Source organism: Cricetulus griseus, chromosome 3, assembly GCF_003668045.3.
Source record: "Cricetulus griseus strain 17A/GY chromosome 3, alternate assembly CriGri-PICRH-1.0, whole genome shotgun sequence".
Classification (NCBI taxonomy): domain Eukaryota; kingdom Metazoa; phylum Chordata; class Mammalia; order Rodentia; family Cricetidae; genus Cricetulus; species Cricetulus griseus.
Window position 1 is genome coordinate 192,979,543 of NC_048596.1, and position 129,875 is coordinate 193,109,417.

The window sequence follows — 129,875 nt, forward strand, 5'->3', positions numbered from 1 at the left end:
TTGCACACCGTTCTCTATCCACAACCGCAAAAACACCAAACTCCTCACTGCCCACCCCAACCCCAACACTCCTGCAAAAGCCTCACCGCCAGCCCTAGCAGCTGGTGCTGTTACAGAGGGAGAGGTTTTTAGTTGCTTCTGCCAAGGTGGAGCTGTTGGTGTTGCTCCTATGGGGCCAGACACACAGCTGTGGCCTTTCTTGCTCTGAGCAGATAGATGCTCCCTAGAGCTTGGGAGTGGATGGAAAGAGCCGAAGGACACTCCTGCCCAAAAAGGGACCCCAGACACCATCCCTGGCTTTAGTCTGGGTGTAGATTCCGACCTGATGCGACTATGTAGGGGAGTGGGCCCGCAGAGGAAGAGGAGGGCTCATGAACAAACTCCCAGAAGGCTCTGATACCAAGTAAGTCAGTTCACACGGAAGCAGATACCCTCACTGTGACTCGGGCGGGGAGGGAGGGATCCAGATGTGGATTTCCAGATTGCCATTTGGGGTGTGTCTTGGGGGCTAAGAGCCATGAAGACACGCGGCACCCCTGCGGTTTTATGGCCATGCTTAGCAATGAGTGATTGGTCTGTTTGGTTCTGCAGAAGAGGCCCGGGCCTCCAGGCCTGCCAGTGCTGCCCCCTCCCCCACCCTGGGCCCAGCTGGGCTGACTAGAGGCATAGACTTCCTCTTACCCTCCAAAGCCTTCTGTTTTCACAGAAGGGATCCTCCGACAGCGGCCTCTGATGCAGGTAACCGCAGGCCTCCTTCTTTTTAAAGCACTTCTTTGCAACCACAAATATGTATGTTTTTGATAAAGCTCTGAAAATTGTACTAGACCCTGGGGATCCCAGTGGAAAGGTGGGTGTTGAGAGACTAGAACTCGGCTACTCCAGAGATAGCCTGTGCTGTTTGTAACAATTACAGTAATACACCTGTACCCCCATTGTCGACACGGCCCGCCACTCGGGGGCTCATTAGTATTGTATTAGGGCTGCGTGGGGAAACAGATAATGGCCCATAATGAAAAATGCCAAATTTTCTATATAATAAAAATGAACTTGATTAATGGAAATCACTTTCGGGGAAAGAGTTACAGCGTGGTTAGAAATAAAAAATGATGTATTAATCCGACATTCTTACAGATGGTCCCAACCTCCTGACAACTGCTATTCATTTGAGATGCCATTAGCATGCATAATTATGCTAATTAAGTTGTAATTAAGCACCAATTCTTCGGAGGGCTTTTTTTGTCTATCATTCGCTACAACTCTATTGCTTAGAGTGCTTAAAGGCTTTGTGCTGGGTTCCATTCAAAAGGGGCTCCCAAATTTCTTAGGCAAGAGTGAGCAGCTGAGGCAGGAATGGGAGCTAAGATCGTTGTTTTGGTTAAAGAAAAGTCAGTAAATACCAGCGGGGTCTGCCAGTTGTTGATAAAATAATGAACGTTTTCCACCAAAATAAGCTTAGTTCAACCCGGGGCAATTACAATGAGAACTGAATGTATCGTTATGGGTCGCCATAAAACCATTGTCAAAATATGTGGTGGCTTTTAGTTCTTTCACTTAAAGAAAGGGGGACATACGGGGTGCATTCAATAAGAAATAATTCAGAAAAAGTGGCTTTCAATATTTTATTTAAAGGAACATAAATCAGAAGCTAAAGATATCTCCCAGGGAGGGGGCAGGGCTTGGGCAGGCAGAGGCAAACTCTCTGGTTCTAAGTGCTATTGGGTTGAGCCTTGTAAGTACATCTTAAACGACAGCACTCAAGCAAGCTGGGATCTTTGTTTTGAAAATCTGTAGAGGGAAAGGTAGACTTTTCCCAAAGGAAGCTGTAAAACCGGCCATTTGACAATTTAACAATCAACGTCTGTCTGCCGACTTGACCAAATTCTACTTTGGTCCTCAAGTATTTACAGCATGTTGAGAACATGGGCTGGGGTTTTGGGGGGTTTTGTGTTCAGTTTTCCACCTCTTTCAGGGGCAAGGGAGCTGGTAACACCCTCGGAACTTAGAACAAAGGGGGCAAGGTGGGCAGCAGGGCCTGGGTATATCGGCCTACCGACAAAAGGCTGGCAGGGTGCTTGGCCTGGGTGCTGCCCTTACTTGCCTTCTTCTTCCTCTCAAAAGAGTCTTCATCCAGAATCCAGATGCTAACTTAGAGATGCTCTGACTCTGCATAACCTTGACTTTAACTGCCTTTAAATGAAAATGAACAATACTGAGCCTGGACCACTGCTCATCACAGCCACATCTCCAGTGACCATGCAGTATGTGCCTCAGGGGAGAACTGCTTTAAGGAAGCTTTGGACAGACTGCCTTGTGCCTCTGGGATGTCTGTCTGCCTCACTCTTCTAACAATGACATCTATATTTTTAAAAATCCATAAGGGGCTGGGCAATACCTCAGTTGGTAACATAGTTCCTGTGCAAGCACGGGGACCTGAGTTCAGTTTCTAACACTGGAGTAAAAAGCCAGGTGTGGTGATGCCCCCTTGTAATCCCATCCTGGACAGGTGGAGACAAAAGGACAGAGGGGCTTATTGGCCAGTTCTGGCCCAATGATGGCCCTTAGGTTGACCTCTAGCCTCCACACACATGGGTGCCCACACATTCATGCATACACATGCATTCACATCTCTTCCTCTCTCTCTCTCTCTCTCTCTCTCTCTCTCTCTCTCTCTCTCACACACACACACACACACACACACACACACACACACACACAAATGCACATAAATTTCCTTGAAATGAGAGGTTTTGGTTTTGGGCTTTTTATTTATTTATTTTTTTTTCTGTTCCAACCTCTGCTTGAACCTGGTCTTTGTATTTGGTTTAACCATTAAGTCTCTGGAAAACTTACTCCATTGTGGCATGGATGCTCTGAGACAGCCATTCCTTCCATTTAACCTCACTTCTCTGCCTATATCACAGAGTGGAGAGAAGCAACTCTAAGCAAACTGCCCTGGAAGTCCACAGCAGCCACCCCAAAGCCACCCAGGTAAGTGCCCCAGAAGAACATTCAGTTGCTTGGATCATGAGTCCTCATCTGTACATAGGATACCCACTCAATGCTCAAGACAGCTCATGTGTGACAGACAAGATCCTGCAAGGAAAAGAGACATGAGGAAGGGACCACTGTGCTCATGTGTGAGGCTTCTGTTCAGTGAAGATGCCTGGAGCGACAGGATCTCCACTGGTGACCAGTGTTCAAATGTAGGCACTCCATGGATGCAAGTACACTTCAAGTTCACTCTCACTTAGCAACACTCACTTTGCAGCTACTCTAACCCCACAGAGTTGGGATATAACCATGAACAAGCAGTCACATTTAAATAGCATTTCAAATATAAGTGCTGTGGAGGAGGAGGAGAAGAGGAAGAGGAAGAGACAGAGATAGGGCAGAGGGTAGCTGGAGTCCAGGGTTGCTTCAGATGGGAGAGTTGAGAAAGCCATCTCTAAAATGGCACCATGTGACCAAACCTGAGAAAGTGGGCAGTGGCTTCACAGTTGTAGTGAACTGATTGAGTCTAGGCCCTGAAGCAGGAATGAGATGAGGCTTGTAAAGAAGAAATGGGTAGATGTGGGGGGACATGGAGGTCTTTGTGCTCAGGGGGGCCTTGGATATTAACTACACAGGGTTGTTTTCCAAGGGATGGAATTAAAAACCTGTTTTCCACCTAGGAGGCTGGAGAGGACACGCTTTCTAGCCTGGTGACCTTTGCACAATCTGTATGGCTAGAGCCTTCCCAGCACGAGACCCTTCTCCAATTCTTGCTTTTCTTAGTCACTATATAAAACCTATTGCTGTGGAACATTTGTTTAGTGATGCAGAGATGTGTGGTATTCTTTCATGTTGCATTTGTTTAACTCTGTGAAGCTGTGTTAATTTGCCTGTCTAAACCACCTGATTGGTGTAATAAAGAGCTGAATGGTCAATAGCTAGCAGGAGAAAGGCTAGGTGGGGCTGGCAGGCAGAAAGAATAAATAGGAGGAGAAAACAGGAAGAGGAGATCAAGGAACAAGAAAAGGAGTAGAGGGGGATGCAAGGAGCCAGTCACCCAGCTACACAGCAAGCCACAGAGTAAGAAGTAAAGAAAGGTACACAGAATAGAGAAAAGTTAAAGCCCAGAGGCAAAAGATAAATGGGATAATTTAAGAAAAGCTAGCTAGAAACAAGCAAAGCTAAGGCCAGGTATTCATAAGAAAGAGTAAGACTCCATGTGATTTATTTGGGAACTGGCTGTTAGGCCCCCAAAAGATTCAAAGAATAAAAACAACCTATCTTTATGGAAGGTGTTACATGTACTTTACAAGGAATTTCCATGTAGTCTGCTGTATTTAGTCAATTTGTTCCTCAAAGAGATGTAGGTATGTTTTGTTGTTCATGTGTGGTTGAGTTAATCATCATGAGAATGGTTTTCACCAGCTTGTGCTGTGTTTAAATATGCATAAAATAAAAACACCTGGCATCAGAAACCCAGAGTTTGAACCAACACTGCCTACTGAGTCTTGTTGCACTGAACTTCCTTCTTGCATCTCACAGTTCATTACTCTGCTCCCTGTGAGGGTAGCAGAGATCCATACAGGCAGTCTATTAGGAATTAGAGCCGGTGGAGGATGTGCATTCTTAGGAGTGTGCCTCTGAATTATACATGTTGTCCCCAGCTCTTTCCTTCTGTCTCTCTGCTTTCTGGCAGTTAGGATGTGAGCAGCATTCCTTAGCCACACCCTTCCATCTGGCTCAACAGGTGTCAGACATGACAGCCAGCCACTACAAGTGAATCACTCTAAAACCATGAGCCAGAGTAAATATTTTGTCACATAAGTCATTTTAAATCAGGATCTGAGTTCACCCCTGGGACAAACATAGTGGAAGGAAAGAATTGACTCCTACAAGTTGTCCTCTGACCTCTACACACAAGCCCCAGCTGAAGCACACACACATACACACACAGTGTTAAATACTTAACACATATTTATTTATAATAGTTTAAAGGGAAAAAACAACAGAAAGAATATAAAGCTAACCATTTGTGTGTATATACATTGTACAAACTCTGGAGCCTCACTTCAGTTAAAATATCTGCAGCTATGATAAAGAACAAAATTATATTTATATAAAAATGCAAAGAGCAGAAAGGAATTTGTAATATGTTACCTTTTTATGAATGTGAGTATTTGCCTGAATGTATGTGTACACAACATGTGAGTGTTCACAGTGAACAGATGAGAGTGCAAAATCCCCCGGAACTGGAGTTAAATACAGTTGAAAGTTGCCATGTGAGTGCTGGGAGTCAAACCCCAGGGCTTCTGGAAGAGCCTCCAGTCCTCTTAACGGCTGAACCATCTCTTCAGCACCTATGTTGTCCTTTTAATCTAAGAAACAGATAAGACTGGTGTATATCTGTTTGCAGTTATAAAAGCACAAACACACACACACACACACACACACACACACACGCTTCAAATATAGTATGCATGTGAAGGTCAGAGGACAACTTGCAGCAATCAGCTCTTCATCCATTTAGGTCCCAGGGATGAGACTCATGTCCTCAGGTTTGGTGGCAAACATCTGTACTCACTGAACCATCTCACTGCCCCTCTATGTATTTATATTAAATAACTCTATTGTTAATATCACCTTATTTTTCCCTAAAAATATGTTTTCCCAAAGGTATCCACAAAACCGAGGTACACAATGACAACACAATACAAGAAACTCCCACAATGGCTGGACTCTGGCTTCCGACACCTCTCTCAGAGAAAGTACCTGGGAATTTAAGAAAGGTGTCTTCATATTGCACCAGGAAACATGGCCAGTGGCCTTCAGACCAGTGGTAAGATGAGAGCTGCCAAGGCCCCTGAAGCCACAGAAAGACCCAGGAGGCCACCTAAAGGAGGTGCTGTTGGCCAAAGATGGGACAACTCTTGGCCCTTGATTAGACACATCAATCAAATGTCTGCGGATTATGACGTATTTAAGGTATTTAAAATATCAGACACATTTAGAGGATGCTGGAAAATAACTCACTATTTTGAAAATGCACAAATAAAAAGAAAAAAATAAGTATTTGCCTTCCTTTGGTAAATGAATTGTTGCTTGTGGGAAATTTAAATTAATAGGAAGGAGAAATGAAGAGATACACAGAAAGTGATAAAATTCTTTTTATAAGTACTCCAAATGTATGTTTAAAGATTTATTTTTCGTGTGTGTGTGTGTGTGTGTGTGTGTGTGTGTGTGTGTGTGTGTGTGTGTCTTTGTGTATGTCCACATGTGTGTGGGCACCTGTGAAGGTCAGAAGAGGGCACCAGATGACCTGCAGCTGGAATTACATACAGTTGTGGGCTGCCTGATGTGGGTTCTGGGAACAGAACATGGCTCCTCTGAAAAAGCAGCCAGTGCTCTTAACCAACAAGCAATCCCTACAGTGGGCCAGATATTTTTAAATAAACAAATTAATAAATTATAGACTTAAGAGTATCCCCACTTTGTACCCTTTAGCAAAATGATGGATGGGCAGAAAGATTATTGATAGCCAATTAAGCCATTGTACTGGCTAGTTTTATGTCAACTTGACAAAGGGAAGAGGGAGCCTCAATTGAGAAAATGTTTCTGTAAGATCGGGCTGTAGGCAAGCCTGTAGGACATATTTTTTAATTGGTGATTGATTGGTATGAACCAATCCATTTTGGGTGGTGCCATCCCTGGGGTTGTGGTCCTGGGTTCTATAAGAAAGCAGACTGAGTAAGCCATGTGGATCAAGCTAGTAAGCAGCACCCCCCCATGGCCTCTGCATCAGCTCCTGCCTCTAGGTTCCTGCCCTGCTGAGGTTCCTGTCCTGATTTCCTTTGACAATGAACTGTGGAAGCATAAGATGAATACACCTTTCCTCTCCAAGTTTCTTTGGTTATAGTTTTTCATCACAGCAATAGTAACCCTATATAGCTAAGACAGCCATTAAGTGAAAATCTGGTGAGGGAACCTAATAAAAAGAGGGATTGGGTCAACCATGTATTGTCCACTGTTTGATTTTAATGTCATAAAAAATAGATACAGAGAGGCCTTATATGCCTCCTGGTAAATGGTCTCAGTGTTCTCTATGAAGTTCAGATTTGAGGAGAATCAAATACTAGCAAGATGGCATACCAGCTAAAATGCTTATTGCTAAGGGTGACATCAGTTCAAACTTCAAAACTCATAGTGGAAGGCAAAAACTGAGGCAAAGGCAAGAGAAAATAGAAAAAGAGAATCGAAAACCTTCAGTAGGTCACTGTTGATTAGGCATCGAATGTTATTACTGATCCTTTGAGTACATGCATAGTCTTCCATAGTTTTCATGGATCCCTGGAGCAGAAACAGGGCAGTGACCAACAGGTTTTTATCCTAGAAATGCAAGGATGGCTAAATAGCAGAAAGTAGTCATTTCAGATGATACCAATGAAATATCCTACAGAAATCTCTATCAGTTCACACCAGAGAACTGTAGGAGATTTAAAAATGTAAGAATTTGCTGGGTGTTGGTGGCACCGCATGCCTTTAAACCCAGCACAAGGGAGGCAGAGGCAGGTGGATCTCTGTGAGTTCCAGGCCAGCCTGGTCTTCAGAGCCAGTGCCAGGATAGGTTCCAAACCTGTCTCGAAAAACCAAACCAAACCAAACCAAACAAAACAAAACAAAAAAAGATTTGCTTGAGAAGAGGGTGTTGAGATTTGAAACTCAGGGCCTTCTTGCCTTCTTTGTGATAAGTAAAACTCTACTACCTGAGCCACACTGCAGCCCAAGAAGAAAAAAATTTCACTTGATACAAAGTGATTTCTAACATCTTGCTGTAAAATTCAAACCCAGATCTGAAATATTAGAAACATCGATTTTAAAGTGGGGGGGGGAGGATTACAGATATAGCTTGATAGTAGAGCACTTATCTAACATACAGGAAGCTGTTTTAAACCCTGGTACTGCAAATAATAATGACAGTGAGGAGGAGGAGGAGTAGACAAAGAAGATGAAAAAGAAAACCATGATTAAGAAGCCAGGAGTCCTCCATAACACACCGTTCTTTTTCCCTGGGAGGTCTGAGTTTACAAAACCGGGTAAGTAGAATCAAAACTAGACATTAGAAATTAGTTTATTCTATATATGAATTATAAAATCCCAGAATTTACACAAAAAATCAAAACTAGTGCTATTGAAAGGTCAGCTTAGAATGGTGTCAAATATGGGTGGGTTCAAAATGAAAATAACAATACCTCAAACCAGTGCTGGCCAACTAGACACCGCCATAGGAAAGACTCATAGCATTTCATCATTAGAAAGAATGGAGTTATTTAAATGGGCAAGATTGGGAGAGGGATATAATAGGAATCATCAAAGGATGTAAAAATTTTTAAACGGAAAATCACCTGCTCTCATAATCAGCAAAAATAATACCATTAGCAATTCGAGTCCTGACAGATTATTTGAGAAACTCAAAACAATTACAATGAAAATCCCAACAGGGGTTCTCCCTTCTCCTATTTCCTGTGGGTGCACTTGGATCTGGGGTCCTTGTGCTGATGGTTCTGGTTTTTATCTGTCCTGGAGATCTGAACTCAAGTTATCAGGGTTGTACCACAAGCACTTGTACCCTCTGCGCCATCCCTGCGATGCCAAGCTTCCCACATCTGTCTCTCTGCTTCCCTAAAATGCACATTCTAGTAAAATACTCCCCCTCTGGAAGAAATCAATAAATTTGCTGATCATCTGTGAGTATGAAATAAACACAAAGACTTAAAAGCAAATAAAAGAATGAATTCGAATATTCATTAGGAGAGAAACAAGAATGGTCATCTTCAGATGTTAAAAACTATGGCATGCAAAATGGAAGAATTGGGTCTATGTGTTTGGTTTTAAAGGCCAATTGCAGTAAGATAACAATAATGTGTTAACAGTGCATTTCCATCACCTACTTATGTAGTGAATACATAATCTTGGGAGTGAAGGACACCCACATACTAGTTTTGCCCTGGGAAGAGGGAAAGGAAATGGTGCTGATGATCAAGGGGGCTTCCATAATATTTATCACAGTTTATGTAATAATAATTGTTAAAATTAAAATCTGAAGCAGAAATGTCAACATGTTAAACTTCATTACAGCTAATGGGGAGTCTGCGTTATATTACTTTTATGATTGACTCATTTGTGCTAAATGTGCCGAGTGCTCGGTAAATACGGTTATTGGACTCTGTGCCAAGTGCTCTGTAAATATGGTTATTGGACCCTGGGTGTTGAGTTTAAAGCACAGCTCAGACACATCAGTCAAAAAGGGGTTTATGGCCTCACAGATTTTGATAAAGGGTGGGAAGGTAAGCACTGTTAAGAACAGATCTGCCAATCACAGCAGTGAACCTGAAGTGCTAAACTTACACCATCAGGGTTCTCTTACTAGTTGGTGTCTGACTTTCCACATAAAATAATACTACTGTAATTCCACAGTGTCTGATGCCACTGCTGTTGACAGTAGTAAACACTTATAAAGTGCCTACTATGTACACAGAATTAGCCTATGTACTTCACATTCACTGATGGAAAGAATCAAACAATATTTTGAGGCACAGAGTCACACTGTTGATGAAGACAAAGTTGGGGACTGCCTGAGTCTCCATCTCTGGAAAGATCTTTTTACCACTTTATAAATACTAAAGTTTTTGAGTGGTTTGGTTTTGGGTTTTTTGATTCTGGGGATTGAAGTCATGGATTCACACATTCTAGGGAGCCCTCCTACCACTGAGCTACCAACCCGGGACAATTCTCACTTCTCATTTCTAGATAGGATGACACAAAATCACTCAAGTTGGCCTTGAACTCACTGTGTAGCTCAAGAAGGTCTTGAACTTGTGATCCTCTTGGCTCAACATTCCAAGGACTTAGAACTGCAGACCTGTGCTACCAGACCTGCATCTTTGGTGCTCTTTAAATGACTTTTTCATGTTACACTTGACCATCTCCAATTTTTGTTTTTTGGAGAAGAGACAGCCGATTTGAAGTTTGAAACCCAAGGGATTGTTGATAAAGCATGCCCAGGACATCATTTGTGGCTAGGGATGAGGGAAGGACAAAGGACATGGAAAAAAAAATGGAAGCTTCCATGGAAACCATAAATTTAGAGCAAATAAAAAGATTGTCAAAGAAAATACTCAGTTCTCTATAAAGTAATAGATAATAGGTACAAATTTATTGTGGGCTTAAATGTGGTGTTGTACTCTTTCCCAACTCATCTTAGACGTGTTCCTGTCAGGTTTCATAACTTTAAAAAGCAGTGTCTTTCCAGGACTGCCTCTCCTCTGAATTCATCCTTGTTGCCTCACCTCACTTCTGGGAACTGAGCCTGTCTACTGTGTCAGTGGATGAATGGACTCAATGTCTCCTACACAGTCCTCAAATTAAGCAGTCCACTGTAGGGACATAAGAAAACCATTGGAAGGTGACATCTATGTGTTGTCTTAAGTGACTAATGAAATGTTTTCACGTTCTGCTTTTGGAGTTGACATGAGGGAACAGAAAGAAATGATGGGTTAGTCCCTGGGAGCTGGCTGCCAATCTTAGCTCTGATTGTGATGGAAAAAATTTCCATCTTATCTAAAGCCATTTTAAAAAGTAATTTTATTTCTCTTTATTGAATGAATGTTTTGATTGTATGTTTATATGTGCACCACACGCATGCCTATTACTCACAGAAGCCAAAAGATGGTGTCAGGTCCCCCTAAACTGAACTTCAGACAGTTGTAAGCCACCTTGTGGTGCTAGGAACTGAACTTGGGTCCCATGAAAGAGGAGCAAGTGGTCCTGTCCACTGAGCCATCTTTCCAGTTCCTCTAAAAAAGTCATTATAAATGAGGTAAAAATAGCACCCATGAGGCAAGCCCATCCACTGTGCAGGAAGCTTTCTGTAAGGACTTCAGGAAAGAATGAAGTGTTCCAGAAAGGTTCTGTATGGGTTCCTATGTGTGCATCTGTGGTGCACTGAGTAAGAATGGCCCCATACCCATATATCTGAATACTTAGTCACCTGGAAGTGGTGATTAGAAGGATCACCTGAGAAGGATTAGAAGGTGTGGCCTTGTAGAGTAGACAAAGTCCTATTGGAGAAGGTGTGGCCTTGCTGAAGGAAGTGTGTCACTGGGGTTTCAAAAAGCTCACACCAGGCCCAGCATGACTTTCTGTCTCTGCCTACAGATCAGGATGTAACTCTCAACTGCTTCTCCAGCTCCATGCCTGCCTCCATGCTTCCTCCCATGATGATAATGGATTAAGTCTCTGAAACTGTAAGCCAGCCCTCAATGAAATGTCCTCCTTTATAAGAGTTTCCACGGCCATGGTGTCTCTTCTCAGCAATAGAACAGTGACTAAAACAACATTCATTTCTAAGCTGAGTTATTCTCTCTATACTCAAAGTGTATTTATTACCCATTTCCTTGTTCTACACTCAACAAGAAGCAACTTAAGAAAAAGAGGGATTATTTTGTCTCATAGTTAGAGCCATGACTGGCCAGGCATGGAGGTGATGCAGCTTGAAACTATGATAGAAGGTAGGCATGGCAGCTTGTTCACAGCTCCTCAGACTAGAAAGCTGAAAGGGGAATGAGCCAGAAGCAAGGCCAGGCTCTAATGCTGAAGACCCATCCCTGGTGATCTGCTTCCTCCAAGTAGACATCATTTTCTGAAGGTTCCACAATCCCCTAGGACAGCACCACCAGCTGGGGACCAAGCATTCAAACACATGTGACTGTGGGGGTAAGGTGAGGATGGGAGTTTCACATGGAAGCCACATAGGGAAAGGATGGTTTACCACCATATTCAGATCAGTTGTGTGGTCCAACATCCATACAATGACAGCAATTGCCCTTGGAGAAAGAAGTTTCTTGTAGTATATTCATGTAGAGTTCTTGCCAATGGACACATACCTTACAAACCACATTTTTGCCCATGACATTCTCTAGTGTCTCTGCATTTGAGTGCACTTCCATCTTTCTCATTAGGATTCATCCTAAAGAGTGTTGATAATCAGCTGCCTTTGGCTTAGTTCTTCTGGCCTCTCTAGGGAAGCAGACCAGATGGATGGATGCCATCCAGAGTTGTGTTCAAAAGGGTGTGTAAGATGTGGGAATCCTATGTAAACTCTTCACACGTGTTGGAGACAGAAGGGGAAACAGAGAAGAACATTCTTTAGAGGGAGCACACCTGTACTAGAAGGGCTGGACATTTTACAGCTAAAAAGCAAGAAGACACCACCAGTAGCCTTTGACCCATCTGCAGGGATATTTGCCTTTTAGTGACAGGAACAATGGCTCATTCCAGAGACCTAACAGAATTCATGATGGGACTTGATCCCCAAACAGCAATTAACTTGGTCTATCACAAGGCTCAGGATAGTGAAGCAAAGATTTGGAAAACAATGGGGTCATGGACATGATAGGTGCTGAAACTTAAAAGTAAAAGCTGGATGTGGGGACTCAATGGAGCAGGTCCTGGTGCTGCACTGGGGGTGCAAGTTGCTTGAGTGCATGGAGTAAAGAAAAGGGATGTATCAAAAGTGGTCCCCATCTAAGTGTTCTATTGCTGTAAAGAGATGCCCGTCATGACCAAGGCAACTTATAGAAGAAAGCATTTAATTGGGAGGGGCTTGCTTACTGTTGAAGAGGGTTAGTACATTATCATCATGCCAGGGAGCATAGTAGCATGTAGCATGCTACCAAGGAGAATTAGCTGAGAGCTACATCGTGATCTGTAGACAGGAGAGAGAGAGACAGAGAGACAGAGAGACACATACACAGAGAGAGAGAGAGAGACATACACACAGAGAGAGACAGAGAGAGAGAGAAACTGTGCCTGCTTAAGCTGTTGAAATCTCACAGTCTACCCCCAATGACACACTTCCTCCAACAAGGTCACACCACCTAATCCTTCCCAAACAGTTTATGAACTGGGGACCAAGCTTGCAAATATGTGAACCTGTAGGGGCCATTCTCATTCAAACCACCAAAATCCCCACTAGCAGGCTGGAGTAATTGGGTTAAGTGGAGGAGTAGTGTGTCCAAAGAAACTTCTAGACATAATTTTCTAGAAAATTCCAGAAATGGCTCTGAACATCTATTCTAGAAAAAGTATTTCCACCTCATGCTCTTCATTTTCTAAGAAAACAGCGAGTCACCCAGATTATGTGGGTATATTAGCTCTTGTTTGCAAAATAATTTCTTACACATTTTGATCAAAATGAGACAGTTATACAAACTCTAAACATATTCATAAATTAAGACTGGGAGTCGCTGGATAGTTAGACTGCCTTCCTTAGCTCCCACTGTTCCAGGTTTGTCCCAGCTACCTACACATCTCCCTCTCTATTTACTCCCAATGAGGATCAAGGAGCTTAAGCCCCACAAACCACAAGAGAACTGAAAACACGATGAAAAAATCCAAAGGGCCAGGCAGTCTGCATCCAGGACAGTGAGGGATAGGATCTTCAGCCTCCTAAAAAAAGGGACAGATTTAGGTCCCAAAGAAAGTTTAGTTCTGCTTAATTTAAAAAAAAATATGGTTGAAAACTCTAATTAAAAAAAAATGAGAAAATCAGAGGCAACAAAGATGGTTCAGGAGTTAACAGTATTTGCTGTCAAGTCTGGTGTGTTCCTCAGAACACACATGTTGGAAAAGGAAAACTAATTCTCCTAAGAGCTGTCCTCTGGTCTTTATATGTGAACTGTGATATGTGTATACACAAATACACAGGCAGACACAGAGAGAAAATACGTGGTGAGGTGCACAGTAGACACTCAATAAGTACATCTCTGAGCTTAATTTGAATCTTAGAATGGGGTTATGCTTCTTCGTAGCCTTCATCCACACCTGAACTTCCAGATAGCAGTCTTAGCAAGTCATAGGTCACAGTTTCAGTGATGATGACATTTGACTTATATTAGGGTCTGAGTGTCCTTCTAGGTTCTTAACTAGAGAAGAAGGAATTAAGAGACCACTATGTGTTGGAATAAAAATGCCAAATTGCCCTTGAGCCAGACAGATGGGTGCAGACCCAGCACAGGCAGAGAGGATGAGAGGACAAAAGGTACCACGTCTGAGGGCTGCCCAGCTCCTCCTAATACAGTCTCCCTACTAGAGTGTCCATGATGAATTATCAGTAGATGAATAAGGGAATTGATATATAATCCTCTTAAAAATAATAGCAAGCAGCTGGAGAGATGACTCAGTGGTTAAGAGTTCTTGCATGCTCTAGCAGAAAACCCAAGTTTGGTTCCCAGAAAAATATCAGATGGCTCACAAATGTCTGTAACTCCAGTTCCCGGAGACACAGCCCTCTTCTGGCCTCCATGGGCACTGCATGAATGCACACAATCAGATTCACACAGAGAGATGTTTAAGTAAATAATAAAATAAATATTTTAAAAATGGTGACAGTAGTGCCTTTTAAGGAGCTTATCTTGTCACTGTTGTGACTCATCCATCATTTTCCTCTTTTTAAAAAAGGATTTATTTTGTTTGTAATTACATGCCTATGTATGTAGCTGTGGGTGGGTGTGTACATGTGTATACAGGCAGCTGTAGAGTCAGATCTCCTGAGTTAGAACTTGAGTCTCTGGTGATTGGGAGCCACTCACTGGGCATGGGTGCAGGGAACTGAGCCTTGGTCTAATGGAAGAGCAGTATCTCTTGACTGCTGAGCCATCTCTCCAGCCCCTTCATTTTCCATGTTTTTCTTTGTTATGGTCATCATATGAGTAAGAGATGAAACCAGGACACAGACCCATCACGGCATAGATGTTTGTCTCACAGTTGAGTTGTCACTAAATTATGTTCATCCCAAATATTCACTGAGCAATTTGATAGCACTCCCACTGCTGAGGTGTGGCTTGAGATGGAGCACCGGAGCTGGCAAAGTGACTCAGTGGATAGAGGCCCTTCAACCAAGCTTGATAACCTAAATTCAATCCTGGGGCCCAAACTGTAGAACTAGAGGACTCTCTTGCTCTCTCTCTCTCTCTCTCTCTCTCTCTCTCTCTCTCTCTCTCTCACACACACACACACACACACACACACACACACAAACACACACACAAATAAATAATAGAAATAAATAATCATTTGAAGAAAAAAACAAAACCACTGGTAGAAGGTTGAGGATGAGCAGGGAGAGGAAATGTCCAAATGGGGCAATCAAGAAAGACATCTCTACAGAGGGGGCATTGATGCCTAGACCTTTAGAAAGAAGCTTGTGGTGAAAAACACCAGGAAGAAAAGTGGGTTTTTTTTCCATCTTCACAGGAAGAGCAATAAAATGATGAACATGTCCATAGTATCTTTCAGTGTCCCACACATTTCTGTACACATTGTTCTACATCACTCGTGTACTGGCAAAGCTTTAGAAACAACCCCCACTTGAGGTCCTTTCTACTGACTGTGTCTAGTTACTTGTTCTCATCCCCCTCCACTATCTGTGAGTGGGTTGGTTAATCATTGCAGGTCACCAGTAAATGCTGGCATAAAGGTCAACAAACTCTGAGAGAAAGAGAATCCTCCAATTAGTTAAAAATTAGTGCAGAGTGTTGCCCGTGGCCAGGGTGAAAAGTATCAGATTCATCAAACATCGTTCACAAAGCAACTCCTTGCTCCTTGGGGAAGGCCAAGCTTGGCCTGTCTAATGAGCCTTGAAACCTTGAGCAAACACATTCTGAGTCCACAGTCGAGGCAAGCAGAGGGCAACAAAAAAAGAGATCATTAAACACATGGATTGGTTGCAGACCCCTCTCTGTTGTGGTGTATAGGCCTATGTGCTGAATAACTTTTATTGTCAATTTTACATAATCTAGAATCACGTGACAGAAGGACCTCTGAGAATGTCTGGTAGAATTACGTTTTCTCTGTTACTTTACATGGAAGGACCCACCCACTGTGAGTGGCACTATTCCCTGGGCTTGTGCTCTTAGACTGAATAAGAGAAGGGAAAGCTACATAGTCATTACAATGAATACCTTAACTCATTTCTCTCTGCTCTTGACCATGGGTATGGATGTGACTAACTACTTCAAGTTCCTACTTCCTTGACATCCCTGCAGTGATGGCTTATAACTTGGACTGATGAGCTGAATAAACCCTTTCTCTGTAAATTGCCTTGTTACAGGGGTGTGAAGGAGAGGAAGTGAAAGGAGAAACTACAAAAACATCCTTTGTTTGAACATGTTACAGTGAGACTGAATACATTGGATGGTGTATTTTTTTCAGTTAATATTTTGTTAAATTGCTTTGTCAGGGTATTTTATCACAGCACCAGGAAATAAAACTAGGTCAGTCCATGACCCTATCGAGTCATCAGGGGGACATGTGACCAGGATGAGGCTGTCTTCCCATCCTTTCTCCATTTAATTCCCAACATCATCTTCTACTCCATATTGGACATTGAAAGCAGTTTTCTGAGAGTCAGAGTTGTCAGTGTGTATGCAGACACTGCCATTATACACAGAGCAGCAATTGCCGAACTGTCATGTCAACCTGTCAGTCCTGCTCAGCACAAATCTGGAACCATAAACCCAACTAAACCTTCTTCCACAAGTTGCTCTTGGTTTCGATTTTTATCACAGCAACAGAAAAGAACTATTACACCACTCATCTCCCTCCTTATCCTCCCCCTCCCTCCCTGACTCATGCCCTCAGAGCATCTCCTCTTCCCCTCCATGCAGCCCTCTCCATCACTCCATCTCCCTGCTAACCTAGAGAGTTAACCTTTTCCATCCAACCTAGCTGATGAAATATCAAGTAGACCTCAGAGCTTTGTGGCTCTCAAAATCTCTCTCTCTCTCTCTCCATACACACACACTGACTTACATAGTCTACTGAGCCTTTTTTCCTCTCTAGTAAGTTTTCTCAATATAGGAGAAAGCAAACTCAGCTTGTATTAACAACAAAGCCCTATCCAATACCTATTGGGTTCAGCTAATTCTTGTTCTCATTTCATTTGTGTTATAACTCCACCTCTTGCTGGATTGTATACTCTTGGGAAGAAAGGACCATACCTTTGAAATCTGAAATTTTTAAAAGGTTGTCTACACCAAGATTCACCAGTGTGTTTGTTCAACTGTATGGTTCTGTTTACGGAAATATGTAAAATGTAAGTTATCTCCTGATTTAATTTTCTCTCTTGACTTTTTTTGGGGAACATACTAATACTCCCAAAGACTCTTGAGAGATTCTATTCAGCTTGATACCCTCGTGTTTACACTAAATAAGTGTGTACACTAAACTTCCTGCACACACACACACACACACACACACACACACACACACACACACACACACACACACAGGACACTGAGGACTGGGATGAGGGGAACACTTTTGGTTAAGAATGCTTTAACTTGAGCTTATAAAAAGAAGCACTAAAGGCTCCTGGAGACACAGGTGTTAAGGTCCCACTCTCAGAGGCCCTGTCTCCAGCAAGCTGGGAATAGTCCCAAGTCCTAAGAAAGTTTCAGGCTTGCTGACACCACTGATGCAGGGACCACAGTCTTTGAAACACTGTCCCATGCCTGTGAGAGTTCCTAAGACACATGAGTCTACATTCTAATACTACCAGAATCAGAATTTCTGATGCTCACATCTTCAGTCCAACTCTTAAACCTGAATCAACCAGCTACGAAGCCATATTTTCTTTAAATGAACTCTGTGAGACAGAAACTCTACAGGACGCTTTTATACACTTCTCAATCTCTCCTCACCCTGTAAATATAGCCCATCATTATTCTCAATCCACAAATAAGAACAAGACACAACTGAGAGACAAATTGTTCTGTTTTATAAAATGATTCAATTGGGGCCTGTGAGATGGCTCAATGGGTGGAAAGAGAGAGTGGGTGATCGATCATAAGTGTCCTCTGGTCTCCACACCCTTGTGATACACACACACACACACACACACACACACACACACACACAAGTGTGTGTGTATTTATATCATGAATGGTCAGAATGCAGAGAACAACTGATCATGGGGATGTCTACATCTGCAAAAAACCCGCTATACCCAAGGCTCAGGGACCATCTAGGAAGAGGGGATGGAAAGACTGTAAGAGCCAGAGGACCAGGAAGTCTGCTTAAAAATAGTGTCCTTCTATAGATGTCGCTCATGAACTCTCAATTGTATGAGCTGAGCAGTGACAACACCAATTGATAAAACAACATGGATAGTGAAATCTCACAAAGTCCCCTCCCCTAGATGAAGAACTATACATTTTTATATACATTCCCACTTCCTAGTCTCTATTGCTTTTATTAATACTGAACAATTTATCTAGGTCCAAATATTGTTTCCTCAGACTGCAAATATGTTTTGTATAATTAGATACAATGTCCACACCTTCCAGACTGGGTGGGACTGTGTGAAGAGTCCATGTCTCAAGGAGAAAGTTCTGCTGTGGGGAATACCAAAACTATGAACAAAACAGAAGTCCAAATGATAATCAGCAAATATTTTTAAAAGCTTGTATTTGTATATTTGATGTGTACCCTAATTAGACCAGAGCATATTTAATTAAGCACGTGAGCCCCAGTGGAAGCCAAAGAGTTCAATGCTAATAAAGCTGATAAAGGTGCCTGCTTCTCACACTCCTTTTATTTAATGCCTTCACCATGTTAAGTCAATCTGTAACATACGGGCAGTTCTCCCACTGTGGATTTATCATTTGGGTGTAGCTTTCTGTGAATTAACACAATCAAAATGCTGCCAGCATTAATTATTTTTCTCTGAGAAGCAAATCCCAGAATTTAGCAATAAGCAGCTGTGATTTACCGCTGGCAGGGCAGCAGCATAATAGACTCCCAATGTCTTCATCTGCCCTGGGCAGATGGAGAGAGGTTGTGGTGCTCTGGGCTGACCTTGGCTTTTCCTAAATCTAGACACTGCAAATGTTGTTGGCACTTCCAGCCCCCTCACCCCCACCCCCCACCACTTTAGGAGCATACTCCTGTGGTTTGCAGTGTCACTCCCAGAAGTCTTGCTTGTTGTAGATGACAACATTCCCAGGAGGGTTTGTTAGGTGATGTGTACTACACTCACCTGCACCTAAACTACATTCTTGGGTCCTGCTTCTAGACCAGTTCCTGGAGACACAGTCTTCACCTCTGTACCTTTGCAGTGCTCTTTCCAATGGCTTGGGTGTTTTCCCCACTGTGGCTTACAGTGAGCAATCACTCTTCCCATGATGTAAGCTTCAACATCACTTTACTCTGACCATCCCACTGAGTACAGTTCTCAGCACGATTAATTATTTCTCAATTCGCTATTGTATTCAAAACACATGATCGCAATTGACTAGTTTCTGGACTCACCTGTTTATTTGGTTGCCTCCCCGCCCTCTGCCCGCCCCATTCTCTCTGTCTCTTAATGAAAGCTCCCTGAGAATTGACATAGATTTAACTAGTTCAGTACCCTCAGCTTCCAATTCCTGTTGGGAGAGAAAAGAGGACCCAAGTCAACAGTCCCATCCCAAATAGATAAGGAAATCTCAGAGAGGTGATTGTGTGCTGTTTCTTTCCTGCTTATAAGTCTTTGCTGCTTATAAGAGAAAATAGCATTTTCGGCTTGAATGAGAAATGTCCCCCATCAGCTCATGTGTTTGAACACTTGGTCTCCAGCTGGTGGCGCTGCTTAGGAATGGTATGGAGCCTTGAGGAGGTGGGGCCTTGCCTTGCTGGAGGACGTATACCACTAAAGGGATAGGCTATAAACCCCACATCCTCATCCTCACCCCACTCTCACCCTTCCTGTGTGTGGCTGAAATGTGATTTCTCTACTTCCCTACCAACATTGATCCCCTCTGGAACTGTATCTCTGATGAGGGATATCCATATATATATATATATATATATATATGTTTTTCTTATTGGTTGATGAATAAAACATGGATTGGCCAAGCAGAAAGCATAGGCGGGACTATGAGACCAGGGGAAGGCTGGGGGGAGGAAGGAGAGAGACACTATGTAGCCAAGGAAGGAGTAAAAGGTCCTGAACCTTTTTCCAGTAAGATAACACCTGGCAGGACAAGAAACTCCAGCAGCATATCCCCTCCAGAACTGTAAGCTAAAGTAAGCCCTTTACTCCTTTAGGTTGCTTTGGGCCATGGTATTTTATCATAGCTACAGGGAAGTAACTAGAACAGCACCAAATAACAGAAAATATTATTATGATCAATGCCTTGGATTGTCTCCTGCTAGTCAACCACAGAACAGAGGCAAAGTCAACAGTCAGATACAACTTGCTAGTTAAATGGTGAAATGGATCCAAAGGATGAGCAAACTGGGTCTTGAATTCTGGTGATGCAGTATCAAGCCAGTCACTGCCTCTCTTGAGTTTTCATTTTCTTATTATCCACAGTGATAACAGCCATCACTAAATTGATCTGAAAATGTAATTCAACCAATGGTCTTTAAGCTTGCTGTGGTGGCTCATGCCTGTGACCCCAGCATTTCAGTGGGCTGAGGCAGGAAGACTGTCACGAGTTCCATGCCAGCTTTAGCTACATAGTAAGACATCATCTCAAATAACAACAATAAGGTTCTCAAATCTGAATTGAAGAAAAACGATTCTCTTGAGAAGAAGAGATGTTGTTATTGAAGATACCTATCTGCACATAAGCAAGTGCCCAGCTGAGTTGTACATCCCTAACACAGGACCACACAGTCCTATGGAATGTGGGTTTGTTGGGATGGTTCTGAATAGTAGGTACTACCGAGGTTGTATTAGCATAGCTTAATGGAAGACTGCTTAAAGAAAATTCCTCTGTCCAGAGCATTCCTGTTTAACAGAAAGAAAGGGGGAACTAGACTGTTCAAATTGTACTTCATGTTTGGCATCATCAATAGAATCAAGAGGGCAAGTGGCAAGGGGACTTGAAAGATACCCACTTCTTTGAGATTCTGGAGCGCCTCTTTGCGTGAAGAATGCTGAGTCCCATCATGGATGGCTATAGGTGGCATATACTACACTGAGCACATGCCTTACTCCTAGAAAATATATTACCTTAGGATGGTGTTTGCCCAAGCTATACATCTAGTCTACTGGCACGCTGGAGTAAGGGAGGGTGAGAATAGCTAACTAGAAATGTGAGGTTGTCTGGAGACCTGTTTAGGAACATGGGACAGAAGAGGGCAGAAACAAGGAAGTTTCCCAAAACTTCCTTGCTCAGTGAAAGAAGTAAGGATTTTGAAGAATCCAGAAAGTGGAGCAGCTGGGCTTTGGGCCTCAGGGGTTTCAACCAGGAGAAGAAAAGGGCAAGGCCACCAGTGCTGGGGGATGAGTCAGAGGGGCGGACATTCTCTGGGGCTACCCAGAAACCTCCCAGAAATGTACTGTAGTTTGGGGCTGGCTTTCTGGAGAGATGAGCACTGGACTCAGAAACTCACATCCTCAAACTATTTAATCCCTCTGTGGCCAGAAAAAAAAGAGAATTAAAAATATGAGACATTTCTTAGCCCTCTCAATTACCAAATTAAAGCAAGAGCAGGACCACACATTCTGCCTTTGACATTGGATAAGTCTTCAGGGATGAACAAAACCTCATCACAGCTATGATGTAAGGACAGAGGGAGGCTTAGGAGCTCTAGGTCACTTCCCAATGGCAGTTTTCTCCATCTAAGAATCTTCAGTGTTCATTTTGTTTATTTGTTTATGAGGTAAGGTCTTACTATGTAGCCCCTGATGGCATGGGACTTGTTATGTAGACCAGGCTAGTCTCAAACTCACAGAGATCTGCTTGCCTCTACCTCCTGAGAGCCATGTTTAAAGGCATGCATGACCACACCCATTGCTCATTTTCTTTTGGTTCACTAAAAATTCTAGACTCAGTGGTTTTCAACCTGTGGGTCATGACCCCACAGGGGTCGCATATCAGATATTTACATTATGATTTGTAGCAGTAGCAATATTACAGTCATGAAGTTGCAATGAAATAATTTTACGGTTGGGAGTCACCACAACGAGGAACTGTATTTAAAGGTCAGAGCATTAGGAAGGCTTAAAACCACTAAAATCTAGAGAAACATTCACCCAACGATTCAAAGATCGTTGACACCCTACAGCCTTGTTGATAATTCCTCATTTTAAAATTTCAAAAATAGGTTGCTTCCATGCAGCCAAATACATGGGCCTGATTTTAGAGAGTTTCAGCTTACAAATTCTGACACAGAAAGATGTTTTGTATATTGTTGAAAAAACAAAGTTATTTACAAAATAATACATAATGCTATAATATAATTTGGTTGAAGTCAAATTGTGAGTGTATGTTTTTATACACACAGGAACCTGGCTGGAATGTATACTTCAAATATTCTTGGGCATTAGTCCGTTATTGTTTATTTATTTGTCCATACTTTTAGCAAGAATGTAAGTGATAATTATAATCAGTAATTAAGGTTTTAAAACTACAAACAAAGAGGAGGGACAGGGTGTGCTTGTGCTCCAGATGTCCACAGTTCTCTGGAATTCACCACTGGCAGACAATCCCCTAAGAAATACCATGCAACAGCAAGGATGAAGCACTCGTGAGAACTAACCCAGTGGCTGAGGTCCAGTCACCTCAGAACAGCATGTTAGCTCCCTCTATTTCTCATGACATTGTTGGTGTATGAGCTGTGTGATGGTGAGTGGTCCAAGAATTCATCTCTGAGCCTTTGCCTACTCATCCATTGACTGAAGGGTGTGGAATGAACAAACAATTTGACTATAAGCTAAGCCCTTTACAGGGAGATATGCACATGCTTGTACACACAAACTTATACACTCATATACACACTTAAAGAATGCACACACATACATCAAGTAGACCAATAACTCCATGTTGTGTCACTTCCTTGAAGTCACAAACTTACATGTAATATAAGTGAGATTCAAAGAAGAGCATCAGAGCCATGTCCTTGAACTTTCAAATTACACAAGATCATCATGAGGATCCAAGAATAAAGGGTCTGCATAGATGAAATCCTGACACACTCTGCAGAGTTGGGACTATAATTACATTTTAAAAAATGAAGCCATAAACAGGGCTTATCCCATTGCAATTTTTGATAGTATGCACTGTGGGACTTCCTCCTAGCACCTTCCACTCTGCATTCTGGCAATATCCATTTCACATCCATAGTTAAGACAAAAAGAACCATCTACTTCTCAGATGCCCTTGTTTTTCTATCATCTGTACACTGTTCTCCCGTGAAGCTGTGGCCATGCATCTTTTCTTGGCACCTTTCTCCTAGTTTATCTTCCCTGCACACCCCGTCTGCTCTGAGCCTTATAATGAAACCAAAGGTTACATGTTTGAAGACTCAACACCCACAACATTAAAACAATTGGATGGGAAATAATCTCATCGCTGCATGCTGGGGGAGATTGCTGCATGCCCATTAGAGTTAATGGGAGTTCTAGCCAAATCGAGGTGCAGCCTCGGCTCCCAAGGGCACAAGGCTAAAGAGAAGTGCAAAAATTTAAACAGGAAAACTCCACGGAAAGCAGCAGGAAGGAATCAAGGAGTCTAGTGATAGACTCTGTGAAAATCACGGACCTTTGAGAGACGGTCTCTAGTCCTGAACTCAGAGGAAAGTGAGACAATCCCTTCTGTTCTCGCCTGCTCTGTTTATAACCTTGAGAAAGTGAGTCATTAGGACACCAGACCTCAGTTTATTCATCTGAGGAAGGGACAAAACAATAGCATAAAATAATCCAATGAGGCAAAAACCTTGTTGAGATGTTAGATGTTATAATGCACAGCATATTGTAAAGATTTCTATATACTAACTAGATCTAGTTCTGTTCAAACTGGGGCAGTGGGGTTCCTGCTGAAATAGGACAATACAGAGACCAGCCCGGAAGCCTAAAAGCTGGTGTTGCTGAAAATTTCAGGACAGCATGAATAGAGATAGGTCAGTTAGCAAAATATCCATTAACATTTCTATATGAATTCCCCTCTGGAGATATTCAGGACACCTAGGATGACTGAGATACAAGACAAAACTAGCCACAAAGCCCTGGCAAAAGACCAAGAAAAGCCTGACAATCCCCAGCAGTCTCAGTGGAATGTCCAAACAAACAGCAGGTGCTGTGGGTCCTGGTGCTCTGTATAGGTGAAACTTCCTCTCTCTCTACCACCACCCTCCTTCCCCACTACCACTATTCAGGCAGGATTGGGGAGGTCTTTAGTCAGCTATGACACTTAAAGTATACCATGTAAGTTGAATTTGGATAAAAAGAAATCTTGGTTATAAATTCCATCTGATATTGAAATACAGTGTCTCTGGGCTCAGGAGCATTTTCTTGCCAAGTCATTATGAGTCTCCAGTCTCCACTGAGGTCTTTAACCAAGACCTGTCCACCCGAACTGCAGTTATCCTCCGTGCCCAGATAAATGACCAGAAGCAGAAACAGTTGCTGCAAAATGCCCAGATCAGATGACACTGATATAGCAGAGGTTCAGATCTCCCAGTCCCAACCTATCTTGCCTTGTTCTCCTTGTTTTCCCACGGAGCTCTGTCTGCGCCCCATGTTATACAAACGAGCCCTCCTTCTCTAACGTGTCAGCATCACTGTTGGCTTCACTTGGCTTCATCTAAACTGTTCTTTCTTCCCTGCTTCCATCCCCAAAACACTGGATCAGAAGTGAAGTAGGCTTCCCTTGCATTCCCTAGAGGAAGGAAAAATGTTTACCTGTTCTTAGTTTTCCAGAGAAGAGTGGGTACTGGGCACAGCCTCAAATCTCAGCAGCTTGTGTCGTTGGTGTGTTTCATTCTTTCCATACACCTTAATTTTCCATGGAAAGAAACAGATATGTGATATGACAGGTGGGTTGTTGAGTTTTGTTTTGTTTTCCTGGAGATCTGACTGTTCATTTTTTTCCCCTTGGAAGGGCCAGAGTGTCTTTCAAAAGTTTCAACTCTGGCTTTTTGAGAAAGTTATCCGTGTGGCATGTCTGTCACTTTTCACAGTCCTCAAATGAGTCTTGGCAATTTTCACATAATGGCATTTGTTGACAGGTTGTTAGGGCTGACAGTGAATATGTTTGAAAAACTGTCAGGCTGGTGGAAAAAAGAATCAAAGAGAAAACCTCCTTCTATTTGAACATCACGTTGAACTTCCAGCATACTCTCAAAAGCAGGGTCCTCACTCTCAGCCAGATACATGCTCCCAGCGACAGCCCGAGAGTGTAGGATCCCTAAAAATTAATGTTATCTTGTCACTTCAAAGGTCACAAGGCACATTACCACTAAACTCTATTTATCTGCATAAAATTGAGTTGCCTTTAATGCTCAATAACAGGTGATGGAATAGAGAAGAGCCACTGCCTGTGCAGTCAAGGGAAGGAGAGGTGTTTAATTGGGCAAGCTGAACAGTGCAAGGAGTTGGCAGGGAGCCCTAGAGTGTGGCATTGTAAGATCTTTCCCTGGGCCACTGGGGTGGATGATTGTTACTCAATGGGTCTGCAAGGTCCGTGTGAACTGATGAGCGGGGATGAAAACCATGGGTGGACAGAGTGACATTGTCAATTGCCCATCGGTTGAGCAAAAGAAAACTGTCCTCCTGTGTCTCAAAGGCTTCCACTGATAGGCATGTCAGGGGTCACGGACATGACCTTAGTGCAAGCACATGACATTTTTCTGTGATCACTGGAGTGTGGGAATGACTGCATCTGACAGCTGAACACATACCGTGGGCCACTCTGGGAAACTCACAGCCCATCTTGGAACCCAGGATAGGCCGCTGAACTATGAACTCACAATACAACTGAACAGGAGCCCCTGGAAAAATTGGAGACCTGACAGTGTACATGCTGGGGCTGCCTTCCTCCCAGCCCTCTCAGTTCTCACTGATCCCAGCTCACCTGTGGCCTTTCTCCCCAATCTTCTGCTAAGGTTATACTAGCATCCATTTTATCAGTTCTCCAAATATGATCTTCACTGTATTTGATATCTTAGTGGCAGGGCTGTGGACAATGGCCACAGTTAGCTTTAGTTGTCAATTTGACACACTTGGGAAAAAGAAATCTCAATTGAGGAACCATCTCTGTCGAATTGGTTGTCCCATGCATGACTGTGTACGTTTTCTGATTCCTAACTGATGTAGGAGGGCTCCACCAGCTGTAGGTGGTACAATCCCTAGGCAGGTGTGTCTGAGCTGTATAAGAAAGGTATCTGCTACAGGCCCCGAAGCAAGCCAGTAAGCATCACTCTTCCACAATCTCTGCTTCAGTTTCTCCTCCAGGTTCCTGCCTCCACTTCCCTTGATTTTAGACTGTATCCTGTAAGCCAAATAAACCCTTTCCTCCCCAAGTTGGTTTTGGTCATTGCAATGGAAAAGAGAGCAAACTAGGATAGCCATCAAATTGGCACATCTAAAACTCAGCTGTCCTGTGTTACCTAATAGTCACATGTCCCTGAACATCCATTTGTAATTCCCTGAGAATTAAATCCCCAGAGGAATGGAATGATAGTATTTTACTGCTGAGTTATCCCAAGGATGAAACATGGAATAATATATGTACAATCGTCATGTCAACTACATATTAGCTGCTCAAACTCTAAGAAATCAAGGAGGCCAAGGTTATAGAAGTTTCTACAAACTTTGTTAAATGTTTCCAACTCTTCCCTTAGAAAACTGAACCAAATTCCATCAGAGCCAGGTCTCTAGCTATGAATGTGCTTTCTTCCCTCATCCCTGGCTAAACCCTTTAACTGCTTGGTTAGGAATCTGAGCATTTCCACAGGGTCTCCCCCCAAACCCCTGAGATCTACCCGTCACCCGGAGTTTGCAAGCTCCGCAAAATGTAGTATTTAATCAACCAAGGGCTTGGAGGCCCCGTGCATGCTGCCTGAGGGGCAAGCCTGCTGTCTCCCTCTCACTTGGGGTAGAATTTTTGAAGGGGAGAGTCAAGTCAGATTTTACAGTCCTGTTTCTGAGATTACCCAGCGGGTGGACAGAAAGCTGACAACAGGATTTTTCAGAGCAGTGGGCGTGGCCTTTCAAAAGGAGTCTCCTGCTGGAACAGGACTTAGAAAGGCAAGGCACTCACAGGGAGACTCTCTGAGACAGCTACTCAGAGTAGAGAGCAGCCACCGCTCTGTTCTGTCTTACAGTAAGCAGTTTTGATTAATGTCCAGCAAAGACGAGGAGCCATGCACAAGCCATCCATCTGTCTTTAAGAGTGGCTGCAGATCACCCACATTCTTCTCACCAGGTTCAGAAGGATTGATGACTTATTCCTAGCCCTCTGGTGACTTGTCTTATAACCTACCCCAACTCCCAGCCTTCCTCTTCCTCCCTCTTTAAGGGCCATCTCTCCTCTGACTTCTTTTTAAATTTTAATTATTTACTTGTTTGTGCGTGCACACATTGCACACACAGAGAGAAGCTGGAGAAGGATGTTAGGTGTCCCACTGCATCACTTTCCACCGTATTCCTTTGAGACAGTGTATCTCATTGAACTTGGAGATAGTCTGGTGGCTAACAAAACCCAGGCATTCTCCTGTCTCCACGCCCCACAGTGCAGAGATTGCAGGCATGCACAGCTATGCCCTGGCTTCTTATGTAGGTACTAGGATTTGAACTCAGATCTTTATGCAGCTTCTCTAACCCTGTGACCCACCTCTCCACCCCCAAGCCCCCACTCTCCTAACTGCTAACACTTCCCAGTGCATACATTCATTGTACTTTTCTTGGAACTTTGCAGGGACGCAGACTCTGCCGTGTGTCCTGTGTGTCCAGCATTGCTTGCTTACTGTGCTGCTGTGCGTCCATCCACAGACCCCTGCACAGCAGTGGCTTGTCTTCATCCTCACTATACAGATTCCACTGGGTTGTAGTGATTTGCACACTCAACCAGGGTAGCAGAAAGTTCCTGTTGCCTCACACCCTCTGACACTTGGAGTCATCAGACAGACATTGGTCTGCAGTCAAATCAAAGTTAATTCTTTCTGGGATGTTCGACCTGCCACAAGTGCTGTGTGGAGTACCTCACATATTTTCATCTGCTTCAATCTTTAAAAAGCAATAACCTTATTTTTCTAATTAAGTAACAACAATTAATGTAAAGGGAGGCTGTGAATTTGAAAAAGGGCACACAGGGGTATATGGGAAGGTTTTGAGCAAGGAAAGGGAGGGAGGGGGAGATACTATAATTATAATATCAAAAATAAAACAAAAAATACAAAAACCCAAATGACAAAAAAACCATGAAAGTGGTAGTATTAATTTTTTAAATGAAGCTATTTGCCCCAATTTACTTCATCCTGTGTCAGACCCAGGATCCTATTGGAGGTTGGTACAGAAACTGTGCTAGTCCCACAGTTGCTATGCTATTCTCAATTAGCAATCGATTTAAAGACCTTTTCTGCTTCAAGAATCACAGTGGTTCCAGCCACAACTATGTCACACAGATGTGGAAGTTTCAGTGGCACATCCAAACAGGACACGCTTTCCCAGAGCCTGCTATACTTCCTGGCCCTGCACTTTGGCTGAGTCTTTCTTTGTAGAGAGAAGAAGAAGCCACAAGCTGGAGCCAAGACACAGAGCAGGAGATCTCTAGGTGTTTCGAGCCATGGGCAACTAGACTGACTGCAGTCAACATTATAGACCAACAAGCTCAGGCCTCAGTTTCATCACTTACCAAGTAGAAGTAATAGTGCATGTTTTTAAAGGTTAGATGCAGAACACATGGGAAGACCTTACACATGGATAGTGCAAAGACATCTGGTCTCTCTGTCTTTTCTAGTGAGCAAATATTCACTATATGCCTATATAGGAAAACCTATTCTTAGTGTCATCACAAGCAAGAGATAGAACAGTTACATATCAAGGGAAAAAATTCTAACCCTTCTATTTTGGTAATTTCCATCAACACTATGCAAATAAAACATCAATGGATGTAGCGATGGCTCAGGTAACAGAGTTTGACAACATCATGAGGGTTTGAGTTCAGAGCTTCAGAACTCACATTAAATGACGAACACTATGGCATGTGACTGTAAGTCTACTTCTAGGAAAGTGAGACAGAGGAATCCTTAGGGTTTGCTGAATGGCCAGAATAGCTGAATTGGGGGAATTCCAGGCTCAGTGAGAGACACTATCTCAAAAAAACAAGGTGTAAAACTATTGAGCAAGATATTTGACATTGACCTCTGGTCTCCACACATAATACACATGTACATGCATACTCTCATTATGCATATATATATATATATGCATACACATGTTTGCCTACACGGATACACACACACACACACACACACACACACACACACACACACACACACACACACACAGAATTCCAGCAGTTGTCTCTTAGGGGCTAGGGACAGGGAAAGGAAAGTCATCTGGCCTGAGCAATGAGCTCTGCAGTTCCCTTGCTGTAGCCACTGCTCGCTACACTGCAGCTTATGAACCCAGTGCCCCCAAACTGCCTGAATCACTAGCACCCCTCACATCCAAAGCATAACAGAATAATCATGGAGGAATGTTCCAGGATTTGCTTATAAAACAGTAATTTTGTGTCACTCATGGCCATTAACAAGTAACTTGTGCCCTAATAAATGTCACTATCCATTTTCTTTAATTAAAATGATAAATATTATGCAGTCACACAGATTGGCATTTATACCTCCATTTCTGAGATGTGGAGTTTACAACAGAACCTTTTATTTATTTATTATTTATTTATTTATTTATTTAAATTTAATTATTAGTTCTAGTTAGGGAACAAGCTTGTTTCACATGTAAGTCCCTTCTCCCTCTCTCTCCCCTCCCCTCCATCCCTCCTCCCACCCCAGCCTACCCCCACCCCATCCACCCACCACTCCCCAGGCAGGGTAGGGCCCTCAATGGGGGCTCTGCAAAGTCCACCAAATCTTCCTGTGCTGGTCCTGGGCCCTTCCCCATGTGTCCAGGGCCAGAGTGTAACCCTTCACGTGGGATGGGCTCTCAAAGTCCCTTCTTGCACCAGGGAAAAATACTAATCCACCACCAGAGGCTCCCTGGAGTGCAGAGGCCTCCTTATTGACATCCATGTTCAGGGGTCTGGATCAGTCTTGTACTGGCCTCCCCGACAGCATCTGGGGTCGATGTGCTCTCCCTTGTTCAGGCCAATTGTTCCTGTGGGTTTCTCCAACCTGGTACAGACCCCTTCGCTCTTCATTCCTCCCTCTCTTCAACTAAATTCCCGATTTCAGCTCAGTGTATATCTGTAGATGTCTGTCTCTGCTTCCATCAGCCACTGGATGAGGGCTCTAGTTCCTGGGTCGGTCAGCGGAAAGGGCTTATTTATTTTTTTCAGGGACTCCACAAATAAAGATCATTTAGCTGTCTCTAGAGCAACCCAAGAGTCCAGGTTAATGAAGCCGGTTGATGAAGGCCATGAGGGATGAAGCCCTCAGTCAGGAAGGAAAGGGAATCCCCACCCAAAGCCAGTGTCTTCTTGGGTTGACGTCATACACTCAGTTCTTCCAGACAGTTCACCAAGAAAGGCATCAACAGCAGTGTTGGAGCTTTACGGTGGACAGGCCTGTGTCCTGCCTGTGTCCTTGGGATCACTGTTGACCACTTCCTTCATGGTTCATACAAAGGGTCTGAGAGAAGTTCAAGTAAGCTCACTCCATTTTCAGATGAAGTAAGGGGTGGGGAAGGAGACCAAAAGGAAAAGTGGAGAGAGAAGAAAAAGGATGGAGAAGAGGCAGAACCCCCACACTCAGAAGACCCAACCACAACCAAAACAACAACAACAACAAACAGTGGCAGCCTCTGCTCTTAGCTAAACTAGAGGCCTTCCATCTCCATGAGACTTAGGGACTAGGGAGTCCAGGAATTCTCCACTGCAGAGTAGGTCCAAGGAAGAGAAGGAAACTCACTCACTTTGCTGAAGGAGGCTCAGCTCTAGGAATAACCAAAGCAGAGTTTAAATTCTGGCTCCACAATACACTACAGAAAACATACACGGCTGAGACTCAAACATTAGGCCCCCTTTCCTGCAGTGCCCATGTCAGGTATGACCTGCTTTAGGACTTTAGGGACATGTCTCTCCCCTCTCCCTCTGAATCCCCCCTTTCTCTGTCTCTCTCTCCTCCTCCATCTCAGGTTTGGAGGCCCAATGAATCCCTTTACTCTCTAAAGAGCTCATAATTGACAGTGATTCCAATAGGACAAACTACAAACATTCCATCATTGAATTCTCAATAGCTTTTTGAGCATTAAAAACAGTGGTGTCCCGCTTAAAGAGAAGAGAAGTAGCTCTTATAGGTAATGGAGACACAACTGGCCTCAGGCTGTAAGATTAGTCCTTGGTACCGGTAGGATTTGAGCCTGGAAGAATGTAAACCTCCAAATAAAGATGATGATAAAGAAACCAACTAAGTGATGGGAAGGATCTTCACTGAGTGGAACTTCTGTCTGAGTCAGGCATTTTTGACTTGGCTGTCTCTCAGTGCAGGAAAATTGCAGCAGTGATTCTGAAGTGGCCCAGGACACATCAAAGTCCAGGTTCACCTCAAAAACCTCATTACTTCCCTGTTTGTTCATCTCCAGCTAAGTTCAAGCTGCCTCTCCTTTGTCATGGGGGACCACATGAATAATAGATATGTCATTTTTAACTGTCAACAACATAGCTTGACTGATGTCCATAGGATTTTAAGTAACAGAGCAAACTTTTCTTCTAACATCATTTTACTACATGCTTTAGGATTGAATTAAACACAACCTGGAATAAAGTAAGCATGCATACACATACACATACACATACACGCATGTGCATGAATGCACACACACACACACACACACACACACACACACACACACACACACACATTACACTACAAAATTACACTTGCCTGCATGTCTTTGTCTGCACATAGTGTTTCTCTAGGTTCTGCATTCCCCTCCTCCACTGATAACAGCCATCTGCTGTGGAAGCAACACAATTAAACGGTTCTAACATCTTCCTGTGGTTAAATAGGCCCATCTTTCCCTATGACAGTTTATGGAATCGGGAGGGGATAGCTGTCATCCATGCCTACTTGGAAGTGACATCAGGATGATTAAGAAAAACAAACTGCTTCCTTCCAACAAGATCCTGGTTAGTCAGGTTTTAAGCACTCTGGGTTTGGACACCATGACATGAATCTCCCACTTTCCTGGAATGAAGCAGCATTTGTCCTGAGACAAAAATCTTGTCACGGACATGTGTGTAGCCACACAAAGTAAATCTTTAGGCTGGTTTGTCAGGTAATATACAGTGACCTGGCACATATATAAACCAACAAAGCTATGGGTTTCCCTGGGCTCTATCAGTAAGGAGATTGGCAAATGCCAGTCATATTGTGAGTAGTCAACAGAAATTAAAATGTGGTGAATGGTTAGTTCACTTTGGGGGATGCAGTATCCTCAACTGTGTCATTTTAATGTGTTTTAATTTTCAGAAATTACAGCACAGGAAATCACAACAGAAGCATGTATATACATCACTAAAGCACGTGGAACCAGTGAGATGGCTCAGTGGGTAAAGACACCTGCCTTGAAGCCTGGTGACCTGGGTTCAAATACCCGGACTCCACGCGGTAGAAGGAAAGAACCAATCTTCCCTCCCCCTAACACTAAGTAAATCAATCAATAAACAAATACATAAAAACATAGCATAGTCGGTACCAAACACCCCACATACCCTTCCAGCCCAGGGCGACTCAAGGGAAGCGTGTTTCACTTATTCCCCACCTACTTCCTTCCCACGTTTGGATCTCAGAGGTTGTATCATCTTTTGCATCAATCTCAGCTGCCATCTGAATATTGTGCAAAGATATGCTCTGCACTTCCCATCCCCTTCTTCAGAACCTTTGTCTGTTTGGTGAATTAAACAGTGATTTTTTAAAAAGATGTAGCCAGGACCGGAGCCCTGGAAATTGTGAGTGTGACTTAGTTTGTGAAGGGTCCTCACAGTTATAGTCACTTAGAATCTCAGGATGAGATCATCTTGGATTTAGAGTTAATCCTAAACTGGGTGTGCTGATGAGAGGAGCAGAGTGAGATGTGGGGAGTGCAGCTGTGCAGGGAGAAGGCCATGTGAAGGTGGAGGCGGAGGCCGCGGTGATGCAACCTCACAAATGGGGAGAATCAAGGAAGGATGCTTGCCAATGTCTCCAGAGAGAATATGACCTCTCCCAACATCCTAATTCAAACCTTCTCAGCTCCAGACCCACAAATGACTAAGGCCTTTCTGCTCCCAGTCACCACATTGGGGGTCATTTGTAACGGAAGTTACAGATGAGAATACACCTGACCTAGGATGCTAACCCAGCACCGGCTAACCTATGGATGTACGTACATGAGTCAGAAAGAGTTCCCACAGGGCAGGGGACACCGGTGAGGTCTCTCTTCAATACAGAATCCACCGCATTCTCCCCCTCTTTTCTATCTTTGCTATCTCTGTTACCAGTATCTTCTCAATGTGGAGATGAATATGACCTCCTTCCAAATGATAGGTGGCCTCCTAAATGGAAAGCCAAATAAGGTACCCTGCTCAAAAGCATTAAAACAGTTCAGTCACTGAGAACATAGAAAATAATTGACCTGGTCAGCCTTTCATGTCCTCCACATGGGGCCATTATGCGTCCTTTAGTCTTATCTCTCATTATTTCCAAACATTATTTAGCACTTTACTACCTAGACTGCTCTGGAGTCCCTGGTCTTCCAACGGTTCCCACCCTCCCTCCTGTCCCTACCGTCATCACCTTTCAAACATGACTGATGAGATCTCACTTAGAGCACATAGAGAAAATGGATGCATGAGGGGATGAATGAGATGCTCTATTCCAAAGAAACAAAATAATGGGTCCTCCTGGGTATGGAGGAGAGGTGCTGATGAAGGAGGATGCACAAATGAAGCCTGTCTCACATCCCTAGAAAAAAGAAAGTTATGTTATAGAACACATAAATGAGGAGAAATCAAGTGGAAAAAAATGATGTGAGTGTTCACATAAATGAATTAGAAAGCAGAGGTGAGAAAAGAAAGGGTGAGAGGCTACCTTAAATGCCCTCCCCTGATAATGAGATTGATGACTGACTTTTATGCCATCCTAGAGCCTTCATCCAGCAGCTGGTGGAAGTAGAAGCAGACACCCACAGCTAACTGTGTGAACTGGAACCAGATGCAGAGAAGGACCAGTGAAGAGCACAGAGGTCCAGCCCAGGCTGGTGAAACCCACAGAAACAGCTGACCTGAACATCCAGGAACTCTTGCTCCCCAGACTGATAGCTGGAATATCAGCATGGGACTGATCCAGACCCCAGGAACATGGGTTTCTGTGAGGAAACCTCAGAAATCTATGGGACCTCCTGTAGAAGCACAGTCTTTATCCCTAGCATAGGTGTGGACTTTGGGAGCCCTTTCCACATAGAGGAATACTCCCTGAGCCAAGACACATGGGGGTGGGCCTAGGCCCTATCCCAAAGGATACGAAAGACTCTGATGACACCCTATGGAAGGCCTCACCATCCAGGGGGAGCAGAAAAGATATGTGACAGATAAGGTTTTAGTTGGGTAGGGGAGGACGGGTGGGAGAAGGGAACTGGGACTGTCATGTAAAACAATCCTGTTTCTAATTCAAATAAAAAAAAGTTGGAAAAAAAGAAAAACTGAGAGAACTGTACAAATTAAAGAAATAGATGGATATAATGGCTCATGTCTGCAATCCCACACATGGGAGGTGGAGGCAGAGAAGGAGGATCAGAAGTTCAAGGTCAGCCTTGACTACATAGTGAGTTTAGAATAAACTCAAGTTACATCATGAAATCCTAGCTGGGCAAGAAAAAAAATGAAGAAGAAGGAACAGCTAGCTATCGGTACACCTAGCCAGACTTCTGAGCTCATATTTTTTTTTTGAATGAACTGGCTTTGATAGACTTTATTCCTATGTCTTGACGAGAAGATGACTAGACTATAAAATACAAGGAGAGAGAGAGAGAGAGAGAGAGAGAGAGAGAGAGAGAGAGAGAGAAAGAAGAGGAGGAGGGAGGGAGGAAGGAAGGAAGGAAAACGTACTAGAGAAATGGTTTAGCAATTAAAAGTATGTACTGCTCTTGTGCTCTTGCAGAGGAATCCTAGTTCAGTTCCCAGCACCCAACTGAGCAGCTTTCAACCACCTGTAGCCCCAAAGTCAGGTAAACCAGTGCCCTCTTCTGGCCTCCACAGGCACTGCAGTCATGTACATACATATCCACACAAAGACATAAACACATCTAACTAAAAAAAATAATAAAATAAAGATTTAAAATGCAGTAAGCCCAATGAGTGCTACCTGTGACCTCACCCCTTGAGCACATCAGTGTCACCTTACTCCTGGGTGTACCCCTATGAATAAAATTTTGTGTGAACACCACACTGGGACACTGAGCTGTGGCCATCCTCTGGGAGTAGGAATTGGCAGCATGACTCATCCTTCTCTGGCTTTGCTCTTGCCTTCTTCCCAACTGAGGTCCACGTGCCACACTCCATCCATCCAGCATCAGTTTCCTGAGACCTTTTGTTCTGTCCTCCTTTGTCAAGTGCTGCCCCTCCTCACAGCCTCCACAGCATTCCATTTTGTGTCTCCTACAGGAACTCTCTCAATTCTATCAATAACATTTGTTCTTTGATTTTTTTTTACCTACTTTTCTCATACTGTCTGTACCCAAATCAACATCTGGCACTGAGCAGTCACTCCATAAACACTTCTGGAAACTAAAGCATGTTATGTTATACAGATGAAATATCCAATATTTTAAGGGCATCTTCATGTCAATATGCTAATTCATTTGGAATCTAATTACTCAGTACAAATGTTGGGTCCGTGGAGTACCCTTTGTGTGTGTGTATATGAGTGCACATATAGAGACTAGAGGCCAGTGTTGAGTATCTTCCTCTGTCCTTTTCCACTCTACATTTTAATGCAGGGTCTCTCACTGACTTAAAGCTCACTGATGTGGCTAGCCAGAGCTTCTGGGATTGTCCTGTCTGCCTTCCCAGAACTAGTGCATGTCACTATCTTCAGCCTTTTAAAATTAAGGGTTCTGGGGATCTGAATCCAGGTCCTCATTCTTGTGTGATAAGTACAGTACCAACTGAGCCATCTTCCCAGCTCCAAGGTGCCCTTTATAAGTGAACACAGCATAGATGATAACCCCAAAGTAGACAATCCCGCTCTTTTCAGGACACAGTAAATGATGACGTCTGACAGTCATTGGTTATCTTTTGTATTCCAGACATCCTTTTAAATGTTTCATTAAGCCACTTAATCCCCACCATCAATCCAAGGTTAAAAAAAGAAGCCCCTACCTCCATTATATAGGTAAGAATACTGAGGTACAAAAGTATTAAGCTTCCTGGGAATGGCATATGGGTAAGTAGCATTCAGAGAAAGACCCAAACCCAGGTAGTCAGGCTCTAAATCCTACAGTGGGGACTGAGGAGATGCTCAATGGATAATCGATAATCGAGCTTACTCTGCAAACATTAGGACCTGAATTTGGACCAGAACCCCTGTAAAAGGCCACACATAGCTGACCCTATGCATTGGTAAGTGGAGACATGCAGATCCTAAGAGCTCACTGGTTAGCCTGCCCAGCAAGCTTCCAGTCCATGAAGAGACCCTGACTCAAGACAATGGGGCTGAGAGTGATCAAGCAAGCAGCTTGCCCACTCATGTGCATGCATTCAACCAGACAGACAGAGAGAAAGAATAAATAATAGATAAATAAATAAGTAGTGCTTCAGTATTTCCCGAAAGGAAGTAGAGCTGTGGTGTCTGTAAGTCCTCAAAAAATCACAGCTATTCATATTGATGAGGAATCATTCCGCTAAGAAGCCAATTTAAATTAGCTACATAAGAAACAAGAGTTCACTGGCTTGTGTAATGGAAAAGTCAAGAATAGAGGGTCCTTCAGATCCAGCTGAGAGTCTCAGGCAATTTCATTGGGATGGGAATGTCTCCTCTCTCTCCATTTCTCAACCATTTCATCCTCCTAGTCAGTCTTTTCTCTAACTAATGTGTTCTGTGTGGTGACTCTAAAAATGGCAGTGTGCACCCACAGTTTGGTGGCTACAGATAGAAAGCCTATCTCACTTCCAAAGGTAGTGCCAAAAGCTAGTGAGTTTAGTCTCATTGGATCATCCTGGGATGCCTGCCCATACCCGAACCAGTTTCTGTGATGAAGGAAATGAGTATGCTGATTATCTAATTCTTGAGAGCAGGAAACCAACGATGGGGCATCTTCTAAAGTAAAAATCACGGTGTTGAGACCAGGCTGGGAATAAGTTCTAGACCTGCAAAATACCCACTCCCCATTAATGCTTCCCGTGTTCTAAATAGGTGGCTTTCCTGGCCCATTCACCACCCCCCAACAGTGAGTTTCTGCAGCTAGCCGCCTCAGTGCAATCTGCCCTACAGACTCCTCTAACTCCAAGAAAGCACTGGCCCTGCACTTTGGCTACTGCAGGACTCAAATTAGTCACTCTGTGGGCCCCTTCTGAGGCGTATCAGAGACCAGCTGTGCAAAGGCCTGTCACCTCCTCATCAGCGAAAGTTTTCTGTCCAAAGAACTTTCGTCATCGTTCCTTTCTCAAGGAGCTGGGTGTCACTTGAAGAGACAGCTGAAGTCACTCACAATGGCTGGTCTCAAATCAGCACTCACTGGCCTTGTCAGTAAAAGTCTCACCCCGCAGCGAAAACTGTCACTGATCATGTTTAGATATGGACTCCGAGGTATTAGATTAGAAGAGAGAATGCACGAGATGGGAGTGTAAAAGAGACCAAGTTGCAAAGGCAATCTTAATGGGAAGCCGTGGAGGTTTAGGGCTGGAAGGAGTACGGGCACCTTTTATACAAACCCAATTTGTTCTCCCCAACACAACCACACACCATGCACAACTAACATGCATGCGTGCATGCACACACACATACACAAACACACACACACACACACACACACACACACACACACACACGCACACACACACACACGCACGCACGCACGCACGCACGCACGCACGCACACACACACACACCAACAGTTTCATATACAAAGCCTACCTCATTCAGAGAACACATAGGCACATAGGCAGGAGATCATTGGTCATTTACTCCACTTAGAAGGTTCCAAGGGCTCATTTTCACCTGCTTATTATAACGCTGCTAAATAATGTCAAAAAATAAATATCCACTCAAAAATCTCAACTCACTGATACAATAGGTTGAGTAAGCGCCATATTAATCAGATCACAGGGGTTGTCTTTCTCTACATATGCTCTTTATTTGGGGAAGTATTTTTCAGGTTCTGCATTAATGATGTTCTGGGATGAGTAATTCAATCTTCAGGCAAATTATTAGGGGAGGCTGCCTCATTCATGTGTGATGCTTGACAGCACCATTACCCAAGAGTTGACAAAAATCATTTCCCTAGTCATCTCCAGATGTCTCCAAGGGTCAACCTCCCCTGCTTAACTGAGAACATCTAATTAAATGATTCTTATAAATACTACCTTTAGTGTTACTATAGTATAATTGACTAATTATTAATTAACATACATCAGGAAGGGATGAACACTGTGGCTCAATTTTTGCTAGCTTTACTTTGGGTTTCTATTACTGTCAATCAATGTCTACATTTAAAAGAACAACTGAATTTACATTATGTATGGAGTTGGTACGCATTTCAATTGTTCTGCCTAAAACTTGGGAGAGACCATAGCATGGATGGAAAAGAGGATGAGCTTTCAGAATGTAAAAGGTTGGGCTTGGCTGCACATGGACATCAGGTTGGAGCTGGTTAGCAGTCCTCTCCATATTTGAAGTTTTGTCAGTGTAAAATAAAGAATGTAACAGTTATCCTGTGGAGAAGCTTTGAGAACTTCATAAAACATGATTGTAATATTTTTGGTTGTGAGCCTAGCCTTTAATGGCTGAGCCATCTCTCCAGCAACATGATTGTAATAAACAAAGTAATGGTAAACAATAGGCACTCAATATTGGCTTACCCTAAGGACCATTTCATTCTAAAAGAGCATTGCCCTATGACTGAAAACAAGCCCCAGCTTCCTGTGAGGATAATCAGCAAAGCTCAGTAGAGAGTAATGATAATACTGCTCTGCTAGGATAGCTTTTGTTTTTCATGGCATTTTAAGTTGCCTTTCTACTCTATCTACTGTTTGTCTTTATCAAATCCTTAAGTATGTCTTGTGTCCTAGGAAAGTGTGAAAAGCCTTTCTCACAATATATCTCCTCTCTAGAGTCTTCCCGTCTTCTTTTTCAATCTAAACAAATAATGGGCCCAGCTACACACTAGACATTTCTGTGATTTCTCATCTGAGATATGACCCTGCAACTGTTCCTGGGTCTCTTGGTTTCCCTGAGTTTTGCTAGTGGGCCTCCTGTATGAAAGGTGAAAATTTTTATGCACATACAACTGTAAACATTGGTCATGGATGAGGATATGTCCCAGATTTTCCATATCCCTGATTCTCCAGACCTGGAGAGCACATAGCTCAACATGCTGACTAAATTACAGAGACAGAAAGACTCATGTTTTCTCTGCTTCAAACTTTATTTTCAATTCTATAAAATATAATTTAATGCAACTCTCTTTTCTAGAGTTTTCTAAATCATATCTGAGATTCAGAAGAAGGTGGGGTTCATGGCATCATTTAGTCTCTCACATAACTCTTGGCAGGATATAAAGATTCAGCAATACAAGAAAAGGAGAACTGGCAGTCTGCTCACAGAGCCCAGCTGACATTGGAACCTAAGAATCTTTTGAGGAGCGAGCCTATGTCCACACTCATTGCCTTGTGATTCGACACATTTTGGTGGCTTTAAACACCATCTATAATCTGTAGACCCCTAACTTTTGATTTGTAGCTTGGGCCTCTTCCCTGAAACCTGTTCTACCCTTCCTGCCCAACATCTCCACCTAGAATCCTGAGTGCAAATCTCTGATACAAGGGTCCAGCATCAAGCCACAGTGAGCCTTGAAGCTTGCCCCCTCATTGGCAGGATGAGGCTGTCATCACATCAAACATCTTGGAGTCATCTTTCATTTCTTTCTCTAAGGTAGCATATCTCAGCCTATGGGCTACAAACCCCTTTGGAATCAAATGAAACTTTCACACGTATCTCTTATCAGATACCCTACATATCAGATATTTTCATTAAGATTTATAACGGTAGAAAAACTACAGTTATGAAGTAGCAATAAAAATAATTTTATGGTTGAGGGTCTCCACGATATGAGGAACTGTGTTAAAGGGCCGCAGCATTGGGAAGGTTGAGAACCACTGTTCTAAAGCTTCATTCACATACAGACTAGCAACAAATCCAGTTGGCAATTCAAACGTACCCAGAATCTGACTGTATACCCCTGCAGCTCAGTTCCCACCCTCCCCACACCAGCCCTGAGACTCACCCATCCCTTCTACTTTTGTGCCTCCAGAGAATCTGCTCACTACGGCAACCTGAGTGATCCCCTTCAAACCTAAGTTGGATCAAGGTCTTGTTCTATCCATGAAACTGTGATTTTCCTCATATGTCACTCAGAGAAGAATCTATGCTCTGTGGAATGGCTTTACCTAGCCTGGACTCTCTTAACCTCAGATTTTTATCTCTAATTATGTTCCCCACTGTTGCTGCAATCCAGCTACCAGCCTCCTTGCCACATCTTGGACATACCCTACTTTATGAAAAGATGTATTTTGTCTGGATCGCTAGCAATCATATGGTTATTCCCCTTTCTTCTTCGAGTCTTTGCTCAAACCTCAGCTGTCTATCAAAAGTCAACTTCACTTCAATTTAAAACTGAACCACCCTCCACTTCTGATCTCTTTATCTTTATCTCAGACAAATTCTTATTCATTTGCTTGTTTACTGCATCAATTGCTGTCTCTTCTACAGCATGCAAGCCATAGGCGGGTGATGGTCTTTATTTCAGAAAGCCATATACTGAACAATTAGAGTGGTACCTGACATACAGTAGTTGTTTACTGAATAGTTATCAAGCAAGTGCATTAAATGATCTCATTTTCTGAGACTCTCTAGGAGAGTCTAAATGGACCCAGTAGCTAGTACATAGAATGAGTTTACTGAAGGGTTGGAAATGTTCAGATGGGAAGTGATATAAGCTCAAGGCACTGAGGCTCTAGAATGATGTTGAAGTACACACATGGGGTCAAGGTTGAGCGTGTGTGTGTGTGTGTGTGTGTGTGTGTGTGTGTGTGTGTGTGTGTGTTTGCAAATGAAATTGGTAGCTCCAGAGAGCAGGGCTGATTAAATGAAATGTAGATAGTTGGGGAGGAGGAAACATGCTTACAGCAAAACAGGGAGTGTGGAGGGTAACGGCTGTAGCCAGAAAGGGCCACTTCTATATATTTTAAAATACTAACGAATGAAAACAGAACTAATTGATAACAACTGCTTAATAAATAGATCCAGGAAAATTCTAAGGGTACTTTGAGTTCTTGGTAAAATCATATTTAATTAGAATAGGATATTTTCAGAATGTAAAATGCAAATACCTAGAATCATATAAAAATAAAAATTCACATGAAGGAAAAAATCAAATAATATATTTACATTTTATCGTAGAAAGACACATAACTTAACAATGTATTTCAGAAAGAAGTAGTCATGTATAGAAGTATAATAAAAGATGTTATTTTACATGTCAAATACAAAGTTAACTTTTTCTTAAAAAGTACTTCCTCCCCCAAAATATCAGCTGGTGTACTGAGACACACATACTCAGCCCCAAAGCACACAAGAGCTTACACAATGCCTTTGAAAATAAATTTTTAAAGTTAATCAAGAGCATTAAAACACCCCCATGTTTTTGGCCAACAGTACTACTTCTAGAAGTAAATGCCAAGAAAAATTCATAAATGTGGACAGAGATTTATATGAAAGTTTCAGTATGAGGGAAAACAACCCACCCCAAAAAACACTCTAATGATTACATAGAGCTAGGCGTCTCTGCAGAGCAGAGTGGCAGACAGCCATCTGCAATTCCATTTATGGAGCATGCTGATGGCATGGGAACTGTTATGTTATAAGGTCAAATGAAGGTCAAAGCACATGGGGACAATACCACTGAGGACATACATCTCAACTTACAATTGTAAGAATTATCACATAATACATTTTATTTCATCTCTACCAGGGTTGTTAAAACATTCAATGAAAAGGCTGCAAAGATGGCTTTGTATTTAAGAACACCTACTGCTCTTGCTCTTGTACAGGATCTAAGTTCAGTTCCCAGCACCCAAATTAAGTGTTTCACAGGTGATTGTGAATGTTTCAAAATCTAAATGTTTTTCACTCAAAGCTATAGTCACGAGGCATTGGGTATAAGAAAACAATCATCAGGGTCTATATGAATAGCTCATCTAAACAATATGTTTCTAACTTATTCTTCTACTCCATATGAAAATAGCAATGTTTTTCACTTTCCTTCAAAAATTCAATGAATAGGCTCTCTGATCCTCCCTGTTCCAGATACAGCCGCATTTTCTTGCTCAATGCCAGCCTCATCTCTGAGACAAGATGGTGAACGTTGGAGTGAACAGATTTGGCCGTTTTGGATGCATAGTTATCAGGGCTGCCATTGCATCTGGCAAAGTGAACATTATTGCCATCAATGTCCTCTTCATGGGCCTCAACTACAAGCCATGTTCCAGTATGACTCTGCCCATGGCAAGTTCAACGGCACAGTCAAGGCCGAGAACAGGAAGCTTGTCATCAATGGGAGGCTGTCATCACCTTCTTCCTGGAGTGAGATCGTACCAACATCAAACCGGGTGATGCTTGTGCCAAGTCTGTTGTGAAAGCTACTGGTGTCTTCAGCACCATGGAGAAGTCCAGGCCCACTTAAAGGTTGGGATCAAAAGGGTCATCATCTCCATCCCTTCTGCTGATGCTCCCATGCTTATGATGGATATGAACCAAAAGAAGGATAACAATTCACTTAAGGTTGTCAGCAATGTTTCTTGCACCTCCAACTGCTTAGCCCCCCTGGCCAAGGTTATCCATGACAACTTTGGCATTATGGACAGTTTGGACCATAGTTCACACCATCATTACCACTCAGAAAACTGCACAGCCCCTCCAGGAAGCTGTGGTATGACAGCCATGGGGATGTCCAGAACATTATCCCTACAGACACTGGTGGTGCCAAGGCTGTGGGAAGCTCACTAGCATGGCCTTCCATGTTCCTACTCCCAATGTGTCCATCATAGATCTAACATACTGCCGGAAAAAGCTGCCAAGTATGATGAAATCAAGAAGGTGGTGAAGCAGGCATCGAGGGCCCACTAAAGGGCATCCTGGGCTACATACACTGAGGACCAGGTTGTCTCCTGTAGCTTTAACAGTGACACTCATTCTTCTACCTCTGATGCAGGAGCTGGCATTGTTCTCAATGACAACTTTGTAAAGCTCATTTCCTGTTATAACAATGAATATGGTGGCCATTGTGTACATGGCCCCCAAGGAGTAAAAAGCCCTGGTTCATCCACCCTTGGAAGGACACAGAGCAAAAGAGAGGCCCTCTGCTGCTGAGCAGTCCCTGTTCCAACTCAGCCCCCAACACTGAGTATCTTCATAGTTTCCATCCCAGAATAATGGGGGGGTGCTTAGGGAGCCCTACTCTCCTGAATATCATCAATAAAGTTCACTGCACTCTCCCAAAAATTCAATGAATATTGTTATTTTATAGATGTATTTTATGTGTGTCATGTGTGTGCAGGTACCTGTGGAGGCAAGAAGAGTTGGACTTTGATGAAACTACCCCGTGGGTCTGTTATGAGTGCCCTATCTAGGGTAAGATGTTGGTTCACGCCTCTCCAGAAAAAGTCTCCCCAATTCACTCAAATTTTGTTTCCTATTCCTTCTCTCTCTGCAGCACAGCAGGCTAAGGACGAAAGAAAGAACAAAGTTCTTTGGGCACAGCATTTACATTGAATAGGCCAAGAGGTAGTTACCCTTCAGCACACATCCCCCAGGTTGCTTATCTGAGGTCCCTCTGGTAACCAGCAGGTGACCCATGACAGATGTTGAGCTGAACTGGAGAATGAACAAGTGGCACTGAAAAACAAAATGAGTCCAGGTATATATAAAAGCCTGAGTTTATCCAAACCAAGACAGAAATGTCCTGCATCTCTACTTCCCAGGGTCTGGTTTGGATTCTGAGGGCAATTTAGAGTAAATCAAAGGTCTATATTAACATTCAGATGGACTCCATGCACAGACATGGTTGCCCAAACAGAAGAGCTGTCAGAGAAGGATTTTACACTCCCTCCTCCTGCAAAGAGCATTCCAGGAGATAGTCACTTACAGGATTGTTTCAGAAACCTGTGCCCTGACCCACAATAGGCACTCAACAGATATGTCCTTCCCCCGTGTCGTTACATGGCTATATCCTCAAGTTTTGGAGCTTCTCCAATTATGTAGACATAATTAAGATTACCAGTCTGCAAATTGGAATAGAGAAGGGAGAGGAAGAGGAAAGAAATGTGAAGAGGCAATGGAAGAAGGGGAAGTGGTAAGTGAGAAAGAGGAGGAGGTGGGGATATTAAAATATATGGAGCAAGCATAGTGGGGCCAAGTGTGCTTCTCACTCATCCCTGACAGCTGCCCATGTGGAAGGCACCATCAGGCTAATAGTGCTGCAGAAGAGCCAAGACAACAGCAGAAGAAAGCCACATGCATGGCCCTGGCCCCAGAATCTTATGTAACCCAAGTCTGCCCAGGCTCCAAATTCCATGTTTTCATTTATCATCTTGTACCAGGATGACAATGTAGCCCAGGCTGCCTCCAAATGCTGATAGGTGTCTTCAGCTTCTCTGAGTGTTTGGATTAAAGGCATATCTAGCCTCCTACCATTATAGCCTTTGTCACCCAAAGCACCCAGAAATAGGAAATAAGCCAGAATGCTTATGTCCTTAGTCCCACTTGCCAGATTTAGACATAGAGGAAAATATTCAAAGAAATGATGCTGGCGTATATTGGAAAAAGGACCCACTTGGAGAAACGGGGGCCAAGACTCTAATTCAGACTCTGCTAGCAGCTTTATAGAGGGATGCTGACTAAGCAACTGTCCTTCTCTGACCCTCAGTATCCTCACCTACAATCTGTGAGTACTTGAATTAATCAGGGACACATGAGCCCCACCCCCAACATGGCCCTATGCTCTAGAAGGCAAGCTGAAATTTGGGAAACCTGTATTTTTCAAGCCTTCAGCCCAACGCAAAACTCTTTCTCATCCATGCAGCCCAAGCTAGAGATGACAGTCAAGAAACTTGAATGGAGGGGCTAGGGAAGTGTTCGGTGGTTTAGAGTGATTCCTGCTCTTACAGAGAACCTGAGTTTGGCGTTTGGTTCAACATACCCACAACAGGCAGCTCATACCTTCTTGTAACTTCAGCTCCAGGGGATCACATTCATGGGGGATCCACATGCATGCGCACATACTCTGTGTGTGTGTGTGTGTGTGTGTGTGTGTGTGTGTGTGTGTGTGTGTGTGTACATGCACACACACAAATTGAAATTTTTAAAAATAAAAATAAAATAAGGAAACTTGAATGGAGAAGGGACAGAATGCAGTCCCCGATCAGCTTCAGCCAAATGAGGATATTATTCTGCAGATTCTATTTGCCAGAGGAAAATTACATTCCATAACACCCGGAGGGGGAGGAGAAGGGAGGAAGCTGCTGCTTCCAATGAGGACTTCATTCCAGAAATCCCACATGCTGGCCTCACAAGAGCTCTAGTGTGATAAAGAGATGACTATTTCGGATGAGAGGATCCAGTCCTCAGGGAGAAGTGGGAGGAGGACAAGGCCAGGGCTCTCTCCCAGTGAAGTGCAGCTCAGCCCTCAATTGCGATATGGACTCTGCATTCCCAGAGTAATGATTTAAACCTGGTGAAGCCAAAAACCTGTCGCCATTAAGTATGTTTTCAATTGGGAAATGGAAGCACATAGGTCCTGGCAGCAAAACAGGAAAGCAAGTCTTCATTGGAGCTTGAGAGTTCACACCCACATCTGGGTCTGGCAGCACAGCTGCTGCCAGCCCCAGCAGAGGTTTTCTCTGCCTCTCAGTCTCAGAATTCAGATAGTGAGGACACCATTTTCTTAGTAAATTTCCAGGTTTTAAAAAAAATTGCCAGAACTTGGAAAATGGCTCAGTTGGTAAAGTGTTTGCTATATAAGCATGACAACCCAAGCTCAGTTCCCTCTGTATGAAATCTAGGCACAGTAGAGCATGTCTGTAATCCCAGAACTAGGAAATGGAGACAGGGACTAGCTGATACAGGTACAGCAAGAAACTCTATCTAAAAACTAGTTTAGAGAACTACTGAGAGAGACTCCTGTCCTACTCTCATTCTTATTGGTATGATATATATCCTGGAAGGGTGGGGGGAACAATGTAGGGGGTCTTATACTTCCAAATTATAGTTCACTATTTTGCTAAAGTGAAAGCATCCACCATCAAGAGTAAAGAATAAATGCATCCTTGCTTCCTTACTCTCAGCAAGCTTTCTCCTCTTTTATACTCTCAGGACTCACTGCCAAGGAGATGGTATCACCCACGATGGGCTATGTCTTCTACTTCAATCACTAATCAGGCAATCCCTCATAGACATGTTTATAAGTAAACCTGATCTAGATAATTCCTTACAAAAACTCAATTCTCAGGTGATTTTAGATTGTGTCAAGTTCACAGATAAAACCAAACCAACACAATACCTAAAGTCAACCTCTAGCTTAAACAAACACACATACATGTATGCACGAATAAATATGTACAAACACATGCACAAAAGTATACCATAAAATCTGTTATTTCCATTTTCAACTAAAAAATATAAGTGATTCCTCCCATTTGTGTTACTCCTCCTAAGTTTTTCCTGATCTCGCCTTTCTCTGAACACTTCACCCTCAACCTTCAATCTTCCATCTATGACCTAGGAAGAGAGAACTTGAACACCCAAGTGTGTAACCAACACTATCCCTTTTAAATCCTTCTAAGCATGGTAGAATGATATTGGACTGATGTGTCCTTTTCTTCCAAGCTCTGTTCATCACAGGATCTCACTCTTTCCCTCTTGCCTTGTTTTAACCATCATGGAAAATGAAAATCCCAAGAAAACCTTGACCTATAGCCAGGAAACAATGGGTATGGTCTTAGTCCTCATATGGTTTCGAATCTAGGCAATACTCCTTCTTGGTAAAACAGAAAATGTATGGAAAGAGCTTAGTGTGGGGTTATCATGGATTGCTCTGTTCCTTTCAGTCTTCCTTCTGTGTGAAAATGATCATTGGTACTCAAAGGTGGGGAACATAGAGGATGCCATGGGCAACATTGGTGATGAGACCGGGGCGTCTGAACAGTCTCCTTGCCCAGATGGCTTAAGGACAGGTTTCTGAGAGATGCAATAACACTGTTAGAGCTTGATAGTCTCAGGTAGAAGGAAGGGGACACTTTGCCAAAGTGTAGGAAAGCAGAATAAATGTTGGGATGCCAAAATATGTGGTAGTTAGAGAGTTTAGAGTGTGGTCAGTGATGACGGTCCCTTGAGCCAATAGAGCTAGCCTAGAAAAAGTGCTCAAAAATGCAGACTGCTATAAAATGAGCTAATCTGTTTGAAAAGGTATTAGTTCTTTACTGAAACCCTTTTATCCTATCATTTTGCCCCACTCCCATCTGGCCAGAAGGCAGAGAGGGAGACCTGACTCCCATCCCTGTATATTCTGGTTCACCCAGGGACTCTGAAACCTGGGGAAATGTTAGTCAATGTGAGACAGTATCCTAGGTATTCGAGAGCTGCTCAAAGACAGTGCCTATTCATTTCCTCCAAGAATCTCACCCAGTTTCAGCATCCCACAGACCAGAAGTCCATTATGAGAGAGCCCAGGACCTCTACTCATCACAGCCACCATCATTCAAAGGTGTCTGCAACCGTGGTTCCACTCCTACCTCTTGCATCTCACAACCCAAGCCTGAGAATGAGTCGAATAAAAACTCGAATGGAAGAGCCACCCATCCCTGAATGCATGAGCAGCCTGGGTTATCGGGTAGCCTCCCATTTCCAGTCACTATAGCCTGGTTTGAAAAGTTGATTTCTAAAACAACAAAAATGTGGAAAGGCCTTAAGATTTCTGTTCTGTGTTGTGCCTGAGGTAGCACTCATGCTACAAATGATGGCAACAGGGGAATGGTGCTCTGTGCATCCCTTAAGAGCAAATCTCACAGGAGTATACAAACTTTCCCTGTACCTTCTATGATTTATGACTTAAGAATACATGTCTGTCATCACCAAACAGTCTGCAGTATTTCCTTGTTTTTCTCAAAGCCATCAACTTACTGATGTCTGTAAACTGGTGTTCTAGTCTCCTCTCTGATAACACACTCTGACCAAAAGCTACACGGGGGAGTAAGAGGGTTTACTTGGCGTCTACTTCCAGGTCATGGTCCATCATGAGTGACATTAAGGAAGGAACTCAACAGAAACTTGAAGTGGAAACCTTGGAGAAATGTTGCTCTGGTTCACTCACAGTCTCATGCTTAACTAGCATTCTGTACAGCCCAGGACCACCTGGCTGGGGAAGGGCACTGCTCATTGTGGGCTAGCCTCCCCCCTACTCATTAACAATGCAATCTCCCACAGAGACATGTCCACAGGACAGTCTGATCTGGGAAAGTACTCCAGTTGAGAGTTGTAGGCTGTGTCAAGTTGATAGTTAAAGCTAACTGGGACACTACCAAAGGAACAGCAACAACAGCATAAATGAGTAAATAGAGAAATGGCACACAAGAAAGGGGAAGAATAGATGGTGATAAACAATTGTAAATGGATAATTATTATTGCTCGTCCTTGACGCATACAGGACCAGCCATCGTGGGCTCACTTGTCACAGATCCCTAGATTCCCAGCTACAAGTAGCATTCCCCCTGCTAATTTTCTATATAGGAACATGACTTCACCTTCACAAACCCCAGAGAAAACTAGGCCCCCTGAGAGGGAAGAAATGTGTTACTGTTATTAACTGTTAGTTCACAGATGTGCAGGAAGACTCAAAAACGTGTGCCTGTAACGAGAAAGAAGGCACACAAGCTGCCCCTGGATGACCAGTGCCCATGAGTCTCCTGTACACTGAGAAAAATTTCCCCTTGAACCTGAGTGTTTCACACACATGTGCACATGCACACACAGAGAGACATTAATGTAGATATATGTACTCAGATCTCTGACATATGTCTTCAGAATGATATTGAGGACATGTTCAAGAAGCCTGGCACAGAGATGGATACCCTCACCCACACTGCTACCCAGGAAATTTCTTGAACAGAGGTGGCAAGTTTCTTCTGCTAAAGGTTGCCTAGTAAATATTTCAGGCATTGCTTTCCCCATAGTCTCTACTGGAACTACTGAAGACCATTGCTGTACCAAGGAAACCACACACAAAGCAGGCGTGGAACAAGTGGCTAGGGCTGGGCGTTGGTGGCTCACTTGGGAGGCAGAGGCAGGCGGATCTCTGTGAGTTCGAGGCCAGCCTGGTCTCCAGAGTGAGTGCCAGGATAGGCTCCAAAGCTACACAGAGAAACTTTGTCTCAAAAAAAAAAAAAAAAAAAAAACACCAAGTGGCTAGGTTTCTAATGTGGTTTACCCTGATTGCCAACTTGATGGGACTTACTTAGAATCACCATGGACACAAACCTGTAGGCATGTCTGGGAGGGAGTTTCTAGAACTGGTTACAGTGAGTCGGACAGACCCATGCAGAATGCAGGCAATACCATCCCAGCCTTGGACTAAACAAAAAGGAGGAAGCAAGCTGGACACTCACATGCATCTACCTTTGCTTCCTAACTGCAGATGGAGTGTGATCAGACACTTTCCATTCCTGCTGCTACACCTTTCTGGCCTTGGTGGACTGCACCTCTGCAAACTGTACCTCAAAAGAAGCTCTCCCTCACTGACACGGCTTCCTGTCAGATATTTAGTCACAGCTGAGCAAAGTAACTGGCACAAATATAAAAACAGGAGGTGACTACATGTGGCTCTGGGGTTGCTTACAAGTTGGTGGGAAGATTCAGAGTGCAGGAGACAGATGGTCATGCCCCATCCAGAAGGTAAACTTCTTTTCAAAGGCCTGGGCTTATATACCCATTCATTTTCTGTTTGTTTGTGGTACTGTGGATGGAGCTGAGAACATCACTCATGCACCCCTGCTAGGTGGCAGGCAAATGCTGTACTACCCAGGACTATCCCAAGCCTTTATTTATTTAATTATTCACTTATTTATCATTTACTTATTTATTTACTTATTTAATTATAGGCAGGGTCTCAATAAGCTGCCCAGGCTGTCTGTCCTTCAACTCACTCTGTGGCCTAGGGAGACCTCGAATTTGTCATCATCCTGCCTCAGCCTCCCAAGTACCTGGGCTTACTAGACTGAGTCACCATGTTCAGCTGGTTTAATCTATTCTAACCAATGTTTCTGCTTTAATGTGCAGTCTCTGATAGAATAATGACTATAATTATATTAAGTGGGAAAAAAATCCCCTTTCTCACTAAGCCAGCCTTTCCAAGTCCACCAGTTTCACCCTCATTTTCTACCTGCCGTCTGGGGGCGGGGGGAAGAAGTCCCACTGACAGGTCAAAGAAATGCCATGAGTGAGGTCTGGTGGCACCCTGCTCATGTTAAGCACCCTGGATCACACACACACACACACAGCACACACACACACACACACACACACACACACACACACACACACACACACACACACACACACACACACACACACACACACCTGGAAAATGACTTATTAAAGACTCCAAGATAAATACCAATAAAGATTTCAAATCTAGAGAGGCTCGTGACATCTGCACAGGATAAGATGAGAAGATGATTAGCAGGGAAAGAGATGGGCTACAAATTCAGACTACCTTCTCCACCTGTGGGAGGCACCCAGAGAAAGCCCTTCTTGTTGGCAAACAGCCTTCCCAAGTATGATGATAGAATACATTTCTAATAACCGGAGCTGTTCCACAGTTTTCCCCTAGGGTTTGAGAGGTAACTCACAAGTCCTTTAGAGCATCCAGACGTGAGCTTGTACTGTCTATTCTCAACAGGCATCCACAAGAGAGAAAGACCCTGCCTCTGTTGAATCCTAATGAGCAAGTGGATCTTAGCCTGCAGCCTCAGGCTGGGAAATTTTGACAGTGTACCTCCCATGCCCTCTGTGCTGGCCTCTCTCCTTGGAAGAGCCGGGCCTGTCAGAGATCGGTGCCTGCACTTAACTGGGTGTTATGCTCAACTACTGGTTCCAACCTTGCCCTTTTTCTACAGAGACCAGAGATGTCCTCTGAGGATTTCACACCCTGGTGGGGATGTGACTCTCTAATTAAACCTTCCCCTTGTAATGTCTCCTGCTTCCCACCTCATATTCTTGTCCTCACTGATTTCCCTGCCTGGATCACAGTTGGATCTTGGAGATAGAGGGTCAGTAAGATGAAATTGGAGCATGTTAATAACCTGTGGCCTATGGAGCAAGACAGAAATATGCACAAAAACTACACAGCGCAACCAGTATCATTACCAGAGTTTATCAAGGGTGCAAAAGATAATACAATTATAAATGGAATATAATTGTAAAAATTCTAGAAGGCTCTATTTCAAATAGATATAGTCAATGTTTCCTCTTTCCAAAAGAGTCTGAGGGCCAACATTGGGGGAACAGGGCCATCTGGAATAACCCCAGCTATATTCATTGGCCAGGGTCACATGTGTCTCAGGCTGGCCTTGAACTTCTGATCTCCTTCCCTCCCTATCACAAGTGCTGGGATTATAGGGCATATCTCCACATAAAACACACATATTATTTTTGCAAAACAACTATCCCTACTGGTACTGTTTCTCTTGCCATATGTGATGGTTAATCTTCACTGTCAACTTGGCAGTGTCTAGAATCATCCAGGAGACACATACCTCTGGGCATGTCTGTGAGGAGGATGTTTCCAGAAATTAACTAAGAAAGAAAGAGCCCACCCTGAATGTGGGTGACATCATCCATGGGCTCAGGGCACAGAATGAACAAAGAGGGAAAATAGAAAGTGAGGTGATAGTCCCACGAATCATCGCTCTCTGTTTCCTGTTCTGCCCAGATGTGAAGAAATGAGAGAAACCAGCTTCAAGCTCTACCACAGCAGCTGGTGTCACCATACCGTCCTTGCCATGATTTGCCATGTCCCCTTAAACCATGTTTGCTCCTTGTCAGGTATCTAATCACAGCAGTGAGAAACGTGGCTACTGCGTAATATGACTTGATTTGGCAGTGCCTTCAATGTAGTGGGGCCAGAACTTGGGTAAAGAGTGCACAATAACAACTGAGGTATGATTCATGATAGGCCAGGAGGTACACATATTTAACCTTGCCATTTGTACAGATGGATAGAAGCAGGTGGATCTCTGTGAGCTTGAAAACAACCATGCTCATGTTTTTAAAAAGCCATTCACACTTAAGGCCATACAAAGGTCACATAAAGAAGGAGTGTTGGGCTGTAAGGACTTTGGAAAGGCCTTAGGAAACCCTCATAGGAGAAGAACATTGTAGACCAAGCATGGACTGACTCTCTGAGAGATGGGAGAAATTATTAAGTACAACAGTGACTAATGATTCCTTCCAGTTGTCCACACTGAGGAGTATGGATGGAGAAGAGAAAGAGAAAAGCACCCACCTGCTTCTACTGCACACCTCTTTCTATTGTAGGTCATATCAAGGGGCTGGCAGTCCAGCATCACCATTGTGGTCTAGGTGTCCTCATGCAGCTCACTAGCATTGCATTACTCTGAATGGTACTTACTTGTCTCTACTGTCCTGACATCTAATCAAGAGTGCCATTTAGACTTCTAGTCTCTCCATTCTTCATCCTTTCTCTTCTTTCAGGAGATCATTTAACAAGACTAGCTACTGTACTTTTTACATTGTCTCAGGTGTCTGACATACAATATCTCCTTCATATTTCATAACAACTCAACTTGCAGATTTTTGTGTTCCCATTGTATAGATGCGGCAAGTTGGAGCCTAACTGTTTAAACAACTACTCAGAATAAACAGGAAATAAATGATGCTACTAGGGCTCATTCCTCACAGAGCTAGTGCCTTATTGACTCTGCTGGCTGCTGGGCTGAATGACAGGTAGCATCTGTGCAAATATGTGTGTGGGTCTATGCAGTGAAGGAGAATGGAGAAGCCAAGCTCAGGAAGAAAACAGGTTGGGTCTACAGAGAAGGCACTGAGAAATGAGTTGTTATTGAGGGGGCACTGTTGTTCCACATCAGACTGAATTTTAGGAAAACTGCCTCCAGAGGAGCCTGGGATTGGATGCTACCAACACCATCCCTTGGTATCAAACCAGGTTACTTTGCCCATAATGTTTCTGCCAATTCTCTTCGCATCTTAAATACTGATGAGAGCAGGAACTAGGAACTGGTTGGGATGGGCAGGGGTCCCAGAACAGCATCCCTGAAAATGTCCTTTCTGGCATCCAGGACCATAAAAAAAAGAATTCAAGCTGTGGTTCCATGTTCTCTCTTTCTCTTATCTGGAAGCTATACCTGCCAACATCATTGAAACTCAGGAGAGCTAGCTGGTCACTGCTCAATTGGACCAACTGAGCTAACCAGCTCATCCCCCAATCAATCATGCCTCAATCAAGTTCAAGACTAGCACCTTCATCCCCAGGAACCCACTCCTGCTTGCAGAAAATGTGGGCTCTCTCTCTTCCTCCCCTCCCTCTCTCCCTCTCCTTCCTCTCTCTAGCTCACTGACTCTTTCACTAATTCATGCTTCCTCTCTCTTATGAATATATAAACTTTTCCCTAAAACTCACTCTCTGTCATCTATGAATTTCTTTCTTTCTTTTTTTTTTTTTTTTTTAAATTCACAAGAACCTAAAGCCTCGAGCTCAGGGTGTCTTTGGAAGCCATTGACATTTCCAGTATCCTGGGCCCTTGAGCCAGCTCACCAACAACTGAGGAGGGTTCTATTAAACTCAAAGTCATCCCTCCAAACTCCCCATATTATTTGTAACACAGGGATGCACTTTTATTCTGGTGACTAACTGTTGGGGTTTCATTCGTCAAAAAGCCCTTTTGGGGAAAATTAGATAAGGAAACAAGATAGGAGACATGGAAGCCAGCTGGAGTTCAAGTCCAAATTGTTTCAGTTCCATGTGGGCCCAGTACACTATTCTCCAAAATTACTCTGGCACTGCCAGCAAATGACAGCTTGGCCATCCAGAAGTGAGGAAAGACCCTCACCCTGGGCCAATGCTCAATGCATTTTCTGTGTCTACAAGAGTGTTGGACTACTGCAGAGAAACTGGTGATGTTCCACTCACGGGCCTAAGATGGGGACACTATGAACTGCCAGAGCCCCCTGCCTCTGTTGAGAAAGCTGCCTGACACATGGAGCAGAAGGATACTGGGCACTGGAACCGGGAAGAAGAGCTGGGACATGCTGGACCATGACAAAGGAAACATTGCCACCTGGTGGAGCCAGGAGAGATGAGCCACTCTCCTGGCCCATTGTCTCCTGGGGGTACAAAGTTAACTTAGCCAAAAGAAGTTTAAGAGGCTTGGGAAACGAAGGTGGGTTGAACTGTTAATAGACCCAATCACCGGGGGAGGTAAAGCCTGTCCCTGTTCCATCCTGTTTAGTCTGCAGCTAAGGGACATAAATGTGGCACTGAGATTAAAGTCATCCTAAGTGTGGGCCCTCCTAGAAAGTGTGCAGCATTCTTAACTTTGCATGATGCACCTGCCCTTGAATTCGCCCAGAAGGTTCTTTGATCTCTGTGGGACCAAGATGGAGGTTACAAAACCAAGTGACAGGAAAGAAAATCTTCTGCTGTGCTGTTGTTGGTAAATGCAAAAGGCAAGTAGGGGGTTCGATAGAGGATAATCGAGGGCAAATGGATAGAAACAATGGAACAATGAGATAGCTCAGTCAGTTAGTGCTCACTACACAATCATGAGGACCTGAGTTCAATGCCCAGAATTCCAGCATGGCGATGCGTGCTTGCAATCCTAGCACTGGGAATATGCAGATCCTGGGGTTCACTGAATCAAGGAATTCCAGATCAAGTAGGAGAGACTAGCTCACAAGCAAGATGGTTGGCATCCCAAGCAACAACACTAAGGCTGGATTTTGGGCTCTGCATGGACATGCACATACATGCACATGTATGTACATACATGTGTCCTCACACAGACACACGTGCACACACACAGAGCAAGAAATTATCGTGATGAAACTAATTATTTTTCCTGTGAACTAAAAATAATTTTGAATGAATAAAGCAGTTAATATTTGCCTGTCACTTTGCATTTATTAATGAATAATTAATAATTAATTAAAATAACAATAATAGATCACTGAATGATCATTTAAAATGAGCCCTCACAGCAATCCCCTAAAGAAATAGAGAGAAACAAGATGCTCCTATTGCAAGCACCTTACAGATAACCAAGCCAAGTTCCCAGAGATGATGACTGAACTGAGTCCCTAGAGACCCAGAGATGAATGCACACATCCTGGGCAAGGTCACTTCCATAGAAAGACTGGAGCCAGATGCAGAATGCAGGCCTGCCTCATCCAGCCTCACTCTCTGAATGGTGGCTCCAATTTTTTCTTTGTTTCTCATGGTGGGCCATTTGCACTGGACATACACAGGCTACATCTTAAAAAACAAATCTTTGAGACTGGAGAGATGCCTCAGAAGTTGAAAATACATACTGCTCTTGTATGCAAGTTTTGTTGCCAGCACCCACTTTGGGTGCTTCATATCCACCTATAACTCCAGTTCCGGGGGGATCCCACACCTTTGGCCTCTGAAGGCTGCACTCACATGATGTAACCAGCCTATAAAAGCTATTGCTAAATTACTCTGCCCACAAACACATCATGAAGACCTGGATAAACCCTAGGATGGTAGCATTAGCATGATACAATTTGGAAGCTAATTAGATTTAGATGTTATCTGGGTGTGCTCCCCCAATAGAAGATGGGATTCATGCCCTTATCCAGAAAAGAAGAAGAAAGTTTTTACTTTCTCTACACAGGGTGCCTCAAGAAGGTGCTCATGTGTATGTCAGGATAAAGGGCTTGCACCAAAACCCAGCCAAATCAAACCTTGATCTTGAATTTCACAGCCTCCAGATATAAATGCTGTTTAAGCCACCTGTGTTTGAGCCAGTATAAGCATTACTGTGGACCAACTCATTAAAGATGCTCAATGGATGCCTATTGAATGAATAATGCCCCAGGATCTGCCCCTCTGCATCTCTGATGAAATGCAGTTTCCAAGATGTAGCCTTAAGAAAGATGAGGGGGCTCAACTTTCACCAGGCACTAGACATGGTAAAGCACTGCTAAGAATCACCATTTAGTGTTCATCACAAGTTCTATACATATATATTGTAATCATTCCTGGTGTTCAATTTTCTATAAGCAAGCAAAGACATGGTGACTGGGAAATCAGAGTCCCTAGTTAACAACTACTGGACTCTGTCCTACCTGGACAACCTTGATCCCAGGAAAATTGGTCAGCCAGCCCTCCCAACCAACCTCAAGCCTGAACCAGTTGTCCTGAACACCAGAGGTACCTGGCTCAGCTATGCACAAGACTTTGGCTGATTGCTTCAGATTCCTGGAAGAATGGGTTTGAACCAGTTCCTACTAGAGTTTTATAATCTCAGGCCTTTCTGGACCAGAAGTGTAGTACCTTCTCTTCCCTTGTGGGAGGAACCACTAGGATTGATGGCAATGATGTGATTAGTCTAAAATACAAGTCTTCACGACTGTGATTGATGCTAGAGGCAAGGAGGTGTGGCCTGATAAGCAGCCTGAGGAGCTGAGCTGCCCCGAGCTGTGACATCTAGCCCAATAGACTTAGCTACAGTAATGTTTCCTCTACTCTGGAACTGTCAGTACAGGCTCAGCTGAAATATGAAGCAGGAGAGAAAGGCTTAAAGCCTAGAAGATGTCCTGGGTACCAGGCATCACTTGGTCTTGACAACTCAACCAACCTCACCTCCACCCTGAGAATCCCAATAGCAGCTAGAAACACCCCAGATTCTGAGTTCTCTTGACACTATCCCTGCAACTGATACGGCTCTTCCTATCCCCTATCCGAGCTGCCAGAATAGTTAAGTAGGCATTCCTGAGTTCCAGACATCCTAGCCCAAAGGTATCTTCAACTGTTTGACAGCTGAGGAGGTCCAGTGGCCACAGAAGAGCCAGTTCCTGCTGCTGGCAGCCAGGTTTCTGATTACAATGTTGAATTCTGAAACAGTCTCGCTGGTTACTACCACCTAGGTCCCCACCCCTATGCCAGCTTCACACACGAGTGCAGCCTAGCTACTGAAAATTTACAGCTGAGAAGTCCTGGTGAGGAACAGACTGTCTAACTGTGGAGACTACAAGCCCATCTTTAGCAATCACAGGCTTGAATGGACCATGCAACTTTAACTACCACAAATCCCACTACAGGGCCCCATAAACCTGTCAGGGTCCTGCTCCAGTGAAAGGGCATACTTGCACCTGAGTGGGCCAAGTGTCCAGTGTCCAAATCCTAGATGGCCCTCTGGATGAGCTGGTCTGGCAAAGATGGATACCCTGAGTTGTTTCACGGCAGTCGGTGACAACTGAAGAAACTGCTGGACAGTTTGAGAGCAGCAGGGCTGGAGGAAGGAAAGCAGAAACAGGATAGGAGAGAACAGAGATGGTGGAAGTTTCTGAGGATATAGAGAGAAGGACCCCCAAGCCCTGGTGACTAGAAGGCTCCAGAGACCTGTCAAATCTTCAGGGCCAAATGTTTCAAATCCCACTGTAACGTCAGCCACTAGCAAAGCCACAGGCAGACACAGGGACTGTAATATTAGAGGACGACCGCCTCTACCTGCCGACTGCTGTCACTTGCTGCTGTCAGGCACCAAAGGAGACACAACTAAAGAGCTTCTACACACTCAGGGTTTCTATCCCAGCAGAGAAAGAGGGGTGTCCTCAGCTGGCCAATCATAACAGTCCCTTCACTTCATCAAAGCGATGCACACTGGAGTCAGTTTTCTTCTATATCTAAGAGTGACTGGGCCTCCTTCCTACAGCCCCTAACATTTCATGAGGAGGACTTCTGAGAGCAGAGGTGACAGCTGGTGTCAATGTGGGGAAGCTTTGCCTGACCGAGCACTTCACAGTCCACAGAACTCTGGAGTTTACGATCCCTTCTGGTGGCTGCGGCTGCCCTCTGAGGTCCCGGGGCTAGAGAACTCTGACTTTGGCTTGGCAAATAATAAAGTAAAGGCTGCCAGGGTGACAGAGCCTACACACAGCCATCCTCAGAAAGAACTTAATTTGTTCCCTTTCTTCTATTGTCACTCATTCATTCAGCTCTCTGCTATATAACTAATAGTTTACGGTGACTGCTTAGTAACTTAAATTGCAGGACTCAATCACTTAACATTTCCTATGTGCTCTAGTGTCTGTTTCTATTCCTGTGATAAACACCTTCACCAAAAGTAACTTAGGGGGAAGTTTTTTTTTTTTTTTTTTTTCTCTTCCATGTCATAATCCATCACTGAAAGAAGTCAGGGCAGGAACTGAAGCAGAAACTTCTTGATGGCTTGTTCTCTGAGGTTCCTTCTCCCCAGATGACTCTAGATTGTGTCCAGTTGACAATAAAAACTAATGAGGACACTAAGTAATTGGAAAGAGGTACAAATAGAGTTTTACTGGTTACTATATAGAAAACACAGAAGAGGGAAATGCCAGAAGTTGAGGGACCAGCTGCAAGGGCAAAGAAGCTGTCTAGACTAGAGATAGCTATGCATTGGACCAGGAAATTGGGTGTGGACATGAGCAGAGCTGGGAAGAATTTTAAAATCAAAATCAGCAGATACTATTGATTGACAGAATGTAGGAGGTAAGGATAAGCTGTCAAGGGTACACCCAAGGGTACATCCATGTGAGTAAATGGATGCAATTGCTAAAAGAGGCAAGCTGAAGGAGAAGGTTGGAAGTGTAGCAGGAGAATAGGGACCAGGAGAAGCGGACATCAAGATTAACATATGAAAGAAGCCAGTCGTCAGCCTTTCCTCACCTGGCTTCATGCAACAAACATGTTCACGAAAAGCCTGCACTACATCGTGTGGGAAAGGGAGGTGCTATAAAAAATTGTTCTTAATTTTTTTTTCCATTTGTGCAGGGATAACACACTGCATTAAATATGTAAGGTCTTTAAAAAAAAGAAGGGCCTTTGAGAGCCCATCCTATGTGAAGGGATGCTCTCTTGGCCTGGACACATGGGGAAGGACCTAGGCCTGGCCCAGGATGATGTGGTAGACTTTGGGGAGCCCCTTTTGAGGGCCTTACCCTGCCTGGGGAGTGGAGGGGGGATGGCTAGGGGCAGATGGGATGTTGGGGGGAGGGGAGGGAGATGGAGAAGGGATTGACATGTGAAACAAGCTTGTTCCTAATTTGAACTAATAAAAGAATAAAAAAAATTGTCTATTGAAGGGACCTGCTCCCCTTTTGGCAGCCATAACAGCCGAACACGTGCTTGCCATACACCCGCCTTGGTCACTTAGAGGTCAGATGCCTGTCTCGTGACAAGGAACCCATCAGAAGTTAGTCACTAAAAAGTCAGATGCCTGCCTCGTGACAAGGAACCAATCAGAAGTTAGCTGGTGGCGCTATGCTTTACGACCCTGAGTGTGCTTTACGGACAAGTGCACAGCAATGATGTAGAGAGCATAGAAACCACCCTGGGAGGGCCTATGGGCCATAACAACCAGTTGACCAATCAACACAGGGCAAGCCCTCCAAGCCTGGAGGCACACCAATCCTGAACTTGTGCATACCCCTAGACACTCCCCTTACGCTGCCCTATAAAGATCTGTGCACAGCGGCTTCAAACTGTCTTTGCTAGCTATCCGCCATGGTGGGTGGGTCAAAGACCCGAGCTAACATGGGGTTAGCTCGTTAAACTGCAATAAAGCCTCATGCAATTTGCATCAAGCTTTCGCCTCCATTCTGTGTTTGGGGTGGCCGCGGTCCTGGGCTAAGATTCTGGAAGCCTGAGCTTTCCTAGGGTCTTACACTATAAAGGGTTACCATAACATTGAACTTACTCCTCTTTCAATTTCTTAATAAATCATCTCTATTTCTATTGCTAATTAGATGTCTCTGGTACATTCTTTGTTTTTGGGGTACAAGAACCTAGAAATGTCAGTGAGTGCCCTCCAAGCCCTGCCAGTAACAGGAGAAACCATGCATAGGGGCTCACAAGATGTGTTTCCAGATAGTCACATGAAGGGCCAGCGATGCTCCCTTGGGGAGCCGACATAAGAGGAAGCTGGGAGAGAAAGGTGACTTCAGGAGTCCACAGGCTTCAGATGGTACCTGAGAGCTACAGTATACACAAGCTCCCCTGGGGATTGGCAGGGGTAAGAGAGGTGAGAGCCAAAGCCTGGGGAGCATTCTGGTTTAAAAGACAAGTGGAGAATCAAAAACAGATGCCGAAATTAGTAGGGGACAGTATGAGTCGAAAAGTGGTATTTGCATAATTACAAAACTATACAATAGTTCTATAGGATGTTAACATTCCCAGACTCTCTCCTTGGAATAATTATTAATTATAAAGGGAAGGCGTAAGTCTGGACTTGACAAACAGCTGACGCCTCCCTAGCCCAGCCACAGGTAATAACATCACAGCACACGCACCAGAAAACAATGCCCTCTAAAAATAATTGAGCCAAGTTCATAAGAACTCAGAGAGTCTGAAGCAGCAATCACAGGGCCTACACGGGTCTGCATCAGGTCCTCTGCATATATACTATAGATTTCAGTTTAGCACTTTTATGGGAGTCCTGAGTGTGTGAATGAGTAGTTCTATGATTCCTGTGCCTTCTCTTGAAACTCTTTTATTTTTCTATTGGCTTGGCTTGTCCCACTTCGATATGATGGATTTTGTTTTATCTTACTATATTTTATTTTATTGTGTTTTGTTGTTATCCCTTAGAAGCCTAATGAGAGACAGGAAAAAAGGAGTGAATCCAGATAGGAGAGGATGTAAGGAGGGACTGGAGAAACTGTATTCAGAATATGTTGTATTAGAAAATAATCTATGCTTAATGAAAGGGAAAAATAAGTAATGCAATCAATTCTTTAAAAAAAGATGAATTGGCAGCAGTAAGGCGTGCATGACCCTCCTGCGCCCTCTGAGACTCTGCACTGACTGGGACCCAGCATCTCTCCTCTGATTCTCTCCCCGATTGTACTGTCTCCATTCAATGCTGTGCAAACATCACAGAAACCCATACTAAAGAGCCAAATAACTGTCCAGTAATCTTCACATATGTCTAAGTCACAAAACACAGAGAAGCATAGAAAAATTAGAAAATCCTAAAGAGACGAAATGTCTGAGAGCAATCTGGATTGGAGGCTGGAAGATAAAAAAGGTCTGATTGACCACTTGGAGACATATGATTATGAACTGCAGATCAGGCAATCAGTTACTAACAGGGTGGATTTGAGGCCCACAGGGAGTTAGTGTCCCGAAGATGGGTGAAGACACTATGGGGATTCTTTGGGAAAGTTTTTGCAACATTTGCTGATCATGGATGTTGAGATAAAGAGTATTAAAAACATGAAATGTGAGAGAGGAGGAACCAGCAAGTTAGCCATCAAAGATGAAGACAGGAGGGGAACAGAGGAAGCTGTGCAAAAAGCCACATCAAGAAAAATGGATGAGGGGCTGGGTAGACAGCTCAGTGGTTATGAGTATGTGCTGTTCTTGCCGAGGACCAAACTTTGGTTTGCTTCCCTTCACCCACACTGGGAGGCGCACAAACACCCGAACTCCAGCTTCCACCATTCTGATGCCTTCTTCTGGACTCTGTCAGCACATGTACACACACACACACACACACACACACACACACACACACACACACACACACACACACACACACGAGAGAGAGAGAGAGAGAGAGAGAGAGAGAGAGAGACAGAGACAGAGACAGAGACAGAGACAGAGACAGAGAGAGAGAGAGAGAGGCATTAAACCCCAACAGTGCTATGCAATTTTCTTTCGAAATCTGGATAACTTATTTTGTGTCTCTGAATTTTGTTTTCATGTGCTAAAATGTAGACCTCTTCAATTCAAAAGGTAATTCTGGTAGGAGAAACATGAGGTCTTCCAGGATAATCCTGGGGAGCTTTTCTAACCTTCCTCCATAAATCCTCACAGAGGCAAAGTGGTATATCTTAGTCCTACAAAAGTGAGTCAACCAAGTGCCCATACCTATGATCAAGTTCTAGAATAAAATGGAAATATTTGACAAATACAGCATGCTTCTGGAAGCCATCCAGAGTTTCTCTTCTTGGTGTGGGTGGAAAACTCTTCTCTAACTATGGGCCCCATTGTTCAAGAGCACTAAACCTATACCTGGAAAACAGGAGCCAAACCCTTCTACCAACTGTGTGCAAGCTGCTTTGGGGGCTATGGGGTGGGCAGCTCTCTGCTCCAGCTCAGCATTTACTACCTTCTTAAATTGTGAGACCCAGGCACAGAATCTCAGGACACAGGTGCTTGGAACCCTGCAGATGACACATGACTCATAAGGTGGTAACTTCTACAAAGCAGAAAGGCTATAGCTCTCCCTGAAAGCAGTGTCACCAAAGTTGGTCCTCCTGCCACTGAGTAAGAAGCTGAGATACAGCTAAGGAAAGACAGACAAGAAAATACTAAGAGATACAATTTACAAACTTTGGCTTCCTACAAAAGAAGCAATAATGGCAAGAACAATAAAATGTGTTATCTAAGTCACCCTTAGAGCTTACATGGCTAGTGGTAGCACAGGGAGTAGGGTGTCCTTTGTGACTCAGTAAAGTCCTCTCCTTCACTCCAGGTTGAAGCACACTCCAGGTAGAGTCTTCAATCAGCACAATCTTGGAAAACATGCCATTAACACATGGGTAAGGCAGGCATATAAAAACTCAAGCATGGGTGCAAAGGTTGTTTTGTTTGTTAGTTTGTTTGTTTTTACAATGGAACAGAAAATTAAAGCCAGTACCAGATTTTGCCTCTCAGGTGTGAAACAGCAGGAAAGAAGAAATATATTCTAGCTTTGAAGAAGGAAAAAGGTGAAAATGCTGTTGCTTTATTGTAAGATGAGAAGGATATTCCCAGAAACAAGCATATTAATGTAGTGATCTCTGAAAAACAAAAAGAAAAACCACTTGAAGACATAGTCTAGTCAACAGAAATATTATCTAAAATTGGGTCAAATGAGGGAGCTGGACAAGTAGCTCAAAAGTTAAGAGCATTTTCTGCTCTTATAGAGGATCCAGGTTCAGTTCCCACTATCCATATCAGCTGGCTCACAACAAGCTGGAAGCCAGGTGCAAGGGATCTAATGCCCTCTGGCCTCCTGTACACACATGCTACATATAAAATCATGCAGACACATAAGTTAAATGAGTGAATATTTATTTCACTTCAGTCAGACCACAGCAAAAAGAGCTTTTCCTGCCCAGGAGCTAAGTTGAATGCTAGCAGAGGCAGGCACTCAGTGAACTCTGATGAGGTAGGTATACCAGTGTCTTCTGGCTGCTGTGACAGATGACTGTGCACTCAGTGCCTCAACACAACACCTTTTTACATTGCTGATGCTCTGACAGCTGAAATGTAAACTAGATCTTAGTGCAGTGAGAGCAAAGCAGTATCAAAATTCCACTCCTTATTGAGGTTTGAAAGGCAGAACATTGAGTTCTCTTTTCCAGTTTCTAAACAACCCATGATCCTTTGCTTGTGGCCCCTTCTACTTTTAGTTCCACTGTTGGGAGGGTGGAAATGGAATCCCTAAGGCCTTGTTGGCTAGTTTCAGACAGTGGAACCCTGTCTCACAACCTCACACTCACAAAGATAAAATAACAAAGTGAATCCCCAAGTTTGTACTCCAGCCTCTACATGTGTGCACATAGGCATGGACACTAAAGTAAAATGAAAGCAGTGTGTTTGCTGAGGGGCCTGGAGAACTAGTGATAGGCCTAAGGACCTATCATGACACGTTGCTATGCCCCAAGATGCGCGTGTCTCCAAATGAGCCCCTCAGCAACTGCTCATAATCCAAAGTTTTCCAGTCAACTCTATCTATGGGGCAAAGTCAGGGTCTCTAGAGCAAGATTCATCCTATGAGACCTTCCGATCATCAACCCCAATCTTAGCCAAGTCTCAAAATGCCCCAAAAGTCTGAATTTTCACACAGAAAATTCCTCCCTCTCCACAAATGCAGCCACAAGGGCTGTGTCTCCAGCAGCCCAGGAGACAGGAAAAAGTAATAACACATGCAATAAAAGGAATTTTTATACAGAAATGTATTCTGAGGCTACAATGTAAAAGTTCCCTTAGCAGGAACCACAATTTTCTTAAATAATCGTTCGCATAATTGGCTACTTGTGGGAACAACTAATTGTGCGTGTAATCACTTGCCTGTACAGCTCAGCATCAACCAGTCATTAAAGGCAGGGCCGGCCTCGCTAAATTTGGCTCTAGAAATAATAGTAATATTTCCAACAGTCCAATGTCTCCCTGCCAGGGCCTCTGAGCCCCATTCAAATTAGTATTGTTATTTTTAAGAACATCTTGAGAAAGGGAGACCCACATGCTTGCCCCAAGCAAACCCACATTCAGACAAGAAGTCCCAGAGAACAGTCTTTGGCTTCCCACCACCAGATGTGGAGGGGCCACAGGGCATCTTCTACAGGAGTTCTCTCCCACTCCTTCTCCCTCTTCCTTGCCTCTTCCCCCTTCCTCCCATCTCTCTGTGTGTGATGGTGGTGTGTGTGTGTGTGTGTGTGTGTGTGTGTGTGTGTGTGTGTGTGTGTGTGTGCGTGTGTGTGTGGTATGTGGTGTGGTGGGGGGCTGGGAGGGGTGTGGGGTGTGCTGTGTGTGTGTGGTGTGGTGTGGTATGTATATGTGTATGATATACGCATGTGATATGTATGTCATGTGTGTGATGTATGTGTTGTGTGTGTGTGTTGTGTGTGTGTGTTGCCCTTGCTCTCTTCCCCTCCCTATTTCCTTGTGTGGATGTGTTTGGAGACCAGACATGGGTGTCAGATGTCTCCCTCGACCACCCACCATTTCAGGTATGTCTAGGATCCTCATGTCTCTGCTTCCATGGAGCTGGGGTTACAGACACACAACACCACAGGTGGCTCTTACTGGATGGTGGTGGGGACTCCATTCTAGGTCCCAGTGCTCACAGAGCACACACTTCACCTGAGGGCTCTCACCCCTGCCCCTCCCCCAGTTTTCTCAGCTCTTTTCTTTGACACCCTCTCAGAGGGAGGTAGAAACACATCCGCTGCTTTTTTAGAAGAATCAGGTTCTTTTGCCTCTTAGAAAACAGGTGGCCCCACCAGCGCAGTAACACCCAACCCCTCCAGCCTTGTCCACCACAGGGTCACTGTGTTTGGGAAGCCGAGGTCATTTTTTGTCTCTGGACACTTACAACAAGCCTGTCAGCTGGGGCCCCTGATCTCAAGGTCATGTGTCTTTGGTCTAACTTGCTGCATGAAGACAGCAAGCAGTGACTAAAACTCAAAACCAGCTCCGATCATCCCCTGACTCGCAGGTCAATTATCCTTCTCAAAGATACACCCATCCCTTCCCTTTCAATCCATTGTATTAGTTAATTTTCTCTAATTACTATGACAAAATACCTTACCAGTGCAACTTAAGGAAAGTTTCACTTCGGCGTCCAGTTTGAGGGAGTGGTCCATTGTATCGGGGAAGGCATGGCCGCAGGAGCATGAGCGGACTGGTCCCACGCATCCACAGTCAGGAGACGAGAATGTTCTGCTCAGCTTGCCTTTTCCATTTTATTCGGTCTGGAACCCCAAGCTGTGGCATGGTACTGCCCGAAGTCAGGGTGGGCCTCCTTCCTCAGACAAACCTTTTAGGAAACACCATCACATCACGGGCCACGCCCAGAGTGCTTCCGTGATGACTATAAACCTCATTAAGGTTGAATAAAGCTGAGTGCTGGCATCTATGGAGAGCTCTTTGGAAACTTTGCAGATATTACTAAGGGCCTACTCCTAAAACTGAGAATTTTGTCCCAAAGAAATGTAAAACCCTTGAAGGTTCTTGATTAGATAGATGATGGTTTATGTGCAAGCTAAGATCACAGGATTTTCAACTCTTAGTGATCTGCCTGGTCTTCACCCTGCTGTCTAAGCCCGGAAGAACTTAAGCCTACCCTTGGAAGGAACTTAGTGCCCTTCTGCCATAGGACTTTTTTTAATTTTTTTTTATTATTTCAAATTAGGAACAAGCTTGTTTCACATATCAATCCCTTCTCCCTCTCCCTCCCCCACCCCTCCTCCCCCACCCCTAACCTACCCCCACCCCATCCACCCTCCACTCCCCAGGCAGGGTAGGGCCCTTAATGGGGGCTCCCCAAAGTCTACCACATCATCCTAGGTCCTTCCCCATGTGTCCAGGCCAAGAGTGCATCCCTTCCATGGATGGGCTCTTAAAGTCCCTTCTTACACCAGGGAAAAATATTAATGCACTACCAGGGGCTCCCAGAGTGCAGAGGCCTCCTCATTGACATTCATGTTCAGGGATCTGGATCAGTCCTGTACTGGATAGATCTGGCCATAGGACCTTTATATGTACCAGCTCCACCCACACCCACAATCCAAATCACCTTTTCTTGCTCTCTTGTCTCACAATAGATGAGATAAAAACCCAATGCCATAAACCTGCTTAGGAGGATAACATACCAAAGCCCACTACCTAAAACATTTACATTAGAGTCTTCTGATAAATATCATTGAGGTAATTCTGAATTGAGTTTAAACTATGTCAAAACCTTCAAGGTTTCAAACAGGTCACAATGTCTCAGAATAGGGACTGGAAAACTTTCAAATAGGAAGAGTCAAGTACACGTTTGTAGGTTATTTAGGATTCCATGGGTCATCTAGTCCTTCTGGGGACTGCAACTATTCAGTTCTGTCTTTGTAGTATGACATAATGATTGGCAATACAGAAACAAATGGACATGCCTATGTTTCAATAAAGTAGTATTTACAAACATAAGCAGTGGGCTGGATATGGAAAATGGGGTAGGGATTACCAACTCCACTTTAGAATACAAAAACCTTGAAATATTTCATGGTAGATCAATTTTGGTTTTTCGCTAACAATCCAGCCATAAAATAAACACAGGGTCAGGCAGCAGGACAATGACAGACTTATACACTGACACCTGAGTTTAGAACTCTGAGAAGAAAGTTTGGGAGCAAAAAACTTGCAGGAAGACTTTTCTTCCCATTAAAAGTTAATATTTTAAATGATTTTCCCTTAAATAAAGAGATCATCTTTTGAACGAGCTAATCCTTAATAAATGAGAATCTTCACACCAAACCAAATGGAGCTTCTGTGTTCCCCCAGCTCTATTCCCTCACCCCAGACCTCTTTAAAGGTCCATTGATTACTGCCAAGCCTCCATTGGTGGGATTAATTAATTTATGAACTTGTCATTACAACTCATTGATTAAAACGTCCCTCCGTAAAGATTTAATTATACCCAAAGATAAAAGATCTGCTAATTATTGTCCTTTATCTAATTGAAGTTTTGTACTACAAACCAAGTTCAAAGGTTGAAGGCAGTCACCCTTTCAACCATTTGGGCAACAAAGAGAATTTAATTAGAGGCGAGGTATCATTGTCTCTGATCTATTCTAATGGGAAAAAGACATCAAGCTGGACAGTATGGTCAGTCAGAGTGGGTCGACCTGGAGAATCTGTTAACCTTCTCAGTCACTTAGTGGCTTTAGCCAACAGCTCCAGTTACATGTGTTGTCACCGGGCTTTGGGCTGCAGACACCATCAGACCTACCTACTGGGTCAGAAATAAGAACTTCTTCAGGTGAAGAACACTGTGTTTTTAAGACACTCAAACACTTGCAAAGTCTCTCTTGAGCCCAACAGCAAAGCTCAGTTGACGGACTTCTTGCCTTAGCCCCCCATAAACAGGGTATATCCTGGCACAGGCCTGTAATTCCAGCACTGCAGTGATGGAGGTAAGAGTATCAGAAGTTCAAGGCTATCCTCAGTTACATAGTAAAGTTGATACCAGCCTGAAATACAGGAGACCCTGTCTCAAAAGTAAGTAAGTAACTAAGTAAATAAGTAAATAAATAGACTCAATAATCTCTTCAGATGTTCCAGTAGGAAGAGATCCCAGGAACAAATGGTGAAAACTTGTGCAAGCTGGTGAGGGGGCTTCTGTGCACATAGCACTTCCCCTCAGACCAACATGGCACAACCTCAGATGGACCCGCACACAGAAGGCCTTGGTAAGAGATAGCTAGGAACAAACAAAGTACTTCACCCACAGTCCTGAAAGTAGCCTGGGAAAATGCACCACTTGACCAATATGGCCTCCAGGAGAACTTTTTTTTGCTTTTTATCTGTGATTAATGTGCTCTCTGAGGTGAACAGACATTTGTTCACAACTCCCCAGGAAAACTCACACAGTGTATGACCTTGAGGCCTCTTCATCAGCAAGCCACATTTTCCAAAAGAAGGACAACATCTCCAGGCAGTTTCATATTCTAGAACTATCATTTGCAAAATCTATTTTCCTAATCTGCTGAGAAAAGATGCTGGTTATTTGCTCTGAGTTAAAGAAACCACCTTATTACTGGCACTAAGCAATTGAAAAGTATTCACTGTCAATTTACATTCTGTAGCAGGGTGTGAGGCCCAGTGCATCATGGTTAAGTTATCTGCACACTGAAAGTCATTCCAAGCTATAGCAAGATCCTATAGGGTGCTAATTAACTTAGTCCTCAAAATAAATGGACAAAATTTGGCACCATTTCAAAAGGAAATGTTTCCACTTGGGAATACTTATTGGTAGCACATTTGGGACATGTTTGAGAGATTTTTCTTTTTCTCCCTGTTGCTACTTCCTGGGATAAACAACATGAACGTTTTTAAATTCTCTCGTTTCAGTCCAAAAGTCACACTGCTGCAAACCCTACTAGCACTAAAGGAAAGGAAGTCACCTTCTGTTAGCAATACAGAGATTGCTACATTGGGGACAGGGTTGAAAACTGACAGTCAAGAGAGCCCAAAACAGTGGGGAAAACGTTTTGGCTTCTCAGGTTTCAGAACTCTAAAAATTCACACACACACACACACACACACACTTCATTACACAAATGAAGTCCCCCCCAAACAATTTAGAGCTCAAGATAAGCCATTTTGTTTTGAAGTTCTGACTAAAAATGCAAGTGGCCTTTGGTGGGGCAATTGGGGCTGGAAGATCTACTGCCAATAGGGCCACTATTGGAAGGGTGGACACATAAGGGGCTCCCGTTTTCACAGGGTCTCTGGCCTATTCTGGGGAGACTTGAACTCCCAGAACACTTGATTCAGGAGACTGAAAACAGAAGCCACCTTAGTCTGGGCTAGACACTGGCACACTGTCACTGCTGCATTGATCTGGAGCACCTGAATAGTTTGTCCCCTCAGAGACCCCACCTTTCAACAGGAAGTGTGTCAGGTAATCTGTGGTCTGTTAACATGTACCTACTTCAATTAATTTATATCAAAAATCCATAGTTTAGAATTTGAGTTCTGGAAGAACACCCGCTATGGTCTGTGTCTGAAATGTCCTCCAAAGTTTTTAAGCTGAAGTCTTGATGATGGTGATCTCATGGGTGGTGGGAACTATAGGTGTTGGAGGAAGTCAGTTGCCTCCTACTTCCTGGATTCCCTAGAAGGGAGTAATGGTATGCCTTGTCTCGGTGTTCTGTATGTCTCTGTCTCTCTGTCTCTCTTTGTGTGTCTCTCTCTGTCTTGGTCTCTGTCTCGGGCTCTGTCTCTCTCACTATCACTCTTCCTCCAGACACTATGAGGTAAGCAGCTTCGCTCTACCATACCTTTCTCAGACGGTCCTCACCTCAGGACCAAAGGACAATGGAACCATGTAATGAAGTCTCTGTAAACATGAGCCCAAATAACTCTTTCCTCTCTCAACCTCTCTGAGGCGTGTTGCCACTGCAAGGGAAAGCCAGGGAGCATGGCACTCTCATTAAGGCACCCACACATGACAACACCTTTAACATTTTGACAAACTTCACCATCATGCAACTTGAAAAGGCATTTCTTCATCTTAACACAGATATCTGCCACCAAACTTTAATTACTTGGGTGGGGGAGGTCTTTTCAGTCATTTCCATGTGCATTTTATGCTTCCAGATGTTCTATTGTAGCTCAGGAGGAAACGCTTCTGATTATCATAAAATTTACATGCTCATACATTTCACTGAGAGACTTCCTCATTCTAGGTGACAATAAACAATTCAGTAATTTGGAGGAAGAATGTCACAGAAATGAATGTGAAATGTCTTCTCCTGTCTTCTTCAGAAGACCAGAGGCTTCAGGTGGCTCAGCAGAGAAAACACCACATCCTAAGTTGGATTCAGTCCACATCTTCAGAAGCCTGCTCAACCGGTAGGGAGCTGTGTTTCACAGTGTGATGAACAGAAGGCTGTGATAGGTGGGGTCTTCAATCTCTTATCTTCCATCTAGTCTCAATTCTGCCAAAATCTGATCCACTACATCAAAACAAAAATATCTCACAGGTTTAGATATAATGACAACATAAGGGTTCAGGCAATGAAATCTATTACCAACACCCCATGTTCTTAAACTCTCTGGCAGTTCTAGTGGAGCCACGAAACTACTGCTGAATATGGACAGATACAACAGTATCACCTCAAGGCCAGGAGAGATGAGGATGCAGGTCTACCCAAACTCACAACTTTTCCCTCTCCTGCTATAGCCTCTTTCCTTTTCATACAATGAAGAATTATCCCAGTATAGCTACAAGACTCTATCAAGATCCTAAATATATTTTGACTGTTAAAGCTTTTGTGAGCAAAATGTAATATTCTGACATTGGTGTTCTGTGTCCCATAGTCCAATTGACACTAGGAATAAGAATAATTGGATTTAAATTGATTGGAAAGAAACCAAACTTGACTTTTTCCTGTTGGTTCCATGTTCATTGAACTCAGGGTCCATCTGTGCTGTTTGTTTGATTGTTTGATTGATTGGTATTAAGTAGGCTCAGGTTCTATAGATTCCACATCAATGCATTTGAAATGACAGAGTCAGAACCAAATATTTGAGACTTGTTTCATTTGATCAAAATTCAGTGTTCAATACTGACAGTTTCTCCAGATTCAACCCTAAAATTCACCTGAACATTATAGCAGGGCCTGGAGTCTCAATAGCTGCTAGCATATCCAAGTTTGTTTTCCTGGGGTTTGTTTTTTATTCATAGTTACTATGTTTAAATTCTCCCATGTTTGGTCAGAACATATGTCACCATACTGAAAAATTCTTCATTTGAACTACTTTTTCTTCAAAGGGTGAAACTTGCTACTAGTGGCCCTCAAGAATTCCAGCACATGAATATAGTAAATAGGGCAAATGAAGTTCTTTTCCTAGAATAGTCAACTCCCTTCATGTGTGTCCAGAATGTTCTAAAGGTAGACATCTACCTGAAATAAAAATAGCCATAAGAGAAATAACATCCACAAAAACTCTGCATATATAAAAGAATGAACAAGTGGAGAAAATTGGGGCTGCCAGAGTGAATCTGGATGCAGACATCCCTTCAGAGTGGGATTAGGGCTTCCAAAGAAAACTGCCCTTGCCTGCTGTCCCCAGGAGAAAACAGATGTCTTTCCCTGTTGCTGTGACAGAATACCCAACAAAAGCAACTTAGCTATTGCTTTGGCTCCCAGTTTAAGATCCCAGTCCAACATGGTGGGGAAGTCACGGCAAGAGTAGCTGGCCTCCTTACATCCACAGACAAGAAACAGAGAGTGGTGACCACTTGTACTCAGCCCTCTTGCTCCTTTTTATACAGTCCAGAATTGAAGCCCAGGGTATTGTGTCACCCACAGTGGGAGGGTCTTCTCACCTCAGTTAACCTACTCAAGATAATCTCTCACAGGCATGACCAGAGGCCCATCTCCCAAGTGACAAGGCCCCTACTCAGCCTTCCTCCAGCCTTGGTCTTACATATGGGAGGAGACTCACATTTGGAAAATGCCTTAGCTTGCCAGAGAAAAGCAATATAAACAACAAGATATGATAATGCAGAAAGAGAGATGATATCAAAAGAGATGAATAAATAAACAAATAATTCATTATCTTTAAGACACTAGCAAACTACTTACATCCTTGAAACAGAAATTAGATATTAAATAAAAGTGGAGAAAATCCCTTAGAACTTATAACAAAATAGGAGGCAGGAAAAAATGCAGTAGAGAAGTACATCTATGCTATATCAATGCTCATAAATAAAAGGGATCTGTAATAGTTGCCTCAGGGGAGTCCAGTAAGTGGACAAAATGTAATTCCTTTTTGTTATATAATCCTGTAATATTTGATTATAAATTTAATCCATATTTTAATCTCACTCTCATCAAACAATTTTAGGAGTGTGACACCAAATGGACCTACCCTCGGGATGCAGAGCACAGTAGTGAGCCTCCAAGTACTCATGTCCATTTCTGCCTCTGGTTGATCTTTCTGAGGATTCCCTTAGACTGAACTGATTCAAGCTAAGGCTTCTCACTGTGAAGTTTTGCTTATGTCTCTCTCTCTCTTTCTCTCTGGAATTAACATACAATAAGAAGCATACAGTTGGTCTCTACCCCAGTTCCTCACATAGGAAGCTAAACTTGCTAATCGAACCTTTCTCTCTATGATGTTAAGTCTGGTTTGTGGCACAGACTTCCAGGGTTCCTTGGGAATTTTGGGTTCTAGGATTGCCTTTTGTTCTAATGAGGTGGCTCTCAGTGGGCTCTTCATGGGAGTGGACCACCAGAAAGACTATGCTAGAAAGGGAAGTCTCAGCCTCACCTCTCACCCTCCTGAAGGATGAGTATGGAGAGAGAATTAAGAATCATGTCTTAGTGATGAGGCCTCCATAAAACCCCTGAGCTGTAAGGTTCTGAGAGATTCCCATATGTTGACCAAGGAGAGGATGAGAGGGAGGTACACTCAGAGCAGGCATGGAAGCTCCGCAGCCCATCCTCCATACCGTACCCTACACCCATCCTTTGTCTGACTGTTCATCTATATACTTTTTAAAAAATCAGTACATATAAGTGAATTTTTCCAGGGTTCTGTGAGTTACCCTATCAAACAATCATGAGAAACCTTAATAAACAGCTAAGTAGTCAGAAGTTCTGGAAGTTCCTGAAGTAGAGGCAGGCTTATGATGCTTCTTGACCTGCAGGATTTTATGCTAATTCAAGATTATGCTAACTCAAGATAGGTACTGACAGAACAGAACTAAATCATGGGACACAAGGGTAGCATCTAATGGAGAACTGAACATCAAATGTGAGGCTCTATAACCATACTGTTCATGTCACCCACAGTTTAGAGTTTTATCTTGCCTGGACTGGATAGTACTGAGCACTGGAGGCAGTGACCTCTTCAGGAAGGCAGTGGCATTGCTCTCAAGTATCTACTAGAGCAGCCACATGACTTCATTGATTTTCATAGCATATATATGCTTGATAACCCAAACCTAAAATTAAAGGCTCTGGATATCAGGATTGCCTCCACAACAGAAGATGAGTTCTTGATATTCCGAGGGCTGGAAGGATAAGATTCAGCTTCAGTGCTCCCACCGAAGCCATCTTCCTGGCTGAGAGATAGACACCTTCTGGTTGCACCCTCACATGATAGAGACAGCAGCTGTAATCTTTCCTTATAAAGGCACTGATTAATCCCACCATGGGATCTCCGCCTTCATGTCCTCCTTTAAACTCAATCACCTTCCAAAGGCACCACTACCGTGCCAGCCCACTGACTACAGACCTGATTTCCATGTGTACTAGAACATCGAGAGAAGCTTATATATGCACAGAATTTGAACTCTTCAGAGTTAGAGTGTGGCAAACCAAATCAGCACATACAGAGACAATTCTAGCTTGAGGATGCTCAAGCTCCTAGCTGATAGCTGGACCACAAAATCACCGAGCTCACTTTTCATGGCCTGCATGGTCATCTAACATTCTAAAAGAGATACAACAGGTTCCCAAGGCCAACCTGTCCTGAGACGCCCCCTCTGAAGATGCTGAGTTTTCATTTACTCCTGAGCTGCTTCAATAAAGTGCAGTAACCATTATAATAAATGTAGATGTCACTAATTACAACCCTAGGCTTTAAGTGCAACACTAGTGTCTCAAGTGGCCTTTAAAACTGAGTAAAATCACAGCCGATTCAAATTTAATTAAAACTATCAGTTTAATTTAGTTTGCTTTTACAATAAAAACTATACTAACCCATCAACTGCCTTCTGAACCTCCCATTACTGAGAGCACCCAGCAGCTTGCAGGCCTTCACTTGGGGAAGCAGGGCAATGCATCCGTTTGCCTTGTTATCCAGTGAAGGTCCAGTTGTCTGGGATCCAGTAAGAGAGTGGTTTTGGGTCTTATAACATGAAGCTCTTGGACACATTCTGGTAATTCGTCATGGTATTAGTTATTGAGTGGCTGAGACACAATACCCTGACAAAGCAACTTAAGGATGAAAGGGATTATTTTGGCTCACAGTTTGGTGGGAAAGTCACAGCAGCAGAAGGGAAAGCTTGGTTGCAGAGCAGGGGACTAGCAGGTCCCATTGGATCAATAGTCAAGAAACAGCAAGAAGTGAGGCCAACTATAAAGCCTCAGGGATGTCACTCGGTGACCCATCCCTCCAATCAGTCTCCATTGGCTAAAAGCTCTACAATCATCACAGTGCCACTATCTGGGAACCAAGAGTTCACAGGTTCAAACATATGAGCCTATGGATTCTCTTTCATACTCAAATCACAACTATGTAATTGGAATAGGTTTTTGTCCAACTGCTTAAGCTTCAGAAAATCCACACCCTTCTGAGGACTTGAGGACAGTGTCCACTCTTGAGTTGAACTCAACGTTCTTCAGGAGAGGTTTGGGTGTGGTTTCAGTGTGTTCCCCAATGGCTACTGTCCTGAAAGTTTGGTTCTAAGTGTGAGATTGCTAAGGCAGGGTCTAGTAGGCAGTCTCTAAGATGTGGAAACTGCACCTACATGTACAGATTAAAGTGGTCTCTTGGACTAACTTCTTGTAAGGCAGCCATCTTGGGCTTTGCCTTCAGAAGCTATAACAACTAGAGAAAAACAATATGGTGTTTGGTAGGTCTACTGCAGTGGTGACAGAGCTATTGACACTCCCTAGGAGATGGAGGAAGGAAGGGTCAGGAAACCTTGACCTGGAGTTCCCTTTCCCCAGCTTCAAGTGATTTGGAGAGATGCTAGAGTATATGGGAACTGATAGGTTGATTAAAAACAGTACTCCATGATGCAGATTCCATTCGTGCTGGGGTGGTAATTTAGGTGTCTGATGGTCACCCATGTTCTCTGTAAGTAACCCATCACCCATGTTCTTTAAGAAAGTTCAGTAAAATCATCCGTGTTACCACATTGGATGTTAGTGAATTTGTACTTTGGTCTATCACTAGTGCCGATCTGGGGTGAGTGGACATTTGGTTGCATCTCCCTGGGAAAAGTTAACATAACAAATTATTAGAGTATGGGACCACTCTGTGTAGTTGGTCTTCATACTTGCTTCCAGGCTCCTTTTCCCATCTCCTGTATGTTGAGCTATGATCAGAAGGGTCTCATAAGCATGTAGATACCAAGTTGTTCTGACCCTCTGGCCACCAGCATCCTGAGCCAAACAAACCTCTTCATGAAGTACCTGGCCTGTGATATTCATCTATAGCAACAGAAAATAGATGAATGAATTGAGGATTGATCTAAATGTGGGTCTCTTGAACAAATGGAATAAGTCAGAGGTCAATTGAGGTCAATGGAAATGGCTTGACCTGGGTCTAGCTTTGCTTTTATAGAGGTGGTAGTTTCAACAGGCACCTCTTCCTTTCCTGGGTCTTCCTTTTTCTCAGGTATAGCATGGGGAGACTGGAACGGATCCAGGCTTCCAAAACTGCTACTTTCATAATCATTGTCCTATCCAGGTATTACCTGACAAAACCTATAACTCATTCACACTAAATATAATAGATTCCCAAGGCACCATCTGCTCCAGCCTCATCTTAGACAATAATATTTATGAGTGCATGTAGTTTAATGTACGAGTTATATTTTCCTAAGAAGATTAAAGTAAACACATAACAACTACAATCTCTTAAAACGCTTACTTGGCATTGTCTTCCATACTCCCAGCAGACTACACACCAATTTGAAGGATTTTTAGCCTTCCTAACCTCAGAGATCCCTTCCCCCTTCAGGGATCTGCGAGTCGGTGAAAGAGACTTTATCACTCCACTCAGGTGAGCAAACACATATGCAAAAATGACAACCTGCAGGCTGTTTTGCTTTGGAGAGGGTAGTTTCTGTTAAGAGGAGCACTGATTAGAAATGAAGTTTAGAGGGTTCTGTATTTTATATTTTAGTTCCAGAGAAAAGGGTGCCTGGTAATTGAAAAGATTCAGGAGAATGTGAACAATCCACCCAACACCAGCCTGAGAAAAGAACCCTGTACAGTGGGAGAAGAGTAAACAGACCCACTAAGCACTTTATGACCTTTCAAGTACACCTAGGAGAGGAATCTAGAATGTGCTTGCATTGTGAGGTCATCAGTGAGTGAATTCGGGTTACTTGAACACAAGCCCTGGGTTCCATGTCAGTTGATCTGAAAACAAAATGGCTACTGAGTGACTGCTTGCATCAGTAGTAAATGTGGTATGAATGTGCTGGGCAAAGGCAAGTCCTCCTGGCTAAGAGTGGGATGGCACAAGATACAATCCCACTACTCAGGACAGTAATCAATTTAACACTTAGGAGTTTCTTTTCTGTAATTTTCTGTCTCATAATATCAGATTCCAGAAGGAAAAAAAAAAAACAAAAAACAAAAACAAAAACCTCAAAAAGCAAAACAACAGAAACAGCAGACAAGTAATACTAGGGTATGTTTTTAAGAGGAAAAAAACTATAATAGAAAAAGAAAACTCATGCAATAAAGTAAATAGTAACTGGAGTGTGGCCACTTCCTAAAGTCATCCAGAAAGAGACTGACAGAGCTCTGTGCATCATTAAGGGAGGACTGAGATTTATACAAAGGAGGAGGTTATTTCTTCAAGCTGAGTTGAGAATCAGAGAAGTTCTCTCCTGGTGACATTAGTTAAGTCAGTGTCTGACAACCAGGAAGCCCTAGACTCATTTTGACTTGCTTTCCACTCAACATCCTCATGAAGAGATGGCTTCCAGAGTGTTCTTTGTGCCTTAATGCTATCCAGGAAGTGATAGAGCCAAGGAAGAGTCGGTAATACCCATATGACAAAAGAGGCCATACATGAAAATGGACAATGACCAGCTCATATATGAGAATGAAAGATCACCTTTCAGGGTCTGACACTATTAACCACAAAGAGACAGGACTTGCACAAAGAGTTTCTGATTTTTGTCTCTACTTCCAATTCAAGATCAGCCAAAAAAAAAAAAAAAAAAAAAACAGATATGTGCTACTCCTCTGTTTTCCCTCTGTTGGTGTAATAAAATACCTGACAAAAAGTTACCAATGGAAGTACAGGTATAGTTGGTTTGCAATTCCAGGTTACAATCCATTATTACAGTAAAGTGTTCTTCTCATCAGAAATCTATTACTTGAGGACATTGTTGCTATTGTCCAATAACACTCCCAAGGTGAATATCTTCTGAACTCAATAGATAAACCACCTAATAAGTTTGAGACTCTTGGCCAGAGATCCATAAGCTATGACCAGCTTTTGTAAATAAAATCGTATAACATACAAAGACTCTTTTACCTGTTCTCCATAGATGCCGTATCCTATCATAGAATTGAATAGGAGAGACAAAGGTAGTATGGTCTGAAAAGACTAAGACCTATGAAAGAGTGTTGAATAAAAGTCTAACCCACTGCAGATGCTTTCCCGGCCCTCCTCAGTCTTTTTATGAACACTAATCACTAAGTGTGTCAAGTCAGTAGGTCATGGTCAGTAGGTTATTTGACAGATATTACTGAAGATATAGGTATATATTATATAGATAGCAAGTTGATATCTACATACAGTTAAGATAGCATTTCTGCCTTTTCGGAATCCCTAGATCAGCTGGAGAGAGGAATGAAGGCAGTGGGCAATGAGAAGTATGTGTCCCTGGTGACACAAAGTCAAAGATACAAGACCAGTAGCAAGGCATGAGACAAGAAGTCAATGGAAAAATTACCTAGTGTTTGCACTAGGTAATTGTGTTGCCTCTCTGATCTTCTACTACCAGAACAGTCTTTACATTTCCTTGTTCTGTTCTGTGTCATGGGACTATGGGAAGCTAGCCTCTCCTAGGTTTCATTATGAAGTCAGTTTTGGCCCAATGAGAGGACCTTTTAGGAGGATGAGAAGTCAGAGTATTTCCTCTCTATTTCACCCTACTGGTATTAGCATCCAAGTGTCTCCATGGCTATTGCTTCTTCCAGATGTTTCTACCTCACATGTCCAGCGGTCAGTGTGTTACCATGGTGTGAGTGCGTGCGTGTGTGTGTGTGTGTGTGTGTGTGTGTGTGTGTGTGTGTGTGTGTGTGTGTGTAAGCATGTGCAGGCATCCATGCCAGGGTGTTTATGTGGAAATTGGAAGAACACTTTTTTAGGAGTTGATTCTCATCTTCCACCTTGTTGAGCTAGCCCATGAATTTCTGACCTATTCTCCTATCTCACCACTGGACATTTCCATGACACTGCCTGTTCCTCAGTCAGTAACACCCTTCCACTTGAAAGTCTTCGTATTTCCATTTGGACATCTGTTTCTTGCTGGGACCTTGACCTCTGTATCTATCTTTCTGGTATTTCAATAGCTCAGTTAGTCAACTGGCTTAGCACCTCACTCCCAACATAAAGTCAATCAATATACATTCCCCAACACACGCACAAGCACTATTATATCAGAGAATGGCCATTAAAAATCTTATATTTATGCTCATAAAGTGGCCCAGTTTGATAGTGTAGTTTAAGGATAAAAAGCTCTTTCTGAGAGCAGCTAGAGTTTACATAAGGCCTCTGTCCCTGGGAGCAGATGAGCGTCATTAGAAGCCCGTTCTCGAGATTGCAGTGTTCCTAAACATTATTGCTACACAGTCGACAGTTATAATGAGCAAGGCGCTCGCTGCCCACCAATAAGTGGTGCTGGCCCTTTTGTTCTCTTCTCTTTATTGTTTTCACCCCTTTAGTGGAGATTGTTTTAATATGTCCAATTTCTGAGCAAATTCTCTCGGCTCATCTTCCGAACTCTGAAATCCCACTTGGGCTCCCACTGGGCTGTGTTTGTTTATAAGGTCACACAAGGTTTCTTTAAGCTAAATCAAGCTGGGTAGCATTTTTGTGTCTGAAGTTTTCTATCAGCAATATCCATAGTGAGACAGAGCAGGTTTTAAATCATTTGTAGGAGATAGAGTTCAGCATTCAGGCTCACCCTAAGGACATTCCTTGCCTGTCTTTTTATTTCATTTCTTTAAGTTGAATGACATAATGGATGTGGAAGTTCTTTGTGAACATAAAGACCTCTATAATGTGGGGGGATTATGACAATGGTCTAACAGGATGAAGACACCTTGTCTTCCTGTGTTTATGTGATTCCCCATTTTTAACACATCATCAAATTATAAAAGAAACCAGAACTTTTTCTCTGAAGATTTCTTTTTCATTTGTGGTAGAATAGAATGTAATTAATAATAAAGGTACTAATTAATTTGCTTATTTACAAAGATGTGTTAAGTACCTGAAGCTGGGAATAAAAGGTTATGCAAGACAATTGTCTTTAAGGGGTGCACACTTACTCACATCTTCCTCTGTGCTGGGTATCTGTAAAGAACGCCTTTCATTAACTTAACACAACCTACAATCACTTGAGCAGAGATTCTCAATAAGGGATGTCTACACTGGGTGGTCCTGCATCAATTAATTTAATTAAGATAATCTCTATAGATATTCCCATAGGCCCTGAACTGTGGTAGAGAAATCCAGCTGATTATAAGCCAGCCAATGGGCAACAAATATGGCTTTATTTCTCTCTGCTCTTGACTGTGGAGGTAGCAAGTACTCTGAGCCCATGCCCCTGTGCTGGCTCTCCTGTGATGGACTGTGCTGGAACTGTAAGCTGCTAGCTCCTTCTCCCCTAAGTTGCTTTTTATCAGCAACAGCAATGGTCCTAAGACAGAGCCAGGCTAAATATTGCACACAGATGAGCTCCATCAGTCTTTGCCACTCACTAAGTCAATTACATTATCTACCATTTACAAATAACATGTAATAACAGCAATCTCATGAGTATTTATTGAGTGTCAGAGTCATGTCAGTGACCAAAATGCTTTGCAAGAATCTTACTTAATGCTCAAATTATTTCTCAACTCAAAATTATCCTTTTTCCTAGATAACAATGAATATTTTGATTGCTATGATGATAATATTTAACAGTTGTTTCCATCTTACAGGTATAGAGATTACATGCTTTGGGTAGTGATTCCATTAAACTCTTACAAATAGCACTGTAGGGTCAGAGTTACATGTCTCCTTACATTATTCATAAGAAAAATGAAGATGAGGAGGTGATCATTACCACAGTGGGACATATATTGAACAGATGGAAAAATGCCAATGGGTACAATTAAAAGAGATGATATGATGACCAGGCCAGAAACATCTTTTTCAGCTGTTTCGTCACGGTGGACACTAATGTGGGAAGCTCCAGAGAAATGTTCATTGTGGAGCATAGTCCTCACAGTAAGTATGCAGTGGGTATATACCCTTGCAGAGTCAGAGCCCGATTAAGGCCAACAAATAGGACTAGAACCAAAGAGCCAAAAGTGAGAAGCCCCAGAAGGAAGCCTGGCCATCAAAGTTATTTTCACAGTGCAATGTTTTAAGTAAAAACGAGTGCAAAATATTCACAATATACAAAAAGACATCAAAATTTAAAACATTAAGTTTTCAGCCTACGTGAAGCAGGCAACTGCAGCTCTGTAACAGATTTGAAAGGCTTGAGTTAAATTTGCTCCCGGCAGCAGTCAATGGTTTGAAGACTTCCCTGAAGCTCCTCTCCTCACCTCTGCATTTCCTGTGGACCCCCCATTACTCTTTAGTAGTACACTTGCCTGCCCATCAGCTACAAGTAACCCATGAAAATCAATGCCAGAACATTCAGTGTTTACTGAGATTCAGAAAGCTTCTAGGTCCTGGGGTCCCTCAGCAGCTTGGAGTGAAAATATCTCCAAGAAAAGCTGCCAAAACTTACATAGGATGCACAGCTGGGTTTGAATTGCAGATAAATAGCAAAAAAAAAATGTGTATGTGTCATGCACAATTTAGACACACTTACACTAAAAATAAATTTTGCATATCTGGAATTCAAATTGAACTGAATGTCCAATATTTTTATTATCTAAAGTTGAAAAATATCCCATTTCGGTACATTCCCTGGAAGGCATTGGATAATATATCCCAAAGTAATTAGAAAAATAATTGGAAAAGCCAGGATAAGAACCCACTTCTTGACTCTGTCTCTGTGATAGCATATGAGGTTCTTCTAAAACAAAGTATGCATTGGATATGGGCCAGTCTCCTCCTGAGACTCTAACACCACTGGATTGGTACCCTAAGTAAGACATTTTCCCTTTGCCTTTGCACTTGTTAGAATCCACAAGCTGCTTCTGAGCAGTTGGTTGTTCAGCCTCTCAGGCATTCAGTGTCTCAGCTCTACACAAACTCTTGAGCTTAGGAGCCCTCATTCCACATATCTGCAGTGGGGGAATCTGCACTCAAATCCTATGAAGAAAGGTTTCCCTGATTTGTGGGTCCTTCTATTACAATTTGTTTCCCCAAATTCCTTTGTATCTACAGTCCTGTGACCAAATATCAGGCACTGAGATGTGCCTTCACTAGAATTTTAATCCAGATCTGATGCAAGATGCTAGGAAGATCAAGTCATGGATTTTGATTGACAGATGGACCTATTCATACTGTTCTCCTGGACCAGCCATGGCTCTGTCAATAGTAGAAAGATTCAAGGGCCACATCCAGTGGAAATAGCAGGCCAAACTGTAGTTCTGAGCTCAGAAGCAGAGGAATCAGTGACAATATCAGAACTTAGTCCTGGGCTAGGATTACTGTGATCATGGCTATTCACATTCCTGCCCAGTCATCCAGCCTTTTTGGAAATTCTGCCCAGTGCTCTTCTGGTAATTGAATCTCTAGAGGCAAGTTTCTGTTGTTTACATGCAAGAGTGTAGAAAAACAGAACTCCACATAGAAAGACAGAACTCTTGTAGGAAGACAGAAACTCCACATAGAAGGACAAAACTCTCATAGAAAGACAGAATACCTGTTGAAAGGCAGTACTCCTTGACTCTTGAGCAAACAAAATAATGCCCCATATTTGGAAATTCATCATTCACTGGTCAGAAAGAGGGAGAGCTAGAAATGAACTCCAAGAAAGAATCAGACTTGATTCTTCTGACTGGGAATTGTAAGAGCATCACACCAAGTTGGATGGCCAGTGGCTAGGGATTGGAGTCAGGCCCATTCAGCATCTGAGACAGAAGGCCATGCCCTGCCACTCATCTTCACGGCCACTCCATTCCTCTTGAAAAAGGTTGTGCTTGGGCTTCTTTCTACATGTGCTCTTCTTCTAACAGTCCTCCTGGCCACCAGAATGGAATAAGGGTGAAGGATAGCAACATGATTTGTTTGGTTTTGTTTGCTTTTTACTTTTGAATTTTATATTTTATTAATAAATTTATTCTTTTGATAATTTCATACCTATATATGATCCATTCTAGTTATTTTCACACACCCCACCTCCTCTTGCCTCCTTCTCACTCCTGTCAATCACTCTCCTCCCTAATACTTAAGTGGAGAGCAATTGAGGAATACACCTGACAGTGACTTCTTTCCTCTACATGTGCATGTACAAGTGTGAGCACTTACACATTTGTGCACACACATACTTACACACACATGTCCAACTCACAAACACACAGAAACAAAGAAAAAGAGGCAGAAACAGAATTTTCAAAATCACCCCTCAAAACACATACACATGCACATGTACATATAAGAATTCTGTATCCTCTAGAAAAGTATATGACACACCAAATATGGTGGAGACCTGTAAATACCAGGATTTGGGAGGTGGAAGTGAGAAAATCAGAAGTTCAATGTCATCCCTAGTGAGTTTGGGGCCAACCTGGGCTTCTATGAGACTCTGTCTCATAGAATTACTCTACAGTAATATAATGAAATACAGAAGGATAAGGGAGTGTGGGATGAGATGGAATAGGTAGGATGGGATGGGGTGGGGTAGGATGTGATATGGAATGGGATGGGATGGGGTAGGGTAGACTAGATTAGAACAACATAAAGTAAAAGGCTCTGAGTTCAAACATAATGAGATAGCATAGAACACAATGTCCACTAATTAAATAGAATTGCACAGAACTTGGTAAAATTGAATAGCGAGACAAAGAAAAGCAGAAGAGAACAAATGCCTGGTGCCTGATCTGCTTCAGCATATTGTCTCTGAACTCAGAGTTCACAATGAAGGCATTTGTCTGAAAGCTCAGCTAACTCTGATCTTTCAGAGCACTACAGAGGAGGAAACCCATCTTTATCTTGAAGGCCCTCAGTTCAGAGTATCTGGCACCAGGATCATGCTGTTCTTGCGAGCAGCAAAGGACTTGTGATGTTCAGCAGCAAAGTAAAGCTGTTCCCCATCAAGCTCTGCCTTCCTCAGAACTGAGCAGATCACCCATGCTCGGGCCTCTTGTAGATGCTGCCCCTGAGTCTTAGGCAGGCTACAGTCTTTGAGGTGAGATCTCATACTGAGCTAGGGGTTTGCTTATTCCATTCACAGCCTACAGAAGCACCACATCGAAAAGCCCGCAAACTGCCTGATAGTTGGCTGATTTCTTCAAAGAAGGTCTAGGCACTTGCAATGAACATATTTCTGAGAGCATCCCAGGTCAACTTTGGAGGCAAGGCCAGCTCCAAGAAGGTATGTTCATCTGCAAACCGAAGTCTCCTTGGAGACTGTATCTTTAGAGGGTAGACTGTGAGCCTGGAAATCAAGAAGGAAGGTTGAGCCCAAGTAGGACGATCTATTTAAAGGAGCTAATGGAAAAAGGAAGTTCTCTAGGGGATTATGAGAATATACATCTACAACCACAGACATCTCACCAGCAGCCCTTGCCTTAAGTTTATCCTTTTCATAACACACATGATAAAATCCAAGTTTGTTGGAGGAATGTGCTGAAGCCCAAGCTATAGCCAGGGTTTCAGCTCAGATGATTGCACTAGTATGACCATTAGTGTGACTGTTATAGCACCCATGGATTCTGTGTGCCGTAAGCTGTGTTTACAAGTTAGCAAGGGACTCATCAAGTAAAAGGGATGTTGTACAAGCCTGGCAACCTGAGTTCAATCTCTGGGACACAGTGGAAAGGAAAACTGATACCCAGAAATTGACCTCTGACCTCCACATGTTCCCTATGACACCACACACACACACACACACACACACACACAGATTCTCATGCCTGTGCAGAAGCAACTACCCCATTATCCGTCTCCCCATCTTGACACTTGCAATTTTTAAGAATGTTTGTATAAACACAGAAAAGGTTCTAGAAGTATCCCCAGTGGACTGAGTGACTGCCTACACACCTTGCCCACAGGGAGTAGGAATTGACATTACTATATGTAGTTTAAGGGAAATTCTTGTTTATATAATGATGACTGGCATACAACATGTGCTAGCTAAGTGCCCATCACTGTGATGACAAGCCACAACCCCAGTTGATGTGCACCAAAACCCTTCTTCAAAGAGGGTGTGTAAGTGCCTGAGAGTGCAAGAGGAGTAAATGCTGAACCCCGTTCTGACTCACTCAAGACTGAGTTCTTCCCCCAATGTGTTGTCCTCACAAAGAGCAGGCTTTAGCACCATAAATGAGTAAATAATAAATAAGTAGATAAATAGATTCCTTGTATGTTCTTTTTATTTTCAATGTAGAACCTGTAAACATACATCTATCTAATTCACTGACATTGCTCCCAAAAATTTAAAGAATGAATTTTAACTCAAAACAATAAAAAGCAAAGAGGAAAAAATAAAGGAAGCCTCTCTCTCTCCCCTCTTCCCCTGTCTCTCTCTCCCTTTCTCTCCCTTTCTCTCTCTCTCTCCTCACTCTCCTCTCCTCACTCCCCTTACCCCACCTGCCCCATGTCTATCTCATTTCTCTCTTCTTTCTCATTTAATTTTGCATTTTTCCAAAACCAAGATAGCCCTGGGCTGCATGTGGTCTGGAAGATGACCCAGGAAGGGAGGAAGAACCAAGACCAGCAAATGTCTTTGAGGCAGCACTGAGACATCAGGGGTTGTTCTAGCTGTCCTCAAGACTGTGAGGTGCCTTCAGAACTATCCCCCTGAAGAAGGGAGGCAGTGACCTCTCCACTAGTTTCTACCCCTACTTTGGGGGGTCCCCACCCACATTATGCTTCTTCCCCTGCAGAAAGAGCTTGAGGTCAGTTTTGGTTTTTCAATACTGCTTTTTTCTAAGAAAAAAAGCACAAGAAATAACACAGACTATTCATTTCAGTCACTGGCACACACTTCTGAAGGAATCACCCAGGAAAGACTGGGACATCCTGTATTTCCCAGGGTACCAGAAGGGCCAGCTATGAGAAAGAACCTGACTCCTCCCTCTCAAGTACAGAGAACAAACCATGTGAGCTCAGGAAAAGTAGTAAGGAACTCTCAGAGAAGGGTGATGCAGGCAAGATGCCTCATCAGGTAAAGCGGTCTGTTGTCAAATCTGACAGCCTGAGTTCAATCCCCAGTCCCCATATAGTGGAAGAACAAAATTGACTCCACAAGGTGTCCTCTGATCTCCATATGCTCTCTCTCTCTCTCTCTCTCTCTCTCTCTCTCTCTCTCTCTCTCTCTCTCTCTCTCTCTCTCACACACACACACAAATAAATAATGTAATAAAGGATTTACATTTAAAATAAAGCAAGCTATAAGAAAGTGTTTAGCATCAAATTGCAACTGAACTCTCAACTCTGTTCTTTCTAACAGCTGGGTAAGGAGTGGGTGAGCTTTAGCGTCTTATTCATGCACAGACAGGAGAGGAGGTGAGGAGACAATTCGGAGATGAAGAACTGCAAATTATGGGAAGAATGCTAACTGTCAATAATCAGAATAATTCTCCTCTGCATAATGAACACGGCATCGGCACAGCTGCCAAGGAGGAAACAATAAACACCAAGTAAAAATAAAAACCTCTCTCTCGTTTTTCATGCTACCTTACAAGGAAAAATCTGTACTGGAGCAAGGCTTTGTGCAATAGTTCCTGAAGCCCGCAATCAAGATTTTCTTGAAATTACAGCTGGCATCTTGCATCTTGCATCTTACATGCTTCTTTTTCTCTGAATTATTATTTATTTATACCTTGTAAAGCTGGTTTGTCACCTGACTGCAACTGCCATTTCTTTGACAACTCACTGTACGATGTTTGTTGGTATCTCTGGCATTGGGATGCTGACATCATATCTGTACATGTGTGTCTGTGTTGCAAGTGGATAAGGCTGTGCTATATGAGGCCAGGGCCAGAGTCTCAAACTCACTGTCAGTTTCCTGTATGGCATCAGCCATGATTAAACAAAAAGGACAATCTTAGGCTTCTGAATTAAAAATCTAATGTTTATTTCCAAGTTGACAGTGTGTCAAGTATTGGCAGTGGAGTCAGATAGCTTGGGCTTGAGGTTTTTAAACTCCACCATCTATCACCACTGACCTGGAAAATACTTCACCTCTAGAAACCTTGATACGCTCACCTATCGAATGGGAATAACAGTATTCCTCCATGTTTACTGCTAGAGATAAATAAAATAAGTCACTCAATATTTGTACCATATGTGGTAGTGATCTTTGATTGTTGACAGTCCTGAAGCCATGGTACCAACGAACTCTCCAATAGCTTCTATCCCTACTTTGTAGGGGATCCTGGGTGGAGAGCTGCATTGAAGGACATTTTATCACAGAGACAGAAAAGAAACAGGATGTCATGTATGGCTCCCAGTAAGCACATGGTCAGTGTCAGATCCAGAAAGTGCTCTGAAGTTGAGGACTATCCCATCTCCCTAATGGATTTGCTCCTGTGCAGAAGTAGTGGACTGTGATTCCTTTGGTTGGAAGGAGTCCCACTGCTTTCTACTAAGTGAACTGTACTAGTGAATTGCCAGGGAGCCACAAAAGTCTGGGTCCTTCAGGACTTTGGGTAGTACAGCAGGAGGTCAAGAAAGCCCTGAGGACTTGCTCATCACTTCCCAGGTCAAAGAAAGAAGTTCATTGTTGGTTGGTTTCTCTCTCTTTAATCATGCTCCCTCTATGCAGTAGCTACAGTATTAAGTGGGGTAGAGCAGAAATGTGCAGACAAGGGAATTGTTCCCCCTGGGGAAGAGGGGACTCAGATTTCCCAGAGATGTGGAATGAGGCAAAAATGGAAGAAGATAGAAATAAATGAATTAGAAAAAAAAGAAGTCCATTCCTTGTAGAGCCTTCATCCAGTAGCTGATGGAAGCAGAAGCAGACACCCACAGCTAAACACTGAGCCGAACTTCTGAAATCCAGTTGCAGAGAGGGAGGAGTGATGAGCAAAGGGGTCAAGACCAGGCTGGGGAAACCCACAGAAACAGCTGACCTGAACAAGGGGGAGCCCATTCCACATAGAGGGATACTCTCTGAGCTAACACACGAGGGGGAAGGCCTAGGCCCCATCCCAAAGGACATGACAGACTCTGAAGATCCCCAATGGAAGACCTCACCCTCCTTGGGGAGTAGAAAGGGCATGGGATAGGTAGGGTGTTAGTTGGGGGGGGGCAGGAGAGAAGGGGAGGCAGTAGGAACTGGGATTGACATGTAAAATAATCTTGTTTCTAATTTAAATAAAAATGGAAAGAAAAATAATAAAAAGATATCAATAACTGTTGCTTTTACTAATGAACATTCATGAATTAACTACCTATTGGGCAAGTAGTAAATTGTATTACCTAGCCAAAACAAGGCCTAAAGTACATCACAATGGAATGAGATAAGAGAGGTGGGCACGGGGTGAGCAAGGTCATAACTGGATTATAACTGCTGTGTTGTTAGGAAAGCACTTCAGCTTGTCACTCAACCAATTGGTCCGTACATTGCATGTTCTTACAAGCCTAATTGTCTGTCTTCCTTTTCCAGACTTGATGTGATGGGAGCAGAGAACTGCTGCAAGGAGACCCATCACAGTTCTAAGAGGCCGGCTCTCCTATTCTCCCCCTTATAGCTTATCTCTTATCCCTATACCTTGTGTCCTTTCCACGTGGCTGCTATGCACTGCCTATTATGTGGTTTCACTCCACCCTTTCACTTAGCTCTCTCCTCAAAATTGATCCCCGTTCTCTGATAATCTCTTATATCAAACTTAAATGTACTATTACCTACGTTGCTCAGACATCAAAGATTCCATTGAGCCTGTGTTTGACAAGATAGTTCCAGGCTATCCTGAGAAAAAGAGTCAATTCATGAAGATGCAACTCTAAGACTGCAGGAACATTATTGTGATGGTTGGCTTTACCTGCCAGTTGGACACAGTCTAGACTCACCTGGGAAAATTGAGTCAATAAGGGATTGTCTGGACTAGGTTTTCAGTGGCTGTGCCTATGAGGGATTTTCTTAATTGGTTAATTGAGATGAGAAGACCCACCTTGATTATGAGCAGAACTGTTTCATGAGCTGGAGCAGGGATGGGCCAAGCATTAAAAAAAAAAAAAACCAAACAAACAAAAACAAAAAAAAACCAACATGAGCTGAGCATGAGCACCTGTGCATTTGTTTCTCTGTGCTCTTGTCTGTGGGCACGCTGTTACTAGCTGCTTCAAGTACCTGCCTTGACATCCCCACAGTGATGAACTGTACTCTGGAATCATAAGTAAGAGAAACCCTCCTCTCCTGAGTTGCTCTGTGTCGGAGTATTTTCTCACAACAACAGAAAGGAAACCAGGACAGGAGTGCATCATCTCGCCAGTGCAGCCTGCATCTGTCAATCACTAGAACATCTGACATTCTGACCCAGATGACTCCTGTGAGCTGGTTGGGTCATGGTATTTTTTTGGCCCAATGAGGCTGGAGGGATGAGCAGGTCTTTGATAAACAGGAGGAAGAAACACCTTGCAACTATGAGAGACATGGGTGCCACATGGGAAAGTAGGCACAGAAAAACCTAAGGAGCCTTGATAGCAACATGATCCACTAAACCCACTAATCACAGTACACTCAGGTTTTTGAAGTCTGTCAGAAATTACCCCACCACTTAGGTAGCTTGATGGGATTTCATCAAGCCGTTGGTGCCTTTCCATGCACCTGCTCTTCTCCAGTTCACTAAGTGTGCCTCTCACCATGTCATTCAATCATTACGGTGATTTTTTTCCCCAAGGATAAAACTAAAGAGTTCGGGCCATGCTACTAGCATGTACCCTTCTGTGTATCCACTAACTAACATGCAGGCATTCCCTCAGTCCCTAGCCCAAATCATTCATATCTGTGTGTTTTGACTAAGAATTCCTTCCCAAGGCTCTCTGGTGTTAAGTCTGACCACACTACCTGCCACATTCAAATAATTCTCCACTCCAACACTGTCATCAAATGGGTATTTAGACATTGAACTTTCTGGAAATGAGTAGACTACAAACACTTCTCTTTGAAGATAAAATACTGAGCGAAAATCAGTGGTCTGTGGTCCTACCAGGACGGGAATCAGCAACAGATGAGTAGACTCTGTGGATGGGCCTTTTGTTTTGGTAAAGGGGGACATTTTCTGAAGGGAAGTGTATCTTAAGCTTGAGCAATGGTTTCCAAATCCACACACCTGAGAAACATTTCTCAAAGATTTTATTTGTGTGTGTGTGTGTGTGTGTGTGTGTGTGTGTGTAATGTCACCTGTGTGCAGGTGACTTTGGAGGCAGTAGAGGACATCAAGTGTCCTGGTGCTGGTGTTGCAGGGGTTCCAAGAGCTGAAGTTGGTTTGCCTGGAATAGCACTAACACCCTTAACAACGGAGACATCTCTATAGCCTGGAAACATTTCAACATGCGTATGTCCAGATCCTACTCCAGAGCCACAAAAGCAAATATCTGGAAGTAGTTTTTGGAAATTAATATTAGGAAATATTTTGGCAGAAGTTTCTGGTGTGGTATGGTTGTGCTTGGAGATAAGCAGAGATGGCTTATCCAGTCCTTTAAGGAAATAACCAGTGTGTGGGGAGATCTGCTAAAATCCTTCTAGGAAGCAGAGCTTCGAAATCTTGGCTCTCAACCTCCTAAGAGAAACATAGACTAAGGCAAAGTAATTATTAACTGTGTGAGAGACAGGAAAATGATGAAACAGTGTTTACACACACACACACACACACACACACACACACACACACACACACAAACACACTTTTTTGCTATAGACGTCTGTGGTGGCTTGAATGAGAATGTCCCCCACAGGCTCAGCAATTTGAATACTTGGTCCCCAGTCGATGCAGATGTTTATGGACATTAGAGTGAGGAGTGGCGTTGTTGGAGAAGCACATCATTGGGAACTGGGCTTGAGAGTTCACAGAGTTGCCTCACTTCCACTTCGGTCCCTCTGCTTTGGGTCTGCTGTAAAGGGTACAGTCTCTCAGCTTCCTGCTCCTGATACCATGCCTGCACCACCATGATGGACTCTCCCTTTGGAACCATAAGCCCAAATAAATTCCCTCTTCTGTTCATTGCCTTGGTCATGCTCCATTACTACAGCAATGGAAAAAACAAAACCAAACCTAGTGCACCAACCCAGAACAGAACATTTGAAGACATTTTCCTAACCTCTTTATAACACAAACATTATGTCACCATGTTCTCATTTAGATTTATGCTCATACATAAAAGGATTTTTTTGTCTCCCTGTTGTAATTTTAAAAAGTGGCAAGAGAGAGAAAGACACCATGCAACAAGGCTCAAGCAGAGGTGTTTTCATTATGGAAAGGACTCATAAAAGGGGGGAAGGGAATGGGGGAGACCAGCCTCTGGGGACAGGAGCAGCAGGAGAGAGGGGCAGGGAGAGAAAAAGAGAAAGAGAGAAGAACAGACAGAAAGAGAGACAGAGAGAAAGAGAGAGAGGATGGGAGGTGGGCAGGGCCCTTTTAAAAGGGAACACAGTGAATATGCACAGGTGGTGCTCTTAGTGGCTGCAGATGCTTGAATACTAACATTTCCATTGCTAATTTTTTGTTCCCGTGAGTGACAATAACCCATCAAGAATGCATTTTATAGAGATCCATAGATGGGATAGTGGCAGGACAGAGACATGGGGAAACTTCCTGGGAAGTCTGGGATGGCAAACAAGGGAATGACATTTGAGCAGGGTTTTGTAGGGTCCATAAGAGTTTGCGAGCTGAGACAAAGGAAGGAAGCAATTCTAGGGGTTACCCCCTCCAGCATGTTTTTGAAGCAGGGTGTATATACTCTGAAATCTCCGGGTCCGTACAAGGAACTGATCATTTAAAGGAGGAATTTTAGTCCAATTTCACTTATAAAATGGCTCTTAGGAGGAAGCAAATCCTGGAGCCCTTAGTGAGTTCAGGGGAACTTGGCAAGCAGAAGTAAGAACATTGAGTCAATAAAGATGGATATTTGGTTCCTTTCATTTTAGCCTGTACCTCAGGTGGAAAGACTCCTGGGTATTAAATAAGTGAGTATGTGTTGGTATACCTCATCCACCACACTCAACACACACATCCCGATACCACTCAAAGCAAGCCTGAAAGCTCGTGTTAATATACAGCACAGAGCTGTCTGCATCCACTCCCAAGGGTAAAATACACCAACTGAAAATCCAGTTCTCAAAGCTGAACATCTAACACCACCTTGTGCATGATAATAAAAGAGAGCCTTAGCTAAGAGAGTTAAATATGCACAGATGCACACCTGCTGATAAACCAAGAAGGCAGAATCAGCCTCCACAGAGATCTGGCTTCCTGCAGGACTCCTGGCATTTCCCAGTCAGAGGCAGCAGGGAGCTGAGGGGGGCGGGTCTATTTTCTGTCTTCTCTCTCTGTTTCCTCACATTTTCCATTCATGCAACAGTGGGCCTGCCACATCTATTTGTTCTTAGATTAATGTTGCAGTTCTTGTTCTTAGGATCAGAAGTTTGAATTTTTGGACAGTCACAAATCTTGTTGAAGATCTAGGGATAACAGGCTTAGCTAAGCAAGAACAGTAACAACCGAAAAGTCCGCTGCCATTATTCCAGATCAACACACAAGCATCTCTGCTCCAAAGACATAGGTGCCAGTGGAAATGGAGAGTGCGGGTCATTCTAGAGCTTCTAGGATGGAATAAGATGGTACCTACCTTAGAGCAAGAAGATCCCTCCCCAGGGATACTTCCTGTTTTCAAGGAAGGGAACTGCTTGCCCCTTGATGGTGGGTTCTCCATTCAGTTATCTGGAGTCTTTTGCACAATAAAGTAGCACTTGTTGGCCACTAGGACATCTGCCTGAGATGCTTTGAAAATCATCTAAGAGGGAAAGGAGGTGATTCACTCAGTAAAGCGACTGTAAAGCATGAGGACCCGAGTTCAATCCCCTCTTAAAAGCCAGGCTGTGGAGCTAGATAGATGGCTCAGGCCTAAGAGCACTCCCTATTTTCCAAAAGACCTGAGTTGGGTGCCTAGCACACACATCAAGTTCACCATTACCAGCTCCTGGATTCAGCGCCCTCTTTTGGCCCCTATGGGTACTGCACTCATGTGTACAAATGTACATACAGGCTTAAACTTACACACATAATTAAAAATAAATATAAATCTCTTTTTTAAAGGCAGGATCAGAGCCATACATCTATAACCCAGTGCTGTAGGGTGAGGGGGCAAGCAGATCTAGGGAGCCCACTGACTGCCTAGCTTAGACAATCAGCAAGCTCCAGGTTCAGTGAGGGAAACTGAAAACAAATAAATAAGGTGGAAAGTGATCAAGGGAGACAGCACATACATATATATACATTTGGACACACACAAACACATGATAGAGAAGAGGGGGAGAAAGGGGGAAGAGAGGAATAAAGGGAGAGAGAGAGTGGGGAGAGGGAGAGAGAGAGGACAAATCAAAGAGCTATAAAATGCTTGGTTTGAAAATCACATCAGGTGCTGTCTGCTACTAAACTCCTAAAGTCTGCACAGGGCCTTGGGCCATGGCCACTCTAGGCTCTGATGGAGAGCTCTTGTCACTGTTGCATCCACAGTCCCAGCTTTTCTCCACTTCATAATGAGCTTCTTGAGAGCAGAGTCTATGCCATCCTCACATCTCCAGTGGCTACAGAAACGTGGACAAATGTGGAGAGAACGGGTAAATGAACGGTGGATTACAGGAAGTTGTGACATTCTCTTGATGCAGTGGAGACTCCCAAGGGTGACAAGCATCTCCCCACGTGGCAGGCAGCCTGGAGGAGAGCTGAGGATTTCCAGTGCTGATGCTTACAACAGAAGCAGGAGAAAGTCAACCCCCCAGGACATCTCATCCTCTCGATAAAAGAATGAGCCTGTCGACTTCCCATTCTAAGCAACATAAACACCAGAGCTTAACTGTGAGACTAAGTGAGATCCCAGAAACTTAGTCCTCCAAAACTTGGGTACAAAAGTGTGATACAAATGTGTAAGAGAAGGCAAAGGTCTGAGTTAGAAGCTGATTTGCCCCCAACAGGCCAAGTGTTTGGGTACTTGGTACTTAGCTTGTGGTGCTGTTTTGGGAGGCTGTACCTAGCTGTCAGGCCTTGACCACTAGATGGCAGCCTTGAGCATTACAGACTGGCCTGGCTTCTTACTACTTACTTACTTTCTTCCTTCCTGGTTCATAATGATATGAACAAGCTGTGGCTGGAGAGATGGCTCACTGGTTAAAGGCACTTACTGCTCTTTCATAGTTCAATGCTTAGAACCCAGGTAGGTGGTTCACAATAGCCTATAACTCCAGCTTCAGACCACAGGAGATCTAACAATTTCTTGACTCCACAGAAACCTACACACTTGTGCACAGTGCTCCTTCACACACAACAACACACACCTACTTGCACACAAATAATAATAACAACAATAATCTTTTCTTAAAACTCTATCTTGAAAATTACACAAGTTTGCGAGGAGTATGAGTCCAGTTCAGAAGTTAATAATCAAGGGAACAAAATGAAGTATATATGCTGTTAAGTTTTTCCTCTATGAATGTCACTGAGCCTCCCGTGCTCCGGATGCTGACTGGGTGATGAAGACCTAACTGCTTCCCAGGGAACACAGAGTCCCTTCCCAACCCTCTTGGGGATATTCACTCCTTACAGAGCTATAGAACTAGTCTCTGATGTGATGACAGAAAGGAAGGTTAACAAGCACTGGACAAATACAAACAACCTCAAATGCAAAGCAATGGGAGCTGTTCCTGCAGAAACCAAGAATTTATAATACGGGAGGAAAGGGAAAGAAACGTAAGTGTGTCTACACTACCCAGTCATACTAATCAGAGCTCACCCATCTGAATGAGCCCAGCATTGCATTCCTTTATCTCTTAGTGGTCACTGTGGGCCCAAAGCATGCAAGAATATTATGGCATTATCTGTAGAAAAAATACTCTATGTAATCATCTTTGATTCATCATATACTATAGAGTACTTCTACACAGTATTCAATTTTAAAATTTTATATATACCTACATAATTAATATTAATACAAACCTGTGTGCAAAATATCACTGGGGTACATGAAGCCTAGACTGAGATACACTATTTATTTTCATGCATGAAATCTAAGGAAAGCCGGACTCGGGAAGATATAGAGAGTACTTCTCAACAAACACACAAACTGTGATCAGGGTGGGTAGCCTTGGAGGACAGAGAGTGAAGGTCAGGAGAGTGAGGGACACATTACAGTCACCACACTGATAGTGGAAACTTACCTCTTGTTAAAGGAAACTGATCGAGAGGGATAGAGGAAGACAGGCAGAGTTCCTTGTTATCAGTGAAACATTCTCACCCTCTTGTCTGCCTGATAGCCCTAGTGTATTTATTTTAAGGAAGTATCTAAATACTTTGTAATAAGGGAGTGACATTAAATGGGTAGAAAGCAATATTTAAATACTGTGTGTGTGTGAGGATGGGGGAGAGAGATGGAAAGATGGCCCAGCAGTTTAGAGCACTGGCTGCTCTTCCAGAGGTTCTGAGTTCAATTCCCAGCAACCACATGGTGGCTCACAACCATCTGTAATGGGATCTGATGCCTTTTTCTGGCCTGTAGGTTTACATGCAGAACACTCACACATAAAATACAAATAAATAATTTTTTAAAAAATTAAATACTGCTGGGGGGAAGTTGGAATTCAGAGAATAAAATAAAAATGAAGCTAGCTTAGGGGTAAAGGTGCTAGCTGTGCCAGCATGAGGGCTCCAGCACCAATGTTAAAAGCCACATGTCCCCACATGTGCTTGTAGCCCCAGCACTGTGGGCGGTAGAGGCAGGGGGATTGCTGGGGCTTGCTGTCTGCCAGCTTAGCTCCAGGTTCAGGGAGAGTGACAGCGCAGGAGCTGGCATCCTCCTCTGGCTTTTGAGTGCATGTAAGGTCACAATACACCCAAGCTTTTGTGTGTGTGTGTGTGTGTGTGTGTGTGTGTGTGTGCGCGCGCGCGCGCGCGCGCGCGCATGCGTGCACACACATGCGTACTCTAGCACACATACAAACACATACACACATAGGAGGAGGTGTGAGAGAGTCACAGCAGCAGCAAATGAAGACCCATGAGCTGTTGTCAGATTGTACACAGGCCAATCATTGTATAAAACTGATTCACTGAATGAGAACTCTATTCCTCTTTCAGATGTTGTTCGATACCTCTGCTGTAATCAAAGACGTCTCAGCCTGGTGCAGATATGCCTTAAGCCCTCAGTACATTTCCTGAAGCTAAAATTCACCGACATGGGCTGAAGCTTCAATGTATATAATTTTTGTCCTAGTTTTTCCTCTGTGTAGCCTTATCTGTCCTGGAACTCACTTTGTAGACCAGGCTGGCCTCAGACTCACAGAGATCCACCTGCCTCTGCCTCTGAGTGCTGGGATTAAAGGTGTGCACCACCATCTGGCCATTGTTTGTTTTTGCAAACAACACATACCATTTCTAGGGCAAACAGCCCCTATTTCCCTCTTAAGACTGCAAAACAAATCTTTCTCTAAAACAAGTGGGTTTTCCATTTGTTTGTTTGTTTGTAGATGAGCAGTAAAGAACACTTCCATCTTCAGCAGTAAAGAATACTTCCAGAGGACCTGGATTCAGTTCCCAGCACCTCCACTGGGTTGCAGCTCACAGTGGTCTATAACTCTAGTTCCAGAGCATCCAGAGTCCTCTTCTAGTACCCTCAGACACCTACACATACATGGCAGACACACAGAAGTGTTCTCACATATACACAGTAAAAATAAAAATAATCTCTAAAATGACCCATTTTTTACATTTATTTATTTAGGGGGAGTGGGGGAGGAGGAGCATGAATCAGTACATGAATGAGGTCAGAGAGACAACTTGAGCCAGTTCTCTCCTTCCATCATATGTGGTGATGGAATTCGAGTCCTCAAGCGCGGCAGTAAGTGTCATTGCCCACTGAACCATCTCAGTGGCTCTTAAAGGAAAAGTTTAAAGGAATACAAGAGGGTATATAAAGATGGGAGAATAGTAAATTTTGAAAGAAAATGCTTGGAGAGAGAATTCTCAATTGTGGTTATGAGTGTCATAGATTTTTCAATGGTAGCCCAAACAAACACTGACTAAAACGAGGGTGGGTGTTCAGGAGGCCTTAGCCCCCTTCTTGTTGCCAACAGTGTTCAGCCTTCATTTCCTAGAGCTGACTCTCTGGATGGCTCAGAAGATTTAGAGGCAAAAATGCAGGCTCTGGCTCTGAAGGGCTGGTTAAAGCTATGGTTCTTGTCCTAGTGTGCAACACTAACCGTCTGTGAGCATCTCAAGAGAGAAGGCCCCGCTCCTGGAATGGCATCTCCCGTTTCTCCCACTCCCTCCCCATTAGCTAATCCTGACTAGGATGCTTGGTTACTAACACCGGTACCCACTGCCATTCACAGCATAAACTATTTGGTAAATAAATAGATCATGTGTCTATCCTTGGCTCTGACTGGCTACATCAGCTCACATGCTTTTTGACTGGGGTTTTCCCACTTGTCCAGGACAGCTCCCTGTTTCTTCAGTAAGGAATTTGGGGGCAATAACTTACTTTAAAATGAACCATCTCCCACTTTCCTTCTAGTTTCTAAGCAGTTTGAGGTAGCAGGTGATGCTTGGTCATTGAGCTGAAGTCCACACCTGCCATGAGTAACTGTCACCCTCAAATGCATGTGGACCGGATTCTCACACTTTGGAAGACAGATCTCCTTCATTTGGAAAAGAAGGAAGGAGCAGAGCCAGGACCCAGCACCCAGAGCATGCTTTAGACTCTGCACAATGTGGGCTCCTCTGTCTCCATCTTTCATGGCCAGCAGCTGCTTGGCCCAAGGTTTCAAATGGTCCCCTAATTAAGAGAAACATACCTTATCCTGAAATTGATTTTCAAATTCATTTATTGCTCATTTCTCTGCGGTTTAATTTAATTAAATCGGGCAGCATATCAAATATTGATTTTAATAAAATCTTGATTAAGATTCGAGCAATTATCAAACACAATTTTTCCGACCACTGCTGCATCTCAATGGCTCCGACCTCGAAAGCCAATTTGCTTTTTGAATAAAGAAGGAGGTTTTCTGTGCGTGTCCTGGGCCATTTTCAGGAATAAAGAAATGACCTCCTGATCTTTCTTATTAGCAAAGATAAGCAGCGAGATCTGACCAAGACTTATTCAAAGCTTACTCTCTTTACTTACCTAATCCCCAAAAGTAGTTAAAAGGGAAAACAGAGAAAAGAACAGCTCCTTTGACAAGAGTAATTTGGCACCGCTATGTACAAAGCACCGATTACTCAGTGTAAATGCAATAAGAGACGATGAGTTTGTATGTGTAGAAACCTTTAGCCAAACACAACATCTTTAATTTTATTAAGTATCAGCCACAGACGTAGGTTTTTCCAAGTCTTGAATTTGCTCTGTTCTGTATCTTGAATATAGGAAGTGACAATGTAAATTTGACGTATAAATTATCAATAGTATCGTATTAGTAATTAACCGTAAGTATAAGACACTTAATAAGTTAAATATTTGTTTCCTGGTTAAGAGGGGGGGGTGGGTGGAAAAAAGCTCCCAGCCTATAGCTGTCACAGCAGCACCATCTAGCGGATTATAGAAGCAACGCAGGCTTATTTCCACAGGTTGCCCCACTTGGTGGAAAAGGTACACGCGTGTGGCCCTTCAGAGCCTTTCAGCACCTATCTGAGGCATTTTTCTAAGGTATCTTCTTAGATCTTGAGAATCATACAAAATAGAAAATTTACTCTTTTTCAAAAGAAGTATCTGTTTATAAACAATTAGGTTTCATTGTGGCATTTTAACAAAATTTGTTTTTATTGCTCCTCTCACCCTTCAGCTTCCAGATCTCCCTCCCTCGACCTCTCGCCATCCCAGTAGCCTTCCCACCTTCAAGCCACATGTGACCATTTGTACCTTTCTTCGTTCTCTCTCAATAGTTCTTGTTCTCCTCGTGTTGCCTAAAAGTCCTGGTACCCTGATGAATTAAGAATGAACGCAAGGAATCTGTTACCCTATAACCCGCAGCTGGGTGACAACCCTCTACTAGACATCACAGGCTAAATTTAGCATAAAAAGTCTGGTGCCAAGAGTGGGTTACATCCTTTAGAGTTGTTGGCCAGTGAGTCTCATAGACCCTCCCCTCCCCACAATATTACAGGCTGTTAGCACTGCTCTTGGCTACCCACCAGTGCTTGGCGATAAGACCCAATTGCTAAAGCCACCAAATACTGGAGCTGTAGAATGTGAATAAATCAAGCCGGTGTTGGCATGGAAGCTTCATTCCTATTTGCTGACTTTTAAAGTGCTGGAAGGTGCTATGAAAACTACCAGAGGAGAAAAGTAATCACCAGTCATACTAGACACAACAATGACTGGCATAGAAAGATACACCCACTGGTATAACAGTGACACAGAAGTTATGGGAGGGACCAACCACTTTCTGATTAGATCTACAAAACCCATGCTTGGTGCCATTATCAGAGCAAGAACCTATGGCTAGACAGGTTATAGGCCCTGCCGGAAAACCCATTACCCTTACACTGCTAAGTGCACATAGTATTAAAACGACTCCTAATGCTTTATTGTTACACCCATGAATTGTGATATCGCTCAACCCTTATCTGAGAGCTTCTATTTGCAGGAGGTGATAACTAACACAGAGACCCACAACTGCCCACAATGCACAGAATTCGAGATTGCAGAATGCTCAGCCCTAAAGGATATGTATATCTCTCCTACATATACATCTCCCAAGGCTCAGGGATCATTCCAGGGGTGGGGGCAGAAGGAGTGTAAGAACCAGAGATGGCAGATGACTACAATTAAGCATCCTCTGGACACAGCAGGACAGGTACAATAGGAACTCACAGTAGTTGCAACAGTGTGCACAAAAGACCAAGTGCCAGTATGCAGAGGGGAGTTGGGTATACAGTCGCATCCCCCTGATGGGAGTACTTGGCAATTGTTAGCTGCTGGAAAATGAGGGGTCAGTTTTCTCCAAATGATTCAACCTCTGGTAACTTAGCCATGCTCTAGTGGAAGACCACACATCTAAGACTATGTAGGGCAGCACAAATTTATCTTGAAGGTATAAAAAGAGAAGCAAAAGGACACAACATAGGGTAGGTAATGAAGGAGGTGGACCTGGAAATGGTTGGGGAGGCACTGGTAAATATGATCAGATCACATTGTATGAAACTCCCAAAGAACTAATATTTTTTTTAATTAGCAGACAGAAGGCAACCTGTTTTTCTTTTTCAACTTTGGGAAAAGAACATTCAGTCTCCCACCTTAAGGATGTCAGTCTGTAACTTACTTATACAGATGTTCCTTCTGAGTGCACACAAAATCCATTTTTAATCTATGACAGCCTTAGTCACCAAGGATTTGGGGGTTTTGTTTGCTTTTTGCATGGGTGATTGTGAGTGGAGGTGGTGGTGGTTTAGAGCTAGGATCTCATTATGTAGTTTTGGCCTAGAACTCGCTATGTACACTGCCGGGGTCCAGCCTGTATCCACCCCACACTACAGAGGCCATCTATTCCAGACTGATGTCCTTGGGGCTGTGATCAGGACCAGTTGAACATCCATGGGTCCAACCCTGAATGGGAGAGTGTGGATCAGGAAGCCCTAGCTACCCAACAGCGTTAAGCATGAGACAGAGACATCTTGTCATCTCAGCAGTGCTCTCAGGCCATACTGGAAACCACAGTTTATTCAAGCATCCTCTTAAATAGCTTTTCAAAAGTGAGGGTACTGGCAGAAGACATCTATTATAATGTATAGAGCTGATAGCAATTATTTCCTTTAATCCTAGGGATGGTCCCAGAAGTACACAAGCCCTCAGACATTACACAATGGCACATCTCACTAGTCCCTCACCAGTCCCTAGGCACATCCCACCAGCCCCCATGACGGGTGTGGGTCCACCCAGGGGCCTGGGTCTATTGTTACACAAACTAGAAGCCATTCTGCACCGTGGCCAAGCCATTGGTGGCAACCAGCTGATATCTAAAAGACAATGGGAGATTCAAGCTCCTGGAATCAAGCTGAGGCCTGCATCTGAAATATCATATTCAATATTTGGGCCCCGACAGTAGACCAGGCTGGCCTCAAACTCACAGAGATATGCCTGCCTCTGCTCCTGAGTGCTGGGATTAAGTATGGGCCACCATGCCTAATGAGAGAATTACCAATACGAAGTCAGGTAAAAATATAAGGGTATTTATTAGGGAGATGCCTTACTTACAGAGCGACCTAGCCAGCCGGCAGGGCAGAAGTAAGTATAGCAAGCCGATGATGAAAAAGGAAGAAGAGGCTTCCACGTAAGTACATGCCCCTTACTCTTAAACCTTCCCTATGTCACCCTGAGCACGCCCTCGAAGGCTTGGTCAGACATATCTAGCCAGCCCCTAGCAGGCATGGTTACGGTGTCCCCTACACATGCCCTGATATTTTTTGTTAAATCATGATCAAGTATTGAATTCTTTCAATGCTTCTGACAGGATTATGTGGTTTTACTTACTTCTTTACCCTGAATCTTTGCACCATTGGGATAAGTCCTAGTTTGTAATGCTGTATAATTCTTTTCTGGGTTTTATAATGTAATATTCTGTTAAGGGTTTCACATGTATTCCTGAAAATGCTATCCACAGTTTTTCTTTCTCTCCTTCCCTCCATCCCTCCCTCCCTTTCTTCCTTTGGGTCTTCCTGCTCTTTCCTTATACTACTTCTTGGTGTTTAGATTTGGTACTGGGACAATCCTAACATGAAGACATTATTGAAATGAATAGGGATATTCCCCTTCTGTTTTCTGATCATGTGGAAATGGCATTGGTTCTACCTCAACCATTTGTTGGAATTTTCTAGTGAATCTCCAGCAAGTATTCCTTTTGGAGAATGTATTAGTTACTTTTGTGTCACTGGAATAAAAATACCCAACCTATACAAAGAGGGAACACTAATTTTGGCTCATGGCTTTAGAAGGTTGCAGTTCATCATGGTGAAGAAGGCAAGACAGAGAGTCTCTGTCTGTGGTGGTGGGGATGGGTTGCTAGACCTATCAGCTGGCAGCGGACCAGGGAACAGAGAGAGCAGTGCAAAGTCAGGGGTTGGTACTTCACTGTGAGGCCACACTCATCTACTTCTGCCTCCCAGGCCCCACCCCCTAAAGTTCCCATAGCCTTCAAAGTAGTATCTCTGATTCCACTCAACACTGAAGCCTGTCTGCTGGATTTTAGGCTCAAATGCAAACCATAACATGGAGTTTTAAAATTACGAATTACATTTATTTTACCTTTTTCCTGGCTTTATTAGAGTCCAGACTAAGATTTTCCTGTTTTCTAAGAAGGCACTTGGAACAGTTAATCATATAGTGTTCACAAACTTAATATATTGTATTCTGTTTTGTTTTAGTTTATGATTTATCTACCTTACATTTTTTGATCAATGGATTATTTAGCAATGTATTGGATAATTTCCCTTTGTTTACACATTTTCTTATTATTTTTCCATCATTGTTATTGGCTTTTGGGTTGAGTCCCTGTGAACATCTGACTGATGTTCATTTTTGTATATTTGCTGGAGATTGTTTTACAGCCCAGGATATATATGGTCTATTGGGGGAGATGTTTTGTGGGCACATCAAAGGTGATGTAGTCACTGATGCTGGTTGGTATGCTCTATCAATGTCAATTTAAAGCTGTTGGTTGAAGATTTTAGATTTTTCTGGGCTTTGAAGCTTTCTGATTGACTTTCCTGTTAATTGTCCAGTGGTGGTGTGAATGTGGGCTATTTCAACTGTACCAACTTTTCTCTCACGTATTTTGAAGCTCAGTTATTGTCAGTGTATGTTTTCATTTTCAGATTCTGTATGGCATGGTGGTTGCTTATCCATTTTATCATTATATCATGTTCCTCTTTGGTAATTTTCTTTGTTCTATAGTCTATTCTTCTGATGTTTCTCTGGGTTAATGTCATCATGGTCTATGTTTTCATACTTTTACTTTAAAATTACCTCTATCTAAAGTTACTTTCTGATAAATAATAAAACATTTTCAAAAATGCACTCTGGCGTTTCTTTATTCATGTACTTAGACTATTTAGAATAACCATCGAGAGGCTGATGTTGCAATCTCATTTATGTTGCTGTAATACAATATGCTGACTAAAAGCACCATAGGAGAGAAAGGGTTCCAGATCACCATCCATGAGAGCAGGGAAGTCCAGCTGAACTTGAAACATTCAGTCCCATCACAACCACAGCCAAGACAGGAGAGAATGGATACATGCACACTCACTTGGTCAGCTCACTTTTATTCACTCTCACACAGTCCCCAGCCCAGCCCAGGAAATAGTGAAAGTCTCTACATCAGGATGGGACTTCCCAGAGCAACTAACCCAATTTAGAAAATCCCTCACAGGCACTCCCACAGGCCAACTGGATCTGGGCAATCCCTCCTTCATGATAACTTCTTCCCATGAAATTCTAGATTGTAACAATTGACAATTAAAACTACTTCTGTGGACTAAGTAGTTCCACCGACTAAGGTGAGCCTCCACTGAGTGCCAGGGACAACTATTGAGGGATGAAAGTCCCAACTACCCACTCAGCCTTTTCAGGCAGCAGAAGGTGGAAGAGTCACAGCAATGTAACAGTGGACATTTCTATCCTGAACTTGACCCTTGCTGGTCTTTTCCAGCCTCTGCAGGGCTTTTCCGGGTACTTAGGCAGCCTCTCTGCCTTTTACACACAGGTCCTGTGTCTATGCAGTTAGAGGGAGAGTTGGATGAGTGTGCTCAGGCCATTTTACCCAGAGCTGTGACCTGCAATCCATTTTCTTACTAAGAAAGTGCACCAGAGCAAGAAACTTTATTAAACAAAGTGCTATTTCTCAAATAAACTCACTCACCACTTGATGATGTAGTTTGCATACAAAGCACTACCAACGCTTACTTAGAGCTTTTGTATTCATATACATAAATTTGAAATTTGTATTTTCCACCCTTGTAATGATCTGCTCAGGTTATTTTTTCTAAAAAGTGATTCTGACCCCATGAAATGAGATAGCGAGCATTTCTTCCTGTCCTATTGTATACAGTGGTTATCTAACTTGTCATGATTTATAATGAATCTAGAAGAATATAAAAATTGGCATTTAAATATAGAATTAATAATTGAGCTTAGCTGTTTTTTGGGTTGGTTTTTTTGTTTGTTTGGTTTGTTTTTTTTTGGTTTTTTGAGACAGGGTTTCTCTGTATAGCGTTGGGGCCTATCCTGGCACTCACTCTGTAGACCAGGCTGGCCTGAAACTTACAGAGATCCATCTGCCTCTTCCTCCTAAGTGCTGGGATTAAAGGCGTGTACCACCAACACCTGGCGAGTTTAGCTGTTTTACAGGTATACAGTAAATATATGAATAAAAGATAAAATTAACATGATCTTAACAGGTTTTCCAGATAGCCTATGTTAATAACTGATTAATATGTACACTGTCAGCAACCAGTCAGCAAATACATTTTGGCAATGTCCAATGATACTAATCATATTATTGTAATGATTGGGATGTTACATGTCTCCCCAGTAACCCATCTGTTGAGGGCTTATTCTCCAGTGCAGTAGTGTTGAAAGGTGACACTACTGGGTCCTGGAGGCTCTGACCTCACCAATTAATTAATCTATTGGTAGGTTCATAATCATACAGTGTTACAGAAGAAGTGCTGGAAACATTAGAAGATAAAGCCAAATTGGAAGAAGTGGGTCACTGGAGGCATGCCCGGGAAAGATAAACCTTGCCACCAGCCTTTTCTTCACTCTCTGAGCTTCCTTTCTGGCATGAAGTCTGCTCCACCATGTGGCCTCTGCCAGGAGAGTTTTCCTTGCCTTGTACCCAAAGCAAGAATACTACCTGGCCACAGGCTGAAACTTTTAGAACAATGAACCAAATGAACCTTTCTTCTATTAGGGTTGAATTAGCCAAGTTTATTTTTAATACTTATTTATCCTTTTTTGTGAGTGCAAGTGTTTGCCTGTATGTAGGTATGTGCACCCTCATGCATGCAGTACTGTAAGAGGCAAAGCGGCTATCAGGTTATCTGGAGCTGGAGTAACCAGAGGTGCATCCCTGTGAGTGCTGGGAACCCAACTCTGGTGTTCTGCAAGAGCAGCAAGTACTCTTAACTGCTGAGCCATCTCTCCAGTCCCAGATTTTGCCAAGTTTGTTTGTTACAGTGACAGAAAAATAACACAAATGACTAAATGGGATTTTTAAAATGTGTAAAATTCATTCATGCAAAAACCTGTACATTATTGACATAATTGTTTTTGAAAAACTTTGAAGATGTTGAGACATAAAATGATCATGCATCAGAACACATGTTGTACGTGTTCTGTGTCACTAATAGGTCTACAGATTTAATTTCCAGTCAAAACTCCAAATGTACTTTTGTGGAAATGAGTAATCCTGCTTAAATACTATGCAAAGCATATAAAGAAAAGCCACACAATTAGAATGGAAGTCATGAAGGGTGACAGGTTACTAAATACCAAGACATTATAAGAGTGTATCCTGCCTGGCATTTGGTGGTGCACGCCTTTAATCCCAGCACTTGGGAGGCAGAGGCAACCTGATCTCCAGAGCGAGTGCCAGGATAGGCTCCAAAGCTACACAGAGAAACCCTGTCTCAAAAATAAAAGACTATATTCAATCAGGGCAAGCATACCCACAAACTAGGGTATAATAGACAAATATATTGTCTGAACACTTTATGTGTAACACAGACAGCAGTACATGGCTGACTGAGTCCACTTTGTAACACTGTAACAAAATTCAATAGACGGATTAAATTATAAAGACATATATCTTTCCTTACAGTTCTGGATGTTAGGAAGTTCAGTGTCAAGGTACCAGCAGCTGACATGGAGTTCCTTGCTGTGTCACAGCAGAAGGTGTAAATGAAAGAAAGCATGAACATAGGAAAGAGAAGCAAGAAGGGGCCTGCATGTCTTCCCTAATGCGGTGGTTAGTTCTCACATAAATGCAGCACAATCTAGAGTCACCTGAGAAGGGACTCTCAGGGAGAGAGAGACTCTAATCTAGGTAATGTTTGCCTGTGGGCATGTACAACAGGGGTTATCTTTGGTGTATTAATTGAAATGAGAAGACCAGTCCACTGTGGGTGGCACCACTGCCCAGGCAGGAGGCTGTGATCTCTGTAAGAGTGGAGAAAGCAGGCAAGCTGAGCACCAACATGCACTCATGCAGTCATGGCTTTCTGCTCCAGATTATAGATGTGATATGACCAATTCCTTCAAGCTTCTGACACTGTGCCTTCTGCCTCGTGCGAAATGTAACATGGAACTGTAATCCAAAATACACCCTTCCTCCCATAAGTTGCTTTTGCCTGGGTATTTCATCACAATGAATAGCCCAGTTTCGTGATCATAGGTGCAATTTTTCAGTGATATTAATCTACATATGAGAGTAAAACTCTCGTGACCTAGATCAAGCTGTGAACATGTGAGCTATGGAAAAATATCAAGCCGCAGCATCTTGTTCATTTAATATTCTTGGAAAAATGAGTAAAACCTCTTTGTGAAACTGGGTCATAGGGAGAGGAATTCTCAATTAGATGCCAAAGTACAAACTCATAACAAATCTGGCCACAAACAGTAAAGTGTTTCTAATCCTGCAAGGCCCAAAAAATTAATACAAAATCAAACATGCTGAATACGAGGTGTTTTGAAGTTCTTGATGGAGTTGTGTTTTGATAATGAAACAGCAGCTTTGGCTATGAACATGCAACAAGTGCATTCAGCATTGCACATGCCCTCATGCCATGCAAAGCCAACAAATGGCGTCTGAAACACCGTAACTCAAACTTAAGACTAATGCTAAGAGTGACAGTGGTGGCTTTTACAGAGAGTTGTCCATCCATACAGAAACTAATGTTAACTAATTACAGAAAACAAAGGGTTTTTTCCTACCACTATCCTTCAGCATGTAAGTACCATAGTATCTTTGGACAGGCTTGTGTTAGACAAGTTCCTCCTGTTCATTAGCAGGCAAACCTGTTTTCCTCTTTAATGAATGGTAAGATCATCTGTAGACCAAAGGATTGTATTCAAATAAATTCTCTATGATTTGTTGTCGATAAATGTTTGGTTTCTATACACACGGGACCAAATATAATTTTGCTGGGGAGGGCTGGAGAGATGGCTCAAAGATTAAGAGCACTGGTTGCTCTTGCAGAGGACCTGGGTTCAATTTCCAGTATCCCCCATGACAGTTCACAACTATCTGTAATTCAATTTCCAGGGGATCTGTCATCTTCTGCTGGCCTCTGTGATCACTGTGCACACACATGGTACACAGACATACATGCAGGAAAACCACACATGTACATTAAATAGATAGAAAAAAAACTTGTCAGGGAAAAAGAGGTTGTACCTGGATAAAGCTTAAGAGTTCCTGCTGTAGAGCACTATAAAGTTGACAAATGATGCAAAAATCTCATGAGGAAAATAAGTACACGTTCTAGACAGTGCATCCCAACTCAGTGGTTGCCAACTGAGTACCAAAGTTACATAGAATGGTAGTGAAAATTCAAGGTCATGACATTTCCTCTATCCCATCTAACCAGAAATGGGAAACAGTCAAGAACAAGAGAGATCCCTCATGTTCAGAAGAAAACCTTCTCATTTTGACAGTTAGCATTAGGAAGAATGGAATATGGCTGCATGTTTGTTTTTCTGAGTGCTTACAGGTTTTAGTCCCTAACACCGTCGCTGGCATTGAAGGTTATTTAGCACTTAGTGTGAGTTAAAAGAAAGGGGCAGAAATGGTAGGAGGCAGAGAGAGTGGAAGGAATGCCCAGTACCTAGGATGTTGTAGAGAGCATGTCAGATTCCTCCAAGGTATTTTATACAGCACAGCCTTGGATATTCATTATACTCCCACCCCCAAAGAAAAGGCATAAAAATTAAACCAAGCTACCTCCAAGGAATAATTAGAATGAAAAGTCGATGAGGAGAAAATGGCTCATATTCTCTTCATTGATTTCCTATGCACAGAGTCAAACTTGACTGCCGGTTGCAAGTCAGTTTGGCCACTTCTCATTTCTTTCTGCGCTGTTGGGCTCTCCTGCCAGGGCCTTTCATGTTGGAGTCCTGCTTGCCTCTAATCACAGCTGTCAGCTACTGAACAAGTTTGACACCCTGACTCCAAAAATGAGGGAACTCACCCCCATGCATATGCAGCCCCTTCCTTCGTTAAGGCTGATTGACATAGCAGACTTGGTGCATAGCCAGAGTTTTATAGGAAAAACAAATGGCTATGTGTAGATTCTAGTGGAAATCTCCTTGATCAGAAACACAGGGAGGGAGGAAATCAGAGTAGTCAAGACTTTATGCAATTCAACCAGAGTTGCTGTGAAGTCCCACATTCTTATTCCTGCAAAACAAATACAGTCAATCAGTTGAGACAACACACACACACACACACACACACACACACACACACCTCAGATTCACTCTTTTACTATGTGATTTTTAACTTTAACTATAAACATGACACAATGTAGAATCACCGGGGAAGAGTCTCAGTGAGGGATTGTCTGGATCAGGTTGTTTTGTGGACATGGCTATGGAGATTATCTATTGGTAATTGATGTGGGAAGACCCAGCCTAAAGGTAGAGGCACCATTCTCTAAACTAAGTACTGAATTGTATAAGGACTAACAAAAAATGAACCAAGCATAGGCATCTACTCATTCTCTCTCCACTCTTTCCCCTTCCTCTATCTGTCTCTGTCTCTCTCTGTCTCTCTCTCTGTCTCTCTCTGTCTCTCTCTCTGTCTCTCTCTGTCTCTCTCTCTGTCTCTCTCTGTCTCTCTCTCTGTCTCTCTCTCTCTCTCTCTCTCTCTCTCTCTCTCTCTCTCTCTCTCTCTCTCCCTCCCTCTCTCCCTCTTCCTTCCTCGTCCCCCCTCCCTCCCTTTCTTTCTTCCTGCCTTTCTTTCACTGTTGAGTGCAGAATGAGGATCTAACTAGCTGCTTGAAGCTCCAGCCTTGACTTCCCCACAATGCTGATTGAGACCTGGAATTGTAAGCTAAACAGAACCCTTTCTCCTAAGTTGCTCTTTGTCACAGTGTTTTATCACAACAGCAAAAGTGACGTTAGACCATCCTACAACCCTTTCTAGATTGGCTCAGCTATAATACCAAATACTCAGTGATAAGTGAAATCAATTGGTTTTGACACGAGCACCCTCCCTGGGTGCATCCATAGTGTATTCTGGTTTCCCACGTAGATAGTACTGTATTTCACTGTATTATGGTGCGCCATAATAACTCATAATAACTCATTTCGGGGGCCGTAGAGTGGCTGGCTGCACTTGTCTGGTTCCAGGATCAAGTGGTTGCCACATCTCCATAAAACATGGAAAGGGGGAGAAATCATACCCATGCAACACACAGAAGTTCCCTTCCCATCACGGACCCCATTGCTTTGAGCTACATGGGAGAAGGAACGTCCTCTGCCTGCCTTCTAGAACCTTTTGCTAGCCTGGGAAGCAGCCTGCCAGAGGCAGGGCGGAAAACTGAGCTTCAGAAACAGGCTGACAGTTGCGCAGGCGCAGCCCCACAGCTCTTCTGGAAGCCACTTCCTGCTTCGTTTCCTAGCAACGGGGAAAGCGTTGTTGACAACCACAGAAACTGCTGCTCAGGCTTGGGAGTGGAGCTGTCCCACAGGCGCTATGGTAAATCTGGTTGGGTCCATGTCTGGAAGGGCAGAGGTGGTGGCACCATGGGCACAGCTGTCTTGGGAAGGTCTCACTATTTACGGATGACGGCTGGAAGGGTCGCTATAGAGAAAGGGGAGGTGCTGAGATGAATCTGGGAGCCAGGAAAGTTTGCAAAGAATAGAGATGGAGGAGAAAGATCCCAGGCTGAGACCAGGAGAGCAAGAGAATGGGAAGGGAGGGGAGCAAGAGACAAAAAGGGAAGAAGGGAAAATCAAGGAGGGAAGAGAGAGGGGGGAGGCAGAAAAGGACAGAGAAAGAGAGGGGAAGGAGGAGGAGGGGTGATGAGGAAAAGAGAAGAGGAGGAGGAAGAAGAAGGAGGAGAAGGAGGAGGAGGAGAAAGAGGAGGAGGAGGAGGAGGAGGAGGAGGAGGAGAAGAAGAAGAAGAAGAAGAAGAAGAAGAAGAAGAAGAAGAAGAAGAAGAAGAGGAAAGAAAGAAGGAAGCCCCCCTCCCTTCACTGCACAGGAAAGGAGGGGGAAGGACTAGAGAAAAGTAGAGGGAAAGAGAAAAATGCAGAGAGGAAGAAAAAGGAGAGAATGGAATGGGAGAGAAAGGAATAAAGTGAAAAGGGGGGAGAAGAGAAGGGAAAAAGGAGGGGAGGAAGAATTAAAGGGAACAGGGAGGATACAAAGGAAAGGGGAGATGAAGCAGTGGTGAGAAGGGAAGGGGCGAGGAGAGGAGGGAAGGAGGTGGACTTAGAGACTAGGGAGGTTGCAGTAGGAGCCTCTGGAAGACAGAAAAGGGGTGCCATGGAGGAGAGGGAACAGGGGAGGAGCAGCGGAACAGAGAGTGGAGGGGGGCAATGGAGGGAGAGAGGGGCAGGGATCGTGGCTTTGGGGAGCTGTAGACACTCTCCAAAAAATGGTCAGAACTGTAGTAGTCTGGATCTTCCAGGCCAGACAGAAGGTGATCAAGAAATGCCAAGTTTCTGTGATTCACCCCATGAAAAAGTCACCTTTTCTTTTTGTCTTTTTTGTTTGTTTGTTTGTCTCAAGGCTATATATAAGACAAAACAAGTCCCTGGCACTATCAGGTTTTTTATGTTACTGTCATTGGTAATGTCTCATTTTCACTTTCAGGGGACACCTCAGGCTCAGGACTTTCGTGGCAGTGAAATATAAAAATACGCTTTCTTCCTTGTTTTCACAGTTGTTTCAATATGTAATAGGGAGCCAGCTTTTACCCTGTTTTTTTTTTTTTCTCTGCAGATGCATTTCTTTAAGCTTTAGGCCATGCTGCAATTTAGAGAACATGCTAATTAAATGTTAATGGTATCCACAGTGGGGAAAGCCATGAATCTAGCATGGCATTTCCTCAATTCAGAAAGCACCTGCTCTGGTAATGGGAAAGACATGTAAGTGCTTGCTCACATATCTGTCGGATGCAAAAGAAAACCTGGTCTCCAACTGGATAACCTAACGTTCCCTTGTGAGATGTTGGAAAAGAAAACAATAGAATAAATTCCCACCAAAGGACTGCCAGGCCAAGCAGGCATGGTAATGCCTGTCTGCAATCCCAGTACTCAGGAGGTTGAGGCAGGAGGATTGCTGTAAGTTCAAGACCAGCCTGAGCTACACAGTATGAAGCCCTGTCTCAGAGAAAAATCTCAAAAATCATTTTATATGAGGCTAGAGAGATAGCTCAGTAGTTAAGAGCACTAGATACTCTTGCAGAGACCCAGGTTCAATCCCCAGCACAGCATGGTAGCTCACAACTGTCTGTAACTCTAGGTCTAGGTGACCTAACACCCTCTTTTTGGCCTCCACTGGCACCAGGCATGCACATGGTGCACAGACATACATTTAGACAATACCTATTCTCATGAAATAATAAGATATATTTTTAAAGGAAATGTAAAAATTCTCAATGAGCTGTTGGAAAAAAGAGACAACACGGGTAGTGCAGTGGTTTATGCACAGTGGACTCACAAAGGGGAACATGAAACCCAGCCGTGGGGTCCCAAACAGTCATTCCTAGCTGAACATTCGGTTTAAACACAGGCCACTGTAATCAGGAGACCCAAGCAACCTGCAATATGCTGTTTGCATAGAATTCACTTTGTAAATTTAATCACCAGAATGAATCCCCAGAGGAAGAGACAGGCGAAACTAAGATGTCTCACTAAGGGCAGCTTTTGGACACTCAGAGGATATAGTGTTCACCAATAAATATTTAAGGACTATAACACACAAAAGAAGTTTTTGTAAGTACAGAAATGGGAGCTTCTTAAAGATGACCTATGGTAGCTTTCTGGGCAACATAAAAACCAACCAACAAAACAAGCACTATTTTTCTAGCAAATGAGGACACACGTAAGCTTACAGGGAGCCCTTGTGAGGCTCCCTGTCTCCGCTGGGGCTAAAGCCTGGAAATCTGTCTAGGTTCTATGTAAGTGGAAGTTTCATACACAGTTCCCATGTGAGATGTAACAGTTCCAAGCTTACCTCTTAAACACCCGAGTGTATGGCATCCACCTCTCAGTTAAAGAAACAGAGGACTAGGTGTGTTCATAGCTGTTCTCCGTAGAGTTGATATCACCACAGAGACCCCCTCTGGCTAATGGTGGCCCTGATCTCTTGCAGACAGAGGTGGAGGAAACCCTCAAGAGGATTCAGAGCCACAAAGGGGTCATTGGAACGATGGTGGTCAATGCAGAAGGTAATGCCTTGCCACAGGCTGACTGAGCCCGACACCCAGACGCTAACTGGGGACTCATCTATTGTGTCAAGAGTGAAGACTCTTACCTTAGGTTCTGAAATTAAAAGCATTTTTTTTGTCTAGCAAAAAATTTCTAGCAGTTTTTCATCAGACATCTATTGGATACCTACTGTATACCAATCACTCATCTAAGAGACACTGGTTAAAATGCCTATGTATTCCTAAGAAATCCTACACAGTGTCTTCTTCAGAAACTCTGGTAATTCCCATCTCTTCAGGAGGGCCAGCAAGCTCTCTTGCTGAAGAGAGGGAAAATTATGTGATGGCAGTTTGTTTTTGGCTTAATGTTATAAAGGCTACAGTATAGATGATCAGTTTTGATTTAAAATTGAAATTTTTCTTTTATCATATTAGGTTAAAAAAGTTTATAATTCATTTGCACTCATTTTAATAATGATTTTAATTTAGTGCTTGAAAATTTCATACAGGTATCTTTCATATGTGTGTATAATATATCTTAGTCATCTCTCTTCCCCACTGCCCCTTCTGAGTCTCCCCAGAACCGTACGTAAGAATTCATTTCATACATTTCTGGAATAGTCTTGTAAAATAACAGGCAGGAAGGAATAATGCATTACCAACCATGAAATGTGGATACTCGCCTGAGACTCATTGTCTCTGAACCACCCATATCAAGAATCTGCATAGTGAGCCTGCAAGATGGCTCAGTGGGCAAAGGTGCCTGTGGATAAGACTGAAGACCTGAGTTCTATCCCCAGCACCCACGTGGTGGACAGAGATAACTGACTCCAACAACCTGTCCCCTGACTTCCACACATGCGTATGTGCAGGTGTACAGACATACATGCAGATACCCTCACCCAAAATAACAAGACTCTGCATAGCATGTCCCCTGACTCATTGCTCCATGGTCTTCATCTTAAAGGTCCCTGCTTGTCCAATTGTGCATTCAGACGTTTGTAAGAGTGAGAGGTGCCAACATTTCTAGAAAATTCTCTGAAGTAGGAGTAGTCACCTCTAATAATTCATGGCAGATACAACCATAGAATCGACTGATCCCTAGCTTGGTGTTCTGGTGCAATCCATCATTAAATGCTTATTGTGCAACTACCAGCTAAAAGGCTGTTGAAATTCTGCACTCTGTTTTCTTGTCAGTAAGGATGGAAAATATCCCGAGTTCCTGCTGGTTATAGCAGTTAGATGAGAAGACTGTCAAGTGCCCAGCTTAATCACCAGCAGTTAATAGAATTCTAATTAAAGACTTTCTGAGAACTTTGATTTATTTGATTGAAATTTGCAGAGAAAACGTTTGGTTTGTTTTATGAAATAAAAAGAATAATTCTGCCAAATTCATGTAGTGATAGGTGTTAGGATAAATTCACTGAGCTTGAGGAATGAGGAAGAAGGAATTAGGATTGTCTGTACAAGAAGTCAAAAGCTGAGTCATCTATTTCCAGGAAGTGGTCATCTCTCAGTGCGGCCCTGGTGAAACCATTCTGCTTCTGTGTCTACTACAGGGTCTCCCACCCTAACTTATATGAGCTACCTGTGTGATTTAGCAGAGGTGCCTTGTGAGTTTGCTTTGGCTGTGACAACAAATGACACACACACACACACACACACACACACACACACACACACACACACACACACTGGCTTTGAACCTCAGAAATGGGAGCTGGGGTGACAAATCAGTCAGTAAAATGCTTGCTGCACAGGTATGAGGACCTGAGTTCAGATCGCCAGCACCTATGTGAATAGATGCAACAGCCATGCTCCTGGAATACCAGCATTTGGGGAAGAGGAGATGAGGGTATCCCTACAGCTCCCTGGCCAAGCCGCCTAATGAATCAGTAAGTTCCAAGTTCTGTGAGAGACACTGTTTCAGTAAAGTTAAGGTAAAACCAATGAGAAAAACTCCCAATGTCAGCACCTGACTTACACATACACCCATGTACACACACACACACACACACACACAACACACACACACACACACACACACACACAGAGAGAGAGAGAGAGAGAGAGAGAGAGAGAGAGAGAGAGAGAGAGAGAGAGAGAGAGAGAGAGAGGAGAGAGAGAGAGAGAGCAAAAATTTATTATGTCTCTACCTGGAAGGTTGAAATTGGAGTAGCATGTCGCTGGATCATGGCCTTTCTGAGGACTCTGGCTGAAGGCATCCTGACCTCTAGCTAGATTCTAGTAGTAGTCAATCATCAATGTTGCTTTGCTTAACAACTCGTTACCCTAATCTATAGCTATGATGGCCCACCCTAACCTCATATGGCTTCATTTTAACTGATTGCTTCAATAGAGAACCTCTTTCCAAACAAAGCTATCTTCTGAAGTTAAGGGTGGGCTTAAGTTTGGGAGAACACTCCAACCCAGTATAGGCACGGTTTCCTGTGGCACCCAGGCCGGTGCCTCTAATGTGTTTCACTGGAATGCCTTAATCTAAAGCACCCAGTCCTGGTAAAGTGAATCAGACGTCTGAAGAAACCATGCCAAAGAGTGATGGAGAAAAGATTTGGATCCTAGAACAAAATCTGGGAATGAAGCAACGGGAAGCATTTTTGGATCATCTATACAGCCAGTTGCATACATACACTCCAAGTAAACATGGGGAACTGGGGATGTGTGTCAGTTCGTAGAGTGCCAGCCTAACATGCATAAAGCCTTGAGTTCTAGTGAATAAACAGGGCTTGGTGGAACAGGTCTATAATCCCATAGCTGGGGCAGTGAAACAGGAGTTCAAATCATCCTCAGCTACATGGAGGGTTTGAAGCCAGCCTAAGATGCCTGATGCTCTGCCTCAAAAATAAACAATAAACAAACATAAAAAGAGTGAGGAAGGAGAGGTTCCGATGTCAGAGTGAGTCTCCCCCAAGCAGTGAAATTAGAAGCTTGCTTTCCTGCACTTCTCGGTGAAAATTTCTCTCAATTTCTTGATGAAAGCAACAAAAATGTTATTTTTAATACCATTAGCTTTTCCCTAACTGCAACTAGAATAATATTATGTCAGGAATCAGGGCACTTTTCAAGGATTGTGGAAGCTTGATTTCTACCTGATGACAAATTAACCTGTGCCCCAGCTTAGTTTTTGTGGTGAGGTGGTTAGCGACCAGAATGTGTCAGGGCTGTTTTCAAATGGCATATGATATAAGTTGTGTGAGCTGAATGTAGCAAAACAATCTTAACAGCCCTCTCAAATGTTTCTGGAGGCTCTCTTATTACAGTTTACTTCACAGCCGTCAGAAGTCCTGGGCACTTTATTACAAAAAGCAGGTCCCTAGGACACTCTCACCACCCTCTTGTTCTCTGACTGTGGCTGTAGTTGATGACTCGTAGACAGAGTGTTAACATCATTGTCAGTTTGCCTTGTAGTTAATGAAGTAGGTCTACTATGTTTATCCATGTCAGTGCCATCACATGCCAGGTTGTGTATTGAGCCTTTGCTTTGTTTCTAAGACACAGGCTTCCTTCCTATTTAAGACAAGAAAGAGGGCTCAGTTGTTGCTTCTGAGTGGTCTAGGTTTCGATGACAGTGGATTGATTCTTTATTCATTTTAGTTTCCCATTGATAAGGATGTTCATTGTAACACCAATATGTAAATATCTACCTCCCAAGCACTCAAAACTGTCATGCAGCTTTGTATAAGCCCAATTTCTACAGGCTCCTGACTTTAAATATTCTTGACACCACCAACAATTCATCGTTTGAATATCATTAGGTTTTATCAGCCATTCAGCCAGTTGGTTCCTTTGCTTCTGAAATACAATCTACCTACCAAAGCATAAAAGCACAGTTGCAGATGGCAAACTGAAATAATGACTCCAAGCTTTCTGGGATCACAGGCAGTCATATTCTAGAGCAATGCCATAAATTAAACTATATCAAATTTGAAAAGTTCATACGTTTTGTTCAGGGAACTCTGTTTTGGAAATGTCTGGTTCCCAAACAAATAAATGTGCAATGACAAGTTATGTAGTCTTGTTGATAGAAGCCATAGACTGAGAACAGCCTAAATGCCTGTCAGGAGGATGTGTAAGTCACATGCGTTACAAAGCAGACATTCAACTACCTGTTAAACAGTTTAGCCTTATGTGTTCTACCAAAAATTTCCCAAAGGTATTAAATGAAAATATTAGGGTGCTATTAAAATAGAAACTATAACACAAATACATATTCTTGAAGAAGGGTGGTGAAATGCTTGTCATTATTATGGGAAACTAGAATAAAAAGGTGTAGTCAGTATTTCCTAACTGTTTATACAGTCAGATGCACATATACACTTAAATATGGAGGAAAGACAGAGGGTGTGGAGAGGGTTATATATAAATTGGTAGAGTACTTACCTTGCAAACATGAGACTATGAGTTCTGATTCCCAGCACCACAGAAAGATGGTAGGGGAAAGGGAGGGAGGGAGGAAGGAAGAAAGGAAATGAAGGAAGGGAGGGAGGGAGAGGATTAGACAAAGTTTATAGTGATTACATGACTGATAGATAATTCAAAGTGATTTTTTTCAATCACTTTTAAAGTATTCCTGCCAAGATGGTGCTGCAGAAACAGTTGACCTGATCTAGTGAGAGCATAGAGACCCTAGTCATAAAGCTGGGGAAACAGCATTGGACCAAACCAAGCCCTCTGAATGTGGGTGCCAGCTAGGAGGCCAAGACAGTCTATGGGACCTCTAACAGTGGAGCCAGTCTTAATCTCTAGAGCACAATGGATTTTGGGAGCCCATTCCCTATGGAGGGATACTATTGCAACCCAGATACAGCAAGGAAGGCCTAGGCCCTCTCCCAAATGATATGTCAGACTTTGAAAGTCCCTGGTGGAGGGCCTCACTATCCCTGAATGGGTTGGGGGGGTTGGGGGGGGGGAGCATGGGAGGATGGGAGGGCAAGGGAATGGGGGGATGGATATATAAATATGAGTAGTAATTAAAGAATTTAAATTAAAAAATAAATGAAAAAATTAGATATGTAAGAACTAGGACTTATGATTGTTTCCCAGAAAGAAGGTGTGTGCAGCTGGAGAGATGACTCAGTCACTAAAGTACTCGACTTGAAAGCACAAGGACCTGAGTTTGATTCCCAGTGGTTGTGGTAGTGCTCACTTATAATCCCAGCACTGGAGATGTGTAAACAGGAGGATTACTGGGTTCATTGGCCAGCTCATCTAACTGGTGAGCTCCATGCCAGTGAAATGCTCTGCTCTGCCCCACAGGACATGTACAGCATCCCAGAGGATGACACCTCACACTGTGGTTGTCCTTTGGCCTCCACACGAACACACACACACACACACACACACACACACACACACCAAAGCAAGTGAGTAAACTTTATGGCAACACACACACACACACACACACACACACACACACACACACACACACACACACACACACACACACCAAAGCAAGTGAGTAAACTTTATGGCAAGCACTGAAATGATTTTGGGCTTTGTTTTTATGAAAGAGCTAGCCTCAAACTCACAACCAACTTCCTGTCTGGGTCTCTAAAATGCTGCTCAGTTAAAAGCATTCACTGTCACACCCAGCCTAAACATTGCTTTTTAATAAATTAATTTTAACTGGTCCAAAGCAAGAGCTCACTAAATACTTGTTGATTGGTTGGTTGGTTGGTTGGTTGGATGGTTGGTTGGTTGATCTGGGGGTTGGGGACAGAACCCAGGGCCTTGCATTTGTTGGGAAAGCACTCTGCCACTGAGCTAAACCCCCAACACTGACCTTTTGATTGTCTGAGAGTGAAAACATCCTATGTCCATATGTTCTTCAGAAAGGTGGCCTCTTATTTATCGACTTCGTTACAAACAGAGTCTCAACAGCTCTGCTTCATAATTTTGCCATCTATACTTTGAATAATTTATTCTGGTTCTATTTCTTATCCTGCAACAAAAAAAATTCAGACTTCTGTCTAAAAGTCTGTCTAGAAGTTAGGTGCCTGCTACTCATTATGAAATTAATGGTTTTATATGATACATCATCTACACACTAGGTCACAATGTGAATGCTAGACAGCCTTTATCACTGTTACTGTTCTGGAGATGGTGATTATCTCAAAAGGAAACCTGGTCTGTTTCAAAGTCAAAACTGACAGTCTTCCACAGTTTCATGAAGACTTGATAAAATGATGAAATTCTAAGATAATCCTTTGACTTTGAAAAATACTTAACTTTGGCATTAGTTTCTGGAGCTATGTTTTCTGAAGGAAAACCTAAGAGCCACTTTGGACTTTTGTTGACTGGCCTTAATTCAGATGCTTAAGGGATTTGACAATGATCCCAGACAGACTCTTGTCGTGTGTCCTCTTAAAGTGATGACATACTTCAAAATGAAATCCTTAGAGCTTCTTCCTGTCTGGCAGTTCTCAACATAAAGGTTATCTTTAATCAGATACAATGTGTGTGAAGCACCTAACTTGGTACCTGCTACATAATAGACACTGGGTGCTGGATGTCCCGACTGGCTTGGTGGCTTTGAACTGAATTGACTCGGACTTACATATTTGTCTGGTTAGAATTTTTTTAATTAAATCAATAGATTTAATCTGTTTTTAATCTCATATAATACAGCAACAAAGTGAACAAGAGGCCAAATTTAATAATACTTGAATAGAAGATAAGCACAGACAAGGGACATTCACCCAGAAAAGTTAGTCTCTTGGTTGCCATATTTTTCTAACACTGTGGGAAGAGTTAGAAATTTGGAATGCCCCTGCTGAATAAACTCCCTGGCTTAGGTAGTGTGGCTCTTGTTTCAGGGAAGCAGAAAACTGCCACATTATAGACCACATATTTCATAAGTGGGATGCCTTGAGAATGCATCATATATATATATATATATATATATATTTATGTATATATATATGTATATATATGCATATATGTATGTGTGTACATAGATATAGATTAATAAATAATGTAATTAGGATTCAATGGTAGGATTAAAACAATTAACAGCTTCCAAATGATTTTTACACAAAAATATTCACCACACATTCACTACTAAAAATGTAAAATACCAAATGTCTAACCAATATATTGATCCTATTCCAACATACCCATAACATAAAAAGTGTGCAGAGATGAATAGTAATGGCAATGACACTATTAGCAAGGGAAGCTTGTGTGTTTTGACTTAAATGATGAGAAAGCCACAGTCAAATTTGTAAACACCATTAGACTCAACTCTGTTTAAAACTCCATATAGAGACAAAAAGATGATAAAACAAATAATAAGCTCAATCTAATGCCAGCTAAGTAATATCCACTGTCAGTTTTTCTGCCATTTGCTAGGATGGGTGATCTCCCCTTAGATTTTGCAACCAGGGGAAAAATAGCTCCAAATTAAATCTCATCACAGGCATTCCAATCCGAACAACCCTGGACAACTCCACAACAGTTCAATATGCAGGTCTTCTCCACCAGCTGACCATGAAGTCCAAGAGCACAGTCCGGGACATTGACCCCCAGAATGACCTGACTTTCCTCCGGATCAGATCGAAGAAGCACGAAATCATGGTAGCCCCAGGTAACTGGACATGTTGTTTCACACTGGAAATGCTTTTCTACTTTAATAGCTTTAAAACCCCTGTTTGAAAGACTGAGGGATTATAGAGTCTTGGTGAGTGTATAGATTTTAATAAGGAATGTGAGGCATAAAGCTCTTTGGTTACAAAAACGAAGATGTCTCATTCTGAAAAGCCAAATTCAAACAGTATATGAAATTAGCAAGTAACGTGGCCTTTAAACAAGCTGAATTTTACCCATTTCTACTTACTAGTTATAAAATAACTAGTACAGGGACCAGCACAGGGACTGAGAGGTCACTGGAGACGGGCTTGGAGGATTTCCAGTCTCATCGTGCTTTCAGTTTACTTTGCTTTCTGGGTGTCGTTGAAAAGGCTATCTCTCAGCTGCCTGCTCTGCCCCCCCTCAGCTGCTGTGTCTCCACTGTCATTCTGGACTCTCCTTTAGTATTTATATTTTAAGTGTGTTTTATGGGTGTGTACATGTGTGTGAATACACGTGTGTGTGTGTGTGTGTGTGTGTGTGTGTGTGTGTGTGTCAGAGTGCACATATATGTGTGTTATTTAAAACAGGGACATAAACAGAAGAATAGCACAGGGACTTTCTGAGTAGTGGCAGAAGAGAACCATTCTGGGAATAAAGCAAGAGGTGTATCCAAGGCTAAACCCGTGTTACCTCCCTATGAGGTGAGTGTGACCAGCTGGTCTACTGGAAGACAGGAGCTCACAGTCACGTCCTTGAAGGAATTATGTTCACCATGTTTCTGAATAACTGTGTTATGGCCACAAACCTAGTATGCAGCACATGATCACATCAGATAAGTAAAGTTTTGTCTGCTGCTACACATAAAAAAACACTTATAGAATAATTATTAAAATTAGCCATGCTGGAGACAATAGACAAATAAAAATATAAATGCTGGGCCAAGTCTGAGTGCATTCAGCTTTTCTAGTGTGCCATGGCAATTCTGATGTGCAACCATTATCTCCACAATGTCCATGTGGTGTTTGGAAGAGAGCAAGCTAGCGGAAATGTTCATGGACTAGATGTGAATTAACTTTGCTCGTGTTTCTCCCTAGATAAAGAATATCTTCTGATTGTCATCCAGAACCCGTGTGAGTAGACCTGCTGTAACCAACTCTGTCCTCATGATGATACCTGGATGCCTTTCACTCCTCTAGTTCATTAAATTGACCCTAATTGAGTCTGGAGAGAGACACGGTCTCCTATTTTGACAACAAAACTTTCTATATGTCTCCCTTAGTACATTGTGGTCTTGTGCTTTTGCTGTACAATAAATAAACTCTGACATTTATGACCTTGGGTTTTTTTGTTGTTTTTTTAATGACCCTGTTTTTAAAACATACATATACATACTTAAATAAATAAAAAGCAAGGGAGAGTCTGTAAAGGCAAGTGATTTCTAAAATGGGATGATCAGAAAACCCAACAGCTCTGTTTCTGGGACTCAGCTGAGCTAGTGCAAATGAAGCAAGAACTGGTTGGTGTTGATTTCTTGGCTGCTTCTCAACAGTGGTCCTCAGTAGAGTGACTGAGAGGAATGGCCAAGACACAGAATCAGGCTCCAGTGACTGCCCTGGGTCCTTCACATCACACACAGGTCAGCACAGTTTCAACAGAAGACCAGCTTTGCCTTCAGAGAGGAGACAAACGAGAAGAGCCTGTGGTATATCAGGATCTGTACTCAGCCCTGGGAATGAACATTCACAGCAAAAAGGAATTATCAGGTCTGACAGAGGAGCCTTTGTCCCATTCTCTCTCTCTCTCTCTCTCTCTCTCTCTCTCTCTCTCTCTCTCTCTCTCTCTCTCTCTGTGTGTGTGTGTGTGTGTACAATTGTGTGTGTATTCTTGTGTGAGCAGAGGTTATAGGAAGATTCTAATGACCTGCTCTATCACTCCCTATGTTAGTCCCTTGCACTAGAGTTAGAATGTGGTCTAGCAAATCCTAGACATTCTCCTTTCCCCTGCCTGCATATCACAGTGCTGAGTTTGCAGATGCACAGAGCTGTGCCTGGCTTCTTAAATGGGTGCTGGGAATTCAAATTCAGGTCCCCAAACTTGTGCTGAAAGTGCTCCTTACTCGACAGTTCAGCTCCTCGGACCCAAAACCCTATTCTGATGCACTCTATAATTACAGGTTACTCAGTTGAGATCTTTGTCATGGGTAACAGGTTTTCCTCTTCTCTCATCTCAATAAAGCCCGGGTACAATCATACAGTCCATTCCTGGACAGTTTCAGCATCTGATAATTCAACATAAATGAGATCTCATTAGAATCCAAAGAGCAAAGAAATGCATTAATGAGGAGGGTGGTCCTGTTCCACTTAAGATTTGCAAAATTTCAGAGCTGAAAAGATCTAGAGAGATCACTTGCCCAAGCCCTTGTTTCGGGGTAAGTATTTCACCTGAGCTGGGCCCAGGTGTCCTTAAGACATCTGAGATGTGAACTTGAAGTGGTCTGGATACATGTCCTTATTAGGGGCTCTTGTGAGAGCCTTCCACACTCTCCAAAATTGCTTTCAGATGATACAGAATTGCATGTTGTTTAAAATATACCAGAAGCAACATTTGAATCCTAAATCTGTCATCTCCCCTTAGTTTCCCAGTTCACCCAGAGCTCATGAGCAGATGCATGGCTGAGCAGTAAAGCCCCTTCCTCCTCCTTGTCCAAGTCAAAAATTTCAAGCCCCATTTAAGATAGAGTAGTGTGAAATCTCTGGCAAGTGCAGATGGCACCACTGCAAATGCCAGGGATCCATGTGGTCTTCTTGGGAGAGGAAGGCCCCTCTATCCCACTGGGCAGGGAACTCACAGAAGCCTTCCTAGATTGATACCCAGAGTCAACTCTGTTCAGGGTAGAGACTGTGGCAGTGAAAGGTAGAACTTACCAGAGCCAATTGCAACTGAAGTGGATGCTGTCTCTGTTCCAGCTCATGGACCCCTATTCCCTCTTGGATTCACAGCAGCATAGGTAATGAGCTATACTTCAAAGATGACTGCACATAAGATTAACGATCCACACTCATCCAAAGCCATTGGTGGATTTTCTTTTCCCACTAAGAAACGCAAGCCTGGGCTCATGCTGTGTCTCCTTTTAATCCAGCTAGCTGTAAATTTTACCTTTAACAACAGGAGAGCTGTTTGCACGGTCTCTGGAGGAACAGATTCCAAACCATAAATATTAACAATAATAAGCCTCAAAGTCAAGCTTAACAAACCAGCAGAGAGCACATTTACACATCATTAGCACCATGCACTCCCCACCTTCATCTCTGAAGAGCAGAACCATTCCATTGGAGACTTCACAGGAATCTGTCCAGAGCTATAATATGAGACTGCCTATCTTCTTCTAAAGCCAAAATTACCATAGAGAGTGTGTGTGCATGCATGTGTGCACATGAGTGCAGGTGATTGTAGAGGCCAGCAGAGGGCATCAGAGTCCCTAGAGTTGGAATTACAGGTGGTTGTGAGCTACTCTACTTAGGTACTGGAAGCCAAACTCGTGTCTTCTGCTAAAGCACTATGAATTCTTAAACTCTGAACTATATATCCACTTTTCTTGGCTTTCAAAAAATTACAGTTATCTTCAGTATGTGATTAGCACAAAGGAAAATATCCTCAGCCCCCTGTTAGGAAGTCATACTATGTCCCTGGAATGGGAACTAGAGCATGTGCAGATCATATTCATTCAATATTATTTCCTCATACTGTTAATGAGTTAAAATGGATATGTTTGGGACCAGAACAGTTTCCAGTTGGTGGGCAAATCTCCAAGTAAGGATTTAACAATAATAAAGCAGGGGCCATGTTCTGAGACACTGGGAGGGTCTCCAGCCTTCCCTTATCACAGTCACCTCTGCTAATGGAAGCTCAGAGATCTCTGGACAATTTGGGTCGTTCAAGGCTGGCAACTCTCTAGTGTTTTCATTCTATAAGTCTGGACATGAAGAGTTGACCCATGTTTCATGAAGTTCTCCCTGAGGAGATAAAGACAAATGCCTGTTTCCCCTAGATACAGCAACACTGACAGAGCAGAGTGCCATTCTACCAAAGTCCAACATGGAAAACCAAGGAGTTTATAGGGGTTCCTTACAGAGCAAGGGTGAGGTGTTCCTTGCAGAGCAAGAGTGAAGGGGTTGCTTATAGAGTAGGGGTGAGGGTTACTTACAGAGCATGTGTGGACCCTAAATCAGCCACATCACCAGAAAGTCTCACACCAGTGATAGGGTATGTCCTTCTGTATGCTGTGAATACATGCTTTTCTTATTGGTTGATAAATAAAGCTGTTTCAGCCCAGTGGGCAGGAAGGATGTAGCCATGCAGGAAGTATAAGTGGGGCTACCAGACTAGGAGAATTCTGGGAAGAGGAAAACAAGGAGTGAGTCACCAGGGAGATGCCATGTAGCTACCAGGAAGGTCACAAATGTTACCCAAACATTTGGCACAAATTTCCATGTAAAAGCTTTAAAAGGGATTCTAAACACAAGAGAACAGAATCAAGCATAACTTCTTGGTAGCAGCATTTTCTCAGGTGGGCTCTTTCTCTTTTAAGAAAGGGTTCCTGACTTGGAAGCAAAAAGTGGCAAGACTCCTTTAAGAGGCCCTGCTACCAAACAATTAAATGGTGTTTAGGAGCAGCCAACAGCATGGTTCTTGGTGGTGACATGGACCTAGAAACTCCACAGAGTTGTGGCAAGAAACATGGCTCCCACCGTTACCTCAGTCACAAAGCTAGACTCTCAGAAAGCCAAGCAATAGTGCAGGGCCAGCCACCACTTTAATCTTAGCAGTGCTGTTTAGTAAATTAAAGACTCATATGATCAGGTCATAAAAGGATAGAGACATACAGTAAAGACAGATTCAGAGGAACAAAACCTCTAAACGGCATACAGTGTGTTTAAAAATATTCATAGGCTTGGGATGGAAAAGAAAAAGGATAAAGTCTTTAAAGAAAGAAACAGAGTAGCTGGATGTGGTAGCACACGCCTTTAATTCCAGCATTCCAGAGGCAGAGGCAGGTGGATCTCTATGATTTCAAGGCCAATCTGGTCTATAGAGTGAGTTCCAGGACAGCCAAAGATACACAGAGAAACTCGGTCTAAAAAGCAAAAAACCAAAAAATAAAAAATAAAAATAAAAGAAATAGAGTAATAAAGCCACATAAAGATGGAAAATACACAGAGAGTCCGGATACTGTATGTTGTGTTGTATTTAAATTGTTTGACTGGGTAAGGAACAACAGCTGCTAAAAGACATTTGACTATAAATGTTGCTGGATTAACTTTGACTTCAAAATTTAAGTCTAAGGATATGTTACTTGGAAAAGAGGTTCTGCTTTTGTTTCGACAGAAGATGAAAAGCTGTGAATTCCTTCCAGACTAATATGGTTTGATCAAACAAGGCTCCCTGAAGCAGTGGCCCAGTGATCCAACATCCAAAACAGCTGAGACCATGCAGACTCACAAACCACTACAGCCAGGATTTGAACAGTTTTCTGGGTTTTCTTAGGGTCCTCTTAAGATTGATAGTACCCCGCTCAACCCCAGGAAAAAGTTTGGAGAGAACTACGCCCACATTTCCAAATATTGTTTACAAATGTTTGTTTTCATTTAAACAAAGTTGGTTATAAGTGTTTAATGATCACAGCAAATCTCTTTCTAAAGGAAAAAAGGGTATATGATATAAAAATGAATACTTTGCATTGGTAAAGATTTTGGTTTATTGATACAAATTTAAGGTCAATTTTGTTATATGTATATTTCTACTCTAGGTATTGCCCATATACAGCTCTTTTAAAATGTAATTTATAATTAAATACAGATTATAGATAGTCATGTATAATAGTCAAAACCTATCTTACTTAGGTTTTCTGGATATACAAAGATATATTTTCAAATGGATAGGAATTCTTCAAAAACTTTCAAAGACCTACAGAATATGGCATTTTAAATGGTTTATTAGGGTTTTCTTGACAATGAGACACAACTGCTCCTGGAAACAACAATTGCATCAGAGAGGAAGATGGGCATCAAAGAAACCCATTACGGAGTTCGCCTTCAACATGGCAGGGATAGACATTTGGATAAGAAACTGCTTTAACCTGGACTGCTTGACAGAATGCTATCCAAACTGGACAAGCAGGTTACAAAGAAAAGTGATTGCTGAACTTGCCAAGGAACAAGATGGTCCTTCAAGGTTCCTGCTTCATCAAAAAGTTTGTCAGACATTCTGGGTCTATAGGCTCAAGAGGGATGCTCCAACATTACAAAGGAACTTTGGGTGACTGTCTAGGCAGCCAGATGTCTCTGTCAATTCTAGAGTTTGTATATTATACTTCTGGGTCCTCAATGGAGTTGAAGACAAATAGTTATGGTTATGATTTTTCTTAGTTATGGTAAAAGAAAAGTTACATATAAAACTTTAGACTCACAAAAATAGGATAGATGATAAAATATTTTCTTTAAATTTTGCCAAATGTTAGTGAACTAAATATTGTTAACTATAGCTCTTGCTTGATAACTGTTTTGTTATATATAATTTTACTATGTTAAAGTTAAAACCTTCCTTTGTATTTAGACAGAAAAGAGGAGATGATGGGGGATGTCCTGTATGCTGTGAATATATGCTTTTTGATTGGTTGCTGAATAAAGCTGTTTCGGCCAGTGGACAGACAGGATGTGGCCAGCAGGAAGTATAGGTGAGGCTACCAGACCAGGAGAATTCTGGGAAGAGGAATGCAGAGTGTAAGTTGTCAGGGAGATGCCATGTGGCTACCAGGAAGGTAGGACACCCAGGCCTTCTCTGGTAAGCCAAGACCATGTGGAAATACATAGATTAGTAGAAATGGGTTAACAATTAAAAGAGAGCTAGCCAATAAGAAGCCTGAACCATAGGCCAAAGAGTTTATAATTAATATAAGCCTCTGTGTGTTTATTTGGGACCAAATGGCCGAGGAACTGAGTGGGACCAAAACATCTCCCACACCCCAATATAGATGGCAACTCCTCATAGCTGCATAGATTGACTCTCTCCCTCAGCATTCTCCACTCCGTATCTAGCACCTCCTGAGAACGTGAAACCATGTGCAGCTTGGGAAGAAATATACCCAATTGGCAGGAAAAATACAAAAGGGAGTGTATGCAATCTCAGGGTGGGGGGTCTAATGATACTGCTGGACACCCCTTTCTATGAGGGAACTTCAACAGTCAACAGGTATGCTTTTGGGGTCTTTGGCCAGTACTCATGGAAGTGATGATGGTGATGATAATGGCTGTTATATTTGGAGGACCACATTCTACAAACAGCTGTGCCCAGCCATTCCTTGACCCCAGAGGGAAGAAGATGAAGCCTTCTCACTTCCTTGTGGCTTCAGACCCTATTATTATCAGCAATTAAAACACGTTTACCCTATTAAAGTCATACACTACAGCCTCACTTCTCATCTTTAGCCATATACATAAATATAGGGTTCTAATCCTGTTAAGTGTATGATTTTTGTACAACTCCTTTGCTTGTGGTTTTAACATGCATTTCCACATGCTTACCTAGAATTTTAGACTGATTTTTAAAAATATCTAAACGCAATTTCTTAATATGATCAGAAGTACAGATGCTGCCCAGATCAAGCCAATGAGAGCATGGATGTGTTTAGATTTGGAGGCGTCAGAGAGGAAGTTCCTCATGGCCCATAAGCACATGTTGGTGACAGCCATATTTCCACAAGGTGCAGCAGAGAGTGCCATTTCTCAGGAGGGGAGAGCACAGAGCAAAACAGAAAGGTGGAGGACTCATCCTGGGGCTTCCCATTTTCTAGCTTTCAGGTGCTCTTGGACCCTTTGATGTTATGAGGTGGCCCTGAAGCTTTATGTAAGAAGTCCTCCCCAGGTGAGGGACATTTCTGGAGTGAATTTCTGTGACCTGAAACCAGAAAAACTTTAACTAACACACTGGTGCTATATCTGGGTCACCTCCAGCTGGTTTATTCACACACAGCCAAGGAAGCAGGACGAGCCTAGCTGCTCCCCAGGATGTATGTGTTAATCGGAGACCTGAACAGATGGAGTGTGCTCATCTTCTCCCTTGATCCAGAACATACCCTGGAGCTTTTCTAGACAAAAGTACCACTCTTGTCTGCTGATGGACCCTCAGGAGACAGAGCTCCAGGGACAGGGAAGGACTGATAATGAGAAACAAGCTTTATTTTTACTTACAAAGTAACCTCTGCCTCCATCATTGACCAGAAAGATTGGATGTAGAGAAAGTGTCCATGTGCCCAGATGTTCCTTGAACCCAAAGAAAAGAAGGTTGAATCATCCAGCGTCTCTTTAGTTTTTTACCTGTGGAAACATCCATTCATTTTTCCTTCAGCAGATACAACTTCAAGACTCATGTATTAGATGCTATAGACGCCAAAGACTCTTGTCAGACACAAAGGTCATTTGAAAGTATTTGACCTGTGTGTGGGGGGGTGGTAGGGGAGGATGGGAGGGACAAGGGAACTGGGATTGTCATGTAAACTAATCTTGTTTCTAATTCAAATAAAAAATTAACAAAAAGAAGAAAGTATTTGACCTGGACATGGCATGTCATTGTCAAGGGTATCTGAAATGGTGGAGAGCCACATGGGAACCAAACAGCAAGAGAAATATACAGCAGACTCTCCTGACTTCCTCCTGTTCCCTGGTTCCCACAAGGTAATATGGCTACCGTTGGGTATCCAAAGAGGTCTACTTTTGTCTCCAAACCTTGCCATCAATAATAAAAATGAGATTAAGAAACAGGAAGGAGTGAAGCAGTACCTGACATTAGTTATCTACTGTGGGAAAACCATGTTGGATTCTTAGAACAGTCTCATTATACACAGGACACTAGAGCTTGGAGAAACCCAAAGGTCAACTGCACATTTTCATACCAGAGGAGGCATCCAAACACTGCTACACGAATCTAGTACCTCTCCCAATCACCCTTACCCCACCCATTCACCAGATACATAACAAGATTACTCCCCTGCATCCTCAGAATCCTGGCCTTTAAAACATAGACGTAATTCCCACATGCTTGGTGGTTATGAGATGAGATGAAAGTATACAAAGGACCTGGCATATTGCAGACGTTTGACAGCTGGCATTGATACTGCCATGTTGCCATTGTTACTAACATCTGGAGAACCAGTCAAGTGGTGCACTGTGATTTATCACCATAAATGAGACCAGTGTAAGAGAGGGTGTTGGTGGCACACACCTTTAATCCCAGCACTCGGGAGGCAGAGGCAGAGGCAGGCGGATCTCTGTGAATTAGAGGCCAGCCTGGTCTCCAGAGCAAGTGCCAGGGTAGGCTCCAAAGCTACACAGAGAAACCCTGTCTCGAAAAACCAAAAAAAAAAAAAAAAAAAAAAAAAAAGGAAAAGAGACCAGTGTCACTGTTTTTATATTTGACAACATTCCACAAAGCTTACCCTATGGGTGGTTACTACAGATTTTTTCACCAAAGCCTCTCAAGTCCAGGCAATCAACACTCCACATAGTCAACAAATTGTCAGCCAGCATTCCACCAATATCTGGTTCTCACTCCCATACCTGGAAAGAGGGCCTGGTAGAGGACATGCTAAGTATCTAATGGGTCAATATCTCATTACCACCTCATTGTAGATGTACTGATCCCTAGATCACAGGGTTGGTTGGATCACAGGGGTCCACCAAGTTAATGAGAACTGTTGAAGTCAGTCTTGTTAGCTAAACCCGTTAAGCATA

General features: G+C 43.0%; 1 protein-coding gene across 1 annotated transcript; it reads left to right on the forward strand.

Annotated features, from left to right (window-relative positions):
• The first annotated feature begins 42,728 nt into the window (after nucleotides 1–42,728).
• Dynlrb2 (dynein light chain roadblock-type 2) lies at nucleotides 42,729–121,228 on the forward strand. The gene is made up of 4 exons (XM_035441699.1): nucleotides 42,729–42,857; nucleotides 112,446–112,521; nucleotides 119,939–120,106; nucleotides 121,185–121,228. The coding sequence occupies exons 1-4, from the start codon at nucleotides 42,729–42,731 to the stop codon at nucleotides 121,226–121,228; spliced, it is 417 nt and encodes a 138-aa protein (XP_035297590.1).
• Nucleotides 121,229–129,875: the final 8,647 nt, after the last annotated feature.

Bases quoted from the DNA above. Each gene is read 5' to 3' on its own strand.
- Dynlrb2 (XM_035441699.1), top strand. From the start codon at position 42,729: ATGTTCCAGTATGACTCTGCCCATGGCAAGTTCAACGGCACAGTCAAG. The intron at 42,858-112,445 runs GTGATGCTTGTG...GATCTCTTGCAG, and splicing joins TCGTACCAACATCAAACCGG to ACAGAGGTGGAGGAAACCCT. The intron at 112,522-119,938 runs GTAATGCCTTGC...ATCTCATCACAG, and splicing joins GATGGTGGTCAATGCAGAAG to GCATTCCAATCCGAACAACC.